The 144179-nt window shown below is 43.8% G+C and overlaps 1 protein-coding gene across 5 annotated transcripts; it reads left to right on the forward strand.

Moving 5' to 3' along the window:
- Positions 1-19786: 19786 nt before the first annotated feature.
- DNM1L (dynamin 1 like) lies at positions 19787-118759 on the forward strand. 5 transcript variants are annotated; one of them, XM_077469324.1, is made up of 20 exons: positions 19787-20038; positions 41817-41964; positions 44654-44686; positions 55840-55886; positions 57050-57121; positions 63161-63247; positions 63358-63520; positions 64100-64220; positions 64591-64722; positions 68168-68374; positions 68500-68620; positions 78914-79069; positions 79187-79276; positions 91768-91860; positions 91951-92010; positions 97165-97242; positions 105691-105864; positions 112894-113003; positions 113085-113244; positions 115297-118759. In XM_077469324.1, the coding sequence occupies exons 1-20, from the start codon at positions 19937-19939 to the stop codon at positions 115351-115353; spliced, it is 2211 nt and encodes a 736-aa protein (XP_077325450.1). In that variant the 5' UTR covers positions 19787-19936; the 3' UTR covers positions 115354-118759. The 5 variants fall into 5 exon arrangements, with proteins under 5 accessions (XP_077325450.1, XP_077325453.1, XP_077325451.1 ...); XM_077469327.1 differs by lacking the exon at positions 97165-97242; XM_077469325.1 differs by lacking the exon at positions 44654-44686.
- The last annotated feature ends 25420 nt before the right edge of the window (positions 118760-144179 follow it).

Consider the following 144179-nt stretch of genomic DNA (forward strand, 5'->3'; position numbering starts at 1 on the left):
TGGATCTGGGTTCGGAGGGGTCGTTGTTCAGTTATCTGTCTGTTATATAGCCCCTTGGGTCTTACCACCCAAAGTTGTTGCTGGTTGACCCCTGAGTCTCCAACGTAAGTCTTTCCTATTAACTCTAGGTGGGAGATTAATCTAATTCACAGGGTTTGTTTACTATACCTCAGATTGCAGTTTTTCTCTTGCTAGAGTCGCTGCTCACTGGGGATCCTAGTTCGGGACTAGACACATATTTCCTCTACATCCTTCTACCCCCGGAGCTATCTCGTTGGACACAACTCACTGAAGTTCTAACCCCTACGCAGTTTCTCTTCACACCAAGTGGAGAGGCACTGGTGGCACTGAATTGCCACACTTTGGAACTTTTTCACAGAAGTCTGAAGTTCTAAGAGTTTTGTTTGAGTTTAGGTTTTGGGTATCAAACTGACCATAGTTCTGTTTTTGTTTTTTCTCTCTCTGTTAGGGGTGCTTCATGGTCAGTAGGGAGTTTATAGTTTACTGTTTTGTTTTTTGTTTTTCTTTTTTGTACGCTCTATATCCACTGTCCGCTATTTATGTGTCATGTGTTTTGTCAGTGCTTACAAGGCCTGGTGTAAAGGGTGTCCTCCTTGTATTCTCCCCCGGCCCCACAAGGGTTGATCTCTCACAAGCAGGTATCATTATCCTGTCTCATAAATGGTTATTGCCTTCATGGAGTTAAAATTAATAACATGGAATGTACGGGGTCTTAACGACAAGGTAAAGAGGGCATTAATGTTTAAATACTTGAACAGTCACAGACCTCATATCTTGTTTCTACAGGAGACCCATCTCCTGGGGAATAAGATTCTGGCACTACGTAGACCCTGGGTACGGCAATCATTTCATGCGACATACTCCAGTTATGCCAGGGGAGTGGCCATCCTGTTGAGCAAATCCCTTCCCTATAAGGTCCTACATCTACAAACTGATCAGGAGGGTCGATTCATAATCCTCTTGCTGGAGATTAGAGCGGTGGTCTATGCTTTAGTAAATGTATATGTTCCTCCTCCCTTCAATCCATGAGTCCTCTATAAGTTGTTTGAGCATTTAGCTGCACTACAATTCTCCAGACTATATATAGCTGGAGACTTTAATTCCATTTTGGATCCATCCCTGGACACATCCAATCCGAATAGGGTGTTTTCACCGGACTTACTTCAATGGGCACAAACACTTAATTACACTGAGATCTGGCGATGGAAGCACCAAACCACTAGGGCATACTCCTTTCACTCTGCCACCCATAGGTCAGGCTCCAGGATTGACCTGATTTTCGGTAACACATGTGCCCTGGCGGCGGTGAGGGGGGTCTCGTACTTACCCGCCGGGCTCTCTGACCATGCGCCCCTGGAGGTCAACTTGGGGTTGTCTGATGCCGGGAGTAGAGACTGCTGGCGTTTGGCACCTAAATGGTTGCATGAGTCGAGGGTGGGGGAGGAAGTTTCTCCTAAACTACAACAATACTGGGAGATTAATGAGGACTCAACATCAGCTCAGGTAGTCTGGGACGCATTTAAGGCTAACACCAGGGGAGAATACATTTCAGCGATCAAAGCGGTTCGTTCTGAGATGTCTTGTCAGGTTCAGGCACTTGAGGAGGGGGAGGCTAGAGCGGCCGAGGCCTTCTCTGGCTTGCCGACTCCAGATCACTTCAGTCAGCTAGCTGAGGCGAGAAGAGCTTTGTCTCTGCATCTTGCCGCGGCCACACAACTGGATTTGAACTCTCTGGCCGGGAGGATCTTTGAATCCGGGGACAAAAATGGCAAACTCCTAGCAAATTTAGTTGTGGACTCTAGATCACAGACTGTGGTGTCAGAGATCTGTGGGTCTGATGGTCAGACGATCTCTACTCCTGAGCTAATTTTGGGTGAATTTAGATCCTTCTATGAAAAACAATATGAAGCAGTCCCTGGCTGGCCTGAGGACCGGCTTAGGGAGTTTTTACACTCTCTGCGCCTACCCACTCTTTCGCAGGAGGATCTCGAATTCTTAGACAAAGATTTTACCACCGAGGAGTTAGAGGCGGCAATTTGCTCGTTTCCCAGTGGCAAAACATCCGGTCCAGATGGACTACCTGGTGAGTGGTAGAGAATGTATGCCTCATTAATTGCACCAAAACTGCTGAAGGTCTTCTCTGAAAGTAAAAAACAGATGTTCTTGCCCCCTTCTATGTACCAGGCACACATAGTCCTCATTCCTAAGCCTGGCAAAGACAAATCCCTCTGTACTTCCTATAGGCCAATCTCCTTGCTAAACTATGATCTCAAAATCTTGACAAAAATATTAGCGACCAGGTTGCGGGCAATTCTTCCATCCCTGATCAATATAGACCAGACAGGATTCATGCCTGGTAAGTCAACAGATATAAATTTACGTAGAGTATTCACACATCTTCAGCTGCCTTCCAGTGAGTCTTCCACGAGGGTAATGGTTTCACTAGACATTGAAAAGGCTTTTGATTCGGTGGCATGGCCTTTTATGTCTTCAGTTCTAGAGGTTATGGGTTTTGGTGCAGAATTCTGTAGGTGGATTGATCTTTTGTATAAGGACCCGACAGCGCAGATAAAACTCAATGGTGCTTTGTCCGCACCCTTTTTGGTTGGAAGAGGGACGAGGCAGGGTTGTCCACTATCGCCGGCTCTGTTTTGCCTGGTGATGGAACCCCTTGCCTCGGCCCTTAGGCAGGCGGATGGGGTTAGGGGCATACAGGTGGGAGCCATACATGAAAAAGTAGCTTTATATGCAGATGATCTCATCCTTTTCTTGAATGACCCTGCCCAGTCGCTTCAAGAGACGCTGACCATTCTTTCAAACTTCAGTAGTTGCTCGGGTCTCAAGGTAAACTGGGATAAATCCCAAATTTTACCAATTGATAAGGCTGCAAAGGATATAGCAGACCCCAACCTCCCCTTAATATGGGCAGACAAAATTAAATATCTAGGCATTCACATCTCCACATCTACCTCTGACTATTATACCCTTAACATGGAGCCATTGATACAGTTGATGAGGACTAGATTAAACGCGTGGGCGAATTTGCCCCTCTCTCTAATCGGCAGGATCAATTTATTTAAAATGAAGCTCCTACCTACCTTTCTTTATGTCCTCAGACATGCCCCTGTCTGGATCCCCAAAAAAGTATTTTGCCTGATTAACTCTATTTTATTATCTTTCCTCTGGGGAACCGGTCAGCCGAGATTCAGACTGACGGTGCTGCAGAGACCTTGGGGGGAGGGAGGCCTGGCTTGTCCCGATCTCCACTCCTATTTTTTGGCGGCTCTGCTATCCCACGCCCACAACTGGCTGGTCTCTGATGAGTCCAATGCAGCGGTGGCTCTGGAAGCGGCACATCTGGGATCATATGAGGCGCTAAGGAATCTACTTTACCGGGGTACCAGAGCTCCTTTCCCTCTTACAACGGCAATGAGAGCGGTCATACGGGCGTGGTTGGTGTCAAAATCAATGCGACCCATGCCCTCTGGACATATATCACCACACAGCCCTCTCTGGTTTAACCCACAATTGCCAGAATTTGGGTCCATTCCTGACCCTAGTGTCTGGGCATGCAAGGGCATTAAATATATAAATCAACTCTGTTTGGAAGGCCGACTGCTGTCATTTGACCGGTTGAAACAACAATATGATTTACCCAACTCACACTTCTTTAGATTCCTGCAGCTTAGGCACGCATTTAACACTCGGTTTGATAATGCTCAGGTTGCTTTTTATACATCAACCCTGGAGACTCTACTCAGGGACGAAGCTCTACCAAAGCCCTTATCCACCATATATAAAGCGATACTTCCTAACATACACACGGGACTAGAAAACCTCCAGGCAAAGTGGCTGGTCGATTTCCCCTCACTAGACTCTGAAGATTGGGAAGAAATCTGTGAGTGTCCCTTTTCACAGCTAGTATCAGCTAGAGATAAATTAGTGCAATTTAAAATAGTACATAGGGTTTATTACACGCCCGTGCGTCTGCACAAAATTTATCCATCTATTCCCGCCTCCTGCTGGAGATGCAACTCGTCCCCAGCAGATTTTATTCACATATTTTGAAGCTGTCCTCAGATCACAATTTTTTGGTCTGCGGTGACCAACTCTATTACGACCATCACCACGGTACCAGTACCACTGTCTGTAGAGGTATGCTTGCTGGGACTTGTGGAACCCTTGGCCCCAGGCCGGGCAATCAGAACCCTGCTAGGATTATTACTTTACTATGCCCGCAAGTCGATAGTACTCAGATGGAAGGCATCATCTGCGCCCTCCTTAAATTTTTGGAAGAGGTTAGTGAATGCGGCTCTACCACTATACAAGGCTACCTACCTGTCCTGCGGTTGTGCCAAAAAATTCCACAAAGTATGGGATATCTGGACGGACTCACTGTCCACTAATGCTGACTCGATGGACGATTAGTATTGTTCCATTAAGTACCCCAATTGTCCAAGTGGCATCTATGGCCTCATAAACACCCCTGGGTTGCTCAGTCAATAGTTATGGGGAGGGGGGGGGGGGAGCGTGAATGCAACTATGTAATTATAATGTACACTTTATCTCCTAAGTATTTACAGTAAGCCTTGTAGGGGATATGTAGAATCGGCAGGTTGATATGAATATTCTACACAGGTGGTTGAGCGTACAGTGGCTTAGGTAGGTATGCATATTCTATGTAATGCCTTACCCTTTTGTTTTTTTGTTTTTGTTTCTCTCTTAGTTGGTAAGTTGTAGTGATTGAGCCTGGGTATGCCCAATAGGCTCTGTAGTGTTTTGTTCACATCTTGAAATGTCAATAAAGATAACTTTAAAAAAAAAAAAAGATTGTAAATTCTCTTTCTGTCAGCCTGTAAACACAAGAGGTCCACAGGCAGTGTTTAGACTGAGACTCATTTCAAATGAGTTCACAGACTTAATTTTTGTTTCCAGGAATGATAGAAGGGGCTTATTCAAATATGACCATATGAAACATTGTATTATATACTGCAATAGCAATCATATAATCTCCAGTATATATATAATTTCATTATATTGAAGTAATTATATGCATGATAAACCACTTCAGCCCCCGAAGATTTGACTGCTCAATGACCAGGCCATTTTTTTCTGACTTTACAACTCCTAATTATAATTATTATTATTATCTGACAAGCAGGATTTTTGTGCCCGCTGCTCTAGTGCTCCCATACTCGTCGAGAAAGACTTTGCTCCCTTGCGTTTCACACATTTCCTCCATGAGTGATGGGTAAGCTCTTGTGCAACTCTATACATCATTCTTTTGTTTTTTTTGTACTCTATAAGGAAATAATAACATTCATAATACAAGTGGATAACTGGGCTCTAAAAATACTCCAGAGGAAGCAGTCATTGCCGCAAAACATGTTGAGAAGATATGGATAAATTCTCTGTGATAGACCATGAGAATCCCCATGACCAAGCTTTGAGGGCAGAGTGAAACACGTTGGAGCATCCTCTGGTGAGAGTCCAGGCTGAGGTTGTCTCTCTCATAACACCATAGGAATCTGTGGATGTGCGGCACCAGGGAACTTTCCTCTCTTCCTTACAGTGACTACAAGAGCTGGGACTAGCTCCATCCCTTGCTGGCACTCCTGCAATGGTGGCAGCATCACCCACACTATTTCCCATAGTGATCAAGCCTGAGCGGCACACTAAACAAACCGTAAACCTATTGTTGTTATCACTTTGTCAATATCCACCAATTTTATAGAGAGCAATGTTTAAGTGCCTCTGTGTGGGTCCAGTTTTTTTGTAGGTTTTAACTGAACTGTTGTAATACGTGAATAATATTTTTATACGATATTGTTGTCATTGTTCATACAGTACCATCAAAGTCCATATAGCCTCCAAATTTATCTCTGTCTTTGTAATAATAATAATAGGATGAGGCTGGGTTCACACTGGAGCGGCTACGAGAACCGGATGTGATTCGCACCGCACTGCAGTGCAAATCACATCCGATCTCTGTGCGATGCAAGTTCAGCCATACAGATAGTATGGCTGAATTCACATCGCACCCGCCGCAAACTCGCACGGGACCCTTTTTTTGGTCCGCAGCAGAATCGGATCGCATGGGTGTTCACACCATGCGATCCGATTCCTGCCCAAGTTTGCAGATCGCACTGCGATATGCGAACTGATCTGGGGGTGTCATTAAGGTTTCACTGACACTCCCAGCAGTCCGCATAGGGCAGTGTGAACTGCCGGCTGGAGGCATGTGATGCGGGAAAACGCTGCGGATTCGCGGCGTTCCCGCATCGCTCCAGTGTGAACAGTGTGTATTGGCTGTTTTATCCAGTATGCACAGATCCTCTCCCTCCTCCACGGTCTATTTGAGGAAGGCCAGCTAACACAGGGTAGCCAACCTGCACATGCTCAGTTGTGTCTTTTATGCTGCTGAGAACATTTACTTGTTCTCAGAGCTAGCCAGGTCACATGATATTGACATCACACATGAGGGTGTGCATACAGGCTGCAGTGGAAATCTCCTCCCATCTGAACTCTCAGCACTGGAGAAACTGCAATTTATCATGTAACCGTGGTATACAGATCATCCAAAAAGTTATATAGTGACAATATTTTAATTTGAAAAGAAGATTTATAAGCTGTGGGCACTGTAGGGGCTGATGAACTATTTTCATATTACTGGGTTTAGTAACACCTTAAAGCGGGATTCCGCTCTTTTTTTATTTTTTTCTTACCTGTCTCACTGGTGGGCGAGTGCTACCTTCGATTGGCATCCACGTCCGGCGTTTATTTGACCCCCGGCGCGACGAATCTTTTCCTCAGGATGACTTATAAAAACCTGTTCTGGCGTTTTCCATTTTAACTGTGGGCGTCTGAAGCCCACAGGCATTTACTTCCTGGTATATGATGACGTCTGGCTCCCAGCATGCTCCGCTCCATCTTGCAAATGCTCAGTGAGAGCAGTGACAAGGAAAGAAAAACTTTCATTGTCCCCCATGGATTCTTGGGAAATTTCCCAGGGACCATTGCGAGGACGATAGCCACGCCTACTCCCACGGGAGGACAACCCGGAAGTCAGCTGAAACATTTGAAATAAAAGGTAAGTAAATAATATTTTTTTTTTCAGGGTTCGTTTAGGTAAGTATGCTATCTGTTGATTTTAATAACAGGAACTTTCATTTTTAGGTACCAAACCACTTTAAAGAAGTAGTAAACCCGCTGAATTTTTTTTTTCCCAGACCTGTAAGGGAAAAGGCATAATGAGCTAGTATAACTTATTACACAGCAAAAGTCAGAAGAAGGTTTTTCCGGGGATTCTGAGTTAAAGCGGAGGTTCACACCAAAATTTGACCTCTGCTTTTCGGAACCCTCCCCCCCTCCGGTGTCACATTTGGCACCTTTCAGGGGGGAGGGGGGTGCAGATACCCAAGACAGGTATTTGCACCCACTTCCGGGCATAGACTCCCACGGGAGTCTATGCCTCTCCCCGTCCCACTGCGCTGTCTGCTGGGACACACATGGGTCCCAGAGACAGCATGGACCATTTAGATTGCCCTGCACGACTCGCTCATGCGCAGTAGGGAGCTGGGAAGTGAAGCCGCAAGGCTTCATTTCCTGATTCCCATAGCGAAGATGGCGACGGCAGCATCCGAGGACCGAGGGATGGTTCGGTCTCGGGTTCCGACATCGATGGACCCTGTGACAGGTGAGTGTCTTTATTTTAAAAGTCAGCAGCTCCAGTATTTTTTAGCTGCTGACTTTAAAAAAAAAAAGGTTCGCGGATCTCCCGCTTTAAAACTCACAGTGAATAAACCAGAAACTAAAGCAGCAGGATCTTATAGTAAGATACACCAAGACGAGTTAGAAACCAGTATGTTATTTAAGTGACAGACTCTGCAACACCACTTGTGGGTGACTGTGCTTACTCTGTAAGTCAAGGTGTAATGTGTAAAGCTCAGAAATGCCCAGTCACCAGTCATCTTCAATTGTTGAGACCACCTTATTAGATAAAATCTGGTGCTATAATGTACTGCGTTTTTCATATCATCAATGAACTCAATGCCTATTATTCAGAATGCCAGTAATGAGCTGGAAAGGCAAGCAATTTACATTGCAAGGGAATTTTCACTTGGATTAGTGGACGAGATGAAAATTCACTTTGCAAAGAATACCAAATCACATACAAGGACAATTAAAATAGTGCATTTTTGCTTGCACTCATTTCGATTAAGGAAGTCAGCAGAGCTTCACTTTGTTCACTAATCTATGGGCAACTTCCTTGCAAAGTGATATTTCCCTTGTAATGTCAACAGCTTATTTACCTTTAGTAAAAACAAATATTCATCCACTCTTTTTTTCATAGTTTGCAAAAAAAAAAAATGTAAATGTATTTGATGCAGCTGGGATATTTAATTTACAGTGTAACACATTTAACATAAATATGTATGTAAGCGATATCCCTCATTATAAGAAAAATAAACAACATGAAAAGCATCCTCCTGACAGGTTATGCTAGAGTATAAGGTTATGCTACATAAATAACTCTTTACCAGTGGCCATGCTAGGTCTGGATATGGCTTCCCATAACAGCTTGCTCCAGATGGTTCTTAAAGAGGAAGTAAACCCTTCCAAACAACTTGGACCTATAGGTAAGCCTAGATTAAGGCTTACCTGTAGGTCCAAGCAATATCTCCTAAACCTATATGGTTTAGGAGATATTTGCCCGAAAATGGGCACCGCTGTCTACGGCGCATGCGCCGTAGACAGCGGCGCGCATGCGCACTAAATGCGGCAAATCCAAGAATGGATTTGCCAAATTTGTCGACCCCCGTGCGCATGCGCGGGAGTGACGTCATCGCGGCTTCGCCGTATGACAGCGGCGGAGCTGTGAGGCGCGACTCCCGTGCGCATGCGCGGGAGTGACGTCATCGCGGTTGCGCCGCTGTCATTGGTCGGAGCTGCGAGACGCCACCAGCAAGATGGACGCGGCGGACTACAGGGATCAGCGGCGACTTCGCTGGCTCCTGTGTCAGGTAAGTGACACATAATGAGCTACTATGCGATGCATAGTAGTCCATTATGCTTTACCTTTGCAGGGAAAAAAAGAGGAAGTAAACCCATCAGGGTTTACTTCCTCTTTAAAGCAGTTGTATAGTCTTTTTTTTACTTTTACCTACAGACGAGCCTATAATAAGGTTTACCTGTAGGTAAAAAAAAAAAAAAAAAAAACATCTCCTAAACTAAATGGTTTAGGAGATATTTCCCTTGCAATGAGCATGCGCACAGGGGATTCCCGGCTGGAAGCCCGGCAGACGCCGGACTTTTCTGGAAAGAAATACCCTGCACGCATGCGCGGGAGTGACGCTATCGCTGATATCCGGAAGACACGCCGAGGGAACATGTCAGCTCCCTCGGCGTGTATCGGGCGAGATGCCGGGGCCTCGTTCTAAGGTAAGTATTTCATAATGAGCTAGTATGCGGTGCATACTAGCTCATTATGCCTTTTCCCTTACAGGTCTGGGGAAAAAAAAATTCAGCGGGTTTACTACTTCTTTAACCACTTCCCGACCAGCGCACGCCGATGTACGTCGACAGAATGGCACGGGCAGGCATATTGGCGTACAGGTACGTCCAATATTCAATGCCGCCCTGCCATCGGGAGCGCGCCACCGGCACGCTCCCGCGCTGGTCGGGACCCCCGTGAGTCCGGTCACGGGACCCGCGTACTCAATCGCCACGGGCATCCCTGTGATCGTCTCATGGAGTGGCCGAATGGAGGAAATGCCGTGTAAACAGAATTTCTCCATTCTGCCTAGCAACTAGTGACGCTGATCTCTGCTCCATGTGATTGGAGCAGAGATCAGTGTTCACTAAATGAAAGCCCAACCCTCCCACAGTTAGTAACACACCCCTAGGAACACTTAACCCCTACACTGCCACGCACTGGTTAACCCCTTCACTGCCAGTGTCATTTACACAGGAATCACTGCATTTATATAGCAGCGATTACTGTATAAATGACAATGGTCCCAAAAATGTGTCAAAAATGTCCGATGGGTCCCCCACAATGTCGCAGTCACAATAAAAATCGCTGATCGCCACCATTACTAGTAAAAAAAAAAAAAAATTATTAATAAAAATGCTATAAAACTATCCCTATTTTGTAAACGCTATAACTTTTGCGCAAACCAATCAATAATCGCTTATTGCGATTTTTTTTTACCAAAAATATGTAGAAGAATACGTATCGGCCTAAACTGAGGGAAAAAAAATTTTTTATATATTTTTGGGGATATTTATTATAACAAAAAGTAAAAAAATAATGCGTTTTTTTCAAAATTGTCGCTCTATTTTTGTTTATAGCGCAAAAAATAAAAACCGCAGAGGTGATCAAATACCACCAAAAGAAAGCTCTATTTGTGGGAAAAAAAGGACGTCAATTTTGTTTGGGGAGCCACGTCGCACGACCGCGCAATTGTCAGTTAAAGCGACGCAGTGCCGAATCGCAAAAAGTGGTCTGGTCTTTGATCAGCAAAATGGTCCAGTCTGCAAGTGGTTAAGCTGCTTTATGGCTGCTGTGTAAGGTAATAATCTTTCAAGTGCAAAATCTGGTGCAGCTGTGTATGGTAGCCAGTCAGCTTATAACTTCAGCTTGTTCAGTTCAACTGACAAAAAAAAAAACTGAAAGCTGGTTTCTACGCAGAGCTGCTGATTGTGCACCCTCTAGTTCAAGTAAATCAATCCCCTTTTATACTGTGAACAGCAGGGGAGGATCCAGAGTCTAGTCTCGAGAGGGGCACTGCCAGAAAATAAGGTGTTGCTTACGGAACTAAATTTAATGTATATAACAGTGTACAGTGATCAGTAGGGCAGAAAACAGAGGTTCAGCAGGGGAGAGGACAGGAGTTGAAAGCACAGAGGATAAGGGGTAAGTAGGGTGGAAGACAGGGGCAACAGGGCAATGTACAGGGGTCAGTAGGATGAAGAGCAGTGTAGAGAGGTCATTAGAATGTAGGACAGTGTACAGGGATCAGTAGAGCAAAAGGAATTTGTGTCACCAGGGGGGGGTCAGAACAGCACATGCTGGGGCGGTGGAATCAGGAGGGCATACATTGGGGGTGGTCTGGAGGGCATAAAAGGGGGATCAAGAGGGCAGCATACACTGAGGGGGGGATTAAGAGGGCATACACTGGAGGGGTCAGAAGGGCATTCACTGGGGGGATCAGGAAAGCATACACTGGGATGGATCAGGAGCGCATACACTGGGGGGGGGATCAGGAGGGCATACACTGGGGGGGGGATCAGGAGGGCATACACTGGGGGGGGATCAGGAGGGCATACACTGGGGGGGGGGATCAGGAGGGCATACACTGGTGGGATAAGGAGGGCATACACTGGGGGGGGGGATCAAGAGGGCATACACTGAGGGGGGTCGGGATGGCATACACTAGGGGGGACCAGGAGGGCATACACTAGGGGGGACCAGGAGGGCATACACGGGGGGAGGATCAGGAGGGAATACACTGCAGGGGGAATCAGGGGGGCATACACTGGGGGGGGGGGGTCAGGAGGGCATACATCAGGGTGCAGTCACAATGCATTCAATTTCTCACTGTGCCACATGAAAATAAAATGAAATCCCATTTGTCAGCTAACAGCACCTCTATGCTAAGCTACAGTAACACAGCAGACTCAGCATAGAGGTGCCTGTAAACTAATCCATAATGTACTGCTAGCAGGGCTCACCTCCAGAAATATACACTCGGCTCCCTCTGCTCAGCCGCTCACACCTCCCTCTTCCAGACCAGCGTGATCTTGGGGGAAAGGCACATCCCCATCTCAAGCAGCAGCCTGCAGGAGAGAGGCTGAAAAACTGTTGGGGGAGGTACAGAAGGCGAAGAGTGCAATCCCGAGGTTTCTGAGCAGTAATTCATGCTTATAATGGCTGCGAGTTGTCCCGATTGTGGCTCTGGTTACCCAGGGTGCGCTCGGCCTTAGAGTCTGTAACATTTTCTCAGGGGGAGCAATAGCCCTGTTGCCCCCCCCCCCCCGTGGATCCGCCCCTTTTGAACAGCGAATGTATCTTGTCATTTACCTGACCCTCTTCTCCCTTTGCACCTTCACAAATCATTTTAGGGTCAGTTCATTAATGTTTACTGCATGCGATAACATAGTCACGTGACTCATTTGCATAAATTATTGCATGCGGTAAATTAAAGTCCTATTCACAAAAAAAAAAAAATAACGATTATGTGGTACTTACTGCAAAATGAAAAGTGTACCGGTAAATAGTGTCAAAGAAAATGTGGTAAGCTCTTCCAATTCACAGAGCGTAAACAAACATGCAATATTTATCACCAGGCTGTTGCCAGCAGTATCACATGCGGTATTTGTCAGAAACAGTGTGGGGATCCCTCTAATAGCTGGTTGCTAAGGAGCGAGTCAAGAGCCGGCCACTGCGTCCTTAACAACAAATGACTCATCAGCTGTCAGCAGGTTCTCCTCTATAAAAAAAAACATGTTGGCAATTAAATATTATGAAAAAAAAAACAGTGTGGGCTCCCCTTTTGGGTCTGGTATGGATTTTAAGGGGAATCCCACGCCAAAATATAAAAAAAAGTACAGTGCCAAAATCCATGCCAGATCCTTATCCAAGCATGAAGCCCAGCAGGTCAGGAAAGGGGTGGGATGAGGAAGCCCCCTTTAACAAATCCTGCCGCCCCCATGTGAATGAGTATGGGGTACATTGTACCCCTACCCATTCACAGAAAAAGTGTAATAATTTATAAAGACAGTACAACATTTTTTGGCAATTCCTTTATTGAAAAATAAAAAAATCTGTCCCCCCCCCCGATGTAGATCCATCGTCAATCACAACATCCGATGCCACCAGGAATTGTCAAAAACTTTTGTACTGTTTTTATTTACTTTTACACTTCTTTGTTGATTGGGTAGGGGTATAGTACCCCATACTCCAGGCATGTCCAAAGTCTGGCCTGCGGGCCAATTGTGGCCCGTGTTCCAGTTTAATACGATCATTTGGATATATATATATATATATATATATATATATATATATATATATATATATATATATATATATATATCTTTTGTGGCCCAAAGAGGGCCACAAAACATATATACCGCATTTATTGGCGTTTCCTTGGAGGGGACAGGGAGGGGGCGGGACGAGCGCCGTCAGATTACATACAGGCGAATCTCCTGTTTAATCGGCCACGTCTGTAATAGGAAGTCCCTTCTCCTGGGCTGCCATTGGACGACTGTTCTGTCTATCATAGGAGGTGGGACTTTGTATTAAAGAGGCCGCCGAATAAACAGGACAGTCTCCTGTAGGTAATCTGTTTGTCGCTTGTCCTGCCCCCTTCCTGCCCCCTCCAAGGCTACAGATGGGCATCGATCAGGCTGCACTGATGGCAATGGTAAGGCTGCATTGATTGCAATGGTAAGGCTACATTCATGGCAATGGTGAGGCTGCATTCAAGCAATGGAGAGGCTGCATCCATGGCACATGTGAGGCTGCAATGGTAAGGCTACATTCATTCACATTCATTAACTTTTGTCCGGAAACTTGCCTATTATGCCCTGTACACACGGTCTGAATTTCCGATGGAAAATGTGCAATCAGATCCTGTTGTCGGAAAATCTGATCGTATGTGGGCTCCATCGCACTTTTTCGGTCGGAATTTCGGACACACAAAGTTTGAGAGTAGGATCTAAAATTTTTCCCGACAACAAAATCCGATCATTGAAATTCCGATCATGTGTAGACAATTCCGACGAACAAAGTGCCACGCATGCTCAGAATAAATTAAGAGACCACAGCTATTGGCCCGTTTATAGTCCCGACGTATGTGTTGTACGTCACCTCGTTAAGTGATACAGTCGGATTTCCCGACAACTTTGTCCGACCGTGTCTATGCAAGACAAGCTTGGCACAAAATCCGTCGGAAAAAATCTGATGGATTTTGTTGTCGGAATGTCCGACCGTGTGTATGGGGCATTAAAGTGAAGGTGGGTGTTATACGCCAATAAATACGGTATATCCAAATAACACGCTCAAGCTCATCCTTAGTCCTGAGCAGCATTCTGTGATTTGTTGGGGGGCCACAAAAGATATATATATCCAAATAACATGCCTGAGATCATCTCTTCACCACACACAACCACAAAGGCAAGAGAATTCTTGTTGGGCAGTGTATTAGTGTTTGGATGAACACACTTAGATTGAATTTTAATGGCTCAAAGAATGTCAGACAAAATGGTTGGCCCTCATGCATGTTGACTTCATCAAATCCGGCCCTCTTTGAAAAAAGTTTGGACACCCCTGCCATACTCATTCACATGGGGATGGGGGGGGGGGCGGTATCTGGGGCCCCTCTTGTTAAAGGGGGCATCCAGATTCCAATAAGCCCCTTGCCCGCAGACCCCCCACAACCAAAGCCCAGGGTTGTGAGGAAGAGGCCCCTGTGCCTATCAACATGGGGACAAGGTGCCCGCTCGTCCCCTCTTCCCCTTTCCTGACCTGCCAGGCTGCATGCTCGGATAAGGGTCAGGAATTGATTGAGGGGGAACTCCATGCCGTTTTTTAAAAAAAGATTTGGCGTGGGGTTCCGCTTAAAATCCATACCAGACCAGAAGGGCCTGGTATGCATTGGAGGGAGAGGGGGTGTTTTTTTTTTCATCATTTTTAATCGCCACCATATTTTTTTTTACATTCAGCTGTCAGTGGAGAACCCGACATCCGATGAGTCATCCACATATTTTTTGAAAATGTTGTGCAGAGACAGACCTGTCGTCTGCCTGCTCAGCGGGGATCGACGGAGTGATCCCTGCTGAGCAAAATGGAGCCCGTACACAGACATGTCCGTGTGAAAGAGCCCTAATAACATACAAAGCAGCCATCCAGACCTATGCAAACCACTTTAGAGTCTTCCTACAGGCTTTGCCATTTCAAAAATGACCTGGTGATATACACGTGGACTGTACAACAACCGACATGTAATTTTGGGTGTGCACTTGTCTTGTCTTATTTATAGCCGATCATCTTGGGTGTGTACAAGTTAATCCACACTTAGATTGGTTCTATAATTAGAAACCAGAAAAGAGATGTCTAATTGTGCAGCTGTGATTGTCACGTATGTTGTGTGCACAGCCATATATTGCATCAAAGACGAAGCTCAATAAAGTATTAAAGATTCATCTTTGGAAATATTTTTTGGGATATTTTACATTGATCACCTTTATAATCAAAGTGGATATTTCAGTAAATTCTTCATTCTGCATTTATACATCCCATCTCATATAAACAAAAACAGATAAGCTTTCAAAAATATTACATCTTTTATCATAAAAGCTTCATCTATGAACTCCAGTCCAGAGACATTTTGAGCCTGAGTACCCAAATTGCGCCACAAAACCAACTTATTTTTTTCAAAGTGCCAACACTGCAATTAGTAAAGAGCAGCCACAGAGAATGGCCGCAAGGGCCTCTCACCAATCCCAGCCACATCGCAACAATGCTTCCTCCAAACAGATGTCCTCTCACTCTTGGTTGCCTGTGGCGACACCCGCAACTGGCACTGCAGGGACAGTATCCTCGCAGCCGCTCTGTACCCTGGCTCACAGCATTCTGCTCCAGTCTCTCTCCCTTGCAGTAATTACTCTCTTTCACTGGGTGGTGATGCTGAGCTGGACATTAAAATGGACCCACAGCCTTCCGGGACTACATGTCCCATGGTGCACTTCTGGCTCCTCATTGGTCCCTGACTGAAGCCAATGGGGAGGCAGGATGATTTCATCTGTCTGCTGCAGGCAAGAGGAAGAATTTCCTCAGTTCCCTTCCTCCCGGTGATCAGATTGTACATTGTAACATTGTCCCCAGACGGTCCTCTGTTCATTACAATATGTGTTTAACCTAGAGCTGACCTGTGAGTATTTTTTCCAATACTTAAGGTTAAGTTCTCTTCTTTTTTTTGTTATACTACTAGACTACAATGTTTTTTACATACCCCGTTTTTTCAGTTTTGCATATTACATCTGTTCCTGTAGAAGTGGAGTATAGTTCACTAAACGCATCGAGACGTTAAGATTTAATTTTTTCATATTATCATCATGTGTTATTATATATATTTTTTGACCTCGTATATGAATTTTTGACCAATCATGAATCTACTATGTATTCTTTTTCCATCTACATGATCAGCTCTTTACTTAATATTTTATGTGACAACATGTTATAATCTAACCATTGATGAATTTGTTTTTATTATGTATATGAATTGTTTCAGTTATGGATACATCTTTTACAGTTTTTGATGAGGTTTTTTAATAAAATTCGCTCTCAACATTATTTTCTACTATATCTACTATGTCATGAGTCTACCTATATACATGTGTATATGAATTATCTATATGTATTTTACCATTTACCAACTGTTTTGGCACACACCTCATATAAAGTCCCAACTTCTTCCTTTTTATTTTGTAACTTTGTAGCAAGTCGCAAGGTGAGAGGCTGCGGCAGGAGTTGGTTTGTATCAGACATTTGTCAACACAGCTAAGAACTACACAGGGATCGGGGCTGTGTCATCTGTGAGCCAATATCTCAGTCCAAGAAATAGATGGTGACCCTGGATAAGGCCTGAATAAAGATAGCACCATCCTTAGGCTGAGTTCACACTCATGCAAACTGGATGCGGGTTTCCTCTCATCCAATTCGCATGTCGGGAGAATGTGACCGGCTCTCTATGATGATGTCCGAAAGGACGAAACGCATTGGGAGGATAACTGATGCCACTGTTACTCCCAATTTCATTCTAAAGCACTTGTATATCATCACTAAATGTGAGTGTTATTCCTTCATTTAATAAATATGCTGTGAGTTATTTTTCGGAATCACACTATGTGCCCTCCTGTTTTCTTCTTCCTTTTTTGATAATTATCTGTTTGGGCTCATTAACCCACATAACATCATTGGAAGTTCTTTCTCTGTTTTCCTGGAGTTCATGTTTGTGGAGATAGCCTCTTCTCAGGTCTATTACCATTCAAGCTTGATTGACTCAGTGGGTATATACCCATCTGGGTTCAATCCTTCTGGTAAGCCTTTAAGAACTTACGGTGGCGGATCTTCCATCGGTTTTCTTCACTAAAGTCACAAATATAGACTGTATATATTATTTCACTGTTTGGATCACCATCACTAACTTTTGGACATTTAATAATAGGATTTGGAGTTACATCTCTCCCATTATCAAGGATAATTTATATAGAGTGAATTACTATTCTCAATTTGTTTCAACACATTATGACAGTTTAGCACTGTTTTATGTTTTTATGCAGCATCGATTTTGCACTAATCAACGTGTGTATATTTCACTTATTATTCTCAGTAGGAATCTGAGATTTTTTTTAGTGCTGCACTTTTTCACTTTAAGATGCTTCACATATCTCCGGAGTGAATTGCACAGGAGTCCTGTGCGTCATCTGGTCTGTTTCAGATCCGAATTCAGCCAAAAATTCGACCGAAATTGGACCTGAAACAGTGACCAAGTACGAACTGGACTGCCTGCTGTGAGACGCTCCGTACTGCAATGTGAACCCAGCCTCAGGGAGAGAACAGCAGATGAAGACATTGCCAAGGACAGTACTGTGATCTCTGTACCTGGAAGCTCTACAATAACATATTACTTCAGTAGGGACTCCAATATAAAAATATATATCTGAATCTAGGCTTAGTTTAATGGGACAGTACATCACTTCTACTTTTATATACATGTAATAAGTATACTTACCTGTCCAGCTGTCTGTGTGTTGAAACCCGTCACGATTACCTGTGAGGAGAAGTGATCCTATTGGCGGCCGAGCAGGAGGAGGGAGGAGATGCAGGGGAAGCCGCTGTGAAGCACCAGGAGGAGGAGACACCGCCCCCCCCCCCCCAGAGGAAGCGCTGCTTGCGACCTAGATGGGTTAAGTGCGAGGCTGGTGACTGACCGGGGGGGGGGGGGGGGTGCCTTTGACCCGACCGACCGGGGGAGGTGGGTGGCGGCAGGTGGACTGTTTGCCGCCCCCCCACCAAAGAAAATACCACCAGCCGCCACTGTCATGTACCGTTTTTTTAAGGGGCAACGCTCCAAAATGCACAGTGGTTCATTTTTTTTTTCTAATTTTAGTTTTGGGCAGAGTGGGGAATAGGGTTGCCACCTTTTCTTCAAGTCAAACCCGAACACTTTAGCGACGCACAGCATTTTGTTTTTATACATATATTTTGCTATTAAATAACATTTCTAATCATATGAAGTTAATAACAAGGGCCCCCCTTTTACATCTGGACTCGCAGAGTTCCCTTTCACTATAAGGGTGACTCTGCAGACTCTGATGTAAGGGAGAACTCTGGGGAGTAAGGGATGCTCTGGGAACCATGATTTAAGGGGTAACACAGAGAACTCTGATGTATGAAGAGGACTCTGATGTAAGAGGAAACACTGTGACCTCTGGTGTAAAGGGGAACTCTGATGTAAGGGGTGACCTGAGAACTGTGACACTCTCAGCTTAGACAACTGCATGCAGCAACCCTGCTGGGAAGCCATAGTCCAGTCTAAATAATGTGTCCGGGTTTCAGGCAGCCTGAAAACCAGACACATGATTCCAAACCCGAACTGTCCGGGTGAATCCTGGACAGGTGGCAACCCTAGTGGGGAAGGGTTAGCCCCTCTGCCAAGTTATTAGTGCTGTATATGCCCCCACTGGAGAGATTTATGTCTCTATTTGTATGACTTTTGTCACCAAGGAAGAAAATATGGGAATTCCATAACATTAGACGTGTCACTAGAACAGGAGGAGAGGGAGAAATCTTTAGGTGGAGACACCTGTTCCTGAGACACCCAGGAGAGGATTTCTCCTCACTTTGTTCTAACTTCCTGTTGTGTCTCTGGAACAGGAATTGAGGGGAAATGTGCCTAATAGCACACAGATAGCATAAATAACTCAGCAGAGGTTTAAACCTCCCTTATGCCATTCAAAACGACCAAAATAAAGTTTTGGCTTTAGATACACTGTAAGATGCTTTTTGTAGTCCATTATAATTAAGTGTAAAGACGACAATGCATCATGGTCCCCTGAGGGCTCATTAGCTAGCAGCAAAATACCCCTGGATCCTCTAGCTACAATATGTCTGCAGTTCCAGCAGTACTGAAGCAGCCATGACCTCCATGAATGTCAGAAGTCCCCCCATTCTATAGACATGATCTGTGCTGGCTGTCAGGACTGCACTGTGTTTACAGCATGCTCTTATCTCCCAATGTCAATGTCAGGGACCTTTGAAACAGACACTTCCTGATTTTAATTCGTGACAAGTCGCATTTCCGGTTTCTCAGCTGTCACTCTAACGCGGCCATATTTTTTGTGGGCAAAAAAAGTAAACTAGCGCACTTCCTGCTGTGCGGACATGAAGCAAGTCCTCAAATAGGAAAAAAAACTAGCATCATTGTCTTCCTCCAGTAGCCAAAAGCAACACCATAGGTTCTTCTTTCGATCACCTTTTAACGCCAACGATAGACTGAAAATAAAATATTATCGGCAAGATTTGAATTGAACAAGGAGAATATAAAATAAAATAAAAATGAAAGGGAATATCGCTCCCCCCCCCCCCCCCCCGAATAGTTTGCCCAAATCAAAGATGGTTGCCCGCAATCTCCGCCTCACCCGCTGAGACTACGTATCCCAGCAGGCCCCACTCCTTGCGCCTGCGCCTCTTGTTTTTTTTTTTTTTCTGTGCCCGCGCCTCTCTTCCCTGCCGCAGAGGCCTGTGGGCCGGGTGAATGGATTTCTAAGTGGAGAAGCCGGTGGATGTGAGTGGTGGCCGCCCCTCTGTGTCCCTCCATTTATCCCCCGCATACGGGCCGCAGAAATGGAGGCGCTCATCCCCGTCATCAACAAGCTGCAGGACGTCTTCAACACGGTTGGGTCGGATGTCATCCAATTACCACAGATCGTGGTGGTGGGGACACAGGTGAGCGGGGTCACCGGGGGGTGTCACACTATTCCCCCCCCCCATTAACCCCCATACTATAATATACTCCACCCACAATTCACACACTATATAATATGGACCCCCCCCCCATCATTCACACACTATATAATATGGACCCCCATCATTCACACGCTATATAATATGGACCGACCCCCATCATTCACACGCTATATAATATGGACCGACCCCCCCCCCATTATTCACACGCTATATAATATGGACCCCCCCCATCATTCACACACTATATAATATGGACCCCCCCCCATCATTCACACACTATATAATATGGACCCCCCCCCCCCCCATCATTCACACACTATATAATATGGACCCCCCCCCCCCATCATTCACACACTATATAATATGGACCCCCCCCCCATCATTCACACACTATATAATATGGACCCCCCCCCATCATTCACACACTATATAATATGGACCCCCCCCCCCCACCATTCACACACACTATATAATATTGGACCCCCCCCCAACATTCACACACACTATATCGTATAGATCCCCCACCACACCATTCACGCGCTATATCATATAGACCCCCCCCACCATTCACGCGCTATATCATATAGACCCCCCCCCCACCATTCACGCGCTATATCATATAGACCCCCCCCACCATTCACGCGCTATATCATATAGACCCCCCCCCACCATTCACGCGCTATATCATATAGACCCCCCCCCCACCATTCACGCGCTATATCATATAGATCCCCCCCCCCCACCATTCACCCGCTATATCGTATAGATCCCCCCCCACTATTCACACGCTATATCGTATAGATCCCCCCCCCCCACTATTCACGCGCTATATAGTATAGACCCCCCCCCCCCCATTCACGCGCTATATCATATAGACCCCCCCATTCACGCGCTATATCATATAGACCCCCCCCCCATTCACGCGCTATATCATATAGACCCCCCCCCCCCCCACCATTCACGCGCTATATCATATAGACCCCCCCCCACCATTCACGCGCTATATCATATAGACCCCCCCCCACCATTCACGCGCTATATCATATAGACCCCCCCCCCCACCATTCACGCGCTATATCATATAGACCCCCCCCCACCATTCACGCGCTATATCATATAGACCCCCCCCCCACCATTCACGCGCCATATCATATAGACCCCCCCCCCACCATTCACGCGCTATATCATATAGACCCCCCCCCCCCACCATTCACGCGCTATATCATATAGACCCCCCCCCCCACCATTCACGCGCTATATCATATAGACCCCCCCCCCCCACCATTCACGCGCTATATCATATAGACCCCCCCCCACCATTCACGCGCTATATCATATAGACCCCCCCCCCCCACCATTCACGCGCCATATCATATAGACCCCCCCCCCACCATTCACGCGCTATATCATATAGACCCCCCCCCCACCATTCACGCGCTATATCATATAGACCCCCCCCCCCCCCACCATTCACGCGCTATATCATATAGACCCCCCCCCCCACCATTCACGCGCTATATCATATAGACCCCCCCCACCATTCACGCGCTATATCATATAGACCCCCCCCCCCCCACCATTCACGTGCTATATCATATAGACCCCCCCCCCACCATTCACGTGCTATATCATATAGACCCCCCCCCCCCCCCCCACCATTCACGTGCTATATCATATAGACCCCCCCCACCATTCACGCGCTATATCATATAGACCCCCCCCCACCATTCACGCGCTATATCATATAGACCCCCCCCCCCCACCATTCACGCGCTATATCATATAGACCCCCCCCACCCCCCCACCATTCACGTGCTATATCATATAGACCCCCCCCACCATTCACGCGCTATATCATATAGACCCCCCCCCCCCCACCATTCACGCGCTATATCATATAGACCCCCCCCCCCCCCCCCCACCATTCACGTGCTATATCATATAGACCCCCCCCCCCCCCACCATTCACGTGCTATATCATATAGACCCCCCCCACCATTCACGCGCTATATCATATAGACCCCCCCCCACCATTCACGCGTTATATCATATAGACCCCCCCCCCCCCCACCATTCACGCGCTATATCATATAGACCCCCCCCCCCCACCACCGCCACCACCACCATTATCATCATTCACATGCTATATAATATAGATCCCCCACCATTCACACGCTATATAATATAGATACCTCCCCCCCCCCCCCCCCCCCCCCCAATCATTCACATGCTATATAACATATAATATCTGTCTCCCATCCTACACGCTGCAATGTCTCACTTGTCCAATGTCATCCTTTAGATTGTAACCTCCATGAGCAGGGCCCTCCTATTCCTTCTGTATTGTAATTGTACTCTCCCACTTTATATTGTAAAGCACCGAGCAAACTGTTGACGCTATATATAAATCCTGTATAATATCCACTACAATATTTATCATGCTATAATATGTCGCTCATCATACACACTTGCCTGCCACATTATTAGATACACCTGTTAAATTGCTCGGTAACACACATTGCTAATCGCCCAATCCCATGGCAGTAACTTGATGTATTTAGGCATCTAGATGTGGTGAAGATGACTTGCTGAAGTTCAGACTTGGCAACCGAATGCAGAAGAAAGGCAATTTTAAGTGCCTTTTGAACGTGGCATGGTTGTTGGTGCAAGATGGGTTGGTGTGAGTATTTGAAAAACCGCTGATCTACTGGGATTTTTAACACACCATCATCTGTAGGGTTTACAGAGAATGCTCCGAAAGAGAGAAAATATCCAGGCAGCGGGAGGTTGTGGACGAAAATGCCTTGTCGAGGTCAGAAGAGAATGGGCACACTGTTTTGAGATGATAGGCAACAGTAACTCAAAAATAACCACTTGTTACAACCAAGGTATACAGAATACCATCTCTGAACGCACAACACATTGAACCTTGAAGCAGAAGACCACACTGGGTGCCACTCCTGTCAGCTAAGAACAGGATACTGAGGCTACAATTCGCACAGGCTCACCAGAACTGGACAAGAGAAGACTGGAAAAACCTCGCCTGGTCTGATGAGTCTCGATTTCAGCTGCAACATTCAGATGGTAGGGTCAGAATTTGGTGTAAACAACATGAAAGTATGGACCCATCCTGCCTTGTATCAACTGTTCAGGCTGGTGGTGGTGTAATGGTGTGGGGAATATTTTCTTGGCACACTTTGGGCCCCTTAGTACCAATTGAGCATCATTTAATCACCACGACCTACCTGAGTATTGTTGCTGACCATGTCCATCCCTTTATGACTACAGTGTTCCCATCTTCTGATCCAGAAGGATAATGCACCATGTCACAAAGCTCAAATCATCTTACTACTGGTTTCTTGAACATGACAATGAGGTCACTGCACTCCTGTGGCCTCCACAGTCACCAGATCTCAATCTAATAGAGCCCCTTTGGGATGTGGAGGGATGGGAGATTGGCATCATGGATGTACAGCCGACCAATCTGCAGGAACTGCGTGATGCTATCGTGTCAATATGGACCAAAATCTTTGAGGAAGGTTTCCAACACCTCATTGAATCATTTGCCACAGAGAATTAAGGAAGTTCTGAAGGCAAAATGGGGTACAACCTGATCTTGGCAAGATGTAAATAATAAAAAAATATTAGGTCGAGGAGTGAATATCCATACATGTTACAAAATGTGTATGTGTGTGTTTGTATATTAGGGGTGCAACGGATCGTCACCGATCCGTGATTCGAACAGGTCACCCCGCTCGGATTGGCACACGCCGCGCTCCGCGGTCTCTGCCTTAGGAAAAGCCGCAGCTTCGGCCTAGCTCCAAAGCGGCGGCCATCTTTCTACACCCAGGCCATTTACAATGTGATCGCTCTGTCAAATGACGGAGTGATCACTTGTTAACAAACTGGTGTCATGTCGTGACGCCGGTTCCTCTCCCCTCTCTGTACTGATCTGTGGAGGGGAGAGATCGGATGGCGGCAGCACTGTGGGCTGGATCTGTAGTGCCCACAGTGCTGCTCTGTGACAGCTATCCCTCCATACCCTGCCAATACTCTGCAGTACCCTTGCCATACCCAGCCATACTCTGCCAATATTACAGTGGGGAGATTGTGGATATTACAGTGGGGACTATATGGTGGTGGAGTTTTCACAGGTTTTTGCAAATTCAATTATTTGCTGATCCGATCCATGACTCTGATCCGAGGAACGTTCCGATCCGTGAGTTTTTTGATCCGCTGCACCCCTAGTGTATCTATATCTATATCTCTATCGCTTTAGTATCACTCATCATTCTCGCACATATTCTGTATCCCTCATTATAAACACAATATAACATGTCTTGCTCCTCATACATATAAGGGTGTCCCATGGTCCTCCTGTACAAGGCCGAGCAGCAGTGGGAATCGGAAGCAAGGTGGGTAACGGGTCCGGTGGAGGGGGAATAATAGAAACTGATCCCTGTGTAGCTCTCTCTGCAGCAGCTGAAAGCTGGTTTCTCCTTCACCCTCCAGTCAGATTTTAGCTGTTGCAGAGAATCTATAACTGCCCCCCCCCCCCGCCACATTTGATGGATCGCTTGGTCTATTACAGGAAGTATATGTATTGCTGCTTACCAGTCCTTGGATGTGGTGGGCACAATATCACCCTAGGCTGCTCAATGTTGGTTTGGACTACAGACTGAGAAGACCTGTGCACGGCATGTAGATTTCATTGAACGAAAAGGTAAGTATAAAAAGATACAGCTTACTATTTGTTTAGAAGCGGTTGCTGCCTACAGTTCAGTTATACTTAAGCAGAAACCTTTTACACCTTGTGATTTTTGGATTTATTTTGAAAAACATTTTATATATTCCATATGTTGGATTTATGTATCTTGATTATAAAAATGTTGTCCTTTTTACAGCTGCTTGCCGACCCGCTGCATTATGTGGGCTTGTACCGGCACCGTATTGTACCTGTACGTTGTGGCTTTCTTCTGGGTTCAGGGTGCCCCTGCCCGCTGGCTCTGCTGCGATTGAACACAGCGGGACTTCATGGCCACGACCCCCTGATCGGCTCAGTCTGTTGTTGACAATACAGGGCTCTGTACAGAGGGAGCCATCTATTTCTTTTCCCTTGAAAGCAGGGGTAAGAAACAGATATTAAAGTGGAGTTGCCCCCCAAAAAATAAAACTACTTAAAATTCTTAAAAAAAATAATTGGCAAAAAAAAAATTTTTTACTCACCTCTAAATACCGGTTGCTAGGGGGTCCCTCGTAGTCTGCCTTCTTCATTGCCCGGGCTGGTGACATCACTTCCCCTCGCGCCGCACATTCACCTGGGACCTGTCACGTGTCCCAGGTGACTGTACGGTGTATCACGGCGCCCTGCGCCGCTCGCGCATGCGCAGTGGGTGTCCGGCTGTGAAGCCACAGCCGGGTGCCCACAGTATGCATGACGGCGCCGCGAGCGGAGCGGGGAGCGAGGGGGGGGCTTCGTTCCCCCGCATCGCTGGAACCCGGGACAGGTAAGTGTCCGATTATTAAAAGCCAGCAGCTGCAGTATTTGTAGCTGCTGACTTTTAATTTTTTTTTTTTAGGGGGTACCCCACTTTAAGTAAAAAGCAGCACACATTACACAGTTAGGCACACGTTTAACCCCTTGATCGTCCGAGATGTTAACCCCTTCCCAGCCAGTGTCTATATAGTATTATCATTGGTGATGTCAGTGTCAGATTGCCTGCCGCACAATCACAGTCCCACTATAATTGCTGATTGCCGCCGTTACTAGTATAATAAATAAATAAAAAATTCAATTCAAATTGTATACCATTTGTTTGTAGATGCCATACCATTCACTCAAACCAAATGATATACACTCATTGGCATTTCTTTTTTACAAATGACATGTAGCAGAATATATTTTGGACTACATTTTATTAAGAAATTAGATGTTTATTATCTGGTATGTTTTGTAATATAAAATATAGTTTTTTTTTTTTTTTATTACAGAAAACATAACATTTTGGGAAAAAAAGAACCTAGTCAAATACCACTAAAAGAAAGCTCCTATTTGTGTGAAAAACATGAAATTAAATGTAATTTTAGCACAGAGTTGTATGACCACACATTTGCCATTTCAAGTAGCACAGTGCTGAATAGCAAAAATGCTCTGCTCTGGTCATGAAGCGAGTAAAACTCTTCCGGAGCTAAAGTGGATAGTCAGGCGGAGACATGGGTCCTAGAACAAGGGCCGCAGGTTAGAGCTGCAGGATTAATCGTTTAAAAAAAAAAAAAAAAAAAATCGCAATTCAACCCCCCTCATGATCTCTATGCAGAATTTCCCGATTTCATTCATGTAACAAGTATAGAGAGTTCTCTACTTGCTCGGCTGTCAAAAGAAAAAACGTCAGCCTGTCAAGTTTTTCACAACATTGTCTGCGCTGGTAGATAACTAGAAACATTGTAACTTTTCATTCCTCCCTCCTCCTCCTTCTTCTTTTTTTTATTTAAATTTTTTTTTTTTTTTTTTACAACCACTTCAAACTCTGTCGAGAGACTTGGGCCTCATGCACCCGAGACGCTGTTAAACGCGTGTTCAGAGGCAGTTGGACACTTTTTTTTTTTCAGCTGCCCCTGAACTCATTCAATGTTATCCTATGTGTCCATGTACACGGTCTTCTTTTTTTTTTTTTTTTTTTGCAGTTGCGTTTTTAACCTCGTTTTTTCAGAAGCAAAAAAAATGGGTTCAGACGCAAAAGTTTTCCACGTTTCAGATGCAAAACGCGGCAAAACGTTACCGCGTTTTCGTTTATAAGCATTTTTAAAGGTGACCTATTTTATTTATTTTTTTTACATAAAAAATCTCAAATGATGGCAAATGATGATGAAAAACCATTAAATATTTTAAACAATTGCAAGTGGAAAATCCACAACTTGTGGCAGGTGACGTGACATGCTAAATACAAGTACACTGCCACTCTCACAGCTGCTGCTACTCACTCTGGTCTCACAAAATGGCTGAAATAGTTAATAATACTGTGTTTGTTTTTATTTTTAATTATTTTTTTTTTTTTTTTTTTGAGCTTGGGGAGGGTCTATGATGTTAGCTTAAACGCTTCTAAAAATCGTGGCAAAATGGGCGTTTCTAAACGCCGGTTTCAGCTTTTTAAAAACGTGTGTCCAGCAGAGTTTGCATCGGTGTCTCGTGTGCATGAAGCCTTAGGCCCCATGTACACGGGGCGCTGCTAAACCTACATTTAGAGTCAGTTGGATGCTTTTTTCAACTGCTCCTGAACTCATCCAATGTTATCCTATGTGACCATGTACATAGTCTCTCTTATTGCCGTTTTTAGGCAGTTGCGCTTAACAGCGTTTCTTCTAAAGCAAAAAAAAATGGGTTCAGACGCCGAAGATTTCCACGTTTCAGACACCAAATGTGGTAACCCGTGTGTGTGTGTGTATGTATGTATGTGTTTTTTCTTAAATGTGGCATGTAAACGTGGCAAAGCGGATATTTTAAACGTGTGTTACTATCTGTCAAGTTAAACCGTTCAGGAGAGATTGTAAAAACTTCCCGTGTACATGAGGCCTTATTCAACTTTACGTCCATTTACTGTTTCCATCTCAGTTTCACATAATTGTGGTATTTTTCCCAAAACTTTATTTATTGTTCAGTTTCTTCTATTATCAAACTATTCAAAAATGTATATTAAAAACTACTTAAAGCGGATTTCCAGGCTTTTTATGTTCAAAAGTCATCAGCTACAAAAAGTAACTTACCTTTTCCACGGTCCAGCGATGTGGCCGCGCGGAGCGTGGCTCCTCTCCCCCCTCCGTTCTGCCGGAGCCTCCATTGCCACTCTGGGCATGCGCGAGTCGTGCTGCACTCCCGGAGTGGACAGGGAATCTCCTGGGACCTGTCGGGTGTCCCAGGAGATTGCCTAGAAGGAGGCGAAAGGAGGAGTCGCCTTGGCAGTCCCTGGGCACTTCCCCACCAGAAAAAGTTACATGCCAAATGTGGCATGTAAGAGGGTGAGGAGTGCTTAAAGAGGAAGTTCCATTTTTGGGTGGAACTCCGCTTTAAAGACTAAACCTTTTTCTGACACTTATTTCTTACAAAGTTAAAATCTGTGTTCTTTGCAGAAAATTACTTAGAATGCCCAAACATATATATTGTATATCAGGGGTTGACAAATTTGCTTGGAATCTAGGAGCCAGCTAAAAAAGTTAGGAGCCGGGTCCGTGACGGCGATCTGGACCTGTCCCTGGCCTGACATGGAGACGAGTGAGGGGAAGATGGCCCCCAGCCCCTCACCTGTCTCCAAGTCATTGCCCATAGCTCTTAGGCCGCGTACACACGCGGGGACTGTTCGCTCAACTTTGTCCGTCAAACAGTTTCAGCGGACAGTCCGCTCAAAATTAGCATGGACGGACTTGCCCACACACGACGAACGAACAGTCCGCTGAAACCGTGCGCGATGACGTGAACGGCACGTACGACGGGACTAGAAAACGACGTCCTATACACTGCAATGCAAACTTCGGCGTGTAAATCCTTTTCTGAGCATGCGCGGAACTTAGTTTGACGAACAAGCCTACACACGAGGGGACTGTTCGCTGAAACAAAGTTTCAGCGGACAGTTTTTCGGAATTTCCGAAAAACTTTGTTCAGCAGACTGTCCGCTGAAACTGTCCGCTGAAAGCCCACACACGAGCGGACTGTCCGCCGAAACACTGTTCAGCGGACAAAGTTGAGCGAACAGTCCCCGCGTGTGTACGCGGCCTTAGAGGGACATTTTATTTATTTTTTTCAAATGACAAATTTTTTTTAAATTGCATTTTAGTGTAAATATGAGATGTGAGGTCTCTCTGACCCCAGATCTCATATACAAGAGGACCTGTCATGCTTTTTTCTATTACAAGGGATTTTTACATTCCTTGTAATAGGAATAAAAGTGACACACATTTTTTATTTTATTTTTTTAAAGAACAGTGAAAAAAATAAAAATAAAAGTTAAAATAAAAAAAAAATATTTTAAACGCGCCCTGTCCCGCCAAGCTTGCGTGCAGAAGCGAACTCATATATGTAAGGGGTGTTCAAATCACACATGTGAGGTATCGCTGCAATCGGTAGAGTGAGAGCAATAATTCTAGCCCCAGACCTCCTCTGTAACTTAAAAAGTGCAACCTGTAGAATTTTTTAAATGTCGCCTATGGAGATATTAAAGGGTAAAAGTTTGTCGCCATTCCATGAGCGGGCGCAATTTTGAAGCATGACATGTTTGGTATCGATTTACTCGACGCAACATTATCTTTCACAATATTAAAAAAAATTGGGCTAACTTCACTGTTGTCTTATTTTTTTTTATTTTTATTAAATACATTTTCCCCAAAAAAGTGCGCTTGTAAGTCCGCTGTGCAAATACGGTGTGACGGACAGTATTGCAACGACCACCATTTTATTCTTTAGGGTGTTAGAATAAAATATATATATATAATTTTTAGGGGTTCTGAGTAAAGGGAAGGAAGATAGGCTGGCAGGCAGGGGAAAATTAGCATTGCATCCATTAGCATTGCTGGTTGTAATTCCAACGGCCACCACAAGAGGGCGCCAGATTCCAGAAGGAACCATAGGATCGTAGAAGGCCTCAAAGCCGGGGGCTAAATTACCGGCCGCCGGCGGCGCGGCCCGACGCGATCGCGCCGGGGGGGTCCGCAGAGACAGCATACCCCCAGCTGTGCTGCCCCAGGTGCCAGTTCGCTAATTCTAGTCGCAAATGCGACCTGGCGCCCGGGTTTTGTCGAGCCCTGTTGTATATGTATTTTTACAAAAGATGAACTTCAAGCTACTTAAAATGTAAGATTTTTGCCCAGTCCAGCCTATTGGCATTGTGCAAGCCTTGGACGCGTGCACACACAATAGGTAGGAAGAATTTGCTTAGCCAAACCACGTTCCTTAATGCTAAAGCTTACACAAATAATATCTTAGCATGTGGGTTTGGATATTAACGTACAGGTTTATGCCTCAGTTTTCAGCATATTGTGTTTTCTGCACCCAAACTTTAACAGGATTTAGGATAAAGCTACAGAGTAACCTAGAAAACGCTTTTTTTTTTTATGCCAATTATAGTTCCATGATATTAGATAGATAGATAGATAGATCGATTTTATATATATATATATATATATATATATATATATATATATATATATATATATATATATATATATATATATATATATATATAATCTCTCACCCTAGGGAATAATAATGGCGATTATTTATTTATTTTTTGCAATATTTTGTTGCACTGTATTTGCGCAGCGGTCTTTCAAACACAATGTTTTGGGGAAAAAATAAAATGCGCTTCAATGAATTAAAAAGGGGGGAAAAAAAAAAAACTCGGTAAAGTGACAATTTTTTTTTTTTTTTTTGTATAATGTGAAAGATGTTACATCGTGAGAATCGGGATCTTCTAAGGGGAAAAAAATTGTGATTCTCATTTTATCCAGAATCGTGCAAACCTACTGCAGGTTCATTTGTAACTGTATACATGGTGCAATTATTTCTCTTCATTGGAGTGAGACTCTGACTTGTCAGTGTAAGGTAGGGTTTCCCTTGAAAAGGTTGATTTGTGGCTGTTGGCGGTCACGTGGAAGATTTGTTAATGTGCTTTTACTTGATGGTGGATGTGATGAATGTCCTTGTGATCAGAGCTTGCTCAGTGATGCAGACAGAAAGATTCCTTGTTGGATATTGAGCTTGTGACCCTCATAAGATTATTGGATCCATGTCACTATGTGACTTAGCCCCTGCTTTGAAATAGAGCAAAGATAGGTTTATGGGAATTTATCAAAACTGGAACAGATGTACATGGCAACCAATCGGCTTCTATCTTTCCTTGTTAAAGCTGAATTAAACTTGTCGGTTTAACTGTTTTCCAAAACCGTTATATTCAAGGCATGAGGTGAAGGACAGTGGTCACATTTGCCTGGACTCTCAATGAACTGTCAAGCAATCAAAAGGCTGGTGTCATAACTGATCACTTGTGCAGCACCATGGCAACTGCAGATCAAACAGACAAAGATGGCAGCTTTGTTTTGCTGTGGAGGAGATAAGGGTTAAGGTCTGCTTAAATGGAACAAGCTGAAGATAGCTGGTTGCCTTTCTCTATATTTTGTCCAGTTTCGATCAAGCTATCAAACACCTGCCAATGGGATGGGATCTGGGCGGGCCGCTATGTGTATGTGGCCCTATCATTTCCTGGATGGCTGCTGGGTCCTGCCCAACCCGGGCCCCGCCCACCTCCGATATCACACTAAATTTGTCAGCTCCTCTCCATACAGCTATACACTGTGGTACTGCAGAGAGTATTCAGTTTCACAGTTACACTATCACTGTAAAACCTGCCAGTGCCAATCCATGCCTGCCGATGCCATGTTCCAGTGCCACTGGCCAAAAATACATAAATAAAGAAATCGGCCTAAAATATCGGCCGTAAAAATCGGCATCATATATCGGCCATCGGCCGCCTCAATTTCTAAAGATCGGGGTCGACCTCTAATTGTGACATTAGTGGCCCCATGCCTGTTCAATAAGCATTGCCATGGCTGCTCGTGGTCTCTATTGGTAGATGGAATGACAAGGTGACAATAAACGAGAACAATTCAGGGACAGAGTGTTGGCACCTTACAACAGGTAGTTCCTATACAAAAAAAAATGGCAGTTTGAGGGACAGTTTTTTGACAAACGAAATGCCATTTAGGTAAGATTTTCATCTACTTTAAAGAATAAGTTCACATTAATAAAAAGAATGCACTTTATTTATTTTTTATCTGCAAAAAATAAAAGCTTTTTATTTATTTTTTCCTAGAAGACTGCAGAGTACTGCTTGTGGTGAAATGCCAGGCTCCTGCAGACACTCATTACAGCTGAAGCTACAGGCAGTTACTGAAGAGCAGGAAGAGCAATGAATTAACTATGATCGCACTCACCAGTGCCCTTGCAAATCATTGAGAACTACTAGCCATCTGCTGTTGTGTGGCAGACAGGACTTGTAGTACATTCATGTGCAGAGCTGTGTGAATGAATGCTGAGGCTTTATGGGCAGAGCTGTACTATTCTTAAATTGTGACATCAGATGTGGGGAGATGATCCTCTGTCCACTGTCACATTGTGGAATCGGTGAGGGGGGGGGGGTGGACAGAGGGGTTGCAGGGCTGCTGCTTTAGTGAGCACACACTGTCACTAGAGACTTCTCCTTTTATTAGTTCTATGATTGTGGTGGATGCTTGTTGCCAAACAATGTCCTCCATTGTAAATTGGAGGATAAATGTGTGCTCTAATTGCACTGTGGAGGTTGTACTATGTCTGTTTGTTCCTGCTCTCTGAGGTCAGTGTTAGTTATTTGTGGGATCACTATGAATACAATGGCATTGTGCAGAACAGGAATGTTGTAGTGATCACCTGCCTTGCATTGTGCAGGCTTCTCTTGGCTTTTTAAATAGTTCAGAGTTCAGGCAGCAGAAGCATTGTATACACCACTCTCCATTCATACTTTGTATATAGTTATGCTCTGTACTGGTCAATAGGGACACCTCATGTGCTAGGGGACTAGGCTGCTTGTGTTTTTTTCTCATTTAGGCTCAGTTCACACAGGGGCAACCCGACTTACAGCAGGATTTTGCAAGGCGATTTGGAGGCGACTTCAGCACAACTTTGCGCAACTCGCAATGCAACTTAAAGTTGCCTCCAGGACGGGCGACTTTGGCTGTGGCCAATCGCAGAATAATCAGCTCTGTGGGAGGGAGGGGGTTGCCTGGACAAATGTGGGAAGTACAGTGCCTTGCGAAAGTATTCGCCCCCCTTGAACTTTTCAACCTTTTGCCACATTTCAGGCTTCAAACATAAAGATATAAAATTTTAATTTTTTTTGTGAAGAATCACCAACAAGTGGGACACAATTGTGAAGTGGAACAAAATCTATTGGATAATTTAAACTTTTTTAGCAAATAAAAAACTGAAAAGTGGTGCGTGCAAAATTATTCGGCCCCTTTACTTTCAGTGCAGCAAACTCACTCCAGAAGTTCAGCGAGGATCTCTGAATGATCCAATGTTGTCCTAAATGACTGATGGTGATAAATGGAATCCACCTGTGTGTAAGCAAGTCTCTGTATAAATGCACCTGCTCTGTGATAGTCTCAGGGTTCTGTTGAAAGCGCAGAGAGCATCATGAAGACCAAGGAACACACCAGGCAGGTCCGTAATACTGTTGTGGAGAAGTTTTATGCCGGATTTGGATACAAAAAGATTTCCCAAGCTTTAAACATCCCAAGGAGCACTGTGCAAGCGATCATTTTGAAATGGAAGGAGTATCAGACCACTGCAAATCTACCAAGACCTGGCCGTCGCTCTAAACTTTCAGCTCAGACAAGGAGAAGACTGATCAGAGATGCAGCCAAGAGGCCCATGATCACTCTGGATGAACTGCAGAGAACTACAGCTGAGGTGGGAGAGTCTGTCCATAGGACAACAATCAGTCGTACACTGCACAAATCTGGCCTTTATGGAAGAGTGGCAAGAAGAAAGCCATTTCTCAAAGATATCCATAAAAAGTCTTGTCTAAAGTTTGCCACAAGCCACCTGGAAGACACACCAAACATGTGGAAGAAGGTGCTCTGGTCAGATGAAACCAAAATCAAACTTTTTGCCCCCAATGCAAAACGATATGTTTGGAGTAAAAGCAACACAGCTCATCACCCTCAACACACCATCCCCACTGTCAAACATGGTGGTGGCAGCATCATGGTTTGGGCCTGCTTTTCGTCAGCAGGGACAGGGAAGATGGTTAAAATTGAGGGGAAGATGGATGCAGCCAAATACAGGACCATTCTGGATGAAAACCTGTTGGAGTCTGCAAAAGACCTGAAACTGGGACGGAGATTTATCTTCCAACAAGACAATGATCCCAAACATACAGCAAAATCTACAAAGGAATGGTTCACAAATAAACGTATCCAGGTGTTAGAATGGCCAAGTCCAGACCTGAATCCAATCGAGAATCTGTGGAAAGAGCTGAAAACTGCTGTTCACAAACACTCTCCATCCAACCTCACTGAGCTCGAGCTGTTTTGCAAGGAAGAATGGGCAAGAATTTCAGTCTCTCGATGTGCAAAACTGATAGAGACATACCCCAAGCGACTTGCAGCTGTAATCGCAGCAAAAGGTGGCTCTACAAAGTATTAACGCAAGGGGGCTGAATAATTTTGCACGCCCCGCTTTTCATTTTTTTTTTTAAAGTTTCAAAAATCCAATAGATTTCGTTCCACTTCACAATTGTGTCCCACTTGTTGATGATTCTTCACAAAAAATAACAATTTTATAGCCTGAAATGTGGCAAAAGGTTGAAAAGTTCAAGGGGGCCGAATACTTTCGCAAGGCACTGTACCTGTGTAAATTTATTTTTCCTGTAAAGTCGCTTCAGTATAGAAGAAGATCCGACTTGAAGGCAACTTCAATTGAAATCTATGGGTACAAGTTGCCTAGAAGTCGCCTTGACGTAGTACAGGAACCTTTTCTAAAGTCCAAGCAACTTCAGTAGTGTACATTAAGACAACGCTCATTCACTTTAATGGAATTTATGTCCAGCGACTTGGGGCGACTTGAGGTCTGACAAGTCAGATCTCAAATTGCTGTAGTGTGATCGGGCACTTATACTGAATCAAGTTGGCAGAGATCGTGTCGCCATCCACGTCAGTCTATGCCACTAAAGAAGCTTACAGTCTCACGCCTCAATGCTAGTATTTAAAGTTTCCAATCACTAAAATTTTACTTTTTTTAAAAAAAAAAATTTTTTATCTGCCACTTAATTTAAAATAGTATGTTGCAATATTTTCATTGAAGGAGCTTCCTTTTATGTGGTGACAACTGTATATTTGTGCTCCTGTGATGTTGCCCTATCACATGATGACTATAAGCAGCTCTGCTGACACGCATTGTGCAAAGATAGACCATTGTCACTCAGGATGCCAGTGTTCTGTTGATTATGTGTCTGACGTCAAAGTGCCCGCGCATGCGCAAAACAGCACAAACAGTGGTGGGACACCGTATCTGTCATATTGTGCCTCGCTGTTGTGGCGTGGGTTTACAGCAAGGCACAATCTGACATCTACAGTGTCCCTCCACACTTTTTTCATAGCTTTAAATTGTGCCCGTGAAATGGTATCTTCCGTGGGAAAAAAATCCTCCGATATGCGCTATGGTGACGTCACTCCAGCTAATCAGCAATTCTGTTCTGCGCATATGTGGGCACTTTTTGATGGAGGGCACAAATCGATTAGAACGCCTGGTCCTGAGCAGTACCTGATGCTGGAGTTAGTGCATGTGGGTGGAAAGAGGGCGTAATGGATAAACGTCAGTTTCACCTTTTTACATCCATTGTTGTATTCGAAAGGGCTTTCTTCACCCCGGTGGGAAACATCAGTGTTCTGTCAAGGCAGCCTGTTCAAATCCAATGACAGCCAGCTGCCCAGACATCAATGGGCATCCTGGTGTGTACATCTGTGTGTGTGTGTGTGTGTCTGATGCATGGATCAGAACGCAAACTTCCTATGGAATAAAACTAGATGTTAGGGGAAAAACGTGCTTTGGTTAACTTTGAATGTCTTTCAGGTATTTATTTATTTTTATCTGGGGTGGGAAAATGAATAGAATTCAAAAGCCAGTCTGTTCAGTGCAGGAGCCTGCAGGATTTTTAAAATGGCAGCTCAATAGACAATAACTAGAGAGAAAATACATTAAGACAGACCAAAATGGCGTGTTTTTTTTTTTTCTTTTTTTTTTTTTCTTTCCTGCAACCATGGTTTGTAGGAAATAAAATTGCTTGATTTCTTCCCCCCCCCCCCCCCCCCCATCAACACTCCTGCGATACTATTGTTTCCCTGACGAGGGGGCTAAGGGAACCGTCCCGGCCAGGAGAACGCAGTGATTATTGCTAGCGGCTATAGCTGCTGGCAATAATTGCATCCTAAAAATTGTTGTGCCCAGGATGATCAATCAACTTGAGTATGTTCAGCCTGCCCATACATGGTTTGATTCTTGGCCAGTTCAGCGGGGATTTGAACCATCTATGGCCGGCTTTAGCTGCCACCTGTAATTTTAAGAGCATTGGCTACCTTGACCCGGCTCCTGGGATTTGTCCATAATTGATGTACATTAAGCATGTAAATATTAGGGGTGATGGCACACCAAAAAGGAATTTGAAAGTTGTCTCCTATTTACAATATTCCAAATTACAGTCTGATAGGCCAAGGTCAGAATCTGTGCTGAATGCAGTAATCTATATATAGCAGCAGCTTCTTTCCATGACATCAACCAGCTATATTGTTACCATAAGGTGAAGGGATCGTTTATTGGAGTAGAAATGACTGAATTTCTTTACTATTTTCTGTTACTGGTTTATGAAACGAATGGATGCCATTTAACTGTAGCTGTATCCATTTTATATCCTTTCTATAAAACAACAAAGGAAACACAATTTTCTGACTTTCCCACCCATCTGCTCAGTGCAGTTTTATGGCTTATCAGTGGTTCAGAACACAGTCCTTATTTATCACTTTGGGAAACATTTGGCACTGAAGATTGCATTGATCTGTTAAACATGGCTTTTCGCAGTTCTGACGATGAGCCAATGATGCAGTTGTATGTCGTCAGGAAAAACCACAGTTGCAATAAAAGCTATAAAAACTGTCACAGAATTCTGCAGAATACATTATACACTATGGCTATTTAGGAGCCACGTTTGAAATGCTAAAAGTGGACCTGTGCATTTCGAAGGCAGGACAAAGCAATAGAGATACCCGCTACTAGATAGGCAAAAATAAGTGGCAGAATTTATTTTTGTGTAGACTTGCTGTAATCTCCTCTGCCAGTACTGTCAGTTGGGCTCCACTGCTTTTCAGTGCTATCAGTATGACACTGAAAAGTCAGACAGGAAAGAGCAGTGATTACCTAAGCAGGATGCTAATGCTCCTTCAGTATCCAATCGGACAGAGGGGTGGTTTGTGTTTAAAGTTGTATTACCTGCAGCAGATAAAGGATTTGAGCTTTTTAGGATGTGCTCCAGTCATTCATTCACTGATCTGTGAATGCAGGAACTATAGGTCCCATCTGCCTCTAAGGCTTGTAGTACACTGACACCTCTGCAGGTTTTTTTTTTTTTTAAAGGTGTTTATTTAAGTTTTCAACAGAACAGCTTATACATCAATCGGGATACATATCGAATATCAGCACTCCAGATGTACAGACAGAGGTATAATCCAGCATAAAGTGATGTATGCAGTGGCCCGAGCACCACCCATGTAGGTAACCCTCCAGCCAGCGAGCTGGCATACAGCCCGCTGTCTACACCATCGTATGTATCAAAAGCTATGGTGGTACTCGGAGCACCACAAAAATAAAATAAATGGTGAGGGCACACCACAGGAGTAATCAAGACAATTAAACAAAAACAAAAAACCCCCAACAAAACATACACAGACAAGCAAGCATACCAAACGCACATCACATCCACACAAGTCACCGTCCCACTGAACATCACCATTTTTAACATGCGTAGCATCTTGGTATGGTCATATAACTACCGACTTCTTCCATAATCCGCCGCGCCCCCCCCCAGTAACCAGTAGCATACTCCAAGTAACCTAAGGCCCAACCCCCACAGCCCCACCTAGGGGACTTGCGAGGATAGGACCGCCCCCCCAGAAAGAGCCAGAGACATCCAACCACGGCTGCCACACCTTATGGAACTTTTTTAACCACTTCAGGACCGCCGTATTGCCAATGTACGTCAGCACAATGGCACAGGCAGGCACAATCACGTAGATGTACGTGAATGCCTTCCAGCGGGTGGGGGGTCCGATCGGACCCCCTCCCGCTGGATACGACGGTCCGTTTCCCTCCGGGAGCGCTCCGTGATGAGGGGATGGCCGTTGGTTTTCGGCCACCCCCTCTGGATCGCTCCTGGCCAATGAGAAGCTTCCTCTTCCTGTGTAAACAATACACAGTGGGGAGGAAGTGATGTCATTCTCCTCGGGGCAGTCTTTTTGACCGGACTACGAGGAGAAGACTAATAGTAAGTGTGCACCAACACTACACTGACATGTAGGTACACACAGGCACACAAACCCCCCCCCGCCCCCCCTCCCCCCCCAGTCACAGTGTCACTGATTGCATTGATCATTTCTTTACTGATCAATGCATTCAGTGTCAGTTGTGACAGTAAAAACTGTCAGGACAGTTAGTGTTAGGTCCAGGGTAGCCCCCTATCACCCCCCCAATAAAGATTTAACCCCCTGATTGCCCCTAGAGTTAACCCTTTCACCCCCTTTTGCCAGTGTCACTAAGCGATCATTTTTCTGATCGCTGCATGTGTCGCTAGGTAGCTAGTTATTTTTTTAGGTTCACCGCCAGGTTTTTATATCGCTAGGTACCCCGATATACTACCCAATAATGGTTTTAACCCCCTGATTGCCGCTAGTTAACCCTTTCACCCCCTTTTGCCAGTGTCACTAAGCGATCGTTTTTCTGATCGCTGCATTAGTGTCGCTACAGTCGCTAGGTAGCTAGTTATTTTTTTAGGTTCACCGCCAGGTTTTTTATAGCGCTAGGTACCCCGATATACTACCCAATAATGGTTTTAACCCCCTGATTTCCGCTAGTTAACCCTTTCACCCCCTTTTGCCAGTGTCACTAAGCGATAATTTTTCTGAACGCTGCATCAGTGTCGCTAGGTAGCTAGTTATTTTTTTAGGTTCACCTCCAGGTTTTTATAGCGCTAGGTACCCCGATATACTACCCAATAATGGTTTTAACCCCCTGATTGCTGCTAGTTAACCCTTTCACCCCCTTTCACCAGCGATCACAGTATAAGTGTCACTGGTGACGCTGGTTAGCCAGTTAGTTATTTAGGTTCCCCGTCAGGTTTTTATATAGCGCCAGGGACCCCCATATACTACCTAATAAAAATTTGAACCCCCTGATTGCCCCTAGTTAACCCTTTCACCACTGATCACCGTATAAGTGTTACGGGTGACTCTGGTTAGTTTGTTTTTTATAGCATCAGGGCACCCACCATTTATTACCCAATAAAGGTTTAACCCCCTGATCACCCGGCGGGTGATATCAATTAGGTTTTAGGGTCAGGGTCTGCGTCGCCCCAGGCAGCGCTAGGTTAGTGCCAGTACCGCTAACACCCACACGCAAAGCATACACCTCCCGTAGTGCTATAGAATCTGAACAGATCAATATCTGATCTGATCAGATCTATACTAGCGTCCCCAGCAGTTTAGGGTTCCAAAAAAACGCATTGTTAGCGGGATCAGCCCAGATACCTGCTAGCACCTGCGTTTTGCCCCTCTGCCCAGCCCACCCAAGTGCAGTATCGATCGATCACTGTCACTTACAAAACACTAAACACATAACTGCAGCGATTTTATATTTAAATCCGGAAGGCAGTGCTTGGTTTTCGGGGTCCCGTACGTGGCTAGGCTCCCAAAAAGTCCCCCACATGTGGTATCCCCGTACTCAGGAGAAGCAACAGAATTTATTTTGGGGTGTAATTTGACTTCTGCCCATAGCATGTGTGAGCAATATATCATTTAGTGACAACTTTGTGCAAAAAAAAAAAGTTTGTAATATTCCCGCAACTTTTGGCAAAATATAAAATATTCCATGGACTCAACATGCCTCTCAGTAAATAGCTTGGGGTGTCTACTTTCCAAAATGGGGTCATTTGAGGGGGTTTTGTGCTATTTTGGCATTTTATGGCCTTCGAAACTGTGATAGGTAGTGAGGAGTTAAATCAAAAATTTGCACCCTTAGAAATCCTGAAGGTGGTGATTGGTTTTCGGGGTGCCGTGCGCGACTAGACTCCCAAAAAGTCCCACACATGTGGTATCCCCGTACTCAGGAAAAGCAGCAGAGTTTATTTTGGGGTGTCATTTCACATATGCCCATAGCATGTGTGAGCAATATATCATTTAGTGACAACTTTGTGCAAAAAAAAAAAAGTTTGTAATATTCCCGCAACTTTTGGCAAAATATAAAATATTCCATGGACTCAACATGCCTCTCAGTAAATAGCTTGGGGTGTCTACTTTCCAAAATGGGGTCATTTGAGGGGGTTTTGTGCTATTTTGGCATTTTATGGCCTTCGAAACTGTGATAGGTAGTGAGGAGTTAAATCAAAAATTTGCACCCTTAGAAATCCTGAAGGTGGTGATTGGTTTTCGGGGTGCCGTGCGCGACTAGACTCCCAAAAAGCCCCACACAAGTGGTATCCCCATACTCGGGAGAAGTAGCGGAATATATTTTGGGGTGCAATTCCACATATAACCATGGCATGTGTGAGCAATATATCATTTAGTGACAACTTTTTGTAAAAAAAATTTTTTTTTTTTTTTTTTTTTTTGTCATTATTCAATCCCTTAGGACAAAAAAAATAAATATTCAATGGGCTCAACATACCCATCAGCAATTTCCTTGGGGTGTCTACTTTCCAAAATTGGGTCATTTGGGGGGGATTTGTACTGCCCTGCCATTTTAGCACCTCAAGAAATGAGATCGGCAGTCATAAATTAAAAGCTGTGTAAATTCCAGAAAATGTACTCTAGTTTGTAGACGCTATAACTTTTGCGCAAACCAAAAAATATACGCTTATTGACATTTTTTTTACTAAAGACATGTGGCTGAATAAATTTTGCCCTCAATGTATGACTAAAATTTAGTTTATTCGATTTTTCTTATAACAAAAAGAAGAAAATATCTTTTTTTTTTCAAAATTTTCGCTCTTTTTCCATTTATATCGCAAAAAAAAAAAATCGCAGAGGCACTCAAATACCATCAAAAGAAAGCTCTATTTGTGGGAAGAAAAGGACGCAAATTTCGTTTGGGTGCAATATTGCATGACCGCGCAATTACCAGTTAAAGCAGCGCAGTGCGAAATTGCAAAAAGACCTCTGGTCCTTAAGGTGTTTATTGGTCCGGAGCTGAAGTGGTTAAACAAGCTCTATTTTCATACACAATTTTAAATTTGGGGAGTTCTCCAACACCTCTGCAGTTAAGTAACTGGCTGCATGTATGGAGGTACAGACAGCTAGCTGTCAGGACTGTCTGCAGGACCTTGACAATTGCATCTCTGATCTACTGATTGTGGGTGTGATACATGGCAGGCTCCATGGTCAAAAATGATTTATTAATGCTATATATATATATATATATATATATATATATATATATATATATATATATATATATATATATATATATATATTATATATATATATATATATATATATATATATATATATATATATATATATATATTATGTATGTGTGTGTATTTTTACAAAAGATGACCTTCAAGCTACTTAAAATGTAAGATTTTGTGCCCAGTCCAGCCTGTTGGCATTGTGCACACACAATAGGTAGGAAGAATTTGCTTAGCCAAACCACGTTCCTTAATGCTAAAGCTTACACAAATAATATCTTAGCATGCAGGTTTGGCTATTTATGTACAGGTTTATGCCTGTTTTCTGCACAAAAACTTTAACAGGATTTAGGATAAAGCTACAGAGTAATCTAGAAAACGCTATTTTTATGCCCATTATAGTTCTATGATACTCGTATACTACTGCAACAATATCCTGTGTATTTTTGACAAGCAGCATTTAGCTTCTGTCTTATTTTTCTTCATCCTGTCTGTTATTTCTTCTACAGAGCAGCGGGAAGAGCTCTGTATTGGAAAGTTTGGTTGGTCGGGATCTGCTTCCCAGAGGCACTGGTATAGTGACCAGAAGACCCTTAATCCTGCAGCTAGTCCACGTGTCAGCAGATGACCACCGAAAAACCTCAGGAGAAGACAATGGTAATCAACAACATTTCATATAAGTGTTTTTAATAAAATTGCGTCCTGAGTTATGTCATTTTAAATTTTTTTTCCCCAATATAATGGATGGGGTAAGAAGGTGCTTTGGAACCATCATTGATGGACTTGCTTACATGCAGCCTGGTTTGTATTATATTGGTTTCATGAAAGTGCTTAAAGCAGGGTTCCGCCCATTTTAAAAGTCAGCAGCTAAAGTGTAGCTGGTGACTTTTAATAATCAGACACTTGCCTGTCCAGCAATGCAGGTGCCCGAAGCCTCGCTCCTCTCCCCCCCTCCTCTCTGCGGCGCCGACATTCTAACTGCGCGCTGTGAATGGCCGGGCAATCTTCTGGGACCTGTGACGTGTCCCAAAACATTGTAAGGAGGGAGGGTGGAGAGGTGAACTTCCGTCGCCAGGGGAGGCAGTGGGAGCTGGGTTCCCCCCCCCCCCCCCCCCCCCCCAAAATGCCAAATATGGCATGTCGGAGTCACCAGCACTTATAACGGGGGTTATATTTTTGGGTGGAATTCTACTTTAACAGATATTAAAACGTCATGTAAATAAAGCACAACTCCACCCAGCTTTTGTATTCATTTGCATAGCAGTTTTCAAGTTGACTGACATGCTGGCTTCATAAATTTTAGATTCCAGTGGCCACAAATCCACATTCAATTTCTCATTTCTGGCTAACTGTAACCAACATAAGCCAGATAATGAGCTCATTCTTCCTTGATGGATTTTCCATGGTGTGAATTATGCAGAGTTTAGCTGTTAGCTGGGTGGGCAGGGGTGGAGACGCCTCATCTCCTGTTAGCTTTGGCATCTCAGCCAGGTAGCTAGTGGATTATTCAACTAAATATTGCTTGCCTTTTGTGAGTGGAGTTTGCCTTTTAAATATTGAATAACACTGCACAAATTGTTGGAGCTATAAATCCTGTATAATTGACTCTGGGCACAAACTTCTTACTAAATACTAAACAAACTAAACTATTCTAGTTTTATCTTTATTCTCAGAATTGTGCTCTCACCTGATTGTTTTAATGCCGAGCATCCTTGGGGAGAAACCTCATTTATGCCATTTTGTTTTTGTAAGCATTGTGAACAGATGATTATACAGAGATCTGTGTGCTTTGCCTCCATTGACATATATATACTGATGGAGTGTTTCCCCGACTACCACCGTTCCCAGCCTGATCTGTTTTTAGAGGATGGGAATAGCAGTGTAAGAAGATCACAGCTTCCTGATTGGGTTTTCGTGTTATTTTGCTGCATGATGGTCAGAGGTCACTGCTGTGAAGAAAACATAACTTCCTCTTCCAGTAAGTGCCGTCTTGTGGTCAGTTCGGGAATCGTGAAGGAACTGCCAGTAGACAATTTAAATCCTCTGGTAAGATGGAGCATATTGTTCTTCTGAAGGCCAAGGGAAAGCTTTTTGCTTCAGTATTCTACATATCCCAGGAGACTGTTGGCTAATGCAGCTGGAAAGGAAAAAAATTAGTGGGAGCCCTGTGTGAGCTTATGGTTAAGTGGCAGTGCATTTTCTAATTTGCCTTTTGGCACTGAGGTTGGGCTCACTGGTCCCTTAAGAGTGAACCTGGCACTCCTCCTTCATTTTTAAATATTAGAAAAAAAAAATCCCTACCTATGAGCAGATGAACAATCATTTTTTTCATAGCTTTTTTTGGTATGGTTGCCGATGAAATTTGTGCATTCATTTTTTTTTTTTTTTTTTTTTTTGTCATTTGGGTTCGCTTTAAGGTGGTAGTAAATTGCCATTTTGCGATTTTTACCTACAGGTAAGTTTTTATAATAAAGATATTCAGGCGAGCAGCAGCTGGTGCCGTCACCCGCGCTAAAGGAACAGCATATCTGTGCCTTTCCTTCAGGGCTGTGTGCCGTGACCAAGTCTCCCACGTGCATCTTTGGGAGTAACCTCACCCCTGCTCGTCCTGTCAGGTGGCCAGAGTCCTCAAACCCGGAAGGAAGATCCGGGTGAAGATGGAAGCGCCCGCAGCGGTGTCAGCGCGCCACTGGAGGGCTTAATTTTAAGGTAAGTTTCCCATAATGTGCTAGTATGCAGTGCATACTACACATTTAGGATATTGCCTTGCAAAAGAAGTCCCCCCCCCCCCCCACAAGACTTCTGCTTTAAGCAATGCAGCCTTGCTCTGGACCCACCTCTGCCTGTGAATGAGCAGTACCACACTGATGAGGTCACCCATGTGCCCTTCCTTCCGTCCCAACAAATTGCACTGTACAATATGTTAAAGCCAGACTAGTGCTGCTGTGCAGGGATTACAGCAGGCTGCTATCACAACATATTCAGATACAAAATTAAACACGTTTAGGTAAGAATTCCTGACAAGATTAACATTCGGTACTTTCATTTTGGTCTGGAGTTGTGCTTTAAGCTTGCAAGATTTGGTGCTTTTGCTAAGTGTTCTAATTGAATGACCTTACTAGGTTGGAATGTTAACGTGCACTCGGAAGGGGGTAGCATGTGTATATAAATATATAGCATGGAAAAAGCCTCCACCTAAAACCAGGAACGCTTCTCTTAGAAATATTCATTTAGGACACAAAATGGCTGCCTCTATGATGAATTACCGTTTATAGGACAGGAGATCGTCTTGCCACTAATTCTCTACTTTTTTTCCTCTACTTCTTTCTCCCTTTATCAACCCCAGAAATGGACGCCTGGAAAAATCCAAGACTCAAAGGTCTCCTGTTTGCACACCATTCCTTTCCTCCTCCTACTCGCATGAGCTTTCACTTCCCCTGCAGACTTCTCTCTAGAACATTGGTTGTCTTTCTGCTCATTGACCTGTTGGCACTTGTAGTCCCTTCTCAGCTGCAATGGGCACAGTTTCCACCTCCCAGTGCAAATAATTCATTAGTTGGTGGAGCATGGTAGGGTTTGATGTTCTGTTGGGTCTAGACTGCAGTGAAGGTGTCCCCTAATGGTCACACATACTATTATGGGGTTTCCATTGGTGTATACTCCTAGTAATATATGAAAAACCCAGACCTGTCTACACATCTTTTGAGTGTTTGGGGAGATCTGTTTTTCACTGCTGCTTAAGACCTGAAAGGTGACCAGATCCTGCCACGCTTCACCCAAAATAAAATAAAAATAAATGCATTGGATGGAGGTGCTGTTTTATATATTTTTTTTATTATTTCTTACGATTCCTGTTCTTGGGTTGTATATGTAATCTTTATTTGCAAATCATTGTTTATCACATTGGCTGCAGGTTTATATTGTGCATTGGCTTGCTTGTTACCGAGTCATTTTTCATGTTTTAGTTCTGCTCTTTCCTTTATTTAAAACAATTCTGTCTCAATTTTACTCAAATTTTTCTTTTGTTCTTCCAGAATACTGCTCTTTTTCAGGTATATTTATTAGTGTTTGCTTAGCCTGTTCTCAGGTCCCAGCAGGACGTGTTCTGCCAGTAACCTCACGTATGCGTAGGATTGACAATTGGTAGTATCTAGAAAACAAACTATTGGTAGGAACTGAGCCAAACTATTGGCTTGGGAAACTGACGCTGGCTGTATTGCCTCCCCACTGCATGCTCTGAAGGATAGGTTCACCTTTTGAACATGTTGCATCTGTATTTGGGGTATAACTTGTTAAAGCAGACCCCCTTGGCCTGTCCTTTCCTGTAACAGTGAGCAAGGGTTCCTCTTCCCACAGACGTGGTCTCATTTAAAATTGTGTCACTTATTCACTGGGAACTGTAAATGCATAAACTACAGGTCCCATCTTCCAGCATTGCAGACAGACTTGTAGTTTCAATAGACTGTGAGCGTGCTAATCAGCATCCACGCAATCCATAGACACTTCCTGCAGCTCTGATACTGACAACATGTACAGAGGCATGGGCACAGAGCTGTAGGCAGTGTGTGCAGGAGCCTAACATTGAAGTCGCGATCCACTGTTTGTGAGTGAATTTTTACTTAGTATCTCAGTCTCACCTCCTGAACAGGGCTTGACCACTCCAATACTGGACACTGCTTCCCCCTCCTACCCCCGGCCAGGACAATTTTCAGCAATTTGTGCTGTCGCACTTTGAATGACAATTGCGTGGTCATGCAACACTGTACCCAAACAAAATTTTTATCATTTTCTTCCTACAAATAGAGCTTGCTTTTGGTGGTATTTGATTCACCTCTGCGTTTTTTTTTATTTATTTTTTTTTCCTTTGTTCAGCAAAAAAAACTAAAAAATTTGAGTAAAAAAAGGTTTCTTTGTTTCAGTTATAAAATGTTTTCTCCTTCAATGATGAGGTGGCACTGATGAGGCAACAAATGCTACTGGATAGGCAGCACTGATGAGGATCTACTGACAGGCATTGCTGAATGGGCACCTCAGATGGGGGGGGGGGGGGGTCATCACTGACCCACCCACCCAACAGGGAGAGCTGCTGATTGGCTCTCCTTTTCAGTGCGAACCGAGGAAAGCCATTTACCGGCACTTCCTGGTTAACGCTGTGATCCGCTGTGTTTGATCACGTGGTAAGGCGCCTCCATCAGAGGTTCCTTGCCATGATCAGAGATGCAGTGTGTCAGAGTACCAGCACCAGCAATCGCTGCGCTGCGGGCGAGCACAGACATGTTATCCTCCTGGACATCATATGATGCCCAGTCAGAATAACTAAACCACCGCCTGGCCATCATTCTGCTATAGGCTGGGCGGGATGTGGTTAAACACTGTAAGACAGTCCCCTTTTTTCTTTTTTTTTTCTTTTTTTTTTTGCAGTGTAAAGACAGCTGATGTCTTTACACTGCAACTCCCGGCTGTAATTTTGACTGTTGGGAGTTTCCAGCAGATGCAAAGCGAGGAGCAGGATAAGGGAGTGCATAGCACATCCAGTATTTACAACAGGTAGTTCTGCTAGTGTGTGTTTGGCCAATTTCTAAACTACCAGTCTGCAGCAGTTTGAAGATGTATGAAAGAAGGGAATGGGGTTTTGGCGTAGGTTAGCCATACACTTTTTAGATTTATGTGGTTTAACTGAAACAGCATGGGAACTTTCCCTGTAGGGCTGTTGAGAAGTGTGTGGCCAGCCTTAGTCCAGATTGGGCTTCTTTTAGTTGTAACGTGGCTGATAATGCTGTCAGATTTTAAGAAATGGGGAAAGGTTTGTGAACGAACGGCACCATCATCCAACATCTATTGCGGTCTTCCCATTTATGGAAGGCAAGCAGTGCATTGGCAGCTGTCTAGTGCTGGATGTCAGTGATGGCTGAGGGAATACACAGATCTCTCTAGCTGTCAGTGTACACAGATGATGCTAAGTCTGCCTGTGACTTGGCTTATTAGAAAAGGAAAATGCTTCAGGCTTGTTGTATGGACACCGTATGACTCATACAATGTTTCTGTGTATAAAACGTCACATGTACTACTTGTGTGCTGCCTCTGATGGAGGTGTTGGGCCTCTGTTTTTGTATGTTTCCCTGGTAATCTGCATAGAGGAATGGTGAGGTTGTTGAGAAGCGTGCAGCCGGAGTCGCTTTTTTTTTTTTTCTTCTTCTTCTTCCTTTTGCTAATGTGACATCCAGGCTTAACCACTTAACCACTTTCAGACCGGACCATTTTGCTGGTAAATGACCAGAGGTCTTTTTACACTTTGGCACTGCGCTGCTTTAACTGGTAATTGCGCGGTCATGCAATGTTGTACCCAAACAAAATTTGCGTCCTTTTCTTCCCACAAATAGAGCTTTCTTTTGATGGTATTTGATTGCCTCTGCGATTTTTATTTTTTGCGATATAAACGTAAAAAGACCGCAAATTTTGAAAAAAAATGATATTTTCTACTTTTTGTTATTAGAAAAATCCAATAAACTCAATTTTAGTCATACATTTAGGCCAAAATGTATTCAGCCACATGTCTTTGGTAAAAAAAAAGTCAATAATTGTATATTTATTGGTTTGCGCAAAAGTTGTCACATCTACAAACTAAGGTACGTTTTCTGGAATTTACGCAGCTTTTAGTTTACGACTGTCTATCTCATTTCTTGAGGTGCTAAAATGACAGGGCAGTACAAAACCCCCCCAAATGACCCCATTTTGGAAAGTAGACCCCCTAAGGAAATTGATAAGAGGCATGTTGAGCCCATTGAATATTTTATTTTTTTGCCTCAAGCGATTGAATAATGACAAAAAAAAAATTTTTTTTTTTTTTTTTTACACAAAGTTGTCACTAAATGATATATTGCTCACACATGCTATGGGCGTATGTGAAATGACACCCCAAAATAAATTCTGCTGCTTCTCCTGAGTACGGGGATACCACATATGTGGGACTTTTTGGGAGCCTAGCCGCGTACAGGGCCCCGAAAACCAAGCACCGCCTTCAGGCTTTCTAAGGGCGTAAATTTTTGATTTCACGCCTCACTACCTATTACAGTTTTGAAGGCCATAAAATGCCAAGATGGCACAAAACCCCCACAAATGACCCCATTTTAGAAAGTAGACACCCCAAGCTATTTGCTGAGAGGCATGTTGAGTCCATGGAATATTTTATATTTTGCCACAAGTTGCGGGAAAATTACAAACTTTTTTTTTTTTTTTTTTTTTTTTCACAAAGTTGTCACTAAATGATATATTGCTCATGCATGCCATGGGCATATGTGAAATGACACCCCAAAATAAATTCTGCTGCTTCTCCTGAGTACGGGGATACCACATATGTGGGACTTTTTGGGAGCCTAGCCGCGTACGGGGCCCCGAAAACCAAGCACCGCCTTCAGGCTTTCTAAGGGCGTTACAGTTTTGAAGGCCATAAAATGCCAAGATGGCACAAACCCCCCCCCCCAAATGACCCCATTTTAGAAAGTAGACACCCCTAAATTTAGGGGTACACTAGTGAGACTAGGTAATAAATGGCGGGTGCCCTGAAACTATAAAAAAATAACTAACCAACCAGCGTCACCTGTAACAGTTATATGGTGATCACTGGTGAAAGGGTTAACTAGGGGGCAATCAGGGGGCTTTATGCGGTAGTATATGGGGGTCCCTGGCGCTATAAAAAGCTGCGGCGAACCTAAATACCTACCTGCCTAACTAGCGTCACCTGTGACACTAATACAGCGATCAGAAAAACGATCGCTTATTAGGCTGGGTTCACACTGGAGCGATGCGGGAACGCCACGAATGCGCGGCGGGTTCCCGCATCGCATGCCTCCCGGCGGCAGTTCACACTGCCCTATGCGAACTGCTGGGAGTGTCAGTGAAATGTTAATGACACCCCCAGATCAGTTCGCATATCGCAGTGCGATCTGCAAACTTGGATCGCATGGTGTGAACACCCATGCGATCCGATTCTGCTGCGGACCAAAAAAAGGGTCCCGTGCGAGTTTGCGGCGGGTGCGGCGGGTGCGACACGAATTCAGCCATACTATCTGTATAGCTGAACTCGAATCGCACAGAGATCGGATGTGATTTGCACTGCAGTGCGGTGCGAATCACATCCGTTCTCATAAACCGCTGCAATGTGAACCCAGCCTTAGTGACACTGGCGACGGGGGGTGATCACGGGGTTAAACCTTTATTGGGGGGGTTAGGGGGGTACCTTAGAACTAAAGGGGGCTAACCCTAACTGCCCTAACAGTTATTAGTCACAAATGACACCTGCCGGGTGATCAGGGGGTTAAACCTTTATTAGGTAATAAATGGCGGGTGCCCTGAAACTATAAAAAAATAACTAACCAACCAGCGTCACCTGTAACAGTTATATGGTGATCACTGGTGAAAGGGTTAACTAGGGGGCAATCAGGGGGCTTTATGCGGTAGTATATGGGGGTCCCTGGCGCTATAAAAAGCTGCGGCGAACCTAAATACCTACCTGCCTAACTAGCGTCACCTGTGACACTAATACGGCGATCAGAAAAATGATCGCTTATTAGGCTGGGTTCACACTGGAGCGATGCGGAAACGCCGCGAATCCGCGGCGGGTTCCCGCATCGCATGCCTCCCGGCGGCAGTTCACACTGCCCTATGCGAACTGCTGGGAGTGTCAGTGAAATGTTACTGACACCCCCAGATCAGTTCGCATATCGCAGTGCGATCTGCAAACTCGGATCGCATGGTGTGAACACCCATGCGATCCGATTCTGCTGCGGGCCAAAAAAAGGGTCCCGTGCGAATTTGCGGCGGGTGCGGCGGGTGTGGCGGGTGCGGCGGGTGCGGCGAATGGCTGAACTCGAATCGCACAGAGATCGGATGTGATTTGCACTGCAGTGCGGTGCGAATCACATTCGTTCTCATAAACCGCTGCAATGTGAACCCAGCCTTAGTGACACTGGGGACGGGGGGTGATCACGGGGTTAAACCTTTATTGGGGGGGTACATTAGAACTAAAGGGGGCTAACCCTAACTGCCCTAACAGTTATTACAGTCACAAATGACACCAATGCAAAAAAAAAAAAAAAAAAAAAAAAAAAAATGACATTGGTGTCACTGTGACTGGGGGGCAGGGGTAATTGGGGGGGTGATCGGGGGGTAAAGGGGGGGTGTGAGTGTGCCTGGCATGTTCTACTGTGTGTGGGATGTGTTGGTGCAACTCACTGATCCGCTCTCCTCCGTGTCGGAACGAAAAATACCGACACGGAGGAGAGAATACATCACTTCCTCTCCTGTGTTTACATTACAGGAGAGGAAGTGATGTCACCGGGGATTTCCATTCGTCGGGAGCGATCGCGAGGGGGTGGCCATGAATGAATGGCCGTCCCCTCGTCCGGGATCGCTCCCGAACGAAAACCGACCGCCGCAGGCACCGGGCGGGGGCCCGATCGGGCCCCCGACCCGCGGGAGGCAAAGCACGTACATGTACGTGCTTATGCCTGCCCGTGCCATTCTGCCGACGTACATCGGCGTGAGGCGGTCGGCAAGTGGTTAAGGACTAGCCTCGTTTTGGTATGAATTTAGGTATTTACATGTTTAAAACAGATTTATTTTTAATTTTTTGCTAGAAATATATATATATATATATGAGTGTCATTGCAATACTTTTTCACACCGTAATTTGCATAGCGGTCTTACAAGCGCACTTTTTTTGGGAAAAATTCACTTTTTTGAATAAAAAAAAATAGGACAACAGTAAAGTTAATACAATTCTTTTATTTTTTATATATTGTGAAAGATAATGTTACGCTGCGTAAATTGATACCCAACATGTTGCGCTTCAAAATTACGGTCGCTCGTGGAATGGCATCAAACTTTTACTCTCAAAAATCTCCATCGGAGACGTTTTAAAAATTCTACTGGTTGCAAGTTTTGCGTTTACGGAGGAGGTCTAGGGCTAGAATTATTGCTGTCGCTCTACCGATCGCGGCGATACCTCATGTGTGGTTTGACCACCATTTTCATAGGCAGGCGCTACTCACGTATGCGTTCGTGTCCCTTGTAATAGAAAAAAAGCATGGCAGGTCCTCTTAAATATTAGATCTGGGGTCAAAAAGTCCTCAGATCTCATATTTGGACTAAAATGCAAAATAAAAAAATTGACATTTGAAAAAATTACTTTGAAAAAATGTGCCTTTAACCACTTCAACCCCTTCCTGACCAGAGCACTTTTTGCGATTCGGTACTGTCACTCAAACTGACAATTGCGCGGTCATGCAACGTAGCTCCCGAACAAAATTGGCACCCCCCCCCCCACAAATAGAGCTTTCTTTTGGTGGTATTTGATCACTCCTGTGGTTTTAATTTTTTGCGCTAGAAACAAAAAAAAATAGCGACCATTTTGAAACAAACGCATTATTTTTTGCTATGATAAATATCCCCCAAAAATATATAATAAAAAAAATATTTTTTTCCCTCAGTTTAGGCAGATACGTATTTTTACATATTTTGGGTTAAAAAAATAAATAAAAAATAAGCGTTTGGTTTGCGCAAAAGATATAGCGTCTACAAAATAGGGGATAGTTTTATGGCATTTTTATAAAAAAAAAAAAAAAACATTTTATCGTGACTGGGACATTATGGCAGACACATCGGACAATTATGACACATTTTTGGGACCATTGGCATTAATACAGCGATCAATGCTTTAAAATTGCATTGGTTACTGTAAAAATGTCACTGGTAGTGAAGGGGTTAACCACTAGGGGGTGGGGAGAGGTTAAGTGTGTCCTGGGGGATGGGCTTGTGTGACGTGGACATTGATCGCTGCTTCCGATGACAGGGAGCAGACTCAGTGTCCTGTCATTAGGCAGAACGGGGAGATGCTGTTTACATTGGCGTCTCCCCGTTCTTGATTTCCGTGACACGATCGCAGGTATCCCCGTGGCGATAGTCCGCAGGTCCCGCGGTTACGGAGCTCGCTGCATATACTGCTGACATATATATGCCGACAGCAGTCGACAAGTGGTTAATAGCTATGGGCGGAAGTGATGTTTTATTGCCGCTTCCCCCCTCCTATGGTATGGAGACGGGTGGGGGCCATCTTAGCCTCGCTCGTCTCCATACCCAGGCACCGAGAGGACCCGATCGCCTCCTCCGACAGCTCCGGTAAGCGGCGCAGGGTGCGGGAGAGGGGGGCTGCTCCCTCTCCTGCCGCCGATAACGGTGATCTCGCTGCAGAGATCACCATTATCGTTAACATGACCGGCTCCTGAAAAGATTGATATCTCGGTTGTGGCAGCAGCTGCTGCCGTTACCGAGATATCCCTCTTCAAAGTGCTGATGTATATGTACAGGAGCCAGTCGGCAAGTGGTTAATGACCATAATTACGCAAAATTGTTGTTTTCAGTTCTTGGTAGTTGCTTTTCTTGGCTTGCAGGGTGCAGATTAGAGGTCGACCGATATGGGGTTTTCTCTGGCTGATGCCGATACCGATATTTAGAAATCGCCACGGCAGATGGCCGATATATGATGCCAATTTTTTTTGGGCTGATATGTTAGGTCGATTTTATTTATTTATTTTTCCCCTTCATCTCATAAAATCTAACGGTTAGACCCCTTTCACACTGGGGCGTTTTTCAGGCGCTTTTGGGCTAAAAATAGCGCCTATAAAGTGCCTGCAAAACAGCTCCCCTGCAGTCTGTGTGGAAACCCCGAGTGCTTTCACACTGAGGTGATGCGCTGGCAGGATGTTAAAAGTCAGCATCTTTGGAGTGGTGTATACCACTCCTGCCCATTGAAATGAATGGGCACCGCTGCCGAAGCACCTGCAATGCGATTGGTCAGCGGCGCTTCACGGGAACATTTAACCCCTTCCTCGGCCGCTAGCTGGATTATAAGTGCCCCGCTAGCAGACAAATAGCGCCGCTAAAATTACAGTAAAGCGCCGCTAAAACTGGCAGCGTTTACCATCAACACCTGCCCGCTCCAGTGTGAAAGCAGCCTTAAGTGATAGAGAAAATGTCTTACATTTAAACATTTATTAAACAAAACAAACATCCAATCAGTTCACTTGTATGTATAATTTAGATAAAAAAATTAATAAATTAAATAAATATATTAAATACACAAAAACATCAAAACTTTTGGATGAAAAAAAATGGGCTAACTTTGCGGTTTTATTTTTAAATCGGTGTATTTTTTCCAAACAAATTGCGTTTGAAACAACCGCTATAATATTCCCTAGGATCTCTGCTAAAGGAAAAAAAAATAAAAAATGTGTGTGTTTTGGGGGTTCTAAGTGAATTTCTAGCAGAAAATACAGGATTTTTATTTGTAAGCAAGTGTCAAAAAAGATTTAGTCTTTAAATGGTTAAACTGAACTTCTACACACTGAGTTGAACTCATTCAGAAGTGTAAACATTGTATCTCTTTGATCTTTTCTTGGCAGACTGCCCAGAGAGACAACTGGCTTCACTGATGTCTTCAGGCATCTTGCATTGACTTGTATTACAGAAGTCATTTGCAAGTCGCGCTGAATAAATCATCGGCCTTTTTTAACAGCACAATCGGCCGATGCCTATTAATTAAAAAAAACATCAAATATCGGTCGACCTCTAATCTAGATTGTCCAGTTATTTGTAGAATGAAATTATTAATTGGGGTCTGTGGTAGGGAGGGTCCTCCGGCAGGGTCTTTGGGATACAGCTAGGTCGCAAATACAAGAAATGGATGTAAAAATTTAGTTTGGACTTTTTGAGGGGTAATATATTTGAAATGGATTAAGGTGAAATGCTTTATGGTTATTTCTGCTCGCTGAGATATTCCACTGCCTAGGTCAGGCCACCCAGTTGTTGGGTAATTCCCTGCAAACATTTACAACTGTTTATGGATCTGAATGCAGTTGCATTGTTTTCAATGGAGGCATTCACAGAGGTGTGTAAAAAATGCACTGCTTTCGTATATGTAACACAAAATCCCAAATTCTGCATCCAAGGACATGCATATGTGACTGACCCCAGCCACCTTCACCAACTTGTGACAAAAGGTCAGTCCAACTTCATTCACACTGTCACTGGTACGCAACAAGGACACTCTGCCTCACCCTGCAAAATAGATTTTCCAGCTCGCGGGACCACAATCAAGTGCCAGCAGACTGAGCGATCATCACTGGATTTGGTTAACTAAGCAATTAACACTTTATATCTCAAATCGATTGCTGCCACCTGATCTTTTTATTTTAAAATATTAAATGTTCACCTGGACAAATATGACGTCTAATAAATGTCTGTAATATACACTGTCACTACAGATGGGAATATCCAGAGATTTAGCATCTAGCAGAGGTAGGCAATCCGTAATGAGGTGGAGATCTACCTGAACAACATGGGAGAAGTCAAAGATCACCGGGCAGTGCTTTCTTATCACATTTGATTTAAACCTCTTAATTGCGGTAGGTGGTGAGGAGGCAACCCATTTCCTCCTCCACTACCTGTCAACCACACTGAGATTGCTTTTCAGAGGAGCAGCAGCGCCTGCTGCACTTGTGAATGAGCCCTTGTGTTCAGCAGCGGCACCCTTAGGACTCATTCTCACAAAGTTGATGGGCGCTAAAAACCCTTTGTGTCCCAGAAGATGACGGGCCATTCAGGAAGAGACTCGCGCATGCGCAGTTGGAAACCGGCAGTGAAGGCTCCACTGCCGGTTTCCCTTGGTTGGTATGGTGGCGCCTGCACCTGATCCGATGGGCTCCCTGGATAGGTAAGTGTCCTTATTAAAAGTCAGCAGCTGCAGTGTTTGTAGCTGCTGACCTTTTTTTTTTTTTTTTTTTTTTTTTTTTTTAAGCTGGAACTCTGCTTTAAAAGCTACTTGTATACTGGGGCAGATGCTGTTTTTGTTTAGCCAGATAGATTTGGCATGGAGACACAGTGGACGCCTCAGCCGCCATTGTGCTGTGCTGGGCTTCTAGTGTATTCCTGCACCTTTAGCCCCTGTTCACACAGGTTCGGCATTGAAATTGCGCTACTTCAGCAAGAATTTCAAAGCTGTACATCAGTGTGATTTGCACTGCCGATTTAATTGCAACTTCATACATCAGAAGTCTATTCAGGCCACAATGAAATTGGCAAAAAGTAGTACAGGAACCTTTTTCAAAGTCACTGTGACATAAGTCGTAGCAATTTGAACAGTTCCATTGCCGTCAATGGGGTGCGATTTGGAACTGTTAAATCACATGACCAGTCGCAGCGGTGTGAACGGGGGCTTAAGGAGGAATGGGCTCCGTGCAGGCATACGTGCCCTTCATATATCCCTATATATGCTCCAACATGTAGACAATCATAGGCTAGCTTTAGAATTGTACTATAAAGAGGGGCTTTGCAGCAGTTCATACCATTTCATGTAACTTATGACCTTTTTTATTTTAAGTTTGCAGTAACCCATCTTTAATTTGAAAAGCCCATCATACTAACTATATGTGAGGATGCAGTAGATTGTTTTGTTCACTATGTTTGTTTTTGTTCCAGGAGTGGATGCTGAAGAATGGGGTAAATTCCTACATACAAAGAACAAGGTATGCTGATTTGTGGGGGGAGGGGGGGGGGGGGGTGAAAGGAGAGGAGAAAAAGCTTAGGTTCAATTTTAGCTTTAAAAGCATCTTTTGGAGTCTTTAATTCTAAAGTCATTTGTTCACCTCTGAAATATACCTGAACTTTTTTATTGTAGGATGGTGTAACCTATGGGTGACATGACTGGCAAGAAAAAGATTGTAAATCTGCAAAGACTAATTACAAAAAGTCTTTAAGTTTAAATTGTCTCGCAAGGTACTTCTCACAGAAAAAAATGTCAGTAGTGCATCTGCAGGGTCTACAAGGATCAAACACCTAATTTCTCCTGCAGCATCACCTGCTGGTGAAATCTGGTATTGTTACATAGTCATATAGCTATGATGACTCTTTATGAGAAGCACAACAAGTTTCTTTTTACTATACCCAGAACAGTAAACAAATAAGCGTTTCTTTTTAAGCTGCAGTTTTCTTTCTTGAGGGACAGTTTTTCTCTTCATGGCCACTGTTTCAAAAATACTCTGCTGATATTTGAAACGAACATCTGTTTCTCTGTGTTGGTATATGTGTATATATCATTTTTAGAGGAATACATCCTTATTTACTGTAGCGTCTTGCTTTATTAGCTTTGTCACCTAGGCAACTTAAACACTTCAGCCCCGGATGGTTTTACCCCCTTACTGACCAGGCCATTTTTTGGCATATATTGATTGGTTGTGTTAAATGTGTTCTCTGTGTGGGGGATGGACTCGACCGAACACAGAGATCAGAACAGAGAGATCTGTGTTCCTGATTAGCAGGAAGCACAGATCTTTCTGTCCTTCCTTTTTTTTTTTTTTTTTTTTTCTCTTTTGGATAGAGCGTCGAGGGATTGGAACACCTGTCGGTTTTTTTTGCTGTGTCTGTCCCGGTTAGGGAGATTTACCCTCGGTCTTTTTGTCCGGTTTATCATTATCACAAATTTTGGTTTGTCCCCAGTAAAGTAATAGAGGGGAAATCTTCCAATGAGGACTCTAGTTCTGGTGAACTTGGGGCCCGAAGAGATTCTCTTAATTTGCAGGGATTTTACTTCATGTTTAGCTATGGGACAGGAAGTGAAGATTTTTGTGTTCTGCGCTATGTACTTTATACTTCATCTGTAATGTGGAATTAATGTCCACTCTCATTTCAGATATACACAGACTTTGATGAAATCCGGCAAGAGATCGAGAATGAAACTGAAAGAATTTCTGGAAACAACAAAGTAAGAGCTCATTTACACTTCGGCTTCAACACAAACTGATGGATAGTTTTACACTTGCTTCAAAACAAGGCATCGGATAGGCTTTGTGAGGTATAACTTTTGGCTTTGCTTCAAAAGTTATACCCCATGTCAAGTTAGTGGTTCTTCAAAGCCTCCGTGGAAGTCTATGGCAAAGTTCGCTTGAAGCCTCACCAAAGCTAACCCACAAAATTCTCATCGAAGCACCAAGCAAAAGCATGGTGTAAACAGGACTGTAAGCTAACCATTTTTATTTGACAGGCATTCAGAGAGCTGATTGCATGCCAAGATAATTTACTTCCTTTTTCACCAGCTGAAGCAAGACTCTTTTTATTTTCTGTTTATATGAGGAAGATCAAACCGGAAACTTATAAAACGGTCTTTAGCCTGTTGGCTGTTGAAGGAATCGACTTTGTTCAGGGAACTCCTAGCAAAGCATTAGAATTATATTTTGTACTCGCAATGGTTTTTTTTTTTTTTCCTCTCACACGGGTCCAGAGTTTGTTTTAAAACTCTCTTGGCATGGATGATTGCTGCCATACTTGAAAAGATGTATATTATGCTGCAAAATATATGAAAATGAATATAAATAATCTTAATCACACCACAATGACTAAAGTGCTCAAATCCCCCCAACTATACAGGATTGCTATAAATATCTTAAAAAATGATCAACAGGAAACAACCCAGACAATGTGACAAAAAGTGCTTTTTGTAAACCACAAATGCATGAATTCCTCCTATAAAAAAGTGCGTAAATATGAGCAGTCCCTTCAGTTCCGACAGTGCTTCTGTCCCAACTTAAAGTGCTTAATAAAATCACCGACCAAGTGCTTCTACCACCACTGACTAGAATGTCCACTCACCAGACCTAGTCTATGCTTTCACCTTTGGTTCATTTTAAGGATAACCACTCCTTCACTGATCACATCAACAGTTTCTCCACACGGAAAATAAAAACCTCTCGTGCTAGTTGACTCATAGAGATATACAAAGGACCATCATAGTGTAGCAAGTAAATGCAAATTTATTAAAAATTTGTTTAAAAACAATCAGATGTGCACTCACATAAGCCAGTACCCCGGCCGGCACCAAGCTTGTCCAGCTATGCATGTGGAAATGGGAAACAAATCTACCTCTCCCTCCGCTTACAGCCTTCAGTGGTGACCTGTGGTTCTTCCGGAATATGTCCCAGCCCTTCTTCCTAATTATATGGGGTTCAGGCGGCAAGCGCTTGGTCGGTGATTTTATTAAGCACTTTAAGTTGGGACAGAAGCACTGTTGAGAAAGTCGCTGGCACTGAAGGGATTGCTCATATTTATGCACTATGCACTTTTTTTATAGGAGGAATTAATGTATTTGTGATATTAATATTATACTGTGTTATAATTTGGTTTATACAATATGTGGTTTACAAAAAGCACTTTTGTCACATTGTCGGGGGTTGTTTCCTATTCATTTTTTAAGATATTTATAGCAGCCTGTATAGGTGGTGGGGGGGGGGGGGGGATTGAGCACTTTAGTCATTGTGGTTTGATTAAGAATATTTATATTACTTTTTCATATATTTTGCAGCATAATATACATCTTTTTAAGTACTTGATACCAGTGCAGAGGTTGGTGACCTGGTTGACAGGCATACCCTGCAGTGGTACCAATATACCTTCTTTTTTTTTTTTTTTTTTTTTATTTAAATATTTTGTGGTAGTACTAACACATTCATAGGTTTATAATTTGAATCGCAGGGTTCAGATTTTATATTTATTTTTTTATTATTCAAACATGTCTTTGGAAGCACGGTATTATAATAAAAAGTAGCTAGCGCAACCCTCGTTATATATACATACAAATCAGATTGACTCACATAGTGATATTTCTACACTAGATTGCAGCAAACAGATACATTTTTAAATTGTGTATCCCTAGTGCGCCTGCGGTCCATTTTCTCTTTAAAATGCAAATATATATCAAAATCAAGATCGGCGCTGTCCCCACTGGGGTAGTTGGGAAGCAAACTACCAGTTTGTGGCTCTTCCTTTTGGCCTGGCATCAGCCCCCCGAGTCTTTACCAAAGTACTGGCTCCAGTATTGGTATTGCTGAGACAACGTGGGATCGCGATCGTGTGTTACCTAGACGATCACCTCCTGAGAGCATCATCTGCCTCAGAATTAGAGGAGGATGTGGTGATCACCTTGCAGACCCTGCAAGAATTTGGGTGGCCGTTGAACCTAAAGAAGTCAATGGTAGTACCGACTCAGCATCTGGAGTACCTGGGGTTACTATTAGACTCCAGGGCAGCGAGAGTTTTTCTCTCATCAGACAAATTGATGACTCTCAGATCGGCGGTCAATCTGCTGCTGAGCCACAAGTGGTTGTCGCTCCTCTTTTGCATGCGAGTGCTGGGGCTCATAGCAGCTTCCTTTGAGGCGGTACCTTATGCCCAGTTCCACACCAGAGTCCTGCAGAAGGAGATTTTGACGAAGTGGGACAAATCTCCGTTGTCCCTGGATCGGTAGATCCAGGTGAGTCAATCAGTCAAGGACTCCCTGATCTGGTGGTTGAGGTCCCGGGTGATTCAGTCCGGAAAATCGTTCCTTCCTCTGACATGGATGGTGATCACTACGGACGCTGGTTGGGGTGGAGTGATGGGGATTCAGTCGGCTTAGGGCCTCTGGTCAGTGGAGAAATCCAAGTTGCCGATCAATCTGCTCGAATTGAGAGCGATCAGGCTGTGCCTCCACACATGGTCGATGGGTCTTCAAGGGCGTCCGATCAGGATACAGTCAGACAATGCCACAGCTGTGGCGTACATGAATCACCAAGGGGGAACAAGAAGCTCAGCCGCTGCTCGGGAGGTCGCTCACATACTTCGGTGGGCAGAGCGACACGTGTCGGCCGTTTACATCCCGGGGTGGAAAATTGGCAGGCTTACTATCTGAGTCGACAGATGCTGGACCCAGGTGAATGGACATTGCATCTGGAGATATTCAGGCTGCTGTGCCTGCGGCGGGGCACACCAGATGTGGATCTATTGGCCTCCCGTCTCAATCGGAAGGTACCAAGATTCGTGTCCAGGACCAGAGATCTGTGGGCAGATGCGCCAGACACGCCACTAAAACCGTTGCCACGCCTGCTGCACAGAGTGGAAGCCGAAGGGATCCCAGTAATCCTGGTTGCCCCAGATTGGCCTCAGCGGCCCTGGTATGCAGACCTGGTGCGTCTGGTGGCAGACGCTCCCTGGCGACTGCCATTGCGAGAGGACCTCCTATCTCAAGGTCCAATCTTTTACCCTGCTTTACCATCGCTGGCTTTAACGGCATGGCTGTTGAAAGCCAGGTGTTGAGGAACCGGGGTCTGTCGTACTCAGTGATTCAAACTGTTGAGGGCGTAGAAATCTTCTTCCAGGAAGATATACCATCGTACTTGGAAGGCCTATATCTCCATGTGTGAGGAGAAAGGGTGGCATCTGCGCTCTTTCTCTATATCCAGTATCCTGCTATTTCTTCAGCAAGGTGTAGACCAGAAGTTGGCGTGGAGCACCATCAAGGGGCAAATTTCAGCTCTGGCTGTCTTTTTCCAGCAACCCCTGGCGTCTCACTCATTAGGGAGTACCTTTTTGTTCAGGGGGTGAGACATGTAGTCCCTCTGGTGCGTCCTCCGTGGGATTTGAACCTGGTGGTGTTGGTGCTTCAGAAGCCGCCGTTTGAGAATATCAGGGTGATTACCTTGTTGACACTTTCACAGAAAGTGGTCTTTTCTAGTGGCCATCACATCGGCCAGGAGGGTTTCGGAATTGGCTGTCTTGTCATGCAAGTCTCCTTATCTGGTCATCCACAGCGATAAGGTGGTGTTGCGTCCACAACCGTCCTTTCTACCAAAGGTGGTTTCGGCTTTTCATATCAATGAAGACGTTGTATTACCATCATTGTGTCCTTAACCGACGCACCCCAAGGAGGTGGCCCTTCACACTTTCGATGTGGTTGGGGCTCTGAAGGTGTACTTGTCTGCCACAGCCCCCTTTCGGAAGTCAGATTCACTGTTTGTTTCGGTGGCTGGTCCAAAGAAAGGCATGGCGGTCTCGTCGGCCACCATTTCCAGGTGGATCAGACAGATTGTAGTACAAACCTACGTCTTGAAGGGGCATGTGCCCCCCTTTCCAGTCACGGCCCATTCTACAAGAGCAATCGGAACGTCTTGGGCCTTCCGACACCAAGCGTCTGTTGCTCAGGTGTGTAAGGCGGCGACCAAGTTCTACAAGGTAGACGGTAATGCATAAAACCTGGCCTGTTAGTGGGCCCTGAGGACAGGGTTGATGACCACTGCTCTATAGCATAGGTGACCACCCTTTGGCTCTCCGGCTGTTGCAGATCAACGAATCCCATGAGGCATTGCAAGCAACTGAGTTGCAAGCATGATTCCCAAAGGCAGAGGCATCCATGCTCTCTAGTATATAATCAGACAAAAAAGGGGAAAATGGAGGGGTACCATCATCCTATTAAATCACTAGGGGAATCCAAAGACAACCCCCACTAGTCACTGGAAAAAAAATGGGAAGAATGGACTGTCTTCCTACCCAAGGTCTACCTACAAAACTGATTGAAATTATAAGTATTTTTATTGGTAAAAATAACATGCATCACATGTTTACAACCATACATTTTAAACGCAAAAACATGAGTGTAGCACCCTTCACACTACACCAATCCAGGGTGTATACACCTGGGATCGGTGTACTGTATCTGGATATTCTTTACCTTGGCTAACAATTTATTTATTTTTGTATTGAGAATTTCTCCAGAGCTCAGAGAAATGTTCAGCTAAAATCAATTTGTTTACTTTAGTGTTAAAAAAAAACAAAAAAAAACAAAAAAAAACAAATTGATTTTAGCTGAACATTTCTCTGAGCTCTGAGAAATTCTCAATACAAACACAAAAAAAAATCTAACAGGCCAGAATACTTGCCTAAATTTTGCAGTGACGTGCTCGGTCCAGAATCCATCTTCTGGACTGCAGTATATGGGGTCCTTTGCCCACATCCCTTCCCTGTGATATGCAGATTTCCCATGGGCTGTCCAGCGACAGTATCTCCACAAGCTACAGAAAACTGCAGCCATGCTTGAACACTAGATCACTAGTCTTCACTTTCAGAAGAAGCGTTACAGACGGTCATGTGATTGCAAACTAAAATGGTGTTGGAGATTTTGAAACATGAGTAAGCAGTATTGAGCGGGCAACAACTGCCTTGCGATGTGATAAAGCAAATGATTCCGGACAGCTGGACTTAAATCCTTTTTCATTGAAGCTTCATATGACAAGTGGTTAACGAATTGAAGCGGAAGACTGAGGTAGACGTGTCTTGCGCAGATGTTAGTCATTACCTGTCCGAAGATGTGATTTAAAGAGTCCTAACTTCAAAATGCAGTACTAGAAATTGTGTTTTTTATTTAAAGGAGTTGCAAAGGCAGAAGGGGCTTTTTTATTTATTTTTTTTTTTTTATTATTATATCTTAATGCAGCAAAGTTGCATGAGTGCCTTGGCTGGCAGAGACTCCCCTCCTCATTGGCTAAAACAGCAGCATGATGTGATTGGCTCCCACTGCTGTCAGTCAGCCATTCAGGAGAGAAAGGGGGTAGGCTGGGTCGTGGCTCTGTGTCTGAAAGGACACTGGGAGCTGTGACTCAGGTGCCCACACAGCAAGCTGCTTGCTTTGGGGGCACCCAACTAGGAGCACAGAAGAGGGACCCAAGATGAGGAGGATCTGGGCTACTTTACAGATCACTTTAATTTTTTTTTAACATTGGATTGTGTGCCATGGAAGACATTCTCACCCAAACCATAAGTCATTGATTTCTACCCAAAATAAGTTTGATGGCATTTATAAAAATACATGCATGTCCGTTTTTGTCTGTTTTTGATGTTTTCTACCGTGTCATATGATCGTTTTCTGTTGGCAGCGTTTTGAGTTGCATGTCAACCACAATCTTTAATTGATGCAATTTTCCATCTATCATTTGTTTAGGGTATTAGCTCAGAACCCATCCATCTGAAGATCTTCTCTCCCCATGTCGTCAACCTTACGCTAGTGGATTTACCAGGATTGACCAAGGTACTAGTGGCTCAGTACTACCCATTTATTAAACAGAATAGGTTGATAAAATAGCCCTAATAACAATTATACTTGTTTAATTTTAATGTGAATCTCTTCCCTTTTATTAGGTACCAGTGGGTGACCAGCCCAAGGACATTGAAGTACAGATCAGAGAGCTAATTTTTCGGTACATCAGCAACCCTAATTCCATCATTCTAGCAGTCACTGCTGCCAACACAGATATGGCAACATCTGAAGCTCTGAAAATAGCCAGAGAGTGCGATCCAGACGGTGAGCTTCAGATCTTTGCTTTCAAGGTGTAAATGAATTCCCTGAATAGAGCAGCATCTACTTTGCTTTGTATGCCAGCCTGAAGGATGGATCAATAAACATTAATGTTTAATAATCTGAACAGTGTCTCTGTTGAGCCCTGTTAATGGAGGTTTTAAGCTTGTAACTATAGTGTTATATAAAAAATTGATAAAAGCCATTTCCACACCCACTAAATGGTAATGCAGAAGCAGATTGAACCTGCATTGTACTGCCATGACCTGCCTTTTTTGGGTGCAACCAGGCAACTGTGCTGCGCTGAGATGGAGATGATTTGAGGGTGGGGGGGGGGGGTGGATTTGATATAAATGTATGTAAAATCCATAATTTTCAGTATGCACCTGAAAAGGTTCAGCATCACTGCCTCAGAAAGGCATGCAGCTCAGAAGTTGGAATAGCTTCTAACATCCCAGAACTATCTACTCGCTTCTCACAGGTTCTCTTTAAGGGAACCACAGGCAGTGTTTGTAGAATAAGCTGCCTTAGTGAGATTCAGGGCTTCAGCGATTTATATTTTTCCTGGTTATTTTGTTTTGACAGGCAGGAGAACGCTCGCCGTCATAACCAAACTGGACCTCATGGATGCTGGGACAGACGCGATGGATGTCCTCCTAGGGAGGGTCATACCGGTTAAACTGGGCATCATTGGAGTTGTCAATAGGTAGGGATTGTGTGCTTTAATAAGCAAATGTGTTTGTGTATATATGTAGGGGTGTGTCATTCTTAAAATATAATTCAAGTGCTTGCTGCACATACTGCTCTTTCTCGTGCTTCCTAGAAACAGGTCCAGTAGCCAATTATAAGCTTACACAAGGAAAAGGACTCTACTCTTTTAATAAACTGAATGTTTGTTTACCTTGTGTGGGCAAAGCACAACTTTGGTTCAGACAAATGTATTTTATCAATTGCATTTTTTATTTGGACTATGGCATAATTCTTGGTTTTAACATGGCATGTTCTGTGTCCAGGTATACTCCTGGCACTTCATTGGCTCGATATTTCATGGAAACTACTATATTTTGCTGTTTCAGGAGTCAGCTGGATATTAACAATAAAAAGATTGTCGCAGACTCAATCCGGGATGAATATGCTTTTCTTCAGAAGAAGTATCCATCTCTGGCCAATAGGAATGGAACCAAGTACCTGGCACGTACTCTGAACAGGTAAGACCCAGCAGGGGGCCCTAATGTTGACCAGAGGGCTGTGATGATGTGGATAATTGCATATTTTGCTACTTTAGACCTTGCACCTCTGTGATGAGGTCTTACACAAAGTATCCTCCACTTACTCCCTAAAATTCTCAAAGAAAATGCCAATAATTTGAAGGGAAAGGGTTACATAATAGACTTGCCTTTCTCCAGCTTCCTCCTGTGGTACCTAGTCAAGGGTGATGTGATCCTTCTGGCCAGATCATGAAGAGTGTTGAGTAGCTCAGATCTCAAGACACTCCTACACTGTTCTGCAGCAAGATTTGGGCTATTCTGCATTCCCAGGGATCTTGTCAGCAGGAGAATGTAGTCATCCCCTACACCACAGAAGTCAGGGAAGGTTAGTGTATTCAACTATTTTTACCCCTCACAGGTTAGGTTTTGCACTTTTACTCAGTGTTTAAAGTGGTTGTAAACCCTTACAAACCACTTTGACCTACAGGTAAGCCTTAATCTAGGCTTACCTGTAGGCCAAGAAATATCTCCTAAACCTATACGGTTTAGGAGATATTTGCCCGAAGACAGGCACCGCTGTCTACGGCGCATGCGCCATAGACAGCGACGCGCAGGCGCACTGAGCATGGCATTTCCAACAATGGAGCTGCCACGCGTGTCTGCTCCCGTGCGCATGCGCGGGAGTGACGTCATCGCGGCTCCGCTGAATGACTGCGGCGGAGCTGCGAGACCCCACCGAAAAGATGGATGCGCCGGACTACAGGGGACAGCGGTGACATCGCTGGCTCCTGTGTCAGGTAAGTGACACATAATGGGCTCCTATGCGATGCACAGTAGTCCATTATGCTTTGCCTTTGCAGGGAATGAAAGAGGAAGTAAACCCATTAGGGTTTACTTCCTCTTTAAGGAATGGGGAGGGGTGGTTAAATTGTAGAATGGAACTTGCCTGGGGACCAAAGCCTGTTTTTAAATTTTACACATTTACATAACTCCGAGGCTTTATCACTAGCATTTTGCAGAGTACATAAACATTTACATCAGTCCCTGCTCCAAATAACTTGGTCTAATGCTGCCCTTACAGTCAAACACACAGCACTGCCAGTACAGGTGCAAGTCTTTTTAAAGTAAATGTAAACTCTGTAGGTTAAGGTTCATCTAAGCCAGGGGTTGACAAATTTGCTTGGAATCTAGGAGCCAGCTAAAAAAGTTAGGAGTCAGGTCCGTGACGGTGATCTGGACCTGTCCCTGGCCTGACATGGAGACGAGTGAGGGGAAGATGGCCCCCAGCCCCCCACCTGTCTCCAAGTCATTGCCCATAGCTCTTAGAGGGACATTTTATTTGTTTTATTTTTTTCAAATGACGATTTTTTTTTTAAATTGCATTTTAGTGTAAATATGAGATGGGAGGTCTCTCTGACCCCAGATCTCATATATAAGAGGACCTGTCATGCTTTTTTCTATTACAAGGGATTTTTACATTCCTTGTAATGGGAATAAAAGTGACACATTTTTTTTTTTTTTTTTTTTTAAACGGTGAAAAAATAAAAATAGTTAAAATAAGAAAAAAAAAATATTTAAATGCGCCCTGTCCCGCCAAGCTTGCGTGCAGAAGCGAACGTATATATGAAAGCGATGTTCAAACCATACATGTGAGGTATCGCCGTGATCGGTAGAGCGAGAGCAATAATTCTAGCCCTAGACCTTCTCTGTAACTCAAAACGTGCAACCTGTAGAATTTTTTTAAACGTCGCCTATGGAGATTTTAAAGGGTAAAAGTTTGTCGCCATTCCATGAGCCAGCGCAATTTTGAAGCATGACCTGTTGGGTATTGATTTACTCGGCGTAACATTATCTTTCACAATATAAAAAAAAATGGGCTAACTTTACTGTTGTCTTATTTTATTTTTTTTTTTATTAAATAAATTATTATTCCCCCAAAAAAAGTGCGCTTGTAAGTCCAGTTATGCAGGCACCATATTTACTATTGCTTTAAAAAAAATATAGGGAGTATGTTTGCTGCATTTCAGAAGGCTGTGCCTCCCGCAGACCAGGCTCTGACAGGTTGCAGCTACAAGAGTAGACTGTGGTTGGCTAAAGCATCAATGTAAATGGCATGTGGGATGTGGCAGCTTAACATACTATGGTAATTTCATGCATGCCATGATTGCATACAGCCTTATGCAACTCTGAGCTGTAAGCACAGAGATGCAAACTGACCACAGAAGCATTGAACAGCTTCCATGCTTTTGTGGTGAATTTTGCAGAAGGGAAAAGGGGGACTGGCCTATTCAAGTATTTCAGAGGGAAGGAATGCATGAACACAAAATATACTTTGATTTGTTATATGCACATATGTTAAGACACGCACAGAAAGATAAATTTAATATTTAGGCTAACATAGACTTTAAACCATCCTTTCTTAACCTTTTCAACACAGAGGAACCCTTGAAATAGTTCTCCTATCTCGGGAACCCCTACTCAAAATTAGAAATGTACCACTCATGATACATTAGTGAGATGGTCAGTGGGAAGAATGGTCCTTACACTTGTGGTCTTTGGGAAGAATTACCTCCTTACAGATAGCTAAAAAGATCAATGGTGTGAGTGGGAACTTATCTGAGAGGCAGAAATTGCCCAATGCTGAAGGAACCCCTAGCATCCTCTGGAGGAACCCTGGTTGAGAATCACTGCTTTAAACAAAGCCACCCTGTAAAACAAGCAGGTTTATTCTTGCCTTTCCAGTAGATGTTACATCTTTACTCTTGCAGAACTCTTGTTCACTGTGATCCAACACTTCCAGTTGTGTTGTATAGCATGTTACCTGTCATGGATCATTCCGGCAGCTGTTTACTCACGATTATGTTCTGTAATGACATAGGTGGCCCTTTTTTGGTTTTGCTGTGGGGACACGGTTTTTTTAACATGTCAATTTCACTTTGCTAAATTCTATAAAGTACTTTCAATAAAATACTAGGAGGGGTGACAGCTGTCTCTGCGTTGGGCTCTTGTGTTGTCACCTGCACCACTAAATGGTCAATCTGACACATGTTGTGCAAGCATTCTTGTCGGTTTTCCCCATCAGGCAGTCCAGAGAAAAAGTGCAGCCGAGTGCATGCAGACAGGAAGTTGCTGAAAGACAGTAGGTGCTCACTGACTTCCTACATGCAACAAAGGACAAAAGTGAAAACTGTACTTTATAGTAGAAAAAGATATTTCGTTATGGTGCTTTAGCAAAATTGTCATTTATTTAGTGTTTAAATCTACTTTCTACCTGTATGTGTATAGATTTTGAGTGTAAAATTGAGCACCCAACCACAGAAACGGCATACAAATTCTATACCGAAGTTCGTAGTAATCAAAACCCAGTTCTGCTACCCTTCTGCTAAGTCTTTTGTTTAGGTGTTTTTTTTTTTTTTTTTTTAATCTGTATTGTGCTTGTCTGCAGGCTACTGATGCACCACATCAGAGACTGTTTGCCGGACTTAAAAACCAGGATCAATGTTTTGGCCGCTCAGTATCAGTCACTGCTCAACAGCTATGGTGAGCCGGTGGAGGACAAGAGCGCAACCCTGCTGCAGCTCATCACAAAGTTTGCCACAGAATATTGTAACACAATTGAAGGCACAGCAAAATACATAGAGACATCAGAACTGTGAGTACTCACCATTGCTCTGAAAGCTGACATCTGTTGTGACTTTTTAATGCCTCCTCTACCTCAGCAGCTAGTCAGCACAATGTTCCAGAATTTGATTTGTTCTGTGACTTTTAATTTGACAGGTGTGGTGGAGCGCGAATTTGCTACATCTTCCATGAAACTTTTGGAAGGACGCTGGAGTCTGTTGATCCGTTGGGTGGACTGACCACTATCGACATACTTACAGCTATCCGAAATGCAACGGTATGTTTTCTGGAACATCCACATTCCTCCAAGTGTTCTTTCACACCACAAAAAAAAAAATTATTGCAATGAAATGCATCCCCATGCACATTACTTTTTATGCATGTTCGCATGCATTTTCAGGTCTTCTGCTGTGAAGTGACAGGTGCCTGAAAGGGTCAATATACTAACAATTTTTTTATATCTGTACTTTTGGTTGCATTTAAATGCACTTGCGTTCGTGCAGACAGGTTGCATTTTATTGCAATGCACATGTACACAACCTTGTGTTCTGAATGAGTTAGTGGTTTTATGTGCCCTTGTAATGACCTGCATTGATCTGGTGCAGAAAAGGAAGTCCCTACAGATGTGAGCGAGGCCCAAGTGTTTCTTTACATTTTGAGATCTTCTCCCTGCCACAGCCTGTATTTAGATGGTGAAGAACAAGCAGCAAATTGATTAGCTCATCTCATCTTTGTCACTCTGATCTTTCCTCCTATTAACATGTTCCCTTGTCGGCACATATACTGCAGCAGAGCCTGACTGGCTCCTTGAGCTGTCCCTTCCTCTTCCAATCTGAATTCTGATATATAGGATTGCCAGAGGCTGATAATAACTCAAGTAACTTAGATTCAGCAACTTAAACTAGTTCTTTTGAAAAATCAGTTAATTTTTTATTTTTAACTTGTCTGTTGAGGGACACAGTCTAAGGGCCGGTTCACACTGTGGGCGATGCGAGGCGACACCGACTTGCCTCGCCGCGACCTCAGCGGCGATTTGCAAATGACTTCTGTATAGAAGTCAATGCAAGTCGCCCCGAGGTCGCCCAGAAGTAGTACAGGAACCTTTTTTCTGAGTCGGAGCGACTCGAGTCGCTCCTCTCAGAACGGTTCCATTGTACAGAACGGGGACGACTTGTCAGATTGCGGCGAGGCAAGTCGTGTCGCCTCGCATCGCCCACAGTGTGAACCGGCCCTTAATCTTTGGGTTATGTTGTCACCTACAGGAACACTGACTAACACAAAACTGTAGGCCGGCCCAGAATGACCCCTTCCACTTCCAGCGTGCCTTGTTTATTTTGTAATTGTTCTTGGAAGATGAATGCCTTTTTCTTTAGCTCTTTCCTTTCATCTCTTAGCCGTTGCTCCTGCTTGGAAAGAACACTTGGAACTTCAGTCATCAATTCATTCCTGCTGCCTGCCTACAGTAAATTTGGTCATCTACCATCAGACCCCCATATGCTACAAGCTATCTGGGTTTTGACTGTAATTGAGGCCTTGCCTCTAACCTCAAGCCTGTATGTTGCTTTACCACCTTGGATTCTAGACACAGTCCTGCTGTACCAGGTGCCCTCTGCTTACTTAACGACTGAGGCTGCTTGCTACTGACTGTCCTGATGTCTGCAGCATGGAATCATGTTGCCATCTGCTTTAACAGTCTGTTCTGTTAACGGAGACCTCTTCAGCTCCATTGGATGTGGCTTGGTTCTCCAGCTTGAGATCTTTGCCATGATCATGCAAGACTTTTTTTATAGCCAAAATCACCCAGTTATTTGCTTACTCTTATCAGAGAGGTTCCAAGCGTGATCCCACACCCTCTTACATGTAATTTTGTCTTTCCAAGCAATCAGTTCCAGAGAGTCTGATTCTCAATTGCTTCAGTCCTCAACTGATGAGCTTTAAGAATCCCAGTCTACTGCTTTTTATTTCCAAATTGGGGGAGCTGTCTCTGAACTGCTTTCTCACTTATTGATGCATTGAAAACTACTGAATGCATTCTGAAACTAGAGGGATCAGCATGTTGCTTCTACCTGTGCTTTCTCCAGTCTTGCGTAAGTAACAACTCTTAACCACCTCAATACAGGACACTTAAACCCCCTTCCTTCCCAGACCAATTTTCAGCTTTCAGTGCTCTCTTACTTTGAATGACAATTACTCAGTCATGCTACACTGTAACCAAATGAATTTTTTATCATTTTGTTCACACAAATAGAGCTTTCTTTTGGTGGTATTTATTCACCACTTCATTTATTATTTTTTGTAATATAAGCGAAAAAAGAGCGAATTTTTTGAAAAAAAAACAACATTTTCTACTTTCTCTTTTAAAAGAAACCAAAAAAATCTAATTTTGGCGAAAATTTAGGCCAAAATGTATTCTACTACATGTCTTTGGTAAAAAAAAATCCTGATAAGTGTATGATCATTGGTTTGTGTGAAAGTTATAGAGCCTACAAGCCATGCTATGCATAATTGAAAATGTATCAATCCTAATGCACTGATGGCCTATCTCAGTTCTTGAGGCCCTAAAATGTCAGGACAGTACAATAACCCCCCAAATGACCCCTTTTTGGAAAGAAGACAGTCTGCGGTAATTGGTAAGAGGCGTAGTGAATTTTTTGAAGTTGCAATTTTTTCCCCACAATGCTTTGGAAAATTAAGAAATATATATATATATATATATATATATATATATTTTTTTTTTCACGAAATTATCATATTTACAAGTTATTTCTCACACATGGTGCAGGCATAATTGCAATTACACCCCAAAATACATTCTGCTATTCGTCCTGAGTATGGAGATACCCCATGTGTCAGACTTTTCCACAGCCTGGCCACATACAGAGGCCCAACATCCATGTAGCACCATCAGGCGTTCTAAAGGCATAAATTAACACATTTCAACACATGAAACACATTTCATTTCCTGAGTACCTATTACATTTTTGAAGGCCCTGGAGCACCAGGACGATGGAATTACCCACAAAGTGACCCCATTTTGGAAAGAAAACAACCTAATGTATATTCTATGAGGCATAATGAGTCTTTTGAACATGTAATTTCTTTCCACAATTTTTTGAAAAATGTGGAAAGAAAATAAAAACCTATTTTTTTTTCACAAAGTTGTCAATTTAGAAGATCTTTCTAACACATAACATGTACATAGCCAAAATGACACCCCAAAATACATTCTGCTACTCGTCCTGAGTATGGCGATACCCCATGTGTCAGACTTTTCCACAGCCTGGCCGCATACAGAAGCCCAACATACAAGTACCACCTTCAGGCTTCTAACATATAGCATGTACACACCAAGAATTACACACCAAAATACATTCTGCTGAGCAAAGGGTAAAAAAAGGCTCACCTGTGGTTTTAGCAGACAGGGACACCGTTCCAGAGCAGTCAAAGCATTTTCTAGACAGCCAAAGGAAATGTCCAGGAATTGTCCAGGCAGCAGACAGATATGGAAAATTATGAACATGGTTCAGTACAGTCCAAGGTTTAGCAGGCAGTTCAGGCATAGGCATGTCCAGTTCAGGTGGCAGGCACAGGCATGGCCAGTTTAGGTGGCAGGCAAAGGCAGGGCCAGTTCAGATGGCAGCAGGCGGCACTTTGTACATTGGGCCTTGGTCAGGTAAGACCCGAGGACAGGGGTAGAGGCTTCTTCCCACCCAAATCTCTACGAAGCCTCCGGGTCTCCAGACCCTAATCCGAGAAAACGAAAAACCTGGAGAAAAAGGTTTTCTCCACTCGGAAAACTTTTTCTGGAGCCCCTCACATGTGAGACCCCTGTGCTGTACAGTGGCAGGGCAAATGATCAGTTCAGGAGGCAGGCAAAAAGCATGGTCATTTAACAGGCCGAGGTCAATTCACGTTGAAGGCAGAAATATGTTTGGCAGAGGCATAGTCATTTAACAGTCCGGGTCATACACAGAAATGGCAGAAAGTGGATACTGGAAAGAAATCATCTTCACTTTACTAATAGTTTAGTGAAGTATGATAGCTTCGATAGCAAGTTCCAATGCAGAGGCCTGGCTGGGAGGGACAGTCTGGACAGTAGTATCGGGTGTCACGGCGAATTCCTCTACTTGTACACACACGGCATCTTTTTTGGGGTTTGCGACCTGTTTGGGTAGGAGGGAGGATGTTGGGAAAGTGCCTTTCATGGAGTCTGGCTACTGCATCAGACCGAATTAGTTGAGTGGGTTGGCCATGGGGATAGACAAGGGCTGTGATGACATCTTCTTGGAATCTTAGATAGGTCAGGGAACTTTGGGTGCTCTTAGAAAAAATAATATAAGAATTGAACATGGCCAATTGCAGCAAATAAACGGCGACTTTCTTGTACCAAAACAGTGATCTCCTGGTGGCCAAGTAGGGCTGCATCATCTGGTCATTCATATCCACCCCCCCCATGTATAAGTTATACTCGTGGATACATTTTGGCTTCTGGATGGGGCCTTTTCTTCTTTGCAGTTCCACCAAGGTGTCATTGTGTATTGTGGAAAGGATGTAGACATCTCTTTTTTTATCTCTCCACTTCACCGCTAGTACCTCGTCAGTCCGCATACTGGCCATTTCACCCTGTTTTAATTTCTTGGTGACCAATATCTGTGGGAAACCTTTGCGGTTGGTCCGTGCTGTCCCACAGGCCACAGTCTGCTTTAGGTATAGATGGCGGAAAAGTGGGAGACTTGTGTAGAAATTGTCTACATATAGGTGGTAACCTTTCCCAAGCAATGGTTGGATCAGCTGCCAGACAATTTTGCCACTTGTTCCCATGTAGGTAGGGCATCCAGGGGGGTTTAGCTGTCTGTCTTTTCCCTCATAAATTATGAAGTCATATGTGTAACCCGTGGCCCTGTCACACGCCTTATAAAATTTTACCCCACGTCTGGCTCTTTTACTGGGCATGTATTGTTGTATTGCAAGTCGCCCAGTGAAGTGTAATAGGGATTCATCCACACAAATATTTTTATCAGGGGTAAACATCTGTTTGAAACTGGCGGAAAAAAAATTGATTAGGGGCCGAATTTTGAATAATTTATCATAACTGGGATGATTTCGAGGGAGGCATTGGGCATTGTTATTGAAATGTAAAAATCTCATGATCATCTCATAACGGTTTCTGGGCATAATTGATGAATAGACCGGCATGTGGTGGATAGGTTGGGTAGACCAGTAGGAATGGACTTCATTTTTTTTTGTTAGCCCCATGTTGAGGGTTAGGCCAAGGAAAATTTTAAATTCTTCCACGGTGAGGGGTTTCCAAAAAAAAGGACGGGCATAGGAGGAACTGGGATTGTTGGCTATATGTTGGCTGGCATATAGATTACATTGCTCCACAATGTCAGTTAGGAGATCATTGGTAAAAAATAAATGAAAATAATAAAGTGGGGTTACATTTTCCGTCTGTATCTGAGGGCCTGGCTGGGATGTAAAAAGGGGAATAACAGGTTCTACTGACGTATCGGGCAGCCATGTTGGATACAGCAGAACATCTGGAAGGCTAGTATGGGCACTGCCTCGTTGATGGGATGCTCCGTTGCTAGTATCTGGCCTATCTTCAAGGAAGGTTGCAGAACTGCTGGTGGATGCCTGCCTATCCCGGAGTGCTGCGCTGCTGGTGGATGCCTGCATATCATCCTGGAGTGGTGCGCTGCTGTTTGATGTCTGCGCCTGCTCATTTCTCCCGTTTCTCCTTGTTAGGATTCTATCTTCCTCGGTTTCCATCTCGGAGCCACTGCTTTCCACTGGCTCGTAATCGCTATCCGAGTCTGACGGAGAGAGTTCCCCGCTACTCTCGTCCGACATACTCTGGAGCATCTGGAAAGCCTCCTCTGCGCTGTACGACCTTTTAGTCATGTTGACGGGCAGATGTCAGATGGCGGGCGGAAGATGTCAGATGGCGGGCGTCAGATGTGCCTGATGGCGGGCGTCAGATGGGCCTGGTGATGGCGGGCGTCAGATGGGCCTGGTGATGGCGGGCGTCAGATGGGCCTGGTGATGGCGGGCGTCAGATGGGCCTGGTGATGGCGGGCGTCAGATGGGCCTGGTGATGGCGGGCGTCAGATGGGCCTGGTGATGGCGGGCGTCAGATGGGCCTGGTGATGGCGGGCCGATGTGCCAGGTGTTTTTGGGGACACTAGCTGGGAGATCAGTGGGTAAACAGCAGACAAACAGCTAGAAAACTCACTGATCTTCCCGGCTGAAGCAAAGATTTCTCTTCCTCTCCTCACTGACAGGTTCTGTGTGAGGAGAGGAAGAGATGAGAGCAGTTACAACTGCTCTCTATTTACATTACATGACGACTGTGATTGGACACAGTCGTCATGTGATCAGGATGGCCAATCACATGGCCCTCCTGTTGTATTTTTCTCTCCGGTCTCCGGGGGTCTCAGGCAGATCGGGATCGCGCCGCTGCGCGGGCACGTGGCGGCGCGATCACCGGTTATCTGCCGCCCATCCCCCTTTGTTTACTTACGATGGCTGTGATTAGACACAGCCATCGTGCGGATCAGGAGGGCAAATGACATTGCTCTCCTGCCGATCCGAGATGCGGCGTGTGCGGGGGACACGCGCGCACCGGGATCGCGCAGCTGCGCGATCCCGCTTCTTTGACATGACGTTCAGGAACGTCCTGTCAGGAGTAGAGAGCTCCCACCTGGCCGTTTTATATGCAGTGGCCGGGTGGGAAGTGGTTAAAGAGGAAGTAAACTTCCATCTTTTATTTTTTTTTACTTATAGGTAAACCTATAACGAGGCTTGCCTATAGGTAGCATAAATATCTCCTAAACATGCACCGTTTAGGAGATATATTTACTGGACATGCAGCCAGTGAAATCACTGGCACATGTGCTCTGAAGGAATGGCTGCCCATGCAGTTTTTTTCTCAGAGCCCTGTACCATGACCGGCAGTTCCTGCGGGAGTAACGTCATTGTGGCTCCAGGTAGTCGCAGAGCTGGAGTCTGCAAACCTGGAAGGAAGACCAGGTGAAGATGAACAGTCTCCAGCGTTCGGATCGCTGAAATGCTTTGTTTTGAAGGAAGTTTCACATAGTGCGTTAGTATGCGATGCAAGCCTTTTACCTTGCAGGTAAGGGGGGGGAAAAAGATGCAGCGGATGCTGCTGCCTGTTCACTTCCTGGATTTACACAGAGGGACAACTACAGCTCTCATTGACCCTCTTATGACTCCCGCCCTCCCTGGCAGACTCTCACAAGAGTGAGAGCTACAGAAGTGCACGAAGGGGGCCAGGTCAGTACAGCATACAGACCTCCTTTTCCCTCTCCTATAAGCTTATATCAGAATTGTTCAGCAGACTCGGCTGAACAATTCTATAAGTCTGATCAGCGGATTACAACCCCTAAGAGTTATTAACCCCTAATGCGACTGCAGCTCGCTCTGAATTAATATTTGGCTTTCTGCGCTATCAAGCGTTCAGTTGCTTCCCTTTCTATTCTATTTCAAAGGTCTTAGGCCTCTCTTAATCCATTAAACCTTTTTTATCGGCGGGCTCCTGTATAGCACTGGAGAATCTTGTTCTTTCTGCGCTTTAGAAACTGCCATACCAACCCAGTAGACCTTTTTCTGTACTCTTTCCCCCACCCCCCGAAGGTATTTTTCCCTGTAGCCATCGCCTCTGTGAAGTGAATGTCAGAACTGGGGGCTTTGCCTTCCAAGTATCCTTTTCTGGTTTTGTGTAGACAAGGTGGTATTGAAGCCTAAGCCGGATTCTGTCTTTCGCCTTCGCCTAGACATTCTTCTGTCCCTCTTTCTAGCTCCTTTCACCAAAAGGAAATTTTCATCTGTTGTCTGTATGGATGTTTGTGCTGCTGTTTTTCTTTCAGAAAGACTGATTCCTTATCACGAAAGGTGCTCATAAGGGCACATCTGCTTCCTGTTCCACCATCTCTAGGTGTGGCTGTCATCATCCAAATTTATCTCAAGGATCAGGGCCTACCCTTTCATGTCAAGGTGCACTTTACAAGATCTGAGTGCTTCTTGGGCCTTTTGAACATCTGTTTCCCAGATTTGCAAGTCTGGTCTTGTGTTGACATGTTCTGCAAGGTGGAATTTTCAGCCTCATCAGAGGATTAAAGTGGAAATGAACTCCCCCATCACTTTCATCCACGGAAGCTGCCATCTTTGCCTCTGTTTAATCTTCAGCTGCCACGGTGCTGCACATGTGATCCGTTATGACACCAGCCATTGGGTGGTTTGACAGTTTGGTTGAGAGCACAGCCAATGTGCAGTTAGGATTCCGGCATGCCGTTTTTTGAAACTGTTTAAATCGATGGGTTTACTTCCACTTTAAGACTTCCAGGGTCCCTCAATAGACAGAGGATTTCGCAGAGAGTACAAATACCATTTTTCTTTAACATAGATCATGGGACACAGAGCAGGCTATAATCATGACCATCTGGGTTATATGCCACCTATAGGTGAATGGACACTGATAAGAAGCTAGAATCTCTACTGAAGGCTTCCTTTGCTTTAGCTGGGTCTTCCGCACTGCCATCTTTGGCGGTCATTGGAGTTTGCCTGAGTCTGAAAGACTGTCAAGTGGTTGGTAAAGAAGGCTGCAGGGCATTGGGGAGGATACTGCTGAGAACTTTGCAGATTTACTTGGAACAGACTTTCTACCTCAACGATCTATTGCTCAAGGGGCAGAGTCTGTTCCAAGTTTAAGGCAGAATGTGTTTTACAGTGCATACAATAGAACGCATGGGCTGGGTCTTGAACTTTGAGAAGTCAGCTCTGGGACAAGTGCAAAGCCTGGAATATTTGGGGTTGGTCCTAGACACGGTTCAGGAAAAAGTGTGTTGTGTTTGTTTTTTTATTTTTTTTTATTTTTTTTGTGAAGCCAGGAAGTGGCATCCGCAGAGATATTTGATTGGGGGAATTTTGTGTCTTCTTCATTTGGGAGTGGAGATGAATTTGGCCTTTAAGCGTTTACCCCAACATTTCATATTCCTGTTATGTGCCTGCTGTACCATGTACTTGTATGAAAAAGTATTCTGTTATTTTTGTATTCCTTTATGTGAAATCCCTTGTGTTCCTGCCAGTCCCCTTGCTTTCCTATTGAAAACTGATCACACTAAGCAGGAGAGAAGCACACCATGATCAGTTCTCTTCTCTTTTTTTTATTTTATTTATTTTTTATTTTTTTCCAGAGATCAATTGCTTATCACTTGTTCATTCATACTTTTGTAGAGAGTATTTTAGACAGTTCCTCCTGCAAGGCCACCCTTGGGAGTGTCCTTGGGACTTGAACTTGGTCTTGGCTGTGTTGCAGATGCCAGCTTTTTGAACCAATTCAGGAAATTCCATCAGTCCTTTTCACTTGCAAGGTGTTTTGTGTCTGTGCTTATTTTTAATTTTTATTGCTATCTCAGCAAGAAGATTATCAGAGCTGGTGGCCCTTTCACATAAGGAGCCGTTCTTGGTGTTGCATTGTCATTCATCATTTTTGCCTAAGGTGGTTTCTAGTTATCGTTTGAAGTAGGACATTGTTTTGTCACATTTTTTTTTTTTCCTCCCCTAGTCCAGTCGACAGGGGAATGATGGCTCCATACTTTGGATGCAGTTTGAGTGGTCAGGATCGCTTTGAGATTGTCCACAGAAACCAGGAAATCGGATTCTTTGTGCTGGCAGATGGGCCCAGGAAAGGTCAGGCAGCAGCCAAAGCAACTATTTCACATTGGATCTGGCAAGTTATCTTTCAAGCCTATGATTTTGAAGGGTAAAACTCCACCCTTTCGGTTAAGAGCACACATTACCAGGAGTGTGGGAGCATCTTGGGCAGTTTGCCATCAGGCGTCAGTGGCTCAGGTCTGCAAGGCCACAACATGGTCTTCAGTGCATACATTCACAAAGTTTTACCAAGTAGATGTTAGAGCCACGGAGGATACTGTCTTTGTCCACAGCATGTTGCAGGTGTCGGAGTAGGTCCTTTTGCTTGATGGGTGGTTGTTGGTTGCTTGTGTCTCCCTCCCCTCAAGTGTATTTCTTTGGGACATCCGAAAATGTCATGATTATAGCCTGCTGTGTCCTGTGATGTATGATGAGGATTTTCTTTATTTATTTTTTCTGTTTCCCTATAATATCCATTTTTTTGGAGTATATCACAGGACTCTGAGGTCCCTCCCCTCTTTTTCCGGGAGTTCATTGCTTGCTGGGAGGGGTTAGAGGAGGCCTTCCTACGAGTTTTTGGTCAGTCTGTATCCATTCACCTGAAGGGGGGGAGCATAACCTAGATGGTCATGATTATAGCCTGCTCTGTGTCCCATGATGATGTGCTCCAAGAAATGGATTTTACAGGCAAGTAAAAAAAAAAAAAAAACTTTTTTTTTTTCCCCTGTCGTTTGGCGGTTTGCTCCAGGTGTGTCACCTTTTTCCTTTTATTTATTATTGTATGACTATTTAGATTCTAAGCTCTTCCAAGGTCAGGGACTAAGAGTGAAAAGTCTCCGTGTACCTGTTGATGAAGCCCAGATCACTAAAACTGAATAAAATGTTGTGCTCTTAGGGCCCACGACCAGCCTTGTTTGTCCCAGAAGTGTCTTTTGAGTTGCTGGTGAAGAGACAAGTGAAACGGTTGGAAGAGCCAAGTTTACGGTGCGTTGAACTTGTTCACGAGGAGATGCAGAGGATCATCCAGCATTGCAGCAATTACAGCACACAGGTAATTGTACACTTTAGGATATACAGTTTCTGTATTTTAGGCTGTTTTCTAGTGCTAAGTCATTTATTTAATCCTGTGCAGACTCTGGTTTGATGTTTCTCATGCTCCCTTTTTCAGGAGCTCTTGAGGTTCCCAAAGCTGCACGATGCCATAGTTGAGGTGGTCACATCGCTTCTGAGGAAACGCCTACCTGTAACCAATGAGATGGTAAGAGGATGTACTGCTTCCTAACCATTAAGTTGCCAAAATTTCCTCTTTGAAAGTTCAGTGATGTTTTTCACACGATACAAGACTGGAAAGGCTGAATACCAAAGATGACAGATGACAATTGCGCATAGGCCACTGGGGATGAAATGCAACTTGTATCTGACTGTGGATTCCTACACAATAAAATGTAGTCCAGACATTACTTAAAAAAATTATTTTTTCTTTATCCTATATCATGGGACACAGAACCTTAAGTAATTACTTAATAAGTTATAGGCCATCAAGGAAGTTTACTCCCTATATTACCCCTCCTTCCAGGAGCACATCGTTTTTTTTTTTTGTTTTTGTTTTTTTTGTTGGTCACGAGTGAAGATGTGCTCTGAGGAGCTCCAGGAGGGATCCATGCTGAATTTTTGCCTGTAACACCCCTCTTTGTAGGGCTGGACCCCAGGGCTTAGGTCTTGTTACATTTCCTAAACTTCCTAGTGGGGTGCTCCTTTACAGGTCCAAGGCAGTTGGAACCCCGTTTTAGGGACCCAGTCCTTTAAGGTTTACTACGCAGCCCGCCGTAATGGTTAAAGGCTTGATTGTCTGTTAATTCAGCAAAGATAAGGTAAGGGAAGAAACTTGGGTATTAAAAACATCTATGTATTTCTTCCATAAGGGAAAAAATGTCATGCATTAATGCTCCACTAGAGGCGGTCTATGCACATGCATTAATAGAAAAGCTTATTTTTGCTGAATGGGATCACTCGGATAAGCATTTTCTCTCTCCTAAGAGATTTTTAATTCTCTATCCTCTGGAGGAGAAATTCTCCAAAAGATGGAAAGCACCAGCAATTGACGCTGCGATTTCCAATATGAATAATAGCCTGACTTGTCCTGTAGACAATCCACAGATGCTTAAGGATCCAACAGATAAAAAGTTGAAATCCCTGCTAGTCTGCCTTTTCCTTGGCAGGTGCCGTTATTCAGCCTGTAGTCGCTGTATTAGGCGTCTGCCAATCCCTAAAGGACCAATTTAAACAGGCCCTTATAGAGCTTCCTGCACAACAAGCTCGGGATTTGGCCGAACTACCAAAAAACACTATGCTTTGCCATAGATGCCATTAAAGATTCTATTCACCAGCCGTTCCGCCTTGCGCTTATGTTTGTGCATATGTGTAGAATCCTGTGGTTAAAAAATTGGTCAGCTGAAGCACCATGTAAAAACCTCCTAACTGGGTTCCCCTTTCATGGGGAGCAATTATTTGGAGCAGACTTGGATAAATATATCCAAACAATTTCTAGTGGGGAAAAGTACTCTTGCCAGTCAAAAGAAAGTATAAATGCCCTTCATTTAAATGGGCTCTTTCCCCTGCCCTAGGGGCTTCCGCCTCTAGGCAGTGGCGACGGCCTCCGCCGTCAGACTCTGGAGGAGAACCTCCAGGTCAAACCCAGGCTCAAAAGAAGTCCTGAGGTCGGAAATCCACAAAGCAGAATCCTAAGGTGGGGGGAAGACTTCTGCAGTTTTCAGAAGTCTGGAAAGAGGAAATTCAGGACAGATGGGTCATCTCCACGGTAACCCTGGGGTACAAACTGGAATGTCAGGACTTTCCACTGTTTCGCTTCCTGAGGTCAAGCATTTCCAGTGAAAAGACACTCTCTGTTTCAGGCACTAGACCGATTAATATCTCAAAGGGTGATCATACAGATCCCCACAAGAGGGTTTTAATCAAATCTTGTTCTTCTTCATGTTACCAAAACCAAATGCAGACATCAGACCCCATTCTAGATCTAAGAAATCTAAATCAGTTCCTGAAGATCCGCTTCTTTTGCATGGAACCGATGAGGTCAGTAGTTTCTATCCTCCTAGGAGGAGAACTTCTGGCATCAATCGACATCAGGGATGCATATCTCCATGTCCCTATATTTCCTGCTCATCAAAAGTTTCTGCTGTTCGAGTTAGAACAGCAGCATTTTCAATTTGTAGCCCTGCCCTTCAGTCTAGCCACAGCACACCGGGTGTTCACAAAAGTGCTGCCCCCCCCTCTAGCCAGGTTAAGGGCACAGGCATAACAGTCGTAGCGTACTAATAGATCAGTCAGTTGCTGGTTTGGCGCAAACGTACGCACTACAGCCAACTATCAGAAAAGTTTGGGTTGGAGTCTGAACCTAGAGAAATCTTCCTTAATACCGCTAAAAAGGCTGGAGTACTTGGGTCTGATCATAGACACAGCCCAGTAAAGGGTGTTCTTGCCTCAGGCAAAGATCAACTCCATAAGAGCTGGTGCGGATGGTCAGGTCAAATGGCGATCCCTCCATTCACCTTTGCATGAGGTTACTAGGAACCATGGTGGCTTAATTCAAAGCCGTTCCATTCCAGACTGTTGCAAAACAGTATCCTGTCTGCTTGGAACAAAACAGTTCAAGCTTTAGACTTACCAATACAGCTGTCCCCAAGAGTGTCCCAAAGCCTCACTTGGTGGTTACTAACCCAAAATCTACTGAAAGGAAAATACATCAGGCCAGTCATCTGGAAAGTGGCAAGGACGGATGCCAGCCTTTCAGGCTGGGGAGCAGTACTAGAAAAGACAATAGTCCAGGGACAGTGGCCAAGAACCGAAAGAACCTTGCCCATCAATATCCTAGAGATACGGGCAGTACGTCTGGCTCTAAAGGCCTGGAATTTCAGGTTACAGGGTTGTCCTGTCAGGATTCAATCCGACGATGCCACAGCTCTGGCCTATATCTGTCACCAAGGGGGCACCAAAAGTCTCTCGGTGCAGAGAGGTGAACCATATTGTAACTTGGTCGGAAAGGAATGTTCTGTGCCTTTTCGGTAGTCTTCATTCCAGGAGTACAGAATTGGCAGGTGGACTACTTATGTCGCCAGCAGTTATTCCCAGGGGAATGGTCTCTTCATAGAATAGGCCCCAACATATTTTGGGCTCTTTGTCAAAGATGGGGGACTCCGGACGTAGATCTTCCAGCGCTCCAGGTTCAACATGAAGTTAGTCCACTTTGTGGCCAGAAAAAGGGCTCCATTTGAATGCGGAATGGATGCGTTGGTGACCCCATGGGATCAGTTCTCACTGATCTATGCATTACCCCTATTCAGTTGCTGCCATCTTCTTTGCAGGATCAGGCTAGAAAGAAAGCCGGTAATTCTAGTGGCACCAGCATGGCCCAGAAGGTTGTGGTATGCAGAAATCGTAAAGATGGCAGTGAAGGGCCCATGGTCCCTCCCACTATGGCCAGATCTGTTCTCTCATGGACCGTTTATTCCATCCTTCCTTACGGTCTCTAAATTTAATGGCTTGGCCATTGAAACCCACATTCTGAAGAAACGTGGGCTTTCCAGGTCAGTTATCTCTACCCTGATTAATGCAAGGAAGCCAGTTTCCAGATCTATAGAGTCTGGAGAGCTTATGTTTCCTGGTGTGAATCCAAGGGTTGACACCCTCGGAGATATATTGGGCAGAATTCTTGTCTTTCTACAATTAGGGGTAGAAATGAAATTGGCCTTGAGTACAAAAGGCCAAGTCTCAGCTTTATCGGCCTTTTTATTTATTTATTTTTCAAAGACTACTTGCTACTCATTCTTTAATCCGGGGTTTTATACAATGGGTAACGTGGCTTAATCCGCCCATCAAAATTCCCTTGGGACCTAAACTTTTGTCTGTTACAAAAAACAGCCATTTGAACCTATGCAACATATTCCCTTTGTCCTCTTGACAAGGAAGTTGGTATTTTTGGTTGCTACATCATCAGCAAAGAGGGTTTCGGAAATGGCTGCTCTTTCTTGTAAAGAGCCATATTTGATTTTTTCATGAGGACAGAGTGATGTCACGCCCTTGTCCAGGCTTTTTGACAAAAGTGGTCTCAGGTTTTCACCTGACCAAAGATATTATCCTGCCATTGTTTTTTTCCAAAACCATGTTCCAGGGAAGAAAAGTCATTACATTGTCTTGATGTGGTGAGAGCTGTGAAGATCTATTTAAAGGCAACTGCTCAGCATCATAAGACTGATGTCTTTATTATTCTGCCAGAGGGTCCTAAGAAAGGGCAGGCAGCGTCGAAATCCACTGTCGCTAAGTGAATTCGACACGTGATAATTCAAACTTATGATTTAAGGTGCAAGTTTCCCCCGTTTCAAGTTAAGGCGCACTCTACCAGGTTGGTTAGTGCTTCTTGGGCAGTGCATCATCAGGCCTCCATGGCTCAGATCTGTAAGGCCAAAACTTGGTCTTCAGTGCACACGTTCACAAAATGTTATCAGGTGGATGTAAGGAGGTATGAGGATATCGCCTTCGGGCGCAGTGTGCTGCAGGCAGCAGTATAGTTCCTCAAGTCTCCCTCCCCTCAAGTAGCATTGCTATGGGATGTCCCATTAAGTAATTTAAGGCTCTGTGTCTCATGATGTACGATAAATAAAACAGGATTTTTATAACGGCTTACTTGTAAAATCCTTTTCTTGAAGTACATCTTGGGACACAAAGGTCCCTCACCTCTTTTTTGGGATTTAAGTATATTGCTTTGTTACAAAAACTGACGTGCTCCTGGAAAGAGGGGTTATATGGGGAGTAAACTTCCTTGATTGGGTTTACCAGTGTTAACACCTGAAGGTGGCCTATAACCCATTAAGTAATTACTTAAGGTTCTGTGTCCCATGATGTACTCCAAGAAAAGTACTTTTGCTTCTGGCATAGTATTTACATACAAAATGCCCATATCCCTATTCATCTGTCCAAAAAAGACGACGTTTGAGAAACAGCATTGCCACCTGAATGCCTGGCAGCCACTGTAATAATTTGATTTCTCTAAAAAATGATCCACCATGTGAACGAGCCCTAAGGGAGAAACAGTCTGTCCATGACTACAGGCCCTTACCAGGAATTAAATCCTTTGTTTTTGATGCCCACCATTGCTTTGTCTTGACCTTTTGTTCAAGGACTCTGGATCAGGAGAATCCTGAAAGTAGGGCCAAGTAAAAATGTATTGCTATATGGATAATAGGCAACATTTGGGAAAATCCCCCCCCCCCCCCTTTTTTTTTTTTTTTAATAAGCACAAGTTTATTGATAATAAAAAAGGAAAATGAATACAAACATTGTGGTTACAGTACAATTGAAGTATGCCAACGAGAACATCAGGTACATATCACCAAATACATAACAAAGACTTGACTGAAATGCTTGCCCTCATACCTTTTTTAATGCCTTCCCTTTTAGATTACGTTAATGCATTCCATCATCTTCCCACCTGTGCATCTACATTTAATTGTTGGTGTATAGGTTGAGGCAATAATTCTCAGCGTTTGGGGTAGAATCGGGTTCCCTAACCAGTGTGTGCAGGTGTCAGTCTGCTCAGTACATGTATCCAAGCTATCCAACCATCTATCACAGATCCTATTGTACTTTGGTGGGGCATCCGCGGTGTCGGTATAATGACTTTTATTTTATAAGGCAGGGTATAATTTCCTCAATCCATGCCTGGATTGCAGGGGGCGCGGGTCGCATTCAGTGCCTCGCCACCAACTTTCTTGCACCAAATAGTGTTTCATGCAGGAACGTGGCCAGGTACTTGTCAATGTTGTAAATAGGCCTAGCGCACACATTTTCGGGTCTAGCTGTAGGGGTGAGCCCATGCGATCCTGAAGGAATGAGATTACTTGTGCCCAGTATGCTTGGATCACAGGGCATGACCATATAAGGTGGTGAAATGTACAATTACGACCAGCACACCTGGGACACACCGGGCTGTAATTGGGGTGATACTTGGAAATTCTTGTTGGGGTTAAATATGATTTGTGAATAATGTATATAGTTGGGTCAGGCGTTCGGGCAATTTAAGTGATACTCTTCTGGTGTTCTCCAACATTTCATCCAAGTCTGACACCTCTAAGGGGCCAACATCCTCTTCCCACCTGATTCTAGCAGTATCAGTAATTTGCGATACTACACGGGTTCTCAGTAAATTTATACATGGTTGATATTAATTGAGATGGATTTTCCCCAACTAGAACATCTGCTAAGGGCAATGTTTGTGGGTTTGGAAAGCCTTCCGCAAACTGAGTCCGGAGGGCATGCCTCAGTTGTAGGTACCGGAATAACATATAGGTTGGCAGTTCAAATTCTTCCTTTAGAGTTTGGAAGTCTCGCACTCCGAGTGGGGTGATTACTTGATACAGGTATGGTATTCCTTTTAGTAGCCCATAGGTCTACATCTGGAATCAGGGTCAGTTCTTTAGTTGGGGGTTGCGCCACAGGGGAGTGTGCATGAAAAAAGTCAGCGCCGGTAATCTTAAGCGATAGCCCCCAGATCTGTTTATGATGAGTAAGTATGAGGCCATGAATGTTAACCCCCCCCCCCTGAATATTACCTGAATGGGAGTATGCGTGCTATGGCCCGAGCCCTCGCATATCAGTTTGGTATCTATTCCCGTCTGATTTATGTAAGTGGTAAAAGTGCGATAATTGAGCCCCTATGTAATATGAGCGAAAGTCCAGGCCACACCTCACGACGAAGTTGGGTTCTTAAGGGTGTTCCATGCTAATTTGTGCCTCTTCATTCCCCAAATGAAGATTTTGAGGATACTGTCAAGTGTCTTGAAAATCTTTAGACGGATTAAGACTGGGGAATGCCAGAACATATAAGAATTTTGGTAAGATTGATCCTCCCTGTGACCCCCCAGTGGGAGACGCGACCAGGCCTGCGTACGTGCTTTTAAGAATGAGAATAGGGGTTCTATGTTTTTAATATAATCCCTAGGCTCCCTGGTAATCCACCAGAGAGCCCTTCCGAAGACAATGAATTTCTAGGTTCGTTCTAAGCAGGACAGCCAAGGGTTCTACAGCTAAAGCATATAATAGGGGGAATAACAGGCAGCCCTGCCGAGTTCCCCGCCCCAGAGGGAAGGGATCTGACAACCATCCGTTTACCGCCACCCGGGCCTCTGGAAGATAGGATAGCAGGTTTACCCATTTGGTGAAGTTTGGGCCGAATCCAAATTGTCTGAGGCATTCCCATAGATAACACTCTATCGAATCGAACGCCTTAGCAGCGTCTAGCGCTACCACTGCTCTTGTTCCCATCGACTCATGCCTGGCTTAAAGATTCATGTGTAGGCGATGGACATTCATGGCGGTGTTTTTCCCAGGCATGAATCCTGTTTGATCCGGGTGAATAAGATAACTTTGATAAGGCGGATGGCTAGTACTTTTGCTAGAATTTTGATAGCGGCCTGTAGCATCGAGATTGGGCGATAGGAATCGGGAGAGTGGGGATTTTTACCTGGTTTGGAAAGTACAATGATTACTGCTTGGCTCAAAGAGTTGGGGAGGGACTCTGACTCGTATATATGGTTATACAGCCTCTTAAGTTCAGGAACCATTACTTTCAAGTATTGGGCGTAAAAGTCCAATAGTATGCCATCTTGACCTGGGGCTTTAGCTGGAGCCAGGGATGCTATTTCTAGAGCAATTTTGTCTTCATTGGTCGCAAACTCAGGGGTGGTTACCTGGGAAGTGTGTAGCTTAGTGTAATGCCCACAAAATATCTCTGCCACCGCTGGTGGATCAGTTATGGGGATGCCTTGTAGGTTTGTTAGGGAGACTACCACTGGGGGGCCTAGAATCCTGGTGGGCCAGGTATGCCAAGAGCTTGCCCGCCTGCTCACCCTGCTCAAATACTCGTCTGATAAAGAAAAGCTTTTGTTTGGCCTTTTCATAATGTAGTTGATCAACTAGGCACGTTTGTTGTTTGAGCACCTAGGCATTTGCAGGTGTGGGGGTCAGAGGTGTATGTAACGCTCACCAACTCCAGCCTCGCAGAGGCCTGTTGTAACACTAATTTAGATGACTTCTTCAATCGTGTTAACAAGCCTTGAGAGAGTAGAGCGGATCTGCTACTTGAAAGTCTCCCAGACCTGGCCCACAAGTGCAGTGTCTCAGTTCGTGCAAAAGAAAAATTGCCATTCACCCTGTATGCCCTCCTGGTCACTCAGGGCGGACAGCCAGAATGGATGAAGTCACCAAGTTTTGAGACTAACCCATTGTGTTCGGGATAAAGTAGTCCAACTAGGTTATGGTCAGATAGAGATCTAGCACAATTGCCCGTGTCTTCCAACTGAGGTAACAATGCATTCGAGACCATAATAAAGTCTATTCGGGACATAGAGGAGTGGGAATACGCTTGCCTCTCCGGATATTTATAACGCCGTGTGTCCATTAATGAAAATTCCACGAATGTACGGCTTAAACGGGTATCGTTGGGAAGCTGTATTGCTTGGTTAGGGTGTAGTCTGTCTTTGGCCAGGCTAAGGACCATATTAAAATCCCCAAGCCAAATAACGTGGATCGTGGGGTGCTGGGCCATAAACGAGAGTCCTTCAGTAATCATCACCTTAGTTATAGGGTGGAGGGATATAATGGGCTAGGATGGGTTATTGTTCCCCATATAATACAGTTTAAAAATGTATACCTGCACTGGGGATCTGATTGTAGAGAGATAATTCCAAATTTGGGTTGTTTTGGCTATTAGGATAGATACGCCATGACAGTACGAAGTATAGGTGGCATGGTATGCCCAACCTATCCATGGGCTTTTTAGTGCAATTTGGAGTTGACCGGTGACATGTGTACTAGTACCACAATGTCAGCCCTGTAGGATTTGAGACAGCCAAATATTGCAGTATGCTTTAGCTTGTCCCGGATCACGGACATTCCAGGTCAAAAATTTTACTTTTGCCATTTAGTGGTTAAAATAAATATTTTGTAGGAAGGAAGTTGGATTAAGATTGTCTGTCTATACCACAGTTTGCACCATACATATTCACTACTTGTGCAGCATACTACTCTATAAACAAAAAACAGTAACCAGAACATATATAATCCCAGTGCCCCCCTCCCAGCTCTCAGCTGCCCAAACTCTGCTGGAGCATAGTACCCGTAACAATTAGAAAGTTGGCATAGCATAAAACTAGCTACGGAGGCGAACATTCACTGGAAAGGTTCTCATCGTTGGGACTTGAGTTGTCTACACCGTTCAATGATGTTAATACGGTGAATTAAACATGCCATGAGCTCTTCTCGTGATGACCTTTGATAAACTATGCCCACTAGAGCAAGTCTCTCTGCCGCCTTTTTAATTGCAGTGTTTAGTTCAGGAGTGTGTTAGCAGGTGAATGACACAGTAGAATGGGACCGAGTAGAATGAACCGAATGAGGGGGCCACATATTTCTATCATCCACATAGCAGCAGTTCCAGTAATGCCACCATTGCCAACTGCAGATCAAATGTTTTGGCCATCTGTTATGCAATTAGAAAGTGGTCTGTAATCAAAGGCCAGTGAGAACAAGTTGGTGTGAAAAACAGCATAACGGAACTCCAATTCAAAGAATTCCTCACCTACAACATAGAGCCGAGCCAGGAATAACATGGTGTACTTTATATGGTGTCCTCAAAGCTGCTGTTTAACCTCTACAATGCGGTAACGCTGTTTTTGAACGTCTGCTGAGAAGTCGGGAAAAAGCGATACATGTCCGTTCTGAAACGGGATGTTTCCGCTTTCCCTTGTAAGGCGAGGAATGGCATCTTGGTCCCCGTAATTTAACAGCTTCGTGATGAACGTGCGGGGCTCCTTCAGGTGGCGGGCGTGCGGGCATCCGGTGAGCCCGTTCAACCACGAAGGTAGTGGAGAAGGCATCCCTGCTGTACGTTTTGGTCAGGAGGTTTTCCAAAAAGGAAGCTGGGTCATTGCCCTCGGAGCCCTTAGGGAGACTGCTAAACCTGAGGTTTGACCTGCAGGCTCTATTTTTGAGGCCATCTTGCAGCGCCAGCTCCAACAGCTTGCCCAGGAGCAGGTCTTCCTGGGAGTGTTGCAGGGGATACAAGATGTCCTCAGCCTGGCTGATGCGGGTCTCGGTTTCCTTCACCCGATCCCTGAGTTTGGTCATATCCTACCAAATTAAAGATATGTCCACCTTAATCTTGATTTTGGTGGTCAGTGTGGACTGACCGGTTGATATGGCTTCCAGCACTTTGGCGGTATCAGCCGCGCCATGCTCAATGATAGAGGGTGCAGGATCCCCATCTTGCTCCTCGTGGTCTCAGTCTTGGCGCCAATATTCATCCAGCACTGCTGCAGCCGTGGTGTTCCTCTTCGGCAGAGACATGTCGCCAACTGTGCAGAGGTTCTCAGGGTCACAAATGTGTGGATATATCGCCGGTGGGCATGCAGGACTATTGAAGGAGAATAAGTTGAGAGCGGAGCTCTTTTCACTCGCGTCTTACACCATCGCTGTCCAGGCCACATGCCCTAGGAAAATCCCTTTTTTAATTGGAACTCCAGCTATTTCTAAACTTTAGAATTGCATAGGGACATTTTTATTTATTTTTTTATTTTTATTTTTTGTGTAACTATTGGCTCTTTTTAAAAAAAAAAAAAAAAAAAAAAAAAAAAAAAAGAAAAATTTTTTTTTGCCACCGTTTGAGAATAGCAATGACACAGCAGACTTTGTTTTCTAAGTCACCCCCTCCAATGTGACAGTCACAGGAGTTGGTACAAAACTTTCAACCTTGCTGGAGTTGCGTCTGATGGTCACCTTTTTATTTTTATGGTTAAATCTTTTAATCCCCCAAAAAAATACACAAACCTGTTGATGTAACTGCTAAATGATGTAAGTAGTGATGCACCAAAATTTTGGCCACTTATGTCATGTAACTCAAAAACTCAACGTGCATTTTTGATGAGTTCTTTCTGCATTTTCAGTTCTGGATAGGAATGTGCATTTTTTGGTGTGTGTGTTTGTGTGTGTGTGTTTGTTTGTTTGTTTTCTGACCAAACACGCACCAAAAATCAGCAAGCAAGATTTTTAACACCACTTCAAAAGGTGCCGACCAATTAATATCTTGAATTTAAATATGAATTTAAGTCGAATGTGATACATACACACATTTATAAATATTTGTATGTGTGTATATATACTGCTCATGCGTGAGTCGCATGGTGCTTCCTGTTTTCTGGGACACAAAGGTCCCAGAAGGCGACAGAAAGGGGGCGGGAGGAGGAGGTCACAAAAAACTGGAAGGGACTTATCTCGCTGAGGCGCAAAGGGGCGCAAGTCCCAAGAAAAACATACCAAAAAAGAATAAAAAATTAAGGGGGGTAGGTTGGGGGCGGAGTGTGCTTTTGCTTCAAATGAAGTTCAATTTTTGAACTCCACTTTAACCACTTCAGACCCGGACGATTTGGCTGCACGAAGACCACAGTGTTTTTTGCGATTTACCACTGCGTCGCTTTAACTGACAATTGCGCGGTCGTGCGACGTGGCTCCCAAACAAAATTGATGTCCCCCGCCCCCCCCCCCCCCCCCCCCACAAATAAAGCTTTCTTTTGGTGGCATTTGATTTACTTCTGTGGTTTTTTATTTTTTGCGCTATAAACAAAAAAGAGCGACAATTTTGAAGAAAATTTTTTTTTTTTTTTTTGCTATAATATCCCCCAAAATATATTAAATCATTTTTTTCCTCAGTTTAGGCAGATACGTAGTCTTCTACACATTTTGGTAAAAAAAATCGCAATAAGCGCTTGGTTTGCACAAAAGTTATAGCATCTACAAAATAGGGGATAGTTTATGGAATTTTTATTCATTTTTTTTGTTTACTAGTAATGGTGGAGATCTGCGGGTTTTTTTTTTTTTTTTTTTTTTTTTTTTTTTTGTGACTGCGACATTGTGGCGGACACATCAGACATTTTTGACACATTTTTGGGACCATTGTCATTTATACAGTAATCACTGCTATATAAATGCAGTGATTCCTGTGTAAATGACACTGGCAGTGAAGGGGTTAACCAGGGGGTGGCAGTGTAGGGGTGTGTTACTAACTGTTGGGGGCTGGGCTTTCATTTAGTGAACACTGATCTCTGCTCCAATCACATGGAGCAGAGATCAGCGTCACTAGTTGCTAGGCAGAATGGAGAAATGCTGTTTACACGGCATTTCCTCCATTCAGCCGTCCCGTGAGACGATCGCTGGTATGCCCGTGGCGATCGAGTCCGCGGGACCCGCGACCGGACTCACAGGGGGTCCCGACCGGCATTGAAGATTGGACGTACCTGTACGCCAATATGCCTGCCCGTGCCATTCTGCCGACGTACATTGGCGTGCGCTGGTCGGGAACCGGTTAAAGTGTACAAAAGTGTTTCAAAATTATAGTGTAACGGATCTAGTAACAAACCAACAGTTATGTAAATGCATTTGACAAACTGTATAATTTTTTATTTTTTTTTACATTTTGCCCATAGTTTCGATTTGACTCACGTCCCAGATCTGCACCCATGCCTCTTAGTTTTGACTGGAGATCCACTTTGTAGCTATTCTCTGGGCAAGCATGGTTAAAATGGCGTTCAGCCTTAAATCTGTGTAAATGGAGAAATGGAAACCATAAGACTGTGAAAATGTTTTAAGATCTTCTACTTTATAACCACGTTGGGTCTTTTCATACAGGTACACAATTTGGTGGCCATTGAACTTGCCTATATCAACACTAAACATCCGGATTTTGCAGATGCCTGTGGTGTCATGAACAACAATATAGAGGTGAGAAAGGGGCGCAATCTTCTCTACCAACTCCGGTAACAGTAATAAATCTTAATGTATAAAATATCTTTGTTTTTCTGTGACATGCAGGAACAGAGGAGGAACAGATTAGCCAGGGATTTACCGCGGTCTGCAGCTCCTACAGATAAAGTGAGCACAGCCAATGTGAAACTCAATTGTGTGAATGTGATACATTATAATATACTAGGAATCCATTAGTTTGCTATGCTTTTTTTTTTTTTTTTTTTTGTCCATTACATTAGTGTTTTAATGTAGAGCAATTTCCAACAAACACATTCCTCTGATTTCAGTGTAGTGGAGTAGGGCTGATTTTTGCAGCCGTTTTTTTTTTAATTTTTTTTTTGCTGAGCCGTTCTTACCACGGGCCCAGTTGACAGTATATATTTCTAGAGAGACTAATTGCATAATATGTTTTGGGGCATAGTGCCGTTTTCACATTTGGGGGAAGAGAGCTGAGTGACATGTCTGCAGGAGCCTGAGATTGCAACCCTGATCCACTGATCGGGGGTGCAGTGCTTTGCAGACGCCTATGGAAAAATAACATTGCACTTTTTTTTTCCTGCCAAAATATGTGCATTAATTTTGTAAAAGGTGACTAAACCATGTATAAACACAAAAATGAAATATATTGCAGCTTACCAGTTCTTAGATGTGGTGGCTATATTTACTTTTTCATGTGTGTTTGTTTTGTTTTTTCCCCCCTCCATCTGGTGATTCTGCAAGCAGCAACACCCTTGCTTTCTTAGATTAACATGGCTCACTCATTGTACTGTTCATCTAGGGATGAACATTGGTTACCCTAGGACAGGAAGTGTGCTAGGACTACACCTTCCTCTTTCCTCTCGTTAGCATTGAGTGTTTTGGAGTCCACAAGAGATAACCTAGGCAGAAAGAAAAGAGTGCACTGGAGTTCTGGCAGGGTCAACAGGTTTGTTTTGCACTTGACAATAGATATAACAAAATACTATCAGCTGTATATTTAACAGACCAAAGTGTGCAAAGAGAAGTTTGCATTCAAAAGGAATTTTTTATTATGTGTTTCAAAGTGTGATTGTCCAGATGTTGCAGAATCCGGCTCTGGGATCTATGCTGGGGGTACTTGCATTACCTCAGTGGTAGGTTTTCTGAAGGTTGCCTGTGCTTCTTATAGATAATGCTTTTTATTTGGCTTGGCGGCATAGTATGTTAGTTTGAAGCGATCATGATTTTCTGTCACATTAAAATGATTGTAAGAACATGTACAGAATCCTACAAGGCAAAGAAATTGGGAGAGGGAGGACCCAGCTGTGTATTACTATTGAGCTATTCATCTGTTACCCACTTTGCTGGAAGAAAAAAAAAGTGAACATGTGAAAAGGAGCCTAGCTCTTCAACTGGCTAAAAAAAATGTAACGGACTAAAAATATCGAGCCCTATACAAATTTTCGCTTTAAAAGAAAAGAAAATCCCCCTTAAAAATGTTGAACTGTGTAAATACAGTTCATCTTAGGTTAGAGCAATCATGTGTTTGGGTGGTTATGTTGCAAGGAATATTTATATTATTCTGTGTGCATTTTGACTTTGTGCACACAGTGTAAGTCCCTAAAGCTGAATGTACTTATTGGGGTTATTGGCTTTTTAGGAGTGTACTTGGTGGTATAGGTGTGTCACTGATAAGGTTATGCAAAGGTCATGGGATTTAGCTGGCATTAAAGCCCTGTATGCATGTGTGTGTGTATATATGTGTATATATGTGTATGTATGTGTATGTGTGTGTGTGTGTGTGTGTGTGTGTGTATGTATATATATATATATATATATATATATATATATATATATATATATATATATATATATATATATATATATATATATATATATATATATATATAAAATAATTATATAATTTTTTTTTTTTTTTATATATATAAATAATAATTATATAATTTTTTTTTTTATATATATAAATAATAATTTTGTATGTGTGTGTTTTTAATGTCTGAGTTGAACCTTTCCTCGTTCTTTCAGGTTTTACTGCTATGTGTCCCCAGGAAAAAGCATTTTTAGTTTGTGTTGCGGTTTGCAGCTTTCCACTCGCTTCCTGTCCTCGGGACAACCCATTTTTACCAGTCAAGGAGGTAAAGGAATTGCTCCAGCTGAGCCTCCAACTGAAGCCTTCTGTACTTCGTAATTCCATGCCCCCAAAAAAACTTGGAGAAATAGTTTTGGCTTTTTACTGCATACGTTTTTTTGAAATCTGAAAAAACATCCCCACCATTTACATTTTTAAAATGAACCTTTTCTAGGATGGACAAATAGTATTATAGAAGGGCTGCATTGCTTGCCTTTTATGGAGAAAATGCAGTTTTAAGTTCTCATCATTGCTTGACAACTCATCTGGCCTAGATACTTGGTTATGTGATGTCTAATGAAACAAGGTGGAGGGTTATGTTGGCCAGTACTCTTCAGAAGAGATCCTTTGAGCACCTAGGCCTTCAGGTATGTTGCTATCATTGATGAGAAAATAGAGCAGCATTTTCTCCAGGAAAATGAAAAATTCTTGCCCTACTTTTATTTTAAGGATCTCCTGATATATATTTTTTTTATTTTTATTTTTGGTGCTGTTACAATACCAATATTTTGGCCACCTCTCAGGCCGATTGCTGATATTCTGTACATTAAAAAAAAAAAAAAAATACACTTCTTCTTCTTTTTTTTTTTTCTTCTTTTTTATCACTTTTATTGCTGTCAAGAAATGTAAACATCCCTTGTGACAGTAATAGGCAGTGACAGGTACTCCTTTTTTTTTTTTTTTTTTTTTTTATGGAGGGATTGGTGGACTAGAAGACCCCAAACCCCTCCACTGCAAGTGAAAGTATTAAAAATGTCAAGATCTGCATTCTTGAATGCTTCATATTTTTTATTTATTTTTTTCCAAAGATTTTATTGAAATAAGTAGGGTAACATACAAGTATTCATACAGATCAGTTTGAAAATCCAGACAGAAAACCACAGGTTATACAAAGAAACAGATTCAATACAACGTTGCATATCTGTAGCAGACCAGTAAGGTGCGATTACCTCTGTATGACTCATATAAGGTTGTTCAATTTAGGAGGTATCAATTATAATAGTAATTGTTGGAATGTACAGGGTTACCGGCCTCCGATAGAGGAGACAGGGCTGTAGAGAAATTAACCTCTGGTCATTATGGAGCGAAAAAACATCCAGTAAATCCATAGTGGAACCAAAAATCTAATAAGGGAGCTATGGAGGTGAGTCAAGCGTGTCGTAGCAAAATCTCCTAACAGTACAATATTCGAATGAGATATTTCTCTGGTAATTCTGTCAGGTTCCTGACTAGCAATTGTCAATATAAAATTAATACCTAGTGTTGAACATAGAGATAAAGTAAAGTCTGTTTCCTATTCAGACTCTCAAACTTTTATGTTGTGATCGGGAAAGTGAGAGGGGAACAGGAGGAATGAGGAGTAGGATAGGATGGGAAGGGGTACCAGAAGGGAACCATACTTGCAAGATGTAAATTGCTATCAGTGTAAAGGTAAAGGTACTGGGGACATTCAAGTGTTTCATATTTTTTTAAACTGTCGCCTTTAAGATGCCAGTAATCTGGGAAATGATGTCATGACATTGCTTCCGGGTTACTAGATCTGAGACCCGAACGAAACATCGGCTTTGTTCTGGTCTTCGGCCAGCGGATGTGCTGGCTGGTTACTCAGGCCTCCCAGTAAAAGGCGGCGGGGGGGGGGGGGGAAATGTCCCCTCTTACTGCTTGTAATAACAGCCGAACGGCTACTGAGCCGCACCGGTTGTTAACCACTTCCCACCCGGCCAATGCACACCCGGCTGGGTGGGAGACGTCTACGTGAAGGAACGTCCTTCAGAAGGAGCGGGATCGCGCGCGCTCGCGCAGCGGCGCGATCCCGATGTGCTCGTGTCACCCGGACGCGGCGCATCTCAGATTGGCAGGAGGGCTCTGTGATTGGCCCTCCTGATCACATGACGGCCATGTCCAATCACGGCCGTCATATGATGTAAACAAACAGCCGGTTGCTAGGCAATCGGCTCTCCTCTCCTCACGCAGAAGTCATCGCTGAGGAGAGGAGAGCAGATCGCTGCAGCCGGCTGATGATCAGTGAGTATGAGCTGTTTTTTACAGCTTTTTACTCACTGATCACCAGTCTAGTGTAAACACACAACACACCACACAGTCCCCACACATGTCCCCACAACACACATGTCCCCACAACACACATGTCCCCACAACACACATGTCCCCACAACACACATGTCCCCACAACACACATGTCCCCAAATAATAAAAACATGTCCCCCACATATGTCCCACTAAAATCACATGTCCCAATGATTATCTGCACACATATGTACGTGATCACCTGCACACATATGTACGTGATCACACAAACCAATTATTATACACTTAACGGAATTTTTTTTTTACCAAAAACATGTAGCAGAATACATTTTGGCTTAAATTTATGACAAAATTTGATTTTATTGGATTTCTTTTAAAATAGAAAAAAGAAAATATTGTTTTTTTTTTTTTTTTTTTTCAAATTTCCTCTTTTAATTAAAAAACGGAGTTGTGAATAAATACCACCAAAATAAAGCTCTATTTGTGCGAACAAAATGATAAAAATTTAATTTGGGTACAGTGTAGCATGACCGCGCAATTGTCACTGAAAGCGCTAGAGCGATGAAAGCTGAAAATTGGGCTGGGAAGGAAGGGGGCTAAAGTGCCCTGTATTGAAGTGGTTAAAATAAAGCCGACCGTCCGCACTAAGTAATATCGGGTACGCTTGTGCCCGATATGATACTTTAAAAAGTGAATTTTGGCCTTGGATTTTCGGCCCCACCAATAATCGGTTGATCCCTAATTTATTTATCCAACTCATCAAGACTGTCAATGTAGTTTTCTAATATTTAAGAGGTAGAGCACTCTTATTGCTTTGAGTAAATTAATACTTTTTCACGGCCAGTCGCTCAAAGTATTGAAACCAGCGGACGAGCATGTCGGCAAGTATTTTTAAAGGAGAACTCCGCATTGGCAGCCTGCATATTTCAGTACAAGTTTCCTTTTGAAAGACAATTCGTTAAATGTCTTTGATGTGCCCAGCTGCCTCTATTAACATCAAAATTGTAATTTCTCAGCTTTTTAATGTGGATTCATAAAGACTGATATTGACATGTGACGATTGAAAGCTTAATGTGTGCAATCTCTAGTAAAATCCCCATCTCTTCTGATTATTTTTCTTTCCTTAGTCTACTAAACCTCCAGGGCCTCTGGCATCTGCCCCCCCGGAGTCCTCCCCTGCTTCTGCCACTGAGGCTGATGGCAAGGTCTGTGCCGCTCTCATAGCATTGCATGCTGTCCTGCATGGTTCAGATTTGGCTGTAGCTGTTTTTGTTTGAAGATTGATGCCATGTTTGTTGTACCTGTGCTCTTTCTCCATCTTTGCCTTTGTGTCTGCTGTATGATGCAAGGCATGCACAAGGAGCCTGACTGCATGAGACACACATTACCCCTTCTGCATGCAAAATCCAGATCCTTATCTCCATCATTCACACGTTCTTTAAGAGCCCTTTCGCACCGCACCGCCTAGGGCGTTCAGCGGTAACCTTTACCGTTGTTTTAGCGCCACTATTCGGCCACTAGCGGTGGTGGTTTTAACCCCCCCTAGCAGCCGAGAAGGGGTTAAATCCGCCCGCAAAATGCTGCCGGAGCGGCGTTTTGCCGGCGGTATTAATGGGGAGCAGCAGTGAAGGAGCAATGAGTACCGCTCCAAAGAAGCTGCTGGTAGGACTTTTTCTAACGCCCTGCCAGCGCACCGCTCCTGTGTGAAAGCCCTCGACTTTCACACTGGAGTACATGGAGCAGCTGTTTTAGGGCGTTTTACAGGAGCTATTTTTAACGCTATAGCGCCTGCAAAACGCCCTCAGTGTGAAAGGGGTCTAAAGGGTATGTCAACCCAAAAGTGTTTTTTAAATATTTGGCTGAGTTTGTAAGTGTTCGAATCCATGTCTGGTTTTTACTGCCATCTGGGGTCTTAAAAGGATTTACCCTACTTTCCTGTTCCCCTGACAACCGTTTCACTAGAAAGCAAGTGTGGGAAAATCTGCAACGGACACAGACCAAAGTAAAAATCTAACACGGGTTTTCACCTTTTTGGCAACTCTTCTGCAAACTGTTTTTTTTGGGCCTTGTTCGCACCAGGGTACAGAGTTCGATTTATTTATTTTTTCTTTTGTTCTACAAGGGCACAACAAAAACATTGTTCTCTGTGTGCCCTGTTCACACCGCAACACTGCCATCATTCAGATTCCTGAAAAACTGACATGACATCTAGGGCTGCAACTATTATTTTCATAATCGATTAGTTGGCTGATTTATTATTTTGGTTAATAACCTTAAAAAAAAAGTGTGGTGTATAATTTAGTTAATATGTAAAGTTTTTTTTTTTTTATTTTTTTTATTTTTTTTAAAGGCAATTTATTTCTTAAATGTATCTATGGAGGGGTAAATATAAATAACCAACTTTATGGTTAGGGAGCAAAATATCTAATCCACTCTGAGAATAAGACAGACGCATACTGTATATACTATTAGGGGTGCAACGGATCAAAAAACTCATGGATCGGATCGTTCCTTGGATCAGAGTGACGGATCGGATCATTTTTTTTTGGATCAGCAAATAATTGAATTTTCAAAAACCTGTGAAAAACCCACCACCATATAGTCCCCACTGTAATATCCACAATCTTCCCCACTGTAATGGACATCTCCCCCACTGTAATATTGGCTGGGTATCGGCAGGGTATGGCTGTGTCAGAGCAGCGCTGTGGGCACTACAGATCCAGCCCAAAGCGCTGCTTCCATCCGATCTCTCCCCTCCACTGTACAGATCAGTGCAGAGAGGGGCGAGAGGAATCGGCATCCTGACACGGTTTGTTTACAATTGATCGCTCCATTTGACGGAGCGATCACATTGTAAACGGCCTGGGTGTAGAAAGATGGCCTGCCGCTCCGAAGCCCCGGCCTTTCCTAAGGCCGAGACTGCGGAGCGGGGTGACCCGTTCGCATCACGGATCAGTGATGATCCGTTGCACCCCTACTATTAGAGGAGATATAATGTATTTACTATTAAAGGGTGAATCTCGTAAATATCAGACAGACATACATTTTTTATTCTATTTAAAAAAGTGTCTTCATTCTAAAAAATGTAATGTTAGTTTGTTTGATTTTCTAATCGTTGGTGGGATCAAAGCGATGTTCATTTTTCAACCACAGTGATGGGAAAATTTGGAAATAGAAAACTGCTTGGTCAAAGGAATTTTCAGACAGTATATTTGGTTGTTTGGAAATTACAATAATTTTAAAAACAAGTGAAAATTTCAAACATTCCTTCATTCAGCGAATGTACAAAGTTTTTTCGTCTGAATATTCTCGTCTGAAAATTGATCCGTGTGGCCAGCATTAAGCTCGGTACACACCTATGCTGTTTGCTTTTGATCTGCAGTGCTTTTTTACTGTGCGTTTTGCGCACGTAATTTTGCTGCGATTTGCGCTTTTGCATATATTTTTTTTTGCCAATTTGTTGTTGGGCAGATTACAAAACACAAATTGCTGCAAAAACAAATTGCATGCATTTCTGCAGCTTCTCCATTGAAGTATATTGAACCAAAAAAAGCACAGTTTTGCATTAAACAAATGTCCCTGGCCCTTTCCAAGTACGCAGTACCTGAAAAAAGCATAGATGTGAACTTATCCCATAGGATAAATGAACTGTAGTGCATTTCTGAAAAAGGCACCAAAAGAACACATAGATGTGAACCAGGTCTAAGATGTTTAGTAACTTAATGGGGTTAAAAAAACAAAAAAATTAGCCCTTCATAGTACAAAAAAGGCAAATAATCACTACTGTAAGGGGTTCTTTTTTTTTTTTTTTTTTTACTTTAGAATTCTGAAAGTAATACAATCCCTAACAAAAGTCTTGTTGCTTCTCTATTTTGTAAACTCCTGCTATTAACCTGACTTTAAATTAATCAATTGCTGTTAGAAATAGCTCATATGAAAAGCTAAAGCCCTCCCAAATGATGTTTAATGCACTGAAATAAATTGGTTTCACTGAAAAAAGATTTATCATTTAATCAAGACACAGGACAACTTTTGGCCGGACAAAAGTTTTGTCGCCTACACAGAAATTGAACAACTTTACTTGAAATTCAAAAATATGTCAGCAAATTAAGTAGTGGTGCTGTGAGATCCAAATTTAATATCTTGTATGACTTCCATGAGCTTGAAGGACAGCCTCCATGCGGTTTGGCAGGGATTCATACAATTTATTGATGAAGTCATCAGGAATAGCAAAGAAAACAGTCTTGCATGCCTCCCAGAGTTCATCAATATTCTTTGGTTTCGTCTTCCATGCTTCATCTTTCATCCTACACCACATATGCTCAATGATGTTCATGTCTGGTGACTGGACTGGCCAATCCTGGAGCATCTTGATCTTCTTTGCCTTAACCACTTGACCACTGGGCACTTAAACACCCTTAATAACCAGACCAATTTTCAGCTTTCAGTGCTCTCACAATTTGAATGACAATTACTCGGTCATGCAACACTGTACCCATCTGAAATTTTCGTCCTTTTTTTCCCACAAATAGAGCTTTCTTTTGGTGGTATTTGATCACCTCTGCGTTTTTTATTTTTTGTGCTATTAATGAAAAAATACCGAAAATTTTATAAAAAAAAAAGCATTTTTCTTCATTTCTATTAAAATTTTTTGCAAATAAGTAATTTTTCTTCATAAATTTGGCCAAAAATGTATACTGCTAAATGTCTTTAGTAAAAATAACCCAAATTAGTGGATATTATTTATTCTGCGTGAAAGTTATAGGGTCTACAAGCTATGGTGCCAATCACTGAAAATGTATCAATTTGATCACAGCTGATGTACTGACAGTCTATCTCATTTCTGGAGACCCTAACAAGCCAGTAATGTACAAAAACCCCCCAAATGACCCCTTTTTGGAAAGTAGACATTCCAAGGTATTTAGTACGTGGCACGGTTAGTTTTTTGAAGTTGTAATTTTTTCCCACAATTCTTTGCAAAATAAAGATTTTTTTTATTTTTATTTTTTTTCACACCAAATTGTCATTTTACCAGGCTATTTCTCTCACACGGCATATACATTCCACAAATGAAACCCCAAAATACATTCTGCTGCTCCTCCTGAGTACGGTGATACCACATGTGTTAGACTTTTACACAGCCTGGCCACATACACAAGTCCAACATTGAAGTAGCAACTTCAGGCGTTCTAGGAGCATAAATTACACATCTAATACCTCAACCACCTATTACACTTATGAAGGCCCTGGAGCACCAGGACAATGGAAACGCCCACAAAGTGACCCCATTTTGGAAAGCTAACACCCAGGTGGGCACTGATGGGCACAGGTGGGCACTGATGGACACAGGCGCCACTGATGGACACAGGCGCCACTGATGGACACAGGCGGCACTGATGGACACAGGCGGCACTGATGGACACAGGCGGCACTGATGGGGCACTGCAGTGGCACAGGTGGCACTGATGGGCGCAGGTGGCACTGATGGGCGCAGGTGGCACTGATGGGCACAGGTGGCACTGATGGGCACTATAGTGACTTTGGTGGCACTGGTGTGGCTCTGGTGGCACTGATTAGCACACAGATGGCACTGGTGGGCACAGGCGGCACTGGTGGGCACAGGCGGCACTGGTGGGCACAGGCGGCACTGGTGGGCACAGACGGCACTGATGTGGCACTGCAGTGGCGCAGATGAGCACTGATGGGCACAGATGGCACTGATGGGCACAGGTGGCACTGATGGGCACAGGTGGCACTGATGGGCACAGGTGGCACTGATGGGCACAGGTGGCACTGGTGTGGCACTGGTATGGCACTGGTATGCACTGTAGTGGCACTGGTATGCACTGGTATGCACTGGGGTGGCACTGGGGTGGCTCTGCTGGCACAGAGGTGGCACAGAGGTGGCACAGAGGTGGCAAAGGTGGCACAGGTCGCACAGGTGGCACAGATGTGGCACAGGTGATAGATGGCACTGGTCTGTCACTGGTCTGGCACTGTTCTGGCACTGTTGTGGCACTATTTGGGCACTGCTGGGCACTGCTGGGCACTCACGGTTATCTTTTATTTTCACTGGGATGTTCTCCTCTCCTCTCACGCTGCATCGGTGTGAGGAGAGGAGACTGATGACCTTAGCTTGACCCGGCAAGCCGAATTGTTTACATTTGTGATCGCTCCGTCATTGGACGGAGCGATCACGTGGTAAAGGACCGCTGCCATTGGTCCTTTACCGCGATCCGTGTTGCGCCGGGTCCCGTGAACTCGGCGAGCACGGATGTTCCGGCGTGCGCGCCCCAGGGGGGCGCGCACGAACGATTCTCCGGGAGGCCGTTAATTAACGGCCTCTTAGAGATAGCAAACCGACCTATAGCCGTTAATCGGCTATAGGCCGGTTATTAAGTGGTTAAAGAACTTTGATGTGGAGATGGAAGTATGCGATGAAGCACCATCCTGCTGCAAAATTTGGCATTTTTTATGGTTGGGAATAGAAGAGATAGCTACAATTTCTCTGTATTTTAGACTATTGATGTTGCCTTCCACCCTGCAGATCCCTCACACACCCCCATACTGGATGTAACCCCAGACCATGATTTTGCCTCCACCAAACTTCACTGTTTTCTGGGTAAATCTCGGCTCCATGCGGGTTCCAGTAGGTCTCCTGCAATATTTGCGGCGACTGGTGTAATTCAACAGAAGATTCATCTGAAAAATCCACCTTCTGCCACTTTTCCAGAGTCCATCCTTTTAGCAGGCTTTGGCCCTTGGCATATGCCACATGGTTTTTCAATTGTCTTTTGTTTAGTGCTGGCTTATGGGCACTGATTCGACCATGGAGGCCATTTCGAGACAGAATCTGACAAACCGTTCTGGTTGACACGGGGACTTCAGGTGACCAGGTCTCGTGGAGCTCTGCTGTAGTGGAAAATGGGCTGGCCTTGGATTTTCGAGCCAACAAACGGTCCTCTCGAGCAGTTGTCTTGCGGGGTCGGCCTGGCCTGGCCTGGCCTTGTCCAAAACGTCTCCAGTCTCTTCAAATATTTTTTTTTTATCCTCTGAACTTGACGCTGAGACACATTGAAGGTGTCTGCCACATCAGCAGTGGATCTGGTCTTCAGCCTCTTGATAATCAACACTTTAGTCTCCAGGTGAATGTTAGGCATGTTTGCAGAGGTCTAGTTGCAGTTGAGAAGGTCTAGTGCACTGGTGTGTGTGTGTTTAAATTTTTTTTTTTATTTTTTTTATATACACACCTGAGACCTAATTGATCCATTATTAGTCACAGGTGAAGCTCCTATAACAAGGCGACAACACTTATGTCTTGGCAAAAATTGACTCAATGGGCTTTACCAAGCTGTGAATATTAGAATACTTTTTGTCAGTTTCGTTTTGCACTGAAACATTATTACAAAAACTGTTGGGATTAAAATGACCCATTTCTTGTAACAAAATCTTGATTAGAAATATATTTTAGCGGCACTTCAGGTCAATTTGTACACAAGCGACAAGACTTTTGTCAGGGACTGTATTTACAGTAGCAATTATTTGCTCTTTGTACTATAAAGGGCTCATTTTAGTTTTTTTTTTTTTTTTTTTTTTAACCCCATTATGTTACTGGCCGATTAATCGATTTATGAAAATAGTAATCGATTCATTTCATAATCTGTTAGTTGTCAATTGGTTAGTTGTTTCAGCCCTAATGACATCAACATTGGTGTGAACAGGGTACATAACTGACACGCATGAAAACTGGGGAAAACCGCGCAGATTTCCTTTGCAGAGACCTCTGTTTAATATCCGTTCCCATCCGTTTTCATGCATGTATGGTGTGAACAAGTATGTCATGAGGATAGGGTTATGCTGCCACCTTCAGGTGATTGGACACTGGCAAAAATCCTTCCTAGGCTTAACCCCCCTCCCCCATTTTTTAATTTTTTTTTTCTTGTCTTAGGTGATGGGCATGTCTGCGCCATCTCTGCATGAAAACATAGCTTCACAACAGTTCCATCTGTTATTAGATTAGCCTTTTGCTCACCAGGGAGGAATTTACACTTGCTTATGCCGGGTATAGTAAGCTTTCTGCAATACCCGCTGGCTTGTACAACCTTGGATGCAAAAGGAAGTGTCCCCCCCCCCCCCCCCCCCCTTTCCTCCCATCTTCTTAATGGAGGAGGAATCCCTCTGCCAGTTATGTAACGAGCCCAGATCTTACGTGGAATTGGTGTGAATGCTAACTAATCTTAAAACTGCTCCAACCCCCCCCCACCCCCCCCCCCCCCCCCCTTCTAACACCTATACTGAGTACCCTGTGGATGAAAGATCTTTATAATCGCCTATTCACTAGCCGGTCCAGTCACATGACTTCTAGCAGCAGGTTCATGATGGTTCAAGGGTCCAATCTTCTGAATTGTGTTGCTGTTGAAGAGTTACCATTATTTGTCCTGTAAAAGTTGTCCACAGTTCAGGAAGTGATGGTAAATCTCTGTAATAGAGCCTTAGATAAGAACATTACAGCAACCTTTACCCACTCTATCTTTGAAAAAAAAAATTGGCAGGACATTTAAAGTACATTTTATTTTTTTACGGGGAAAACAAACATCCCTTATATCAGCTTAGTACATTGTAAGGCTTTTTGGAAACTATCGTGCTTCTGCTGTGTAGAGAAGAGATGTTACATTTTTAAAATACTTTTTATATAATATTTACTAATTTATATACTGTATATAGATAGATATTTTTAAGCTGAACTTGGTACGCAAAACATGGGTTTTCACATGGGTTTTGTGATCTGTTTCAGGGTTTCATTACTCTAACCTTGACACCCGCAGCAGATGCGATTGCTATATGATGTGGGAAAATGCTGCGAGCCTTGTGCGTTTCCCAATACTTTGCAGTGCGTTTTTGAACGATTCATATTTTATGGCGCAAATCGCACTGCAAATCTCACCGCACCTGCACTAAAGAAGCAGCCCCCCCCCCACACTGGAATCTGATTGCATGGGTGTTCGCACCGCATGAGTGTGCATTCATTAATTTACGTTACATTTTAATATTTGTCAGGCCACTCGAAGCATGCATGATTAATACTAATGCAACCTAAATACCATTGGCAGCCAGCTTGTGCCTGCATTTCTGACAGCTCTAACTGTCCCAAGATCGTTGTCTTTATATCTAGATGGCAAGTATCCATTGTAAGTATTAGCCTAGCCATACACACATAGATTGCTTCATCCACACTGCTTAGTGTGAATGGAAGAATGCCCCGGCTAACTATTGTATTCTGATACTGATTGGATGCAGTCACAATGCAGATGACAATTTTTCACCTGGCCCCTTTTATTGTCGAGCCAAGTGGTGTCCATTGGGCAATAACAGATCGAATTTTGGCTGATAAGACATGTGTATGTCCAGCTTTACTTAAATGCAGCAGAGAAGAATCAAGTCTCCTGCCAGACAGGGGCTGTACAGTGTGATAAAGCTGTGTCAATTTTAGAACTTGATGGACAAAAAAAATAAAAATCCTTTTGCAGGGGAAAAAGACCATTATATATTTTTCATTCGGTGTAATTTTGTGTTTACCTGGAGTCCAGTTTTTAATTCAATTTTTGCCAAATGTTTTACCTCTTAAATTCTCTATATTATATTTGCTGTTGCAGGTAGCTGCTGGAGGGGGCAGTACAGACAACATCCCAGATGCTGGAACTGGTAACTGGAGAGGGATGCTGAAGGCCTCTAAAGGAGATGAGCTACTAGTAGAAGAGAAGAGCAGACATGCCCCCGTCCACCCATCCAGCCCCCAGAGGGGCCATGCTGTGAACCTCCTGGATGTGGTGAGTGTGTGTGAATGGATGGCGTAGGCAGAATGTTTTTACAATGGTGAAATGATTGTTCACAAACTGACAGGTCAGTTAATGGGTGGTAGTCTTGGTACAGCACTGACTAACAGGTTGTGATGCATGGCTTGTCACACCTGGACCTGTTTGAGGACTCATACCCTATTTGAACCAAAGGTATGTGGACAGTCCTCAGAACTATAGAGCTCAGGTGTTTCGAGTGAATGGTAACATTAAAGCGGACTTTCCATGGCAAACTGAAGGTTCGCTTTATTTTCTTACATCCGGGGACACAGAGCCATAGTAATTACTACATGGGTTATATCGGCGTATCAGGTGCTGGACACTGGCACGCCCCTTAAGGCGTGAACTTCCCCCATATAACCCCTCCCACTACTGGGAGTCCTCAGTTTTTACGCCAGTGTCTAAGGTGTTGGGCACGAGTAAGGATGTGTTGTACTGAGCTCCACGGCCAGTACAACACAGCCAGCCATCCTGACCGAATCTGTTCTGATGTCTCCGTAATGGACTAAATCAATGGTAACCGGGCCTCGTAATCTGAAGACACGAGGTTTTGCTTGCGAATGCCTTAAGAGCTGGGCCCTGAGATCCAGTACTTTTTGGTAGTAAAGCCAATAAAAGTTTACTGACAGGGTGTCTCGGAGCCTACCGTGAAGGGCAAAGATTGGGTTCTTTATCTCTGATAAAACCCTGCTGCGAGGATAAGGTAGGGGAGATTCTGAGGAATCTCTCCTTCCATGTATTGTGTTGTCATGTCTGTCTCACCACTGGGGGCTGTATTGAGCACTCACCATTCTGATGCTGGAAAGCCAGCTCAGACCCTCAGGTAACAGAAAGGGGGGTCTCTGATCACTTCCTGGATTGGTGGTTTCTTTCCTTATTAATGCCAGCCAGCTGCCTTATTCTTTGAGAAGGAAAAAAAAAAAGTGTATGCCTTGGCAGACCGCGGCCGCTCGCTGGAGCGGAGGACTTAACCCCCACCATGATGCAGGATGCTCGCGCGGGAGACTCTGCTTCCTTTTTTGAAAGAGGAAAGGGGGGCGGCGGTGTATTCCGCGCGCACGGGGGGGGGCGGCGCTTTGGTGGCGTGGCTAACGGCGTCAGATGCCAGCCACACGTGCAGGAAGTGTTTTAAAGCCCTGTGAGAAGCTGCTGCCTGGCGGTGGAGGGACAGAGCAGAGTGGTTGCTGGTCAGGTTTGGTGACGCAGGCATTCCCCTTTGACAACATTGTACTGTGTAGTTAGGATTAATAGCAGTTATTGTACTGTACTATAGCCTAGCAAGTGAAACATACTTTTGCTGGTAGTGCCTCTGGTTTATACTGTAAGCTATGAGTGGCAAAGGGACCAGAAACTCCTCTAAAGGTTCCAAAGGGTCACGACAAAGAAAAACCCTTTCCAAAAGAATGTCATCCTGAGAATGTTGCGGCTGGTCAGATTGAGCCGTCAGGGGAAACTGTAATTGCAGTCGCACAAGACTCTTCAGCCCCTGAGTATGTTATACGTGAAGTGTTGTCTTCTACCATTGCTGGTTTAGACAAGAAACTTGATGCGATTTTATCCCTTCAGAGCAGGGTTAAACGTAGCAGATCCCCATCAAGTGCTCAAGATCCTCCTCTGGAGGTTCAGGATGCCGGGGATCAGGCAGATCTTCTTGGGGATTTGGAAGATACTGGTTTATCCTCTTCTGAGGATCCTAACACGGAAGGAGTATCACCACAAGAGAGCTTGCTTGTGCTCGCTCTCACGAAGTTGGTTCGTTCAACTTTTTTGCTACCTGCAGCGCAGGCTTCTGATGACCCCATCTCTTAAGTTAGGATCATTAAAACCTCTGTCTGGGGATGCCTTTCTTATTTACGCATGGCTAAGAAAGCTTATGTATGCAGAGTGGGAACATCTGCGTAAACAGTTTATCCTCCTAAGAGATTCTCCAAACTGTATCCTATGGAAGAGGATTTCTAGAAAGGGGGTTCCAGCGGTTGATGCTCTGATCACCTTGGTTAATAAGAACCTCACATGTCCGGTTGATGTGCTCATGTTAAGGGATCCAGCAGATAAGAAGCTGGAGCACCTTTCTAAGAACCAAATGGCTTTAGCAGGTTCAGCAGTGCAGCCGGTTCTTGCTGCAATGGGTATATCCCAGGCCATTAAGGAGCAGTTTGAGGAGATGCTTTAATTTTTGCCTGTTGAACAGGTCCAACAGAACGCTGATTTAGCAGACACACTGTGTTTTCACAGTAGATGCTTTGAGAGATGCATCCATTCAGATCTCGTGTCTCATGCTGGGACTAGTGCATTCTTGCAGAATTCTTTGGCTGAAGAGTTGGTCAGCCGAAGCACTGTGTAAGAAGCTCCTATCCAGTTTCCCTTTTCATGGTGAAGGCTATTTGGAAAAGATTTGGATAAATACCTACAGAGGATTTCCAATGACAAAAGCTTTTACCAGTAAAGAAGAAATTCAGGCATTTCTCATTTCAGCCAGCCTCTTCTCCTGTACCAGGGACATCAGCCTCTAGGCAGTCTCAACTGCCTCAGCCATCAGGTTCAAGGGGAAAACCCCAGGGACAGCACCAAGGTTAGAAGAGATCTTGGGGAAAGAAGCCCACAAAGCAAGGTGCTAAAGCCTCCTTATGAAGGGGTGCCCCCGCTTGCTCGGGTGGGGGGGAAGGATTCTGCAGTTTTCAAAGATCTGGCAGGAGCAATGTCAAGACAAGTGGGTGGTTTCTGCTGTGTTACAAACTAGAGTTCCGAGTTCTTCCGTCTCCCCGGTTTCCAAGATCAAGTGTTCCCAAGGATCCAGAGAAGAAGAGGGCTCTCCTTCTTCTGGCACTGGATCATCTGCTATCCAAGGCAGTCATATCGGAAGTTCCCTTAGAGCATTGATATGCAATTAGCGCATCTCCAGCTGTTGCTTAACTAAAAGTCCCATCATGCCTCTGCCTCTGACATGCTTGTGACTCTAAGAGTCTTGCTATGCCTCACGGGAATTGTAGTTCTGCAACAGCTGGAGGTGCGCTAATTGCATATCCCTGCCTTAGAGAAACAAGGCACAGGTTTTTATTCAAACTTCTTCATGGTTCCAAAACCAAATGGGGAAGTAAGACCTATTCTAGATCTGAGATCTCAATCAGCACTTGAACATCCGATCCTTTCGCATGGAGTCAATCCGATCGGTTGTAGCCATCCTCCAAGGAGGGGAATTTTTGGCTTCAATCGACATCAAGGATGCCTATCTCCATGTGCCAATATTTCCCGCTCACCAGAAGTTTCTACGCTTCGAAGTAGTCATTATTTTCAATTTGTGGCTCTGCCATTTGGTCTAGCCACAGCTCCACGGGTGTTCTCAAAGATTCTGGCTCCTGCTTTAGCCAGACTAATGGCTCAGGGCATAACGGTCCTAGCCTACTTAGACAATCTACTCTTAGTAGATCATTCGGTTTCAGGGTTAGACCACAGTCTGGTAACAACGGTAAGCTTCTTGGAATCTCTAGGCTGGGTTCTCAACCTAGAAAAATCCTCCTTGAAACCATCAAGGAGACTACAGTACCTGGGTCTAATCATAGATACCAGGCAGAGAAAGATATATTTTTACCTCAAAAGAGAATCGGTTCCATTGTAGAACTAATCCATCTCATCAGGGCAAAAAAAAAGCCTTCCATTCGGTTGTGAATGAGACTTTTTGGGAAGGATGGTGGCCTCCTTCGAGGCCGTCCCTTATGCACAGTTTCATACAAAGCGCAATTCTGTCAGCCTGGAACAAGAAGGTTCAGGCCTTAGATTTTCCAATTCAGCTGGCTCCTGACGTACGTCAGAGCCTAAATTGGTGATTAATATCCAGCAACCTTCAAAAAGGAAGGTTGTTTCTACCAGCCACCTGGATGCCAGTCTTCTAGGCTGGGGAGCAGTCCTGGAAGAGGATTCTGTCCAGGGGAAGTGGTCCAGGTTGGAAAGGACCTTGCCTATCAATGTTTTGGAAATTCGGGTAATCCATCTGGCTCCAAGAGCCTGGACGGTCAGACTGAAGGGCCGTCCTGTCAGCATTCAGTCCGAAAACGCCACGGCTGTGGCTTACATCAATCACCAGGGGGGGCACGAGGAGTCGTGCGGCCCAGAGAGGTGAATCACGTTCTGTCTTGGGCAGAACACAACGTTCCTTGCCTTTCGGCAATATTCATTCTCGGGATAGAAAATTGGCAGGTGGACTACTTGAGCCGCCAACAATTATTTCCAGGAGAATGGTCTCTTCACCCTGACATCTTCCTTGCAATATGTCAGAGATGGGGTACTCCGGACGTGGACCTGTTCGTGTCCAGCTTCAACAACAAGGTCCACAACTTTGTGTCAATGACAAGAGATCCGCTAGCTTGCGGAACAGACGCATTAGTCTTCCCATGGGATCAGTTTTCTCTGATCTATGCATTCCCTCCAGTTCGGCTTCTTCTGCGTCGTCTTCGCAGGATCAGGCAGGAACAAAAGGAAGTGATTCTAGTGGCCCAGAAGGCCTTGGTTTGCCGAGATTACAAAAATGGCAGTAGGAGTTCCCTGGACTCTGCCATTACGGCCGGACCTTCTTGCGCAGGGTCCAGATTAATGCCAGCAAGCCAGCTTCCAGGATCATTTACTATAGTCTGGAGGACATATGTTGCCTGGTGCGGATCCAGGGGTTGGCACCCCAGGAAATATGTTATAGGTAGAATCCTTGATTTCCTACAGATAGGATTGGAGATGAATCTGGCCTTGAATACTATCAAGGGCCAGATCTCGGCCTTGTCAGTGTTCTTTCAACGGCCTTTAGCTTCTCACTCTTTAGTGCGTAGCTTTGTTCAGGGGGTAACGCAAGATCAGTCCTCCTATCAAGGCACCTCTAAATCCTTGGGATTTGAATTTGGTCCTGTCGGCTTAGCAGAAGCAGCCTTTTGAACCCTTACAGGAAATTCCCTTGATTCTTTTGACTAGAAAGATAGTCTTTCTGGTTGCCATTTCTTCTGCTAGAAGAGTATCTAAACTAGAGGCTCTATCTGGTAAGGAGCCATATCTGATTATGCATAAGGATAAGGTGGTTTTACGCCCTCATCAAAGGTGGTGACAGGTTTTCACTTAAACCAAGATATTGTTCTTCCTTCATTCTTCCCAGAGCCTCGATCTAGGGAAGAGAGGGTGCTACTTTACCTTGATGTAGTAAGAGCGGTCAGCGTGTACTTAAAGGTGACCCCTCAAGTTCGTAAGACAGATATTTTGTTTATTCTGCCAGATGGTCCAAGGAGAGGACAGTGAGGATCTAGATCCACTATTTCCAAGTGGATTCATCAAGTCATTATTCAGGCTTGTGGCTTAAAAAAAATTCCTCCTTTTCATGTTAAGGCACACTCAACCAGAGCAATTAGTACCTCTTGGGCGGTGCATCATCAGGCCTCTGTGGCTCAGATCTGTAAGGCCGCGACATGGTCTTCAGGTCATACATTTAACAGATTTTATCAAATCTATGTTAAGGGTCAGGAGCATACTGCCTTCGGGCACAGGGTACAGGCTGCAGTATGAGTCCTCTGACTTCCTTTCTTTTTGTTGTCTCTCCCCCCCCCCGCTTCAGTTGCCATTGCTATGGGACATCCCATGTAGTAATTACTACGGCTCTGTGTCCCCTGATGTAAGAAAAGAAAATAGGATTTTTATAACGGCTTACCTGTAAAATCCTTTTGCTGTACATCGGGAGACACAGAGGTCCCTCCCTTCTTCTTATACACTTATATTACTTGGCTAAAAAACGGAGGACTCCCGGTAGTGGGAGGGGTTATATGGGGAAAGTTCACGCATTAAGGGGCGTGCCAGTGTCTAGCACCTGATATGCCGATATAACCCATGTAGTAATTACTATGGTTCTGTGTCCCCTGATGTACATCAAACAATAGGATTTTACAGATAAGCTGTTATAAAAATCCTATTTATTTATTTTTTCACTTTTTTGCAGCTTTAAATTTATCTCTGCAATGTAGGGGATGTTCTATAGTCCACCAGGATAGAACTGGCCAGGGCTGACAATACTGCCTAGGATCTCAAAAACATGTATAAAAATACACCCAGGCAGACCAATAATTAGTGCACAGGGTAGTTCAAATTCAGAATTGTATCCCTATGCAGAGACCCCCACCTAAATTGACAGGTGTGGTTCATTAAGGTCATGCATAAACATGAAAAAGATGGGGGATTAGAGATCACCAAGAAACCTTATTAAGGAAACACCATGGACTTAAAAAAATCAACTTTATTGAATATAGTTAAAATGAATTTGTGCAAAAAACTACCACTGATGCAAACATAGTGCCTACGATGTCATGCAGCAAAGCCACTCCGTTGGCAGCTCACTACAGGAAGTCAAGAGCACATTGGATTTCTGGCAGATAAACAAGTGTGGGGGGTTTTTTTTTCTCTTTATTTGCAGATATATTAAAGCGACAAAAGTTGGGGGAAATATGCATTTATTTGAGAGATTTACTAATTTTTTTTTTTTCCAGACTTGCACTAAAAGTGCTACTGACAATTTGCTGTATGTATTTTAACTGATAAAAGGGCAAAATTGAAGATCGTTAGACATGATGCACTGGGACCTGATCTCTTGATCAAAACCAGAGGTGTTTAGGTCCTGGAAAGTTGCTGCGTAGGACCATCCCAAACAAACATTTTTAATCGTTCATTTAAGAATGATTAAATCCAAGAAACAAATTTGATATTTCAGAACACCTTGTCAACTTGACCCAGACTCCCAAATACCTCATTGTAGGATGCAGAGAGTGACTGTGTTCCACAGCAAGACATTCCGAGAATCCAAGGAACAACTTTTTTTTTTTTCTCCCAATAAGGTCTCTCTGCAAAGTTATTCTAGCGAGCAAACCTGTTAGGTTTAATATAACATTGACTGACTTATAAGCACTTGATAATGTAATTTATTTAGTAATGTCTAATTTTATTTTTTTTCAGTGCCATAACTCTATGTACTTTTCTGTCCTCCAGCCTGTGCCAGTTGCCAGAAAACTCTCTGCTCGTGAGCAGCGTGACTGCGAAGTGATTGAGCGACTAATAAAGTCCTACTTTCTGATCGTGCGGAAGAACATTCAGGACAGGTAAGGTGGTGGCGTAAACAGTCTTATGCTTACTTTTCTTTTATTCTGGTTGCTTCTGAATGTTAACAATCTTCTCCTTAGTGTGCCAAAAGCTGTGATGCACTTCTTGGTGAACCATGTGAAGGACACATTACAAAGCGAGCTGGTGGGCCAGTTGTATAAATCCATGTTGCTGGATGACCTGCTCACGGAGTCTGAGGACATGGCCCAGCGCAGGAAGGAGGCTGCAGACATGTTGAAGGTATCATGTTGGCTTTCTTTGTGTTACCCATACATAAAGCCTTACTGCTGTGTGCTCTGTTTATAGTGTAGATTGCTTTGGCTAAGCTGACAGTATTAAAATTATTAATAGTTTAGCCCAAAACCAGAGTTCATTCACTTGCTCTGTCAGGCACCCATAAGCTGTTCCACTGCTTTTGTAGTCCAGTGTTGTCCTCCATCCAACTGCCTCATCCTGGTTCCACTTACTTGGAATTTTCTTCTATCTGTATGATATCCTCTGCTACCGAGGCAATAGCACCATAAGCTAGTACAGACATGGATATAAACCCTAAGACCCCGTTCACACTTGAGCGTTTTTCAGCTGAACGCACAAACCCTCAACAAGCAAAATCCCATTCATTTCAATGGCCCCTGTTCACATTTGAGCTTTTTGACGCCTGACAAAGTACATGGGATACTTTTCAGGCAGACTTGATAATGCTCAGCTAAGTGGGACTGTAGCCTTGGGCTACAGTCACACTTGAGCTAAGCTGTTTCTGGCATGCTTTCAAACGTGTTTATATGTATGTATGTATTTTTTTTTTTCCACAATGTGTTGCCCAAAAAAGTTCTGGAACATCATTTGGGGGACGTGCGTTGTGCAATTACAGTGTGTTTTGTTACGTAACAATCGTGGCAGTATCGCACTGCGATTGGGTTGGAATTAAGAAATCACGGCAAAACAAATTGTCGTCAGCACACAGGGATCTTAAAAATGGGTCCAAAGTTTTATTAGCAATCACATCGTTGCAGCAGAAAGCAACATTTAGGAGTCACGCAGGACCCCTTCATCAGGCATGTGACATCCCTGGTGTGCTGGTGACTATTTTTGTATTGACTTTAAACAGCTGTTGGTCACTACAGCACCCACTCATTTGCACAGCTATTTCAACAGGAATGTGTGCGTTGGGATTGGTACGTAAGAAATGCAATGCGAATGTGCCCCATATCTTGCTGCGATTCTGGAATTGTGGTTAGAATTGGTTGTTCTGCCCGCAATTAAAATGCCTATGTGTGAACAAGGCCTAAGAGAATGAAGTGGACACTGCACTAAAATGTAAAGTCTGCTTATTAGCACCTCCTTTTCAATCGTTGCATTAAAGCTGTAAAAAAAAAAAAAAAAACTGTGGGAAAATAGTTAAAATGCTATATTGCAGCTTACCAGTCCTTAGCCTAAAGGAAACTAATGTAACCACCATATCTAATGAAAGTTTCTGCAAGTCCAAAAATTACCTGTTGATCCTGCCAGAAATTCTGTGTACTTAAAGTGATTGTAAAGGTGTTTTTTATTTAAAAAAAAAAAATTCATACTTACCTGCTCTTTGCAAGGGTTTTGCACTGAGCAGCCTCCTCCTGTGGTGCTCCTGGCCCCTCCTCTTCTTGAATGCACCCACCCGGAGAACCAATGGCTCCTGCTGCTATCAATCTCTAATGAGGACCCAAGACAGCATCTGGAATGATCGGACTCTGGGGGATTGCCGCAGCACAAAAGCTTTTTCACTTTCATGGAATGCATGAAGGTGAAAAACCGTGAGGATTTACAACCCCCTTAACATCCTTTGCTTAAACAGGAATGTCCAACAATGCAATGCATTTACCAGTTCCTTTATGGGCTAGAGAACCTCTCCCACTAACCTATTGAGATAGGGGAAGGTGTTCTGTAGTCCTCTCTTGTGGTTGCAGTGCTACTCTTTCATAGATACAGTGAGGGAGTGAGTGTCACCCGAGGACAAGAAGTGTGTTACTGGGAGGATCATCAGCTGAAAATATTGGGGGGATACAAAGCCTAAAAAACGAATGCAGCCACCACATCGGGAACAGTAAGCTGCAATAGAATACATTTTTGTTTTTTGGGTTTAGATGCACTTTAAATCCAGCAGCCTTCTGACAGATCAGGTGACACTCTGGGGTTGTCCTCTATTTGGCTTGTGTTCTGATATCACATGCAGCTAAAGACCTAAACATTCCTCCATACTGGTTTTAGGCTGTTTGTTCCATCCTTTTAGATCTCCTTCTTTCTTTAATTAATTAGGCACTTCAGAGAGCGAGTCAGATCATCGCCGAGATCAGGGAGACGCACCTCTGGTGACCAGAAGATGGACACACCAGACACTTCACTTGAAAACCATAGAGGAACCGCCAATTGTACACGGTAGAATTTTATTTATATAAGAAATCCCTTGTGTATGGGAGGATCGTGTCCAGGAGAAGGCCAACTGTACCAAGCAAGAAAACGAATATCTTCCACACAATAAATATATGTCCAGCTATTATTCGCCTCTCCTCATTTCCTGTTGTGATTCGAGCTGACCAACCATTGTGACCTTGGAACAAGAGCATGCTGGGAGGTCTAGTCACTCACCATTGCTCACATGAATATCTTTTATGGTGTTTTATACAGGACCTGTGCAGTTCTCTGGAGTAGTGTACGTTTGTTTTATCATTTGCTATTGCACTGACTGAAATATATTGAAACCCCTAAATATAATAAAAAAAAAACAAAAAAAATAAACTTCTGAATGTTTTTGGAGGTGTATATTTGGGACAGACATATTGTGACCTAAGTGGTCTGATGGCTTTGCTCCCATTCTGTCAGCTGTGTTAAAGTGTATCCTAAGGCCAAACATTTAATGGTGAGGGTTAGAATCCCTGTCAGGTTTTTGTCACCAGAACTGAAAGTGAGGAACATTCTACATTATTAATGATCCTTAGAAACCGTTCTGGGGACAGTTTTGTATAATTTTTTTTTTATTCTTTACGGAAATCAAATTCAGTTGGTAAAAGTGAACTGCCAATAGCAATTGGGGGGTTATGGATTGTTTGTGTCTAGCGTCCTACACCTGCTGGTAGCTCTGAAATCCAACAGTCAAAATCTAAATGTCTCCCCTGTGTCCTTCAGTAAACGGATGAGAAATGATAGTGTACCTGACACGAGTTTTAATCATTCCCTATTTAAAGCAGGGATGTCCAATCCTGGATGGATGCTGTGCTAGCGCAGTGGCCAACAGACAAGCCTGGCCAATGTTCGTATGGGATGCTTCAGGTGCTGTTGCAAGCATAGCGGCCACAGCAGTCTACATTGACAAGCTAGGCCATGTTTGCAATAGCACTGGCAGCAGAAATGCTGCATGTCCGAATCTGGGGTGGTGAAGATTTCAATTGCAACACCCCCCCCCAAAACAACCTACACTTATTTATATATTACACCAACTTATGAATTACCGAAACTATGAATTAAAACAAAGTCCAAATCAAGCCACAACTTTAGTATTGGATTGAATAAAATAAGTTTGAACCTCTGTACCTCCAATGAGATTTCCTCTTGCTTATACAGATGATGGTGTCCAACATAGGAAGTCATAGAAATCCATTGGACAAACAATTACAAAGATTTTTGGGGGGAGGGGCATTTGCATCATGTTTTGCATTACTGCTTGTGTTAAAGCACCCTTTCATTTGAATGATTAACACACCTGCACTTTTTTTTTTTTTTTTCTTGACCAGGCAGCTTACCACAATGCATAGAGCATTCATACCGATGCGTTGTGGTACGCTGCAACATTGTTGCTTGTTTTCATTTCATATGGGCATAGGGGGTGACATTAAAGGGGTTGTAAAGGTAAGTTTTTTCACCTTAATGCATTCTATGCATTAAGGTGAAAAAACCTCTGACAGTGCCAGCTCCCCTGTTTTAATTACCTGACCACTCGAAAGTCCTGCACTCGCCCCCCCCGACATCCTCTTCGCCGCTTAGCCTAGCCGTTGATTGGCTGGAGTGGATGGATTGAAAGCAGCGCAGCTATTGGCTTGCCAGCGGCTGTATCATGGGGGCGCGGGTATCATGGGGGCGCGGGTATCACGGGAGCGCGTTCACAAGTGCTTCTCACCATGTGAGCGAGCTTGCATGAATGTGAGAAGTACTTGCAGGGGGAAGCAGAGACAGCTGCCGAGGGACCCCAGAAGACCACGTTCGGGGCCACTCTGCAAAATGAGCTACACAGTGGAGGTAACTATAACATGTTTGTTATTTAAAAAATAAAAATAAAATTTATCTTTAACTCCTTTAAGAATGAATGGCAATGCACACAAACGTTATCACAGACAATAATGCAATGCTGATGGATGAGAGTAGAACTAGGGGAGACAAAATATGAACAGATTCAGCTTCAAAGATTGTGAAGAGGGTTCTTCCCAGTGGAATAACGCAAGAAAACTGACAGAGGTTCTAACTCTTCACCATTCTATCTAAATGAAAAAGCTGTATTGCATCATATGAATCCTTACATAAACTACATATTTTGAATTCTAATAATCTGCATTCATTCTTTTGTTTTCAATGACCGATTACCTCTTTTTTTTTTTTTTTTTTTTTTTTTTCTCCCTTCAATCTTGAGATGTACTTTTTTCTTTCCTTGGCACTTCTAGTCAGCTTGCACCAGGCTTTGGCCATTTTTTTTTTGTGTCATCTGACTGTTCATTTGTGAAGTTAAAGAAAGTTCTACAAACACTTAGAGGCCGCTGTATTTTTGTTTCGGGACAGCAAATGTCCCCCTCCCCAGAGCTGCCATACACTGTAATATACCTCTGTTCTTACCTCCTTCCTGAGGTGTCATCGGGGTTGTCATACAATAAAGGGACCTGTGACACATCAATCATTGTTTGTCTGCTTTTGCTCCCAGTCTATGTGTGAGAGAGGGAACAGTCTCTGCTTGTAGGCTTCAGCTGCCACTTCAGTACTGAGACTCTCTGTATGTTCTGATATGTCTATGTTTATCATTGTAAATAAAATGGTCATGCAGAAGTTTGTGTGTGTATCTGACTTGTGAGCTGCTGCTTTATCTTGCCTCATTTCTCTTCCTATGTGCTATCAAAGGGAAATTATAATGGTCACACAGTATAATGCCTAAAGCAGGACTCCAGGCAGATATAGCGTTGTATTCATTAATACATCATTAAAGCAGAACTCTAGGATTTTTTTTTTTTTTCTTTTAAAAATCAGCAGTGTAAATGGTAAATTTAAGTTAAAGCTGCTACCAAAATGACCTCCCCCTTCACAGTGCAGCTGTTAAAAAATAAATAAATAAAAAATGCAGCACTGGTCTCTTCCAGGCATTTGGTTGCTGGTGGCTTTCTGCACATGAGCACAAATTCCGCCAGCTTTTGATAGGTGGTCCCTGCAGTGACTGGTGGCATTTGTGCAGTAGAGGTGCTTATCACGGTGGTCATTTTGCCCTGATTACCAAATGGCACACATTACCTGTCCTGATCGCATTGCAGGAGAGGTGTTCCAATGCGCATATATACAGTACTGTGCAAAGGTTTTGGGCAGGTGTGACAAAATGCTTTAAATTAGGAATGTCTTCAGAAATAGAAGTGTTACTATAGGTTGTAAAGCCCAGTGCAAACTGTTGGCGCTATATAAATCCTGTATAATGGTTCATTTACTTTCCATTTTTGTTGAAAAAAATAAACAAGAGAAATCCAAATCAACTCAATATTTGGTGTGGCCATCCTTTGCCTTCAAAACAGCTTCTTCTAGGTACACTTGCACACAGTTTTTGATAGGAACTCGACTGGTAGGTTGTTCCAAACATCTTGGAGATTACATACCACAGATCTTCTGTGTATGTAAGCTGCCTCAAATCCTTCTGTCTCTCCATGTAATCCCAGACAGACTTGATGCTGTTGAGATCAGGGCTCTGTGAGAGACAAACCATCACTTCCAGGACTCCTTGTTCTTACACCGAAGATAGATTGTAACCACTTGCCACCTGGGCTATAGCCAATATACGGCTAAAATGCAGCTCTCCAAATCTGGGAGAATGTCCTGCATCAGGTGTGCTCTGAGACCGCTGTGTGCCCTGGACATAGATCACAATCAGAATGGCCCTTTACTATCTGATCAGATGCGTCCAATCACAGCTATCGCAATGAAAGTGCCTTGTATTCAAGTGGTTAATGACATTGGCTGTATGCTTGAAGTCGTCCTGCTGAAGAATACATGTGGGGCTAATTGCATGCCTCCCTGATGGTATGGCATGATGGATAAGTATCTGCCTTTATTTCTCAGCATTGAGGGAGACCATTGGTCATGACCAAATCTGCCACTCAACTTGCAGAAATGCAACCCCAAACTTTCAAGGAACCTCCACCCTGCTTCCCTGCAGACACATTATTGCACTGCTTTTACAGCCCTTCGTGAATAAACTGCATCCTGCTACAACCAAATATTTAGAATTTTTGATTCATCCATCCAGAGCACTTACTGCAATTTTTCTGCATCTGGTTTTGTAGCACCCTAGAGTTTAGGCAGGGTTGCTCCTCACAAATTTACTTGCCAGGAGTAGTTATCCTGGTTGATTGTTGGGGAGAAATCAATAGATCTCTAAGTTTTGGCCTTGTTGCTCTTTTCCCTTCTACCTTTAGGTGGTCGGGTACTTGGTGGTACTAGATAAGAGAAGGGCAACCCAAGGTCAGGTTATGGGTAAATGGGGTTTCTCAGCCAATGGGCAGGGGTTTTCTTTCATCCCTTGGCCTGCTGGCAGACCCTATATATTCAGGTGATCTATGTTCTGTGCCACCTGGATGGCTGTCTGGGTGGACATGTGTCTTATTGCCTGGGCTGCTAGGCCGGAGATGGGGCCTATCCTAGGCATATCTAGCTGCTAGACTGTCTGGGGGGCTATCCAGAAGCAAGAGACCAGCGCAGGATTGGGACTTCGGCTTGCAGTCAACCAGAGGTGACGGTTCTGCTGGCTGGAGAACCTGTCACAGTCAAAGGTAGAGGGGAAGTGGTCATCAGTAAGGGACTAGCTGCCTCATTACCAGGGACCCAAATGAGTAACTGAAGTAAGTACCGGAGCACCAGGCGAGGACGGTGAAGAGTCAGGGAAACTTCAGTGGTAATCGAGCCAGGGACCCAGCCAGTGAGGTGACGCTTGTAGAGCACCCTTGTGTGTCAAGCTAGGGACTGAGCAGGCTAGTATGGGTAAAGCTTGAGAGGTATCTAGAGTGCCGAGCTAGGGACCCAGCAGAGAAGCGGGAGTGACGCTTGAGGAAGATACCACCATGCTGTTTGAAGGCGCTCAAGGTATGTAATGACAGTGAATCTAGTGAGACCGGGCGCTAAGTGTATTGAAGAACTGCAAGGAACGATTGTAGTAAGAGTGAAGGAACTGTTAAAGACTTGCCATAGGAGACAGCATTCCTACACCTGCAGATGTGGCGTCTTGCTGGATGCCTTTCCCTGCATAGCTGGCTTTTTTATTGAAGTCTTGTAGTCTGCCTATTAATCTTGCAACTACCTAAGGGTGTCCTGGCCCTAACGCCCTCTCCCCCCAAAAAAGGACTGTTAAGAGAAATAAAACCTCTTTTTCATCCAAGAAGTGTCTGGTTCTCAACTGCAACTATTCTGCACCCACCATGCCTCACAACCCATTACATACAGAAGGATGTCAGCTATTCCTGGCGGCCCTGGAAGTTCTCATTAGACCAAAGGAGGCCTAGGACTTTGCTACATTTTTGTGAATAGGACATGGAAACAAGGTTAAGCAACTTGACTATGGCAGAGTACTAAACATTTCAAGTGACACAACAGCCACCAGCACAAATAACACTTTTTTTTTTTTTAATTATTCATTGTACTGTGGCTGGTGACAATTTGGCAAAAAATAAAATCGCCTATTTTAACTTTGAGACTGACTAGGACACCTTCTCTGAGCTTGTGATACAGGTAATCATCTTATACCAAATAGATGCAATGATTAACTAGGGACTCTATAAACTGGAGTTCCTGTAACAGGCACTATCTGACACTTGTATTTAAAGATGGCCATAAATGTCCATGGGCACATTCAGTGAAGACCCTGGTGCCAGGTTTATGTGCAGTTCAGTAAATAAGGCTCCCTTAAAGAGCTACTGCAGCTCCTGGTCAGACATGACTTCCCAAGTTTCAATACTGCCTTTGTGTATAGGGCCTTTGTGCTCCTGAAGGGAAAGCAGTACACATGGTTAGACTTTCTGGTCTTTCCTTCTCAATTGGGCCATAATTTTGCCTTTTCTGTTACTTATGTTAACAGGGCTAGGTTGCAAGCTTGATGCCCAACTTTTCTTCTTTCCCACACAGGTAGGGACCGGCCACAGTGAAGTCAGATTACAGCCAATTTAGTCTGGTACCAGGTAACTGGCTATGTGTCTTTGGCCATGGGGGCAAGCTGGAGGACCCTAACTAAATCCTCTGTGTAATGTATATGAACACCAGAGGCAGCACCGCCATGTCACACTGCTAACTGTTGAGGCACCAGGCTGCCAAATTGGTGAAAAGAGAAGCTTTGATCATTTGAAGCAGGCAATCAGAGGTAAAGATAGTGGCTACTGCATTGTTTGTGCCTAGAAGCATGTGTTAAGGAAGGGTTCTGCAACAACTGAAAACTGATCAACATTCTTCTCAAGCCCTAATCTGTGCAGCTCCACTGACCCAAGGCACCAGCCTTCCTCCTGTGCTCATCCAGACCACAATTTTACCTTGAAAGAAACTATTCCAAAAGGCAATCTCAGTGGTAAAATTCCTTTAAAGCAAGACTTGCTAAAGCATCTCCCTCTAAACTCACAATTTGACAGTTTTACCTGTAGATTGATTCAGGAGTATGGCTTTTTTTTTTTTTTTACACATTTTAAAAGGAATACCTGATGTGGTTCATCATGGCTCCTCTAAATGTGGGCTTTTATTACCAGTTGTGTACCCATGTATTCCAACCGATCTCCTTCTTAAGCAGTAAGTGACAAAGTACTTTTTCGGGACAGTTTTGTATATAATTTGCAAACACCCTCTAAAACTAAGCAGTCTTTTGCCTGAATGAAATGGGCCTTGGGGAATACAATATAAAAGCTGAGAGCCAATCTGTTAAAGCCATCTTTTCTAGAAGAACAAGAGTAGTACAAGTACTGTCTAAAGTGGAATTAAAGCTTTGTGTGTAATGGATTTAATCACAAGGAATATTTATTTTATTATTTAATCATTAAACAGACCCGTCTGCATTTTACATACCCAACCAACAGACATTCTCAAAGGTGAGACCTCAAAGCCCAACAATAGTAACGCCACACATTGTATCTTAAAATACTGTACATGAAATGCAGTAATTCCAGGCCTAAAACAATTATTTTTCATTTTATTTTAAGATTTGTTCAAATAAATGGTAATTAGTCTCTCTCATAGAATTGTGCTATTGTAGGTGTGGTTAGATTAGAAATGCTGATGAGATGTCTTCATTTGAGGGGGAAAACAGGATCTTGGGAAAGCCAACCCTGCTGCTTTCTGCTGACCCAACTGAGATTCAAACGAGTTCTAGGATAGGGTCATACAGCCCTCAGGGCAAGAATCCAGAATTGCGCCCATCCTCTCCCACTGTTAATATATGCTGTAGAATGGGTGTATTACCCTGCATCTATTTGTTGCCCTCTTGCTTCTCTGCACCCTGGGGCAGCTTCCACTCCTATCCTGGCCCTGATCTGAACTATGTATGGGCAGGCTCAGTGTGATCAATCAATAGGCTTAGGTACAACCAGCATGTAGGCTTTTTCATGCAATTATTGTCAGCAGCAAAAGCCCATGGTGGCAGGAAAATTGCTCCATCTATGGCTGTTTTAACTCCTTGTTTTGTGTTGCTTTAACCACTTGCCAACTGTAGGATGTCCACGGTTTGCAGTGGTTACACAGGGATTATACCTGCAGGCATCATCCCGGTATGACATTTTTCAGAGGCATATGCGTGGAGCTCCGCATCACCCTGGCCTAAAGGCACACAGAGCACCTGACTACAGCCAGCAGGATGCCACCTAACCACACCACCAGCTGAGGGAACACCCCCCCCCCCCCCCCAAGGAGCTGATACATGCCCAGGGGCTCGGCCAGACTAGACCTACAGCTGCAATTCAGCCAGCTCCCAGAGCTGCTTGATTCCAAGATGATGGCAGCAGCACACTCCTGTGCATACATGGAGGAGGAACTTACGGAGCATTCGGCTCATGACCCCCTGCAGACCCCTGGGGCAAGCAGTGAGTACCCGACACGCTGTGGCACCCTCCCTGGCCTCCACAGAGTCACTCGTAAGCCACATAATGGGGTCTGATGAGGCCTATTCGGCCTCCCCACACCAGCCTAAGCAGGGCAACTCGGACACCCTCATAAACACAACTGACCTGTTCAATAAACTGCTAGAATTACTCGACTGAAAATCAGCCTTAATGTCCCCTGTAATTTTAGCTGCAGTGGTGGTCAGTCCCCTAAGTCTAGGTGACAGGATGGAAGCCATGGAAAATAAGCTGGGAACCACAGTTGCCAGGACCAATCAAAACTCTGACCACATTCAAGTCATACAAGCACAACTTGACAATTCCCTGTCCAAGATCGACGATCTCGAAAACAAATCAAGAAGGTATAAATTCAGGATAAGGGGGCTCCCGGAGTCTATCCCAGACCTTATAGTAGCAGTCCAAGACCTCATTAAGGGCCTTAGCCCCGACATTCAATCGCATAAACTGGAATTGGACCGAGCTCACAGGGCCTTGGGGCACCCACCCACCCCTGAGAAAAGACGAGGCCCTAAAGTTTTTACCTTCAAATCCAAGACCTACTCCTCCTCCAACGTCCAGGAAGGAGAGAAACTTCTACTGGGACTGAGATTGATCACATTGGGTCCACCACAAACCCCACTGAACTCCCACTCGGGAGCCACGAAACGTCAAACAAATCCAACTTCAAGCGATCCAAGGAAGGCAGACACCCCTGATATTAAAAGAGGATTGAATGGTCACTCATCCTTTTCTAAACCTAACCAGGTTTTGGACAATGCTCCATTAAACTGTGTACCTTTCCACAGAACCACCATCTTTTCTTTCGCAAGTTGTGGCAGTTTGAACAGTTTATAACAGTTCTTGATACTTTCCATAAGCTCATCGATGATATTATAAACCAAAGAATCCCCATACAGATAGCTAGATCCTGATTACGATCCCAAGGTCCCGGGACTGAATCACTGGGGGACTCATCCATACCCCTATGTAACTGAGATTGGAACTTTCCCCCAAACCCCCTCTGACTACCCCACCTATTTTGTTTCCAAAACCCCTCCCATCACCTCCTCCAATCAATTCAATGAGGGTCAAGTACAGCTTTACTACTACATTAGATGAGTTGTAGTCGGATTTAAAGTTTTCAACTTTCATAGAGTTATACGTTTTGGTGTGTCTTGGCCGGGGTGATATGGTTATGCACCTCAATGGATATGGATTCTCTATGCCCTTTTGGTAACACCTCAACCTCTGTATTGAATCCACTGTACATTGTGTGGATAGCAAGTTTAGTACGCTTCTTCTGTCCATTGGAGCCCCCAGAGGGTTCCCTCCCCCCCCCCCCCCTTCTTGTCTCTTTTCCTTCTCCTTGCTTTTCCTAACCTCTTCTCTTCTTTTTTTGCCGACCTTCAGGATCCTCCTGCTGATGCAGCTCAAGCCTGGAAACACAAACCTTGCTGGAATCAGCAGCGGGTTCATGTCGCAACCAGAATACAGGGACCCGGAGGGCAGATGCATCCTCATAAAGAGCATGATAGATGACCAGTTGTACTCCCTCATCTCTTATGCACCCAATCGGGGCCAAGCTGCATTCTTTCATGCTATGCCCAAAACACTAGGCCTCATGGTAGATGAGACAGTCAACTCTGGGGGTGACTCAAATACTGCCCCTGATCAGGGACTAGACCAAATCAGACCCCCCCCAACTCATTCGCCCACCCAAAAGGAGTCTTAAAATAGTTAAATTGATATATCAACACGGTCTAGTGGATACCTGGAGGGAACTAAATTCAACTAAGAGGGATTATACCCACTTTTCCCCATCCACATCAGTCCTGCACTAGGATTGACCACATTTTTATCTCCACTTCTAAAACCCCAGACATGATCAAGTCCTCTATAAGAGACACAGTATGGTCTGATCACTCCATAGTACTCCTCTCCCTGAAAAGAAGATCTAGCCGTCCCAACCTCCTTTAATGGAGACTAAACAAATACCTTCTCAGCGACCCAGTTAGGGCCACAGAAATTGACAAAGCCATTAAGGAATACTTCCTCTTGAATACAACAGCAGAGGTATCAGCGGAAACTCTTTGGGCTGCTCACAATTCCACTTTTCGGGGCAAATTAATCCATTTATCTACGCGGGTGAAAAGAATACGATTGATATAGAAAGGCTAGAAAAATAATTGAATCACATGCATACTCTTAAAGAGGAAGTAAACCCTGATGGGTTTACTTCCTCTTTGTTTCCCTGCAAAGGTAAAGCATAATGGGCTACTATGCATCGCATAGTAGCCCATTATGTGTCACTTACCTGACACAGGAGCCAGCGATTAAAATAGACACCTCAATTCGGCTTGCATATCAGTTATCCCTAAACCACGCAAGGATCAAGGAGAGGTGGGAAATGACAGGCCCGTATCGCTAATAAATGACATGAAAATTTTGACCAAAATCTGCATAGCCTCCTTTATAAGTCTTTATATTCACAAAGACCAAGTGAGTTTCATTCCAGGCAGACAGGGCCCAGACCAAATTCGAAGAGCGATAGATATCAAATCAATTCTACATTCAGGATGGACCATTGGGACATGACAGGAAGGGTTACTCCTTTCACTTGATCTCCAAAAAGCCTTTGACTCGGTCTCCTGGCCTTACCTGTTTAACAATGCTTTAGTGCAATGCTGGGGCTTTGGTCAGAGATTCATGGGCTTAATGGAAGCATGGGTACGACTGCGAGGTTACTATTCGGATACTGTAAAAATAGCCAGAGGGACCAGAGAGGGATGCTGCCTATCACCCCTTATATTTGCTATAGCCATAGAAACCCTGCCAATTGCTATTCGCACCAACCCGGATATACAAGGGGGTCCACAGTCACACAAATGCACTCGGCGAACGATCTATTGCTTTTCGTCACATCGCCAATAACCTCTCTCCCAAACATTTGCAAACTGCTAGATCATCGTCATCACAGCACGACCCCGAACAATCCATCAGCTGACCCCCGTGACGCTGCGATACCGAGCCGGAGACGCTGGGAACCACCGGCGCCACCGGACGAGAACCCACAGCCAAAGAGGACAGCTTACCCCAGGGAGCCCTGTGATGTACCTGATGACCGTATAAACGATGTGCCTGATTTACTCCAATAGAGAGTGAGTGGATTACCTTGTGAATAAATACCTGTGTTTTATTAAACTGCTTAGGTTGGCGCTGTTTTTTTCTGTTTGTATAAACTGCTAGATGACTTCATTAGGGCCTCGGGTTTAAAAGTTAATCTCAGTAAATCCCAAATTTTGAATTGAATGTCCCGCCATAGCAGAAAACCTCAAAAGTTCCTTCCAATTTGAGTGGAGCAACTCTACCATTCGATATCTAGGAGTGGAACTCCCCCTGAGGGTGGAGCAACTCTACTCGGTCAAACCCCCCCCCCCCCCCATGTATGATAAACTCGGTACAGATCTTAAAGTGGAAGTAAACTCCCCTATCGTTTTCAGCCAAGGAAGCTGCCATCTTTGCCTCTGTTTAATCTTCAACTGCTATGGTGCTGCACATGTGATTCGTTATGACACCAGTCATTGGATGGTTTGATAGTTTGGCTGAGAGCACAGCCAATGTGCAGTTAGCATTCCCGGAGTGCTTTTTTTTTTTTAACTGTTTAAATCCATGGGTTTACTTCCACTTTAAAGGTTTGGCACTCCATGACTTATCCTGGCTAGGGAGACTAAACGCAGTTAAAATGAAACCACTTCCCAAATTGCTATATCTCTTGCATTCATTCTAGCGCTAAAAATAACACCAGTTCAGGACAGAAAAAAAAAGTCCTGCAAGCAGGGTCTAAACCGTCCCTGTTATTGAGATCAATGGGCAGCGCTGCCAAAGCGCTTTGGCAGCAGCGCTTTTAACCCCTTGTTAACCCCTTCTTTGGGGTTAGAAACCCCGCTCTAGCCCGCACAACCCCGGTAAAGTGGCTGTGCTACCAATGTGAAGGGGGTCTTAATCTCAACACCGCACACCTGCAAAAGGACTGTGTGTGTTTTTGTGCATTGCAGGAATGTATACAAAATTGCATGCATGCATTTCTGTAATGCACACATGTCTACCTAGGGCAGGGGTGATAAATTAAAATTCAAGGAGGTCCGGTCAATAACATTTTCTTGCACTCTAGATCTAAATTGCTCACTAATATAAACATAAAAGTAGGTAAATTCAAGCCAATAAAATAAAACCACCTTACATAAGCTGGTCCCCATCAGAGTCTTCCCTTACATCAGTTGCCCTCATCAGAATACCCCATTACATTAGGTGCCTCCTTACATCTGATGTCCCCACCAGAGTGCCCTCTTACATCTGGTGTCCCCATCAGCGTGCCCCCTTACTTCTGGTGTCCCCATCAGCGTGCCCCCTTACATCTGGTGTCTCCATCAGCATGACCCCTTACATCTGGCGTCCCCATCAGAGTGACCTCTTACATCTGGTGTCCCCATCAAAGTGCCACCTTATTCTGGTGTCCCCATCAGAGTGCCTCCTTAATCGGTATTTGCTGAAAATGTACTTCACTTGAAAAATGCCATGGAGCTGGGATGTAAAGCAAACCTTACAGAAAGAGACATTTCTTCTTACAAACTGACCAATGAAACCTTGTAAAGTGAAGAAATCAGAATCTGCAGCAAGAGATGTGGGGGACACCAAACCTCCCTTGGCTTGGTAACCTTCACAGCCAGTCCATTGTGATGGATTCTCGTTTGGCTCCTCGCTATACTGCTCCAGAATGTGCTCAATCTCCAGCAGTGGAATGAATGTGAAGAGCTTTAGGAAACTGCAAAATGAAAATAATTACACTCCAGGTCACACTAGGGGCAATTTCTAAATATACAGTTGGTGGGCAGGTGCAAAGTGAGGGCTTTGCCACAAGAAATAACAAAATGCTGGATGTAAATGCATCTTTTCCAATTCATTTAAGTCAATGCACTCTGACTCTGACCTTGTAACCACCCCTCCTTGATTGTTAGCAAGAAAAAACACCATCATTTACTAAACACAAACTAACAATATTTCGCCTTTAGAAAATCAAGTGCCTTTTAAGTTGTTAAGTTGCTGTTACTTACGTTTATAGCAATGGGGCTCAATTGTTACAATAAACAGCGCTGTTTAAGCACTTTCAGACCGGACCATTTTGCTGGCTTAAGACCAGACCACTTTTTGCGATTCGGCACTGCGTCGCTTTAGCTGACAATTGCGCGGTCGTGCGACGTGGCTCCCAAACAAAATTGACGTCCTTTTTTCCCCACAAATAGAGCTTTCTTTTGGTGGTATTTGATCACCCCTGCGGTTTTTATTTTTTGCGCTACAAAAATAGAGCGACAATTTTGAAAAAAACACATTGTTTACTTTTTGTTATAATAAATATCCCCTAAAAATATATAAAAAAAACATTTTTTTCCCTCAGTTTAGGCCGATATGTATTCTTCTACATATTTTTGGTAAAAAAATAGAAATGAGCGATTATTGATTGGTTTGCACAAAAGTTATAGCGTTTACAAAATAGGGGATAGTTTTATGGCATTTTTATTAATAATTTTTTTTTTACTAGTAATGACGGCGATCAGCGATTTTTATTGTGACTGCGACATTATGGCGGACACATCTGACATTTTTGGGACCATTGTCATTTATACAGCAATCAGTGCTATACAAATGCACTGCTTCCTGTGTAAATGACACTGGCAGTGAAGGGGTTAACCAGGGGGTGGCAGTGTAGGGGTTAAGTGTTCCTAGGGGAGTGTTACTAACTGTGGGGGGGCTGGGCTTTGTGTTAGTGAACACTGATCTCTGCTCCAATCACATGGAGCAGAGATCAGTGTCACTTGTTGCTAGGCAGAACGGGGAGATGCTGTTTACAATGGCATCTCCCCGTTCAGCCTCCCCGTGAGACGATCGCGGGTATCGGCGATCAAGTCCACGGGACCTGCGACCGGACTCACGGGGGTCCCGACGGTGCACACGCAATGCCAGGGCGGCATATAGAAATGGACATACCTGTACGCCAATATGCCTGCCCATGCCATTCTGCCGACGTACATCGGTGTGTGCCAGTAAGGAAGTAGTTAAACACTTCCCAACCACTCCATAGCAAATTTACGGCTACAGGGCAGCCATTCTTTTGGGTAGGGGATGCGCCACTTCTGCTATGATTAGTCACAACAGAAGCCGTTCAGTGGGTGCTGGCCAATGGATGTCCGCTGGCACTCGCTCATCGTCGAGGAGAGGCTGGACTGAGCTCTGCATATGTAAACAATGCAGAGATCTGTTCTGACGTGATGGATTTTTTTTGAAACACCACATAGTACACACATAAACACTGGTTAGGCACACATTTAACCCATTGATTGCCCTAGATGTTTAACCCCTTCGCAGCCAGTGTCAATAGTACAGTTACAGTGCATATTTTTAGCACTGGTCACTGTATTAGTGTCAATGGTTCCCACAGTGTCAGATTGACCACCGCAATACCGCAGTTCTGCTAATCGCCACTATTACTAGTATATAAAAATCTAGTATACAGTATATCCTATAGTTTGTGGATGCTATAACATTTACACAAACCAATCAATATATGCTTATTGGGATTTTTTTAACCAAAAATATGTAGCAGCCTAAATTTTTGAACAAATTTTTTAAAAAATGTTATTGGATATGTTTTTTAGCAAAAAGTAAGAAATATCGTTTTTTTTTTTTTTTTTTCAAAATTGGTGGTATTTTTTTGTTTATAGAAAAAAAAACACAATGGTGATCAAATACCACCAAAAGAAAGCTCTATTTGTGGGAAAAAAATTACATTCATTTAATTTTCATTTGGGTACAGCGTTGCATGACCACGCAATTGTCAGTCAAATGGCCTGGTCATGAAGGGGGTAAATCTTCCAGAGGCCAAGTGGTTAACAATCAATTAGGCCAAAAATTCATTTTCTAGTCTGAACTAGGAAAATGATAGTTTGTAGCATCCACTTTACAATATCAGTTCTGATGTCTTATAATCAAGAAAAATGCTAGTTGATCTGCAACAATAACTTTGTACACTAGATGGCGTCAAGAGGTCAAAGAATTATAGTAAACCTGTATCAAGAGAGTAGCGGCTGACATTTCTACTTTCCAAAAACAGGTCCCCGCTGCTTTGCTTCCCCTGCAAGCCAAAACCCCCTTTGGATCCCCCTTTGTGCCATGTCAGGTCTCCTTTGCCTCCTGTTCACCTGACATGCCATGTTTCTGAATCTTCTGATGATAGTCTGTTATTCTGTTTAATACAGTGATGTGCCTGTCAATATGTCTTCATGACAGATGCACTTTGGTCCCTCCATGACATATCTGTCATCTGGTGTCAGTATGGTGTACTTATCGTTTTGTTCTGTGCACTGGTACCCTTGTGACATGACAGGTCTTCATTCTGCTATGACAGGTCCTGCTGTGAGCACAGCACAGTACAGTGACTGTCAGTCACAGCTCTCCACTCTGCTCCTCCAGTGCTCACTGGTGAGGCAGGGAAGGGGTGGGATCTGCTGGCTCAGACTCTCAGATGCACACTGAAAGGCGGAGCCAGCAGTAAGCAAGCAGTGGGGTGGATCCCAAACATATTGTCCATCAGCTGAGAGTAGACAATAGCTCTGCTACAAGCTCACTCTGAGTCACGGGAGAACAAAAGTGCACTCCTGTGACTCATGTACAGCCAGAGAAGCTGTGGTCATACTTCTCTTTTAGGGGTGGCTCATTGGCTTGCAGGGTGCAATTGAACCACTCTTTCATGTGTGCTCAGATAATACATACAACAGCCCAGAGGAATACAATGAAGTCATGGAGGGACGTGCATGCGCTCCGTCAGAGTGCACTGGCTGGTGGAAAGCACTGAATTTCTGGCAGGATCAATCTATTTTTTTTGCACCATTAGGTGCAAAAAAAATAGATTGATCCTGCCAGAAATTCTGATATATTTACCAGACCAAAAGGTTCTGATTAAAAGAAGTTGATTAATATCTACACTGTAAGGATGATCTTGTATTGTCATAACTGTATGTGGCATGGCAAGTTATTTAAGGACATGACAGGTCCTCATTGTGTAATTAATTTTGCATGTGATCCTGATGTGCCAACGTTCTTAGTCACCCTGTTTGACTTTTTGTATTAGGCAGTCCAGTGACCCACAATGACCATTCAATGAAAAAGTGAATGCTGGTTGTTATAGGACAATTCACCACTAATGAGAAAGGTGAGCACATTTAAATTACATTAAATTAAATTATGACCATCATTATGTCCCCATTATAAACAGCAAGGAAATTGCCAACATATTTTTTGTTTGTTGGGTGTTTTAGACAGGATACAGCCATCTCAAGGGTGACCACTAGCAGGTCAGGGCAAATATCATCTGACCAAAACAGAAAATTCAAAAAGATCCAGCATACAGATGGCAACTCCCAAGTAGTTACAAGGAGGCAAAATCCTACAGACCGAGAAAAAGATTAGTAAAGGAACTGGAGAAGAACCCAATCTTCATTAGTGAAGCCTTAAAGATCTAAACCTGTCTTGGGAGAACAGCAGAAGTCCTTTTAAGGGTGCACTCATCCAGGGGGTGCCTGTGTGAAGCTTTGCGCACACACCGGGATGGAAAATATTCAGGATCAGTGGGCTATATCAGCTATATTGACGTGATATTGGTAAACGTTTAAGGAAGGTCCTCCTTTCTGGTACAATAATTTTCATTGAAAAAGTATAACATCATGACAAATGTTCACCCACGCAAGGGCGTAATTCAATGAGCATAACGATCATATAACATTAACAGGTGGGAAGTCCACCTTTCAATCTCTTCCAGTCAACCAGGCTACCAGAGTTGATGGAAAAGTAAAAAATTCTGGTCCAGTTTGTAGCTGTATTAAATTTAAAAAAACTAGCAATCATGAAGGTTCCAGTTGCCCAGGGGAAATGAGGATTCGGTTCACCTCTGTTCCTAGCAAAAAAAAAAATTGTAAAAATTAAAATCAGGTAATCTGTGCCCAGTGCTAAAAAAACAACCACGGGAAATTGAAGTCGTGCAAGATGGTAAACCTCCAATCAATTATATTATTCATAAATCTGGGAGACTGGATGCTCTGTAGGTTTATCAGACATCTACTTGTTCCAAATCCTCCTCAATTCCTCTACCAGTTTGAGTGCCTCCCCTTCAGTCTGTACATCTCCCCCAGGGCATTCACAAAGGTCTTACTGTCTGCAATAGAGATGGGAAAAATTAAGAACTTCCACAAGGGAATATCCATCCTCTGATAGAGAAAACCAAAGGTGCTTTGTTAGTGAAGTCTCTTCCAGGAGAACAGTGCCGGAGTATCCTTGGTTCTTCGTAACTGACTAATTGTTTTCGGATGGAACATAATCACATCATACCCCAGCTAGAAAGGTTGGGGGATGCATTTAAAAGAGCAGGCTGCTCAAGGTCATGGGATGTTAAGCTTATGAGAGGCATAGTATTGAATGCTCTGTAGTGTTTAAAGCACTTGTCATTCACTCCTTTTAGAAAGAGGAGCAAGATTTGTACTGTGCCTAGACAGTAGTGGAAGGGTAGAATTCTTAGGTTGTCAGTGGAGCTTCCTTTATCAACAATTGCAAATATACAATTTTGGCTTAGGAGGCAGCCCTAGTGCAGCCTTTCTCATCTTTTCAACACAGAGGAACTCTTGAAATAGTTCTCCGGTCTCAGGGAACCCCTGCTAAAAATTAGAATCTCCTACTCTTAAGCATTGAGTCACCACTGCCACTTCCAGTGATGACGGATTTGCTCTCTCTTGGTCAGTTTTGCCATCCAGCTCCAAGAGAATACTTTTTGATGGCATGGCAGTTGGAAAACGTGTCTACCTGGTCAGTGCAGGTAGTGCCTACCTTGTGTCAAACCAGAGAGGTCGTCAAGAATAAGACTAACCAAAGAATATGAGAAAATTATGGAGATCTCACACAACAAAAGCCTGGAGCCCTTTATCACCAAAACCAGCCAAGGTTCTACAGTTCTTACAACTGGGGCTGAACAGGGGCCTAGGTTAAAATATGTTTAAAGTTCAAAGTCCAGCCTTGTCTGCACTTCCAAGGGTTTAAGAAGTTCTTAACCCTTTAGTAATGCAATTCTTAAAAGGCTTGCATGAAGATATAGACCTCCCAGGAAACCATGGTTCCCTATGTGAAACTTGCTTATGGTTCTCATTGCTATCAAGGCCTCATTTCTATCCTACAGAATTGGCTACACTCTGCAATCTAACCCTGAAGACTGTATTTCTGGTTGCTACAACCTCTGCGAAAAAGGGGTGTCACAACTGCAGGCTTTGTAATCAAGGAGCCTCACTTAACATTCGACCTAGACAGAATAGTCCTAAAACTCCAGACTGCTTTTATCCATGGGGTGTCAATTTACCATCTTCCTTGGTTGAGTGAGAGAACCACATCCCCTGGATGTTGCGCTAACACTGGTAACCTGCTTGGCAGCTACCTTTTCATTCAGGAAAGCAGAAATCTGTACTTGGTTCTAGCATGGCTTAAGGCTGGGTCAGTCAGCATCAACAAGCTCAGTCACCTTCTAGATTGTTAAGACAATTAAAAGAGCCTACTCTTCACAAGGCCTTCCTATTTCAGAGGTCTTAAGAGCACATTCAACTAGGGCAGTGCCAGCTCTGTGGACAGGTCAGTGCTGAGTCTCCTGAGGCTATTTCCTGGGGCTGTGGAAAATGTTATTAATGTATGTTGTCAGCTGCCCCCCCAGTGTCAGTTTTGCTGCAATACACTCATGTGAGGGTATTCGCACATACAGACGTTGGTGGAAGACCATTGGATGCGGAAACCTTCCCTTTGACATGGCGGATCTGTTTGCTCTTTTAAGGTTGTTTGTTTATGCCTCACCAAGGAACTGGCCACTCCATGGCGACCGCATTTAAACTCCTAAGTAAGCAGATCGGTGTATTTGGGAACCATAGTATAACTATACGAAATTATGGCCCACTGGGCTCGCATCACTGGTAGCAGTGGGAATGTGCACGCGGTTGTGTTCAAAGCCATGTGCTTGCCACATGGTTTTGCACACCACCATCTGCACACGTCACTACTGTATTTCTGTTTGAATATATGCATGTGTCATTTGTTCTTTTGAATGAATACAAGTGTCTGATTGGCTGATTCTGAAGTTAGCAGCCTCTTTTGTTATCAATGCGTTTAGTATAAATAAAAGCCACTTGGCTATTTTGCTCAGGATTGACACTGAGATTGCTGTGATACCAACAACTGTTTGTGTTACTTGAAGAGAAAGAAGGGCGCGCTTTCCCGGCATTATATAAGATGGCTTTTTGTGCTTTTAAGGGCAAAGAAATTATATGCCTATAGGGAGAAGTTTCGATTTTTCTGGACACTAGTCAGCAATATGGTCCTCCCAGGACACCTTCATTTCACTTTAATAGGTGAACTCGTCTCACGACTGTAAAATTTGGGAAATTCATGGTGCATTCTTACGCTACTGATGATTACAACAGTTTTCTTGCACGCTCCCGTATGGCAAGTTAATTCCCATGTGTATGCTGCCATGATGCACCAGGAAAATGGAAAATTGTATACTCACCTTTCTGTAATTTTGCTTTCCTGGTGCATATTCATGGCAGCATACAGATGCCCATCCAAATGGTGAGTGTTACAGAGGATGCTGTGAGCCGGGTCTGTCTGTGATTTATAGTTAACCAGTCCTAGCAGGTTGTGGGGGCGGAGTCACAACCCATGTGTTATGCTGGCATGAAGATGCACCAGGAAAGGAAAATTACGGAAAGATGAGTATACAATTTCCCGTTTTCCCAGGGCTCTTAGCCCTTGTACACACGGTCAGACTTTCCGACAACCAAATCCGTCGGCTTTTGTCCGACGGATCTTGTCCGAAACTGTTGCATACACACGGTCGGACAAAGTTGTCGGAAAATCCGATCTTTCAGAACGTGATGACGTAATTTCGTTACGATGGGACTACGTTCAGGCTAGTAGCCAATAGCTTTGATGTAGGAATTTGATCTGAGCATGCGTGGCACTTTGTCCGATCGGAATTCTCTACACATGATCGGAGTATGTCCGATCGCAGCAGTTTGTCAGAAAATATTTCCGGCAAGTTGGAAAATTTGGTCCGACGGATATTCCGACGGAAACAGTCCGATTCATACCACACACAGTCGGAATATCCGACAAAACGCTCCGATCGCACACATTCCGACGGAATCTCAGACCGTGTGTACAAGGGCTTAAGGTGATCAATGCAGGAATGAAATGAAAGTGGTAACAGTGTTATTTTATTGTCTTGTTTAGTTTTTAATATGAGGACACTTTTTATACTTTTATAATACAGGGACACCTTTATATATATAATTTTTGGCATAATTAAATCCTGCATGGTAAATGCATGGTTGATAATTGTGATGATGCATGAATAATGTGTGGAGTATAAATGTAATTTCATTGTGAATTAGTTTTTTACAATGACAATACATCTTATCTGTCTGTCTAAATCCAATTGAGAATCTGTGGCAAGACTTGAAAATTGCTTTTTACAGACGCTCTCTGTCCAATCTGACAGAGCTTGAGCTATTTTGCAAAGAAGAATGGGCAATTGTCACTCTGTAGATGTGCAAAGCTGGTAGAGACATACCCAAAAAGACTTGCAGCTGTAATTGCAGTGAAAGGTGGTTCTACAAAGTATTGACTCGGGGGCTGAAGACAAATGTACCCCACACTTTGCACATATTTATTTTGTAAAACATTTTGAAAACCATTTTCATTTCCTTCCACTTCACAATTATGTTCCACTTTGTGTTGGTCTATCACATAAAATACATTTACATTATTGGTTGTAACATGACAAAATGTGAAAAATTTCAAGGGGTATTGAATACTTTTTCAAGGCAGTGTCGGTGTGACAATGTTGAAAATGGGATAAAGTACATCTAAAGGCTTCTGTGTGGCTGTCTAAACATGTCTCAAATCCAGGTACTACAGCTGGAATACATGAAGCTAATTTCATCTGGAATCCACTCCGTGGGTAGCCACATTGGTCACCTCATATCCATAATCCTTTGACTGAAACATCAAAAGAATTGGGCAGAAAATGCCCAAATAGTGCCTGCATCCAATCAGATAAAATGTCCGGCTTAAAATTATTGAAAAGGATGTTCTTTTTCCAATTTAAAATAAAAAACATGTTATACTTACAAGCGTAGCCCAATTTTTTTTATATTGTGAAAGATAATATTACGCCAAGTTAATTGATACCCAACATGTCATTCTTCAAAATTGTGCCCGGTCGTGGAATGGCGACAAACTTTTACCCTTAAAAATCTCCATAGGTGACATTTAAAATATTCTATAGGTTGCATGTTTTACGTTACAGAGAAAGTCTAGGGCTAGAATTATTGCACACACTCTACCTATCATGGCAATACCTCACATGTGTGGTTTGAACACTGTTTTCGTATGCGGGTGCTACTCATGTATGCGTTCAATTCTGCACATGAGCTCAACCAGACGGGGCACGTTTAAAAAAAAGTTGTTTTCCTTATTTATTTAATAAAAAAAAAAATTAAAAAAATGGTGTCACTTTTATTCCTATTACAAGGAAAGTAAGCTACCCTTGTAATAGAAAAAAGCATGACAGGACCTCTTAAATATCAGATCCAGGGTCAAAAAGACCTCAGATCTCATATTTACACTAAAATGCAATAAAAAAAAATGAAATAAAAATTTGTCGTTTAACCACTTGCTCACTGGGCACTTAAACCCCCCTCCTGCCCAGACCAATTTTCAGCTTTCAGCGCTGACGCACTTTGAATGACAATTGCACGGTCATGCAACACTGTACCCAAATTACATTTTTTCCCCCACAAATAGAGCTCTCATTTGGTGGTATTTAATCACAGCTGGGATTTTTATTTTCTGTTAAACAAAAAAATTGAAAATTTTGAAAAAATGTTTCTCCTTCATTGATATGAGCTGATGAGGTGGCACTGATGGGCACAGTTAAGGCAGCACTGATAAGATGGCACTGATGGGTTACACAGATGGATGGCACTGATAGGTGATACTGATGGGAAATCACTGTTGTTGAGGTACTGATTGTGGGCACTGATAGCAGGCACTGTTGCCTATTGCTAGGTGGCACTGGCAGGGGGCACAGGTGGGCACTGATATTTGGCAGCAGCTTGCCATGAACAGGACTAATGTCCCTCTCACAGCCGCCAGTGATTGGCTTTTCTCTCCTAAAGCTGTCAGCGTGAGGAGAAAAAATTGCAGGTTCTGTTGACAGCACATGATCAGCTGTCTTTGGCTGACAGCTGATCACGTGGTGAGGGGTCAGGATCGACCCCTTACTCCGATCTGTGATCCAGCAAGTCTTATAGACTCACTGATCACTGGGTGCGCAGGCCGCTCGGGCACAGGACGACAGCAATAGACGTAGTCCCGGCAAAGCAGGACATCATTCGGCTATAGCGCGGATCTCAAGTGGTTAAAAAAAAAATGGCCCTTTAAGAGCAATGGGCAGACGTGACATTTTGATGTTGCTTCCGCCCTTAAGTGTCATGGAGATGGGTGGGGGCCAACTTCCCCTCACTCATATTTTCATAGCAGCACTACGAAAATAAGGATGGTCACAGAAAAGGGCGAAGTTTAGAGGGGAAGGAAAGGTTGATCCAAGAATACCATAATGTCACAAATTGCAGGTGCCTGTCATGTAGGCCGGCAGTCAACTCCTCCTTTCGCATGACCGCTAATAGTGGGATTGGAGGTCTTCTTCTGGTGTCTGTTTATCCGTGCACATGCTGCTGAGAGGAGAAATTGGAGGATGCCTTTTTTGAGCCTTGCAATGGACCCAGCTAAACAGTTCTACTTCAAGTTTAGTTTGTTTCAGTAAAGGGTACTGTTAATGTTACAGCATACAAAAGCATTTTAGATAATTGTGAATTTTGTGGTAACAATTTGGGGAAGACCCCTTTTTGTTCCAGCATGGCTGTGCTTCTGTGAATAAAGCCAGCTCCAAAAAGACATGGTTTGGCGTGGAGTAACTCAAATGGCCTACACAGAGTCCTGACCTCAACGATACTGAACACTTTTCAGATGAACTGGAATGTAAGTCAGGTAAGGTTCTGAATTCATATCAGAACACCTCACAAATGGGCACAAATTCCCACAGACACTCCAAAACCTTGTGGAAACCCTTCATAGAAGAGTGGAGGCTGTTGTAGCTGCAAGGCTATGGTTTTGGAATGAGATATCCAGCAGGCACATGTAGGTGTAATGGTCAAGTATTTACAAAGTTTTTGCTACATAGTGTATATCTTGCTGGAACTCTTTTGGCCTGTCTTAACATAATGAGGAACAAGTAAAATATGGTAACTTGGTGCACAGTCTTACCACAGTTATTACTCAATAGCCACATCCTGTTTACAGCTGCCAAAGTTAGCACTGCTGAATATATTACAAAGAAACACTACTAGCTGACTTATTAACCACTTTCAGACCGGACCATTTTGCTGGTCAATGACCAGAGGTCTTTTTACAATTTGGCACTGCGCTGCTTTAACTGGTAATTGCGCGGTCATGCAATGTTGTACCCAAACAAAATTTGCGTCCTTTTTTCCCCACAAATAGAGCTTTCTTTTATAGGTATTTGACTGACTCTGTGATTTTTATTTTTTGCAATATAAACGTAAAAAGACCGCAAATTTTGAAAAAAAATATGATATTTTCTACTTTTTGTTATTAGAAAAATCCAATAAACTCAATTTTAGTCATACATTTAGGCCAAAATGTATTCAGCCACATGTCTTTGGTAAAAAAAAAAGTCAATAACTGTATATTTATTGGTTTGCGCAAAAGTTGTCACATCTACAAACTAAGGTACGTTTTCTGGAATTTACGCAGCTTTTAGTTTACGACTGCCTATCTCATTTCTTGAGGTGCTAAAATGGCAGGGCAGTACAAAACCCCCCCAAATGACCCCATTTTGGAAAGTAGACCCCCTAAGGAAATTGATAAGAGGCATGTTGAGCCCATTGAATATTTTATTTTTTTGCCTCAAGCGATTGAATAACACAAAGTTGTCACTAAATGATATATTGCTCACACATGCTATGGGCATATGTGAAATGACACCCCAAAATAAATTCTGCTGCTTCTCCTGAGTACGGGGATACCACATATGTGGGACTTTTTGTGAGCCTAGCCGCGTACGGGGCCCCGAAAACCAAGCACCGCCTTCAGGCTTTCTAAGGGCGTAAATTTTTGATTTCACTTCTCACTGCCTATTACAGTTTTGAAGGCCATAAAATGCCAAGATGGCACAAAACCCCCACAAATGACCCCATTTTAGAAAGTAGACACCCCAAGCTATTTGCTGAGAGGCATGTTGAGTCCATGGAATATTTTATATTTTGCCACAAGTTGCGGGAAAATTACAAACTTTTTTTTTTTTTTCACAAAGTTGTCACTAAATGATATATTGCTCACGCATGCCATGGGCATATGTGAAATGACACCCCAAAATACAGGGATACCACATATGTGGGACTTTTTGGGAGCCTAGCCGCGTATGGGGCCCCGAAAACCAATCACCACCTTCAGGCTAAGGGCGTTACAGTTTTGAAGGCCATAAAATGCCAAGATGGCACAAACCCCCCCCCCCAAATGACCCCATTTTGGAAAGTAGACACCCCTAAATTTAGTAGTACACTAGTGAGACTAGGTAATAAATGGCGGGTGCCCTGAAACTATAAAAAAATAACTAACCAACCAGCGTCACCTGTAACAGTTATATGGTGATCACTGGTGAAAGGGTTAACTAGGGGGCAATCAGGGGGCTTTATGCGGTAGTATATGGGGGTCCCTGGCGCTATAAAAAGCTGCGGCGAACCTAAATACCTACCTGCCTAACTAGCGTCACCTGTGACACTAATACAGCGATCAGAAAAACGATCGCTTATTAGGCTGGGTTCACACTGGAGCGATGCAGGAACGCCACGAATCCGCGGCGGGTTCCCGCATCGCATGCCTCCCGGCGGCAGTTCACACTGCCCTATGCGAACTGCTGGGAGTGTCAGTGAAATGTTAATGACACCCCCAGATCAGTTCGCATATCGCAGTGCGATCTGCAAACTCGGATCGCATGGTGTGAACACCCATGCGATCCGATTCTGCTGCGGACCAAAAAAAGGGTCCCGTGCGAATTTGCGGCGGGTGCGGCGCGAATTCAGCCATACTATCTGTATGGCTGAACTCGAATCGCACAGAGATTGGATGTGATTTGCACTGCAGTGCGGTGCGAATCACATCCGTTCTCATAAACCGCTGCAATGTGAACCCAGCCTTAGTGACACTGGCGACGGGGGGTGATCATGGGGTTAAACCTTTATTGGGGGGGGTTAGGGGGGTACATTAGAACTAAAGGGGGCTAACCCTAACTGCCCTAACAGTTATTACAGTCACAAATGACACCAATGCAAAAAAAAAAAAATGCAATTGGTGTCACTGTGACTGGGGGGGCAGGGGTAATTGGGGGGGTGATCGGGTTGTGAAGGGGGGGGGTGTGAGTGTGCCTGGCATGTTCTACTGTGTAGTGTCGTGTTGGTGCAACTCACCGATCCTCTCTCCTCGGTGCCGGAACGAAAAATACCGACACGGAGGAGAGATTACATCACTTCCTCTGCCTGTGTTTACATTACAGGAGAGGAAGTGATGTCACGGAGCATTTCCATTCGTCGGGAGCGATCGTGAGGGGGTGGCCATGAATGAATGGCCGCCCCCTCATCCCGGATCGCTCCCGAACGAATACCGACCGCCGCAGGCACCGGGGGGGGGGGGGGGGGGCCCGATCGGGCCCCCCACCCGCGGGAAGGCAGGGACGTACAGGTACGCCCATTTGCCTGCCCGTGCCATTCTGTCGACGTACATCGTCGTGCAGCGGTCGGCAAGTGGTTAAAGTTCCATGTTTTAAAGTTACTGTAGGCCTCCCCTTTACGGTCACAACTTGGAGGCATGGGAGCCATTTGTGGCCTTCTCTAGTCGTACAAAGTCAACATGCCACTGTGAAGCTATCACATTCTAATGCGACATTCATGCTGGCCATACAAGTACCGACAAGACAATCTGATAAAATAATTTTGATAAAAAGATGCAATGGCCATTTTCATGAAAAAATTTAGCCAAATTCACCATTACTATTTTTTGGGGTGATAATTTTGGAGCAAGTGATCTTAAATTTTATTAATCTTTCATTATTACCAGAGCAATACACAAACATTATGTAGCACTAGCCACACCAAACTGATGAAGTCCCTTTGCAAAAGCTCCCCCTATTGTGTCGTGATTATTTCTTAAAAACTATTGCTGCAATCGGCTCTTGAAGGTAGCAGGTGGTCTTCTTTATAAGCAGTGCTACTTTCAACAAAATAGGCCACAAAACGAGTAAGTAAAGTAAGAGTAAAGAGCCTTGCTACTCCTCCCAGCATTCCCTGAACCTCCTACAGTTCTCTTCATAATCTAGCCTCAAAAATCCAAAAGGAGCCCCGAGGAGTGGAAATGAAAAGAAAAAGTTAACACTTAATTTTAAGGGTCGATATGCTTCCACCTCTATGCACTGGCCCACAAGTGCCCTTATGGTAGATACAACCATGAACTTTACATATACAGTGGGGAAATAATTATTTGATCTCCTGCAGATTGTAGTTTACCTACTTACAAAGGTGTATTTTAAATTATAGAGACAGAATATTAACCAGTAAACAACACATAAAATAAAAATATAAATTTAGTTACAGTTTAGTGAGTAAAATAAGTATTTGATCCTCAAGCAAAACATGACTTGGTGAAGAAACCCTTGTTGGCAAGCACAGAGGTAAGATGTTTCTTGTAGTTGATGACCAGATTTGTACAGATCTCAGGAGGGACTTTGGTCCACTCTTCTTTGCAGATCTTCTCTAAATCCTTAAGGTCTCTTGGCAACTCAAAGTTTCATATTCCTCCAGAAATTTTCCATAGGATTAAGGGTTGGAGACTAACTAGGCTACTCCATGACCTTAATGTGCTTATTCATGAGCCACTCCTTTGTTGCCTTGGTGGTATGTTTTGGGTAAATGTCATGCTGGGAGACCAATCCACGATCCATCTTTAATGTTCTGGTTGAGGGAAGAAGATTCTCATCCAAGAATGTGGCAAAGTCAGCCTGTACCTTCAGCAGAGAAACAGCCCCAAAGCATCATGTTTCCCCCTCCATGCTTGACTGTACGGATGGTGTTTTTAGGGTCATAGTCAGCATTTGTCTTCCTCCAAACATGGTGAGTTGAGTTAATGTCAAAGAGCTCAATTTTGGTCTCATCTGACCACAGCACTTTCTCCCAATCCTTCTCTGAATCATTTAGATGTTCATTGACATGACTATGCATGTGCCTTCTTGAGGAGGGGGGACTCACAGTGTTTGGAGGAAGAAAATTACTGGACTATGACCCTAAGAACACCATCCCTACAGTCAAGCATAGGGGTGGAAACATGCTTTGGGGCTGTTTCTCTGCTAAAAAGGTACAGACCGACTTTGCCATGTATTATAAAATCTTGGATGAGAACCTTCTTCCCTCAGCCAGAATACTGAAGATGGGTTGTGGAAGGGTATTCCAGTATAACAATGAGCCAAACATAACACCAAGGCAACAGAAGAGTGTCTCAAGAAGATGCACATAAGGTCATGAAGTGGTCTAGCCAGACTCCAGACCTAAATCGAAAATGGATGAAGGGAGCTACAACTTTGAGTTTCCAAGCAACAGCAAAGAAACCTTAAGGATTTAGACATAGGCATGCGCATCAGGTGTGCTCAGGTACACCCTAATCATCCCTGTGCTGTCTGTGCTTTCACTGCTAGTGCTGACTGCTGCAACATGTCTGTGCAACTCAATCACAACTGGGCTCAGCTCTGGGCCGGCAAAAACAGCTGTGCTGCGAGTGGGAGGTGATTGATCATAGACTAGGGACCACAGCCGCAGAGTAATCCAGCCGCATTTTCCAATGCAGCTTCTATAGTCCTGGCTGCAGGTCCCGCAGGTGTCGGCGGAGTGATATACATCTGCACTCCGCCCCCCTCCGGCCTCTCTCTTCCTTGGAAGAAGCAATGGAGCCTGGATAGCGGCAGACAGGTGGCTGCAAGATCGAGGGGAGAAATGAGACACCACTAAGCAGGGCAGGCTCAGGTAGGTAGGTAGGGATAATATTATATACACACACACACACACACACACACACACACACACACACACCCCTATCTGTGATCGGCTAGCCGGAGAGTAAATTGGTTGCTGTCGAAAGTTAGTCATAGAGATTTCTGTTGACCAGATGGTCCCCAGTCATTTCTATGACCCTCGGAGGCCCGGGCGCGACGTTCTGATGTCACGTCCGGGCCGGCAGATGTAAATAATGCCGGGAACTCAGCTAGAAAGGCTGAGACAGGTTAATTTATTTGATCTTGGCCTTTCCAGCCTGAAGGAGAGATCTGGGGTCTGTAAGACTCCAGATCTCGCCCTAAAGAGGACTTGTCACGCACTATTCCTATTACAAGGTATGTTTACATGTAATAGAAATAAAAGTGATCAAAAAAAAAAAAAATTTAGGAGAAAGTGTAAAAATAACAGTAAAATAAAGAATACTTTTTTTTTTTGTTTAAAAGTGCCCCTGTCCCTGCGCACAGAAGCAAACGCAAGTCGCGCCCACATATATAAAAACGATTAAAAACACGTGTGGTATCATTGCATG

This window comes from Lithobates pipiens, unplaced genomic scaffold (assembly GCF_037356315.1).
Source record: "Lithobates pipiens isolate NorthernLeopardFrog02 unplaced genomic scaffold, aLitPip1_a1.2 Scaffold_8, whole genome shotgun sequence".
Classification (NCBI taxonomy): domain Eukaryota; kingdom Metazoa; phylum Chordata; class Amphibia; order Anura; family Ranidae; genus Lithobates; species Lithobates pipiens.

Coding starts and splice junctions, on each gene's coding strand:
- DNM1L (XM_077469324.1), top strand. CDS start 19,937: ATGGAGGCGCTCATCCCCGTCATCAACAAGCTGCAGGACGTCTTCAAC. Junction 55,887..57,049: donor TCCTACATACAAAGAACAAG/GTATGCTGATTT, acceptor CTCTCATTTCAG/ATATACACAGACTTTGATGA. Junction 113,004..113,084: donor CGGAAGAACATTCAGGACAG/GTAAGGTGGTGG, acceptor TCTTCTCCTTAG/TGTGCCAAAAGCTGTGATGC.